The 112,532-nt window shown below is 40.4% G+C and overlaps 2 protein-coding genes and 3 pseudogenes across 2 annotated transcripts; 2 read left to right on the top strand and 3 right to left on the bottom strand.

The window, feature by feature from the left end:
* Positions 1-1,539: 1,539 nt before the first annotated feature.
* On the bottom strand, positions 1,540-18,484 carry LOC100661411 (zinc finger protein 234-like). The gene is made up of 4 exons (XM_023543132.2): positions 18,309-18,484; positions 12,198-12,275; positions 8,424-8,550; positions 1,540-3,635 (listed from the first exon to the last, which is right to left on the bottom strand). Exons 2-4 carry the CDS (start codon positions 12,210-12,212, stop codon positions 1,648-1,650), a joined length of 2,130 nt encoding a protein of 709 aa, XP_023398900.2. The 5' UTR covers positions 12,213-12,275; positions 18,309-18,484; the 3' UTR covers positions 1,540-1,647.
* Positions 12,394-15,652, top strand: LOC100661126 (large ribosomal subunit protein eL13-like; annotated as a pseudogene).
* Positions 18,485-25,323: 6,839 nt separating the features above from the next.
* On the bottom strand, positions 25,324-30,302 carry LOC111749603 (zinc finger protein 221-like; annotated as a pseudogene).
* Positions 30,303-43,172: 12,870 nt separating this feature from the next.
* Positions 43,173-87,335, bottom strand: LOC104845434 (zinc finger protein 234-like). Its single transcript, XM_010586436.3, has 6 exons — positions 87,117-87,335; positions 81,009-81,138; positions 79,629-79,702; positions 73,076-73,202; positions 66,265-68,307; positions 43,173-45,698 (listed from the first exon to the last, which is right to left on the bottom strand). The coding sequence occupies exons 3-6, from the start codon at positions 79,641-79,643 to the stop codon at positions 45,673-45,675; spliced, it is 2,211 nt and encodes a 736-aa protein (XP_010584738.1). The 5' UTR covers positions 79,644-79,702; positions 81,009-81,138; positions 87,117-87,335; the 3' UTR covers positions 43,173-45,672.
* Positions 83,605-84,681, top strand: LOC135232777 (large ribosomal subunit protein eL13-like; annotated as a pseudogene).
* Positions 87,336-112,532: the final 25,197 nt, after the last annotated feature.

Raw genomic sequence — 112,532 nt, 5'->3', positions numbered from 1 at the left:
TCCAGCAAAAAAATTTAATGTAGTTTTTTTTCTAAATGTTTTTATTAAAGTAACTCACGTATAAAATTAACCACTGTTAAGTCTACAATTCAGTGGCATTTAGTTCATTCACAATGTTGTGAAACCACCACCTCTTAAATTCCAAAACATCTTCATCCCCCAGAAGAAAACCCTGCGTCCATTAAGCAGTCACTTCCCGTTTTCCCTGGTAAACACCAAACTTCTCTTATGGATTTACAAATTACAGATAGTTCATACAAGTGGAATCATATACGACCATTTCTAGGTTTGGCTTAGCATAATGTTTTATCCACATTTTAGCATGTATTAGTATTTCATTTCTCTTTATGGCTACATATTACGTATACAACACATTTTGTTTATACATTGATCCACTGAAGGATATTGGGGTTGTTTCCACCTTTTACTTACTGTTAATTTTATGGCTATGAACATTTGTGTACAAGTATTTTTTTATGTTTTCAATTCTATGGGGTATACACCTAGGAGTTTAACGACTGGGTCATGTGGTAATTATGTTTAAGTTTTTGAGGAACAATCATGGATTGAGAAAACCCTGGTGGCGTAGTAGTTAAGGGCTACAGCTGCTAACCAAAAGGTCTGCAGTTTGAATCCATCACATGCTCCTTGGAAATCATATGGGACGATTCTACTCTGTCCTGTAGGGTCACTATGTATTGGAATTGACGCGAAGGCAACGTTTTTTTTTTCTTTTTTTAAATCATAGATTAAACAGTGTGCCCATAAAACGTGTTCCAATCTTAATCCCTGTTCCTGTGGATGTAACGTAATGGACTTCCAAAACACCATCTAATGTAGTAATGAAACTAATCAATCAGTTGAGGTCAACCCAGTGCAGGTAGACCCTAACCCTAACAGCTTCTAAGTTATATATATAAGGACCAGCAGAGACGCAGACATACCCAGACACCAGGGAAGACAGGCACTAGCCGACAAAGATGGAGGTAGATGAATTTACAAGCCCAGAAACTCCAAGGGTTGCCTCCTACTAGAAGCTGAAATAAAGATCTCCCTCTAGAAAACAAACTCTGAATTTGTACTTCTGGCTGCCTGAACTATGAAAAATACATTTTTGTTCTTGAAAGCCACCAATCTGTGGAATTTGTGTTACAACAATACTAAGAAATGAAGACAGGAATTGACTGTATTCCACGGCAGCTGCACCATTTTACACTCCCACCTACGGAGGACGAACGTTACAATTTCTCCACATCATCAACAATCCTTACTATTTTCCATTGTGATTTTTAATACCATCCTAGTGGGTGTAGTGATTTCGATTTTTAATGACCTGTAAGGATTAGCTTTTTTTCAATTGCTTCCTTGTCATCAACCTATCTTCTTAACAGAAATAGAGATCTAAGCATTACAAGAATTCAGGTTTCACATATATTTTTAAAAGCCTGTATTTTGTATAATTTTTTCCTGTGAGGGTTCTCAGATATCCTTACCACTATTACCATTTTCAGAATATTTATCACCAGCATGGATTTTGTGATTTATAAGATCTGAACTTCAAATGAAGCTGTTACCACAAGTTTCACACTACTAAGGTTTCTCCCCAGTGTGAACTCTCTGCTGAGATTGTAGCTGTGAAGATGAATTTTACCACACACGTTTGTACGGTTTCTCTTCAGTGTGTACAAGCTCATGATGTTGAAGACTTGAGGCATGACTGAAGTACTTACCACACTCCTCACACTTAAATGGTTTCTCTCCTGTGTGGACCCTCCGATGAGTGTTAAGATTCTCATTCCACTTAAAGCCCTTCCCACACTCTTCACATCTGTATGGCTTTTCTTCATTATGGACTCTTTGATGGGCTTGAAGGTGTGAATTCTGACAGAAACTCTTTCCACACTCTTCGCATTTGAAGGGTTTTTCTCCACTGTGGACTCTCTGATGAGTCAAAAGATGTGCAGCTTGCCTGAAGCCCTTCCCGCACTCCTCACAATTATAGGATTTCTCTCCTGTGTGGATTCTACCATGAGTTTGAAGATTTGTTCTACTACTGAAGTACTTCCCACACTCTTCACATTTGAATGGTTTTTCTCCACTGTGAACTCTCTGATGGGTCAAAAGATTCGCAGCATGCCTGAAGCCCTTCCCACACTCCTCACAATTATATGATTTTTCTCCTGTGTGGATTCTAAGATGAGTTTTCAGATTTGATCGACTACTGAAGTACTTAGCACACTCTTCACATTTGAATGGTTTTTCTCCACTGTGGACTCTCTGATGGGTCAACAGATGTGCAGCCTGCCTGAAGCCCTTCCCACACTCCACACAATTGTAGGATTTCTCTCCTTTATGGATTCTACAGTGAACGTGAAGATTTTGTCTAGTACTGAAGTATTTGCCACATTCTTCACATTTAAACGGTTTTTCTCCACTGTGGACTCTCTGATGGGTCAAAAGATGTGCAGCCTGCCTGAAGCCCTTCCCACACTCTTCACATTTGTATGGTTTAACACCAGTATGGATCAGCCGATGAACCTGAAGTCTTGAACTCCAATGGAAGCCTTGTCCACATTCCTCACACTTAAAAGGTTTCTCTACATTGTGGATCTTATGATGGACTTTAAGATATGAACTCTGACTGAAACCCTTCCCACACGTATCACATTTATATGGTTTTTCTCCAGTGTGGACTGCCTGATGGGAATGCAAATCTGAATTGTAAATGAAGCCTATTCCACATAGGTTGAACATATATGGATTTTCTGCAATGTGAACTCTTTGATGGTCCTGAAATTGCAAAGGATGAATGAAGCTCCTACCACATTCCTCACACTTACAAGGTTTTTCTCCTCTTCGAACACACTGATGGGTATAAAAATATGTGTTACAGGCGAAGCTTTTCCCACACTCTTCACATTTGCAAGACTTCTCTCCTGTATGGACCATGCAATGAGTATTAAATGCTGCTCTACAACGAAAGTTCTTACCACATGTATCACATGTGAATGTTTTCTCTCCAGTGTGGATTCTCTGATGTTCCTGAAAATGAAAAAGATAATTAAAAGCCCTCCCACATTCTTTACATTTATAAGGTTTTGCTCCTTTGTGGCCTTTGCAATGAACAGTGAGTGTTGCTCTATGACTGAAGCATTTCCCACATTCCTCACATTTGTGCAGTTTCTCTGTAGTGTGGACATTCAGATCACTTTGCAGATGTGAACTCTGACTAAATTCCTTACCACACTCATCAGGCTTATAGCGGTTCTTTCTCGTGTGAACTCTCTGATGATTACGAAGACCTGAGATATAACGGAAGCTTTTTCCACACTCACTACACGTGAGAGACTTTTTTTCTGAGTGTGAACGCTGATGATGATCAAAGCTGGAGACATCACTGAAGGTTTCTGTACACTTGTTACACTGGTGAGGTGTCTCTCCTGTGTGAATATTAACTAGTCCTCCTGCAACTGGAGAGGATGAATCACCTTGTTTGTAGAACTGAGACTTATTTATCTTGGAATTTTGACACCTGGTTAAGTCACCTGCAATTTGTTGCCAGATATGCAAGCTGGAAATGTCCTCCTGTGCTTCTGCTTGTGGAACAGTCTCCACCAGCCTTGAGTTCTTGCCTCCTGTAAGGACAGAGAATTCAGAGATATAGACAGGTGAAAGATTTGTTAAGAGTTTTCAGTATTTCATACTTAGTCAGGGAATGGGACATTATTGAACCCAGAGAAAGTTCAGTTCATCTTTTCCACTGCATATCATGTTCTCCTATTTACACACTATCAAAAACAAGAACAGATGCACTGGGCTCCAACCCACTAAGTATTAACAAGACCAAACACCAATTTCTAAAATGAATATATAAAACTTTAAGGAAAGCAATAACACAATCAAAAGTGTGCATACTTTCAGATTATTTTTTCAGTAAACACCTCAATTAATAGAGGAGCTCTGGTGCCACAGTGGTTAAGCACCCAGCAGCTAATCGAAAGGTACAAGGCTCGAATCCACCAGCTGCTCTGCGGGAGAAAGATGTGGCAGTCTGCTGCTTCTGTAAAGATCTACAGTTTTAGAAACCCTATAGAGCAGTTCTATTCTGTCACATTGAGTTGCTATGAGTCGCAATCGACTTGAGAGCAATGGGATTTTGAAGGAAATTTTTACAGAGTAGAACGTCTCTTTCCTTCCTGTAGGAATACTCAATTAAAAGCTGCCTCATTAGTTTCAGCAGGTGTTTAAACAGTTTGTGTAGAACTCTGTCTTGGTTTATTTTATTGGAAAATTACTTCTATCCCTAAAGAACTGAGAGGCCCTAGAATGGTTCTAATGACTTGGAGATTTCGGAGAAGATTACACTATCGCTTAATGAATAAAATAAGGCATATGTGCAGAGAGTGCTCCTTTAGGTCTGGCTGAGAAGATTCCTTCATAAGGACAAAGGGGAAAAAAAAGTTGAAGTGATGACATACACTATTCTGAAATCTGACAGTAATTCAGACCTTCACAATCTCCAGGGGAAAAAAACGAACCAATACAAGCTAACCTTTGACGACAGAGACGGGGAGGAGAGAAAAAAAATAAAAGGGCACAGTGCAATTTTCTGAAAAGCCAATCGTACAAAGCGACTTGCATTCTGCTTTGAACTTAACCCACATAAGCTACTTCCTTGGATGGTTCCTTACTTCTTTGAGGTCACTGCTCAACTGTCAGTCCATCAACGAGTCAACGTCAAATAATAAACTCTGTGCATGGCCGATTCTCCTCTGTGAACTTCCATCCCCCTTGACTCTATACTCCCCACCCCAGTGCTGTCGAGTCTATTCCGACTCATTGCGACCCTATAGGACTCTATACTACACAACACTTATTCCCCTGTGACACTCTAACTAGGTCATTTTTGTTAATTGTATGTCTTTCTGACTACAACGCAGTATCAATAAGCACAAGCATTTGCACTACTTCCTGCTTTATAACTGTGTCCAGAAGACTGCACGGCACATGGTGGGCAGTCAACAAGTGCACGCTAAATGGATAAATAAATCCCTGCTTGACGTTTCTGTGAACATTTAAGTCAAGTCACAGAAACAAAAAGGCATCCAAGTAAGTGCTGTAAAATAGGGAAGGAGAAGGAAGCTGCAGTTTTGTTGGGAAACCAAAAGGCTGTACTGGAGCCAAGGTCCACCAGGAATGATGGTGCCGAGGAGAAGATCCAAGGCAAAAAGTCACTTCAGTGGAAACCAAGCGCGAGGGCCTATCACAGGTTCCCTTAGAGCCTTCTGGGCTGTCTCTTTGAAAACAGCACTGAAAATCGGTGGATGTAGATGAACTGAATGCTCACAACAGTTTTTCAAATTGAAGACTACAGCCTATTAGTGAGCTGTAAAATAAATTTTAAAATTTGTAATGAACATTTAAAAAAAAAAAAAAACAGAAAATATCTACAGCCTAATCACAAGCCGTTAACAGTAAATGCTTTCTGAAGTCATACGTAAATCTACACAAACATGAAATACTTCCACTGGTTACAACAGAAGATGCTGTTATGACTACAGTTTATGCTTGAAAATGTTGGAACAGTTTGGATCAGGAAGTTATCAACCCCTTCGTTAAGTAAAATGTTCTAATGCAAAGTTGAAATGATCGGGAATATAGGCGACACTGAGCCGTCTGACTCATGTTCCTTCCATATTGAGTCTGCCCCCTCTAGCTCAGGGAAGGGGACACCTAGGAGTAGTGATGTGATGTGGACTTCGGAAGAGCAAATGGGCAGCAGCTGTCAAATTTTTCAAGGGAAATCAAGCTGTCCTGGTTAATTGTCTAAAATCTCAGGAAGGAGATTTTTTTTTTCTTGTAGGAGTGCCTGTCTCACAAGTAGACATCAGAATCCTCATATAAAGGTGTAGTATTTCGTTCGAGAAATGAATATGCCCCTGATGAAAGGTTCCAGGAAAGCCACATGGAAAGTATATCAGCACAGTCACAGCCACAATGCTTAAGTGTTTTCCTAGGATGTGGGTTAACTGTTACATGTGCACGCGTGCGTACACACACACTCACCACAAGGGCACCCAAGAGATTAGAACATGGAGAGACGTTCATCAGAAGACAAAATGTTCTGCGACATTCTTCATTCGCTCTGGTTTGTGCATCACCTATCAGCTATCTCTATGACTCAGGAGGACAGAGAGGTCCCTCTGTACATTAATTCAATCCATTAAGTCAACAAATAAGTAGACACCTGCCACATCCACAGACAATTCTAGGCTCTGAGGAGGGAAGGGTAAACAAAACAGCCAAAAATCTTTCACTCTTAGAGAAAACATACCAGTAGGAGTGACAGATGATAAGCAGATGAACAAAGAGTAGATATGACAAAATAAGAGAGGGCAAGGAGAATAAAGGAGGATGGTATTTTAACAGGGTGGAGAGACAAGGCTTCTCGCGTGACGTTAAAACAGAGAAGAGACCAGAGTGGCATACGGAAGGGGATCAGGAAAATTTTAGGTGGAGAAGTACCCCAGACAGACAAAGAGCGAGTAAAGAGATCTGAGGCAGAGGTGTCCAGTAGGCAGAATAACAGTCCCACAAAGATTTCCAAATCCTAATTCCCCAAACTGAGGATATGTCAGGTTACGTGGCAAATGGAAATTATGGTGACAGATGGAATTTAAGCTCCTAACCAGCTAACCTTAAAGTAGGAAGATTATCCTACAATATGTGGTGGGCTCAATATATTCAAACGGACCCTTACAAGTGGAAGAGCCAGGCAGTAGAGTCAGAGGAAAATGTGACCACAGAAAGATAGTTACAGTGATGCAATATCGCTGGCCTTGCAACTGGAGGGCTAGAGCCACAAGGCAAAGAACTTTGCAGCTTCTAGAAGCTTAAAAAGGCAATGAAATGGATGTTCCCTACATTCTCCAGAAAAGAAAGCAGCCCAGCTGACATCTTGATTTTAGCCCCGAGAGACCCACATTGGACTTCAGCCTACACTACTGAATGATAATTAATTTGTGTTGTTTTAGGCCACCAAGTTTCTACCAGTAAGAGATTAATACAATATTTGTGGTACATCTGAGAAATAAAGAAGATGATGTGCCAGATACACATTGAGGAAGGGGAAAAAAAGGTAAGATTGTGTATTCAGAGAGGAAGTAGGGCTGACGACCAGACTGTGTGGGGCTCTACGAACCACTCTAAGAAATATAATAAGCCACCAAGTGTTCTGAGTAGGTGAATGACTTCATTTGACTTACACTTCCCATGTATCACTTCGATGGCTATGGGGCAAACAGAATTCAGGAGGGAAAGGTTGCAAACGGGGCAATCGGTAGAAAGGCTGTTGCAATAATCCAGGAGAGACGTTTAGCAATTTGGATCAGGGTGACGGAAAAAGGGAAGGCAGAAAGTAAAAGAAATGGACAATAATCTACAAGGATTCCCAGTGGCTGCTTCTGATCTGAACTCTCTTCTTTTTGAGTTGCTGCCTTCATCAGCAAAAGCCTTTTTCCCCTTTCTAAGTGCAATATAGGAAACCCGATGGTCAGTTAAAGGCTTGGCTGCTAACCAAAAGTTTAGCAGTTTGAACCCACCAGCCACTCCAGGGGAGAAAGATGTGGCAGTCAACTTCTGTAAAGATTACAGTCTTGAAAACCCTATGGGACAGTTTTACTCTGTCCTAACAGGTTGCTGTGGAAACCCTGGTGGCATAGTGGTTAAGTGCTACAGCTGCTAAACAAAGGGTCGGCAGTTCGAATCCACCAGGCCCTCCTTGGAAACTCTATGGGGCAGTTGTACCCTGTCCTATAGGGTCGCTATGAGTCGGAATCAACTCGACAGCACTGGGTTTGGTTTGGGTTTTTAAAGGCTTGGTAAGAATCAAAATCAACTCCATGAGAATGGGTTTGATTTTGGTTGGAAGTGCAATTTAACATGTATAAAGGGTTGGAGGCCTGTGAAGAGTAAAAAATAACCTTTTTAAAATGAACACAGTGCTGGTATAATTTACTAGAAATTTGCGCTTCTACCGCACACTTATGAAGTAATCAGGAGCACTATTTTTCCAACATTTTTCTTAAAATGACACATTTGAAGAAATGCCATTTATTTCAAGACCCAGAGAGACATACGTAAATATGTATCACTAAAACAGAAGTGGACCAAATCCTAAACCAATGTCTGCTTTCATTACTTCTCCTCCTCCTGGTTCTCATACCACACATGCAATCAGCCAGGGTGTGTGCTGCAATGTGCTCCTTCCTTCCTAATGAACTCTGATATTTTCTACTTGGTTTTATTTCATAGAAAATTGTTGTGAGGAGAATCAGTTCTCAAAACTCAGGTCACTATTCCAAGACCATTCAAAACCTTGAAAATCTGAAGAGATAAAGATCCTTCAAAGAAGTTATTCTCACCCAGAGACATCAGGTTCCTGAAGTTCTCAACCATTACATCTTGGTACAGCTTCTTCTGGACAGGGTTCAGCAGCCCCAGCTCCTCCTCAGTGAAGACCACAGCCACGTCCTCGAATGTCACCGATTCCTACAACATCAAGCACGAGTATACCCCATCTTAGAACTACTGTCCTCTTAAAAAGTTTGGGAGAATGGGGGGAAGCTGTTCTAAATTTGGGGGAACATCAATCATCTGTACATTTCTCAGCCCTTCTTCTATCCTGCCAGTCCCATACATGGATTTTTCTTAGCTTCGCCCAGAGTGAGGTGATGAATGAGAGCCATTGTATTCCACTTGCTGTCAACAGACTAAACCCCTAGAACTCTAAATGTTGCATGCTGGGAAACACATGTTGCCAGCTGCCTCAAATGACATGGCCAATTTATTTTCAATAGAATTTGATAGCACCAACCATCCTCCTACCACAGACAGACTCTTTAACGTTTGCAAAACTAATAAAATTTTGGTATCCTCTCTTAGACAGGTATGTAGTACGTGCTCTCAACCCTCAAGGCACACACACACCACATCCCGGAATTCCAACATTTCATGCAATGAGTTGCAGCCACCATGCCTGCGTGCGTATTCTAATGCTCTGGCCCTTACTAGTCAGGGGTCCCTGGACAAGTTCCCCTACATATCTTAGTTTCCTCTTTGTTCAATGGTTTGTGCAACTCAAGTTTCTTTCAAGGATATACAAGGAAACACATCTACATATATATACATACACACACAGACACAAAAACATCACCTGCAACATTGTCTAAAACCGAGTAAGTGCTTAATAAAAATTATCTATTGCTATTATTGAATTATTACTGTAGTTGTTATGTATTTCAACCCAACTCAAGGCTTCGAGGTATTCCAAGTGTGAAAGAAAGAATTTGGTTGGCCTTTGTCCCTGGTTCCAGGCAGGTAGCCTCTAAACCCTTGGAATCTCCTCAGTTATTAGAGCCTTTTTGTTAGTCCTGATGGTCCCTGGTACCAAACCAGGGAGTTTATGCTAACAAGATGACACAGGATGGGGGCTGGCCACACCAGAATTACCATCATATGATTAGAGTTTGGGGCTTTGACTCACATGTCAGATGTCATCTGTACCACAGAAATGATGGTGTAGATTTATCAGTTCTAAAAATTGCAGAATACAATTTTATGTAGATCTTAGTCTCCTGTCTGAACATTTAAGATAAATTTCAAATGAAAATTAAAATGGTAAAAATTAAGCACGTTTACAATTGTAATCATATAAAGGCCGATTTCCTTCCTTTTTGACTCATCCTTCAAGACAGTATGTATTCCTGACTCTACATAGATGACAAAAGGGGTTAAAAATTTTTACATCCTTTTGGTAATCTGATAAGGAAAGAATTCATTTTATAGTTCTCATTTATTCAATTACAAATGAATACCATCATCTTTTCATATACTCAGTGGCATGTCTCTTTCTCCTTTTTAACTTGTCTATTCATGCTCTTCGCCTATATTCATATTGATATTTTCCTCTGTACTATGATCCTGTAATATTTCTACAATAAATTTTATGTCTATTTCTGGCATACACATTGTAAATATTTCTACCCTAAGTTGTTATTTTTCTTGTAACACCATGTAGGTTTTTTTTTTTCCCCATGGAGGAATTTTTAAAGATTTTATACCACAACCAGGCTAATCGTTGTGCTTGTCTGGATGGGGCTCTGAGTGCGTCAGTGCACTTGAGGAGGTGGACATCGGGAGAGGGGAGGCGCAGAGTGAAGGGCCAGGGGAGGAGCAGTGTCACTTGTGGAAATCATCACTCAGGATGCCACTCCAGGCACCCACACTACTAGATACAAGTCCCTATAAGGAGAGCTCTTTTTGCTGAATAGAATGCCTAACTCCTCTGATCCTTGGTTTCCTGTGGAAACTTAAGCAGCTTTCTCATATTTCACACATTTAAAATGATGAAGAAACCAAGCACACCCTCCCTGAGCTGCTCGCAGTAAATGTAGTGACAAAACTTCAAACATCTGACAAGTCTTCTAGTATTACCAAGGGATGTCCTAAACTACTTCTATGTACTACATCAGGAAAATAAAATAAAACATGAAGGACAAAAAAAAAAAAAATAGACCAGTAAATAAAACACACACAAGGAATGACTCCGGCATGAGAAAGAAGACTCCAGGTCTTCAATGTGATAAGATACAGTAATACTGATGTGTAGCGGAGACAGGCCCTATTACACATATTTGAATGTGCCATATTTGAATACTCCATCTACCAAGGAGCTGACGTACCACCTGAAAAAGTACTTTTGACAAATGGTACATTGGCTGAAGAAAAGTAGAATTTTTTCAGAATTCAGTTTTAGGGAAAAATATTTTATACAAGACCAATCTCATTGTACTTGTTTAAAACAATAACATTCCTGGCCAATTATGATACAACTACTAGCCTCTACTCGTCCGAAGTAAAAGAGAAAGAAGGAAACCAAAGACTCAAAGAGGAAACTAATTTACAGAACTAATAGTCTACAAAACCATGGCCTCCTTCTACCCAGAGACCAGAAGAACAAAATGGTGACTGGCTACCACTATTAACTCTTCTATTCAGGGTCATAACAGGGGGACCCTGATAGGGTTTGAGAAAAAATGTGGGATACTGCCTCAAATTTCTTTAAAAAAAAACAAACTAGAGTGACTGTACATGTTGAAGCGGGAGGACTCCCTGAGACTACTGCCATGAGATACTCTTTAAACCTTGAAATGAAACTAGCCCCTGATGTCATCTTTAGTTAAATACTAGGCTGGCTCATGAAATAAAGAATATTACCAATGAGTACTGTGTTCCTTAAAAAAAAAAAATCTATATGAGACCAAACTAGCAACAATTACTTTAAAACGAAGATGAGAATGTAAGGGAACAGGGAAACGATATTAATGGAGATGGAACAATTAGAACACAAATACTGAGAATGTTCACACATGGTGAATAATGAAACCAGTTTCATTGGTCAATTTGTGTAGCAACTGCTGAATAGGAACCTAAAGTGTTGTGTAAATCTTCACTGAAAACACAATAAAATATTACTTAAAAACAACGTAATTCTAAAGCCACTTAAACGTCTAAGAGTAGGAAGTAGTTAAAAATACAAAGGTGTAACAATTCAATTGGAAAATGATATAACCACAAAAAAATAACTGCTTCACAACATTGTCTGTTGTCGTTAAGTGCTGTCCTGACTCACAGTGACCCTAAAAGGACAGAGTAGAACTGCCCCATGGGGTTTCCAAGGAGCAGCTGGTGGATTTGAACTGCCAATATTTTGGTTAGTAACCAAGCTCTCAACCACTGTGCCATCAGGGCTTCTGCTTCGCAACGGTAAATGAAAAGTGAACAATTTAAAATTAAATGTATATAATGAATACTAATAATTTATAAAAGTACATGTGGAAAAGAATATGAAAAAACAAAAGGTGCTAATTAGTGAGTGACGGAATAGTGAAGTGTGAGGATTACTCATTCCTATTCCTTCTATTACTCTTATTTTTGAGAAAAAAAAAAAAAAAAAGATAAAATAATAGAAAAAAAAAATCCAAAGTCAGTGAAAAACATACAAAGCAAGTACCCGGCAAATAACACGTCAACAAGCGTCTGTTGTTCTCCTTGAGGCTTCATAAGAAAGAGATAACCAAGCGTTCAATCTGTGTAGTGAGGAGGTATTTCAAGAGCAAAAGGTAAGCTCCACTCACCATGAATGTGCTCATTTTTCTTCCTACTTCTGGTGATATTCAGAGTCCTGAGATACACAGAGTCCTAGGAACGCTGAACTAGGGAAGGAGAAGAAAGACATAAAAAGGTGGCAAGGGATGTTGCTCACATTCATGGATGCTTATTGTGAATCAGCCAAGAGTCTCCATCTGGGTGGCTGCAGTTGCACACGGATTGATGTACATGTGGACACCAGGTGCCCTTGACCGCTATCAGTCCGGGTCCAGTAAACGCTCCTTACAGCTCCACATAGTGGTCCCCTCACCAGTGCTGCCTTGTCGCCCCCAAGGTAGCAACTGTGATTCTAGTACAATAGCATTTCAGACAATATAACACACTGAATAAGAGTCAGCTCTGGGGTCAATATATATATGTGGGTTCAAATCCTGGTACAGCTTCTCACTAGCTATGTCATCTTGGTAAATTAACATCTCTTTGCCTCAATTCTGTCATTTGTAAAACAGGAAGTAAGAGAGTCCCTACCGATGGGATTGTAACAAGGTGGAAAACTCTTAGAAGTCTATCAGTGTTCTTATTTCTTGGCAGCTATGGAAGAGCACATGACATTCTGTAGTAGGTGATTATCCTTATAAATTTAATTTTTACCAAAAGAACATGGTCAGATATGTGGACTTCTGATGTGAATGCTGCCGAGTGAAGGTCCCATGTATTCTCTGAAAACTCTGTTAAATAGGTGCGTCTGTGTTCCCTAATATTGTTGCCTTAACAACAATATTTAATTTGGCATAGACAACTATTTTCTAAAAGGTGTGAAAATAAGCGAAACCTGTCGCTAAGCAGAAAGGTCCTAATAAGGCCTTTTCATCAACATAAAAAGGTACAATGCAAATGCTGGCAAATCTTACAGTATCCCTGAATGCTTTCAACTAAGGTTATGTATTTCTTTGATAAAACTAATTGAAACGCAGAGGAATAAAATAGATAAATATGCTTGGAGGAAAAAAAAAACTTTAGTTTTTATTAAAAATCACAATTCTGGAAAATAATAGCTTCCATTTTGGAAAACAGTTTGGCAGTTAAATATGAAACTACCACTCAACCTAGGAATTCCCTGCCTAGGTATTTACCCAGGAGACTGAAAACACATGTCCACTTAAAGACTTGTCGATAGAAAGACTTGCATGTGTAAGTTCACAGCAGCACTGATCACAAAGGAACAAAACTGAAAAGAAGAGGGGATTCTGAGCTCATATTTATATTTGAATGAATAAATAAATAGGGGAGAAGTTTGTCTTTACAGTAGAATGCCCAATAATAAAGGTATCTCCCCCAAATTTATTATCTACAAAAGGTAAAATACTAATGGTTCAGGAGAGGATTTTGGCAGATATCACCTAAGCCCTGTGAACAAAGCTGAGATCAGCAATACTGGGACAAGCCCACATCACTGGTCTCTTGGCATACTGCACTGAAAGGACACCTAAACGCTTCTGTAGTATCGCTGCCAATAGGGCGTCATCTGAACTGATGACATGAAAAATACTTGCCCATACTTTTCAAAAACAACAAGAACAAAAAAGACCAAAGAATCTTTCTAGATGAAAGGAGGGTACAGACATATGGGAACTAAAGGTAATGCATAAATTAGACCCTGAACTAAAAGGAAAACATTTATAGAAGGCTTATTTTGGGAGAAAAAAGAAATTTAAATATGAGTTGGGTATTAGGTAACAGTATGTTATCTAATATGTTTCCTACTGTTATCTAAGATATAATAATATTAACTACTTTCACCTAGTATAATGTTTAAAAGCATCTAGTGTATTAAAGCCCACCCAGTGCCATCGATTTAGCCATGACAAATCGGTGGTTTAAAGGCTGGACACTTGCCTTCCACGCAGGAGACATGGGTTGACTTCCAGGAAACGCACCTCATGCACGGCTACCACCCTACGATGCTGAACAGGCTTCAGGGGACCTTCCAGACTAAGGCTGACTGTATGGAAAGTCCTAGTGATCTACTTCTGAAAACCTGCCAGTGAAAACCCTGTGGATCACTACAGAACACCGCCGGACCCACAACAAATCAAGGGAATGGCCCAGGACCGGGCAGTGGGCGTTCCACATTCCTAGGTCACTACGGGCTGGGGTCAACTCTAAGGCAGCTAACAACATATTATGCTAAAACCCTATAAGCAGCCCCTTCTAACCAAAACCAAATCCACTGCTGGTCGAGTCGATTCCGACTCATAGCGACCCTACAGACCAGGGGAGAACTGTCCCACAGGGCTTCCAACTTTTCCCTGCTACCTGCAGGCTTCCTGTCTGAAGCAAGAGAAAATAGCCTGTCTTTGATTACTGGTATATTCCTGATGGTACTTGGCCGTGAGTCATCAACAAAGCAAGTAAGCAAAATGTAAACAACTGGTGAATCAGGGTATAAGATATATGAGAGTTCCTTATATTCTTTTTGCAACTTTCCCAAAGGTTTGAAATTATATAAAAATAAAACATTAAATAATCAGGAAGTAGTCTTGGTAATTACAATAGTAATGATAATAATAAGGATGATGATGACAATATACAGCAGTTCATTGTGTCTTCTTTCTTGGAGGTGTTTGGGAATTTCCACAGTTAGGAAAGACAAGGGGAAAAACATCAAGGAAAGTACGTTATCAATTCTGTTAAACGCTTGTATGTAAATGACTACACATACATCCACAAAGAGCCACTATACAGAAATGCCTCTCAAGCACTGCCGTTGCTATCTTTATATTCAGGAGTCACAGGTAATTCGAACAGTTTTTTTCTCTGCTTATTTCTGTATTTTCTGAATTCTCCAGTCTGCTAGGCTGTTCGGCTTTGAAGAGGGCCTTAGCCACAGCATACAGCCAGAATGGCGTGATCCTGAAGCACCACTTCCAGAAGGACAAGCAGCGGTGCACGGCCATACGGTTCAACCAGGAAGGGCAGGAGATCCGCAGACAAAAGGCCCTACAAGTAAAATCCCGCAGCATCGCGCCGCACCCTGCATCTGGACCTATGCACCCATAGTGCAGTGCACATAATGCGATATCACACCAAAGCCTAAGCTGACCAGGGGTTCAGTTTGGAACAGCTGAAGGTGGCCGGCATTCTAGACCATCGGGATCTCTGTGGATCCACGCAGGAGGATTAAGTCCACGGGGACCCTGCAGGCCAACGTGCAGCGGCTTATCCTCTTTCCCCAGAAGCCGTCTGTCCCCCCAAAAAGGGAGGCTGCTCTACTGAGGAACTCAAGTTGGCCACTCAGCTGACAGGGCCGGAGATGTCCACACCAAAAGCCTAAAAGAAATTCCCGGTCATGATGCAGGAAAATAAGGACTTCACGGCATGTGCCAGTCTCTGCATGGCCTACGCCAGTGCTCGGCAATTTGGGATCAACACAAAGAGAGCCAAGGAGACTGCAAAATAGGAACTGGAGAAGAACACGTAAAGCTCTGTCAGGGGCCTTTAATGAAAGAGCAGGGAAGCCTCTCCAAAACATTCTTTGGAATCAAATAAAATTAAATAGTTGAGAATTTTTAAAAGACCATAGAGGAGTTCAAGCCCATTAGCCTTGCTTGGAAGGTACAATCGATTTCATTCCAGCCAGTTCCCTGTGGCTCATAGAGAATATATCCCAGAGAAAATGAACTCAGACTCTGGTCTCAGGCTGCTGAGGTTCCAACCCCAGCTCCACCTATACTAGTTTGGTGAGTATAAGTAAATGACTCATCTTTAAAACAGGGAAAAAAGCCGTACCACTTCACAGACCCACGGTGTGGAATCATAGAGTATTACAAATAATCAACATTCAAAGAAACTGAAGCAGAAGGTTTACTCTGAACAGTTACTCTATACACATAGAGACCATTTTGATTTCAGAAAGAATGGCTCCAAGTCTGTCAGATACAATGAGGCTTATAAAGAGGAAGGAGAAGAATAAATCATAGACCACTGGGCAATCTCAATATAACTGACTGAACCCTGGCCTCCCCTTTTACTGAGATTAAATGATTTAAGGTTACAAGATGGTTTCAGACCTTCCACCCACCTTCAGCCATGCCTTTTGAAAGTCACACTTAGTAAGCCTGGCTTCTGAACAGGAAAGAAGAGATCAGCAACTCTGGGTAAAAGAAAAGCCAACGGGAGAATGAAATTTGGTCTGCAATATCTTTACAGGGAATATTGGGTTTGGTGCGAAAAAAAACTTAAAATCAAAGTGAGATGTCTGTTATATTTCTCTTTGAGAGTGCTAATTTACATAAAACTCAAAGAATGAAACTTATCAACTAAATCTTAACCCATGCCAGAATACATGTCACACAATCTACAATACACATGAAAATCTCCGGGGAAGAAAAGCCCCGAGTTCTCATCATGTGGGGCTCTCCTACCAGTAGCCAAGGCATCACTACCTCTACCTCCGTGCAGTCCTTCTGGAAAAGCAGGGGCTGGTCAAAGTAACCAAAATAAAACCAAACCCAGGGCCGTCGAGTCGATTACGACTCATAACGACCCTATAGGACAGAGTAGAACTGCCCAATATTTTCCAAGGAGCGCCTGGCAGATTCAAACTGCCGACCCTTTGGTTAGCAGCTGTAGCACTTAACCGCTACGCCATCAGGGTTTCCAGTCAAAGTAAGGAGTTTGTGAATTGCAATGATTGCTCACTGTCCCCTGTACATCACAGCTCATTCTCCTCGCTCTGACCAGCTGGAAACAGCCCCCTCCTTCCTAAGGAAAGAGGTCAGAGAGGATCCAGGAAGATCCATCTTCCAGCCCCACTCAGAAACAAGGGTCAAGACCACTGCAGCAGAAACTGACTACATCTCTGATTCAAAGTGTTAAAAAAAAAGAAAGAAAGTAAGAAATGGAAACATACAGGGTTCACTCCATCAGTTAGTCAGTATGCACACAGGAAGACCCCCCTGTTTAGGAAAAACAGGAGGGCCCAATGAGGGGCAGTTACAATCAGCCTCTTTTTTAAAACTGTGGTTAAAATATACACACAAAAACATTTGACAATACGCAGTCCTCCACATTTGCAATTCACCGTCATTGATTTGCAGTTTTTACAAAAGAGGTTTTTAAGGAGAGGAAGAAGAAGTGCAATAGAAAGTTATTTTTCGCTAATCTTAATTAACCCGATCCTTGGAAACATGCTCCCATTTCTGACAGCAGCTCGCATCAGAACACTAAGTGCTCTCTGTCCCGACCAAGCCCCCTTCATCTGAAAATTCCTCAAGCAGTCTGGAGGTTTTAAAATAATAAAGCACCTCAACTGCTCAGGATATTTCAAAGGCCTAGAACTGTCCTCTCAAGAAACAAGGGCAAAGGCTAACTTACTTTTTGGTTAACTTAAATTCCTTGCACAAGCTTTAACAGAGGTTTTGGTTAACCTATGTCTTATCGCAGAGAGGTTTGTGAAGGAAGACTTAATCACTGTGTCTATTAAAGCCTCAGTTTCCTATTTATTAACAGGGACCCTATCGGAGCGCTTCTCAGGAAATTAAATACTAGTACTAACAACCAGAAGGTCACCATGACTCGGAATCAACGAGATAGTACCACTCATGACGTATCAGGAATAATTTTAAGACGCTTATACTGCGTCTTTTAATTCTCAAGACAATTCTGTCATGAAAGTATTTGTTGTTGCTCGGCCTCGAGTCGATTCCGACTCATACCGACCCTACAGGAGAGAAGAGAGCTGCTCCATAGGGTCTTCTAGCCTGTAATCCTGACGAGAGCAGATAAATCACCAGGTCCAGTTTCCCTAGGAGCGGGCGGTGGGTTTGAACTGCCTACCGTTCGGTTAGCAGCCGAGCGTTTAACACTGAGCCACCAGGGCCCCTTCACTAAACTACTAGTATCGTCTTTTTACAGAGCACCGGAGAAAGTAACTCGCCCAATGCTGTAGCGAGTGGAACTGGCAGCAGCAGTGTGGGTGCAAAGCGGAGGAAAGTGGATTGGGAAGTTGAGAGCCCGGGAGACCCTCCAATAAGGCGACGCACGACCCGAGCCCTTCTCCAACCAAGGGACGCGCGAATCGCCCCAAATGGAAGTCTCCCGAGGGGAATGCAAACAGCCGCCCTCGCCTTTCAAACCTCCGTTTGCGCCGCGACCTCTTTACACTGAATCGATGTCCTGGTCCTTGCAGGTTCCAAACACAGGTCCACAGAGTCTGGAAGTGTCTCGAGACGCAGAAGAAACAAACACAAGCAGGAAAACCATAGCAGGAACCGCACGCTCTAAGAGCGGAAGTGATCGTAACTGCACACAGCTTCTGGACTACATTTCCCAGAATTCCGCACACCAGCCTGCCCGAGCGGAAGTGCCCGGGTATCAACGGGAATGCCAGTTTTAGGGGATCAGCCGCACTTCCACTCTGTAGGGTCTCTGTGAGTCGGAACGGACTGCACGGCACCGGGTTTGATTTAGTTTTGGCTTTAGATGACTGAAAGAAGGAGGGTAATGGTGAGTATAAGGAGCCCTGGTGTGCAGTGATACACCTGCTAACCAAAAGTTGGGCAGTTCGAATCCACCAGCTGTTCCTTGGAACCCTATGGGGCAGTCCTGCAAGGTCTCTATGAGTCGGAATCGACTCCATGGCAACGGGCTTCAACAGCGTAGGGAGTGCAGTGGTTAAGCATTCAGCTCGAATCCAGAGATCAGCGGTTCAAATCCACCCAGCCGTTCTGCTCCGCTGAGAAAGTCCTGCTATGTGCTGCCATAAAGGTGACAGGTTAGGAAACCCTATGGAGCAGTTCTACTCCGTCACGTGGGATCTCCAAGTGTAGAAAATCGACAGGACGGCACACAGCAACAACCAAAAAATAAATAAATAACCAAACCCAGCACTGTCGAGTCGATTCCGACTCATAGCGACTCTATAGGACAGAGTGGAACTGCCCCAGAGTTTCCAAGGAGCACCTGCCGGATTTGAACTGTCGACCCTTGGGTTAGCAGTGTAGCACTTAACCACTACACCACCAGGGGGTAGCATAATTTGACAGTATGAGGCTAGAGTTTTAAGAATGGGCGAGGAAGAATGTTTGGGAGGGGCGTTGAGGAGCAAGGAAGGTACGAACGCCCTTTGACATCACTAGTCTGGCAGGAAAACCAACCAGTATTTGAGACGGCCAAAGAGGAAGCAGTGGCCTCATAGAAAAGCCATCTTTCCCACTTTGGAGGAGAAAACACCAAATACATTATCCTACATCTCCAGAGAAGCTTAACTGCTAAAGACGTTGGCCTTAGGGTCATTCTTGAACCCAAAAGTCTATGATTTAATGCAAGAACACTCCAGAGAATTCTGCAGATGAGGGATGATGTTTGACTGCTAACATTTTTTTTTTACCTTTATATTTTTTGGCTAAAATATCTGCATTGTATTAAGTAATTATAACACTGATGTATAATTTGAAACGAGTTAAAAAGACTATAAAGCAAGAGAAAAAAATTCCACCCTCAATGACTTGAAGTTAACTAGATGTGTTTTCAAAATTACATACTCAATCTACAAATTTTTTTCAAAAATGAATTCATATAAAAATCTCATGTTGTGTCTCTCAGTATAAACTAGATATTTTCCAATGTCAATCACTAAAAATCTAATGTCTCCCAATCAGTGGCTGCAAGGTGCTTCATTGGACAGAATGAGAAAGTAAATAATAATTAAAGAGTAGCCTCTAATATCCAAACGCTGGCTTGGCACTCACAAGTTGGTCATATTATCTTATTGCAAATAAATAATCTCACAGAATACCAACTTCAGACAAGGTTTCTGTGAAACCATGCTAAAGTGCGACAAAAGAAGGCCACTTCGTAATGTCATTTAAACACAGACTAAAATACGGTCACTGTGCCTTCACAAAATACCAAACATTCCCTTCTCTTGGCTAATGAGTAACCTCTACTTCTTTATCAATTACAGCTTTAGTTTTGCTCTAGTATGTCCTCGTTATGGTAACATTTATTGAGATACTCAGAATTGCTCCAGCTTTCTGACAGCATCCAATCTAGACAGAAACCCAGCTTCCTTAGACCTTCCCCCAAATTACAGGAAAAAATTAAAGAGCCCAAATTCCGTAATAGTTCTACCAATGTCTTAACCTTGTAACACCTCATAGTTTCCCATGGTATGTGTACTCCCTTCCTGCAACATGTATTAAACACAAGCTTTTTCAAATATACGTGTTCCTGGGCGAACCAAAAAATACTTGGCATGCTACCTGATATGCAGTAGGTCTGTGATTCTAAATGAAGAGATAAAGAGCATAGATCTATGTTTGTCTGGGACAGACACTCTTGGCTCGTCGACCAACTGCCAGTCACAAAGTCTTTCCTTCTTACTTGCCTCCACTACATAGAAGAACTAAACTGCACTTTGCCACCTTGCTTGCAGCGAAGGGTGTTCATGGAGAGAACTGGCCAGTAAGATATAAAGGAACATCTACTGGGAGTTTTAAAGAAACTTTTATTTTCCTCACAAAAAAAGATATTTCCAATGTATGAAGCTGGATATTTTCTGTGGTATCCCTCAGTTTAATTTGTCAGATATTTCCTCATGATTAAATTTTATGTATTTTTGGCAGGAATTTAATGGGAATGACAATGTGCGTCTTAAGGTGTCGTTACCAGGATGTCCTAGATGTCACTGTTTTCCATTACTGGTGCTGTTTATTAAATGTGAACAGTTGATTAAGCCTCCAGGAATCTTAATATATGCTTCATCTAATTTTCACCTATTTACCTTAACATTTATGGATATTTCTAGCCTAATTATCACTATTGTGGATATAAAACTGGTGATTTTCCAACATATTCCAAGTATATTGGTTGACATTCAACTATAATAAATGGCTCTCTACATCTCTTATTTGTTTATACCAGCATGGATTTATGAATTCTTATTTAAGGGATTCACATGTACTATTGATATTATTTAGGTAACACTCAAATTGTTTCGGATCTGGCTAGTGAAATCCCGTTCAAGCAATCTTCTCTGTTCTTCTGACTTGTGTTCATCATGCTTTCAGCTCTTTAAATACTTACTCTTTAATATGATATGGTACAGGCTCATTGTGTACTTGCCCTGCCGCAGCCCTTAGATCAGCCATTCCCTCTAGAAGCCCTGATTCCAATGAATGGAGAATATTGTTAGTGCCAAGAACAGGGTGTTAGGTGTGATCACTGCTACTGGGCTGTCATGGACTTAGACCCTCTTAGCTAATATCAAGGCTACCAAATATACACACATATACACCCACACATATATCTGTAGTTCTATAGCTTTCATACTGATACACCCAAATTCAATCCAGCATACACCTTTCTAAATTTGTAAGTAATTCCATTATCCAAAATATTTGTTGATTTAAGCCATAAAATACACATAGAGCAGATTCAGAATTGCTAACCCATACCAGTATGACATCAGTCTTGGTAGAGGGTCAGCGAAAAAGAGGGAAGACCTTCAGTGAGATGGATTGTTGCAGTGGCTGCAAAAATGGCCTCAAGTATAGCAACTGTGAGGATGTCACAGGAGCTGGCAGTGTTCATTCTGTTGTACGTAGGGTCAATACGAGTCGGAACTGACCTGACGGCACCTAACAACAACAACCACTGTGAAAAATCCAACTACCTGGAATTCAATATTTTGTCTTTTTTTTTTTTTTTAGACTGAGGATGTAGTCAAAATACTGAGTTCAAAAGCCCTTAAATTTGTTCTTCTTGCTTCCCTCTTTAAAAAAACAAAAAACCCATTGCCCTCAAGTCAATTCCGACTCATGGAGACCCTATAGGACAGAGAACTGCCCCATAGGGTTTCCAAGGAGCACCTGGTGGATTTGAACTGCTGACCTTTTGGCTAGCAGCAAAGCTCTTAACCACTACGCCACCAGAGTTTTCCTTCCCTCTTTGGGATAGTTCTTTTATTCATTTGAAATACGTAATGGCTAATTTGCAAGTGGTGATTTTAACTTAATTTTTTATCCCCATTCTTAATTTTATATTATTGAGTATGTAAATTATTCATGTTTCCAGTATCAAAACTATACAAAAACTTACACTGAGACTTGCCACTGTCTCCATCCCTTCCACTCCTTTCTCACTCCTGAAACCCTTCCTTCCTGTTTAACCTAACCACTGCACACAAGTAATTTTCATTATCTTCTGGCTTATTATTCCCATAGTTCTTTCTACAGAAAATAATTAAATATAATGATTTTCTTTTTCCCCTTTTGTTATACAACAAATAGCATGCTTTTGATGGTGCTTTTTTCACTTTATATATCCTGAAAATCACTCCATATAAGTACATTCTCTCTACACCTGCATAAAACTCCATTTTGTGGTTTAGGTAACGATACAACTATCTGTGGGCATTGAACTTGTTTCGAATATTTTCCCATTACAAACGATGCTGCAATATATGACCTTGTGCACCTACATTTTCTGCCTTTTAAAGACATATCATAAAGATAAATTCATAAAATTAGGTGTGCAGAATCAAATGTTATGTATGTAAATACCTGCTGCATATTTTCAAATTTCCCTCCATATTGGTTGAATCAGTTTGGATTCCACTTGGCAATGTAGGAGAGTAACTTTTTCTCTAAATTTTCCAACATAATGTGATATTAAGCTTTTTAAGTTTCTCAGTCTCATGGTAAGATATGGTAAGTACCTCAAGGTATTTTTTTAATTTGCATTTCTTTTGAGTACCTGGGACATATATTCAAAGGTCATGATTATATTTTGTCTGAAATGTCTGTCCAAATTTTTTGGTCACTTTGATATTGGAGTTTGCTTTTCCCACTCAATTTCTGAGTTATCTTTTCAGCATATATATATATGTCAGTAACACAAGCCATTTATCTGTTATATGAAACAAGTTCACAGCAACTGCCTTGTTTTTTCATCTGTTAAATAGTTGCAAACAATACCCTCCAGTTTGTCTTTTATCATTTGACCGCATTTTCATTTTTTCTGTGGGAGGGGAGGTCTGACAAAAAAAATTTAATGTATTTTCTTCTAAATTTTTCTATTAAGGTAAAACATATAAAATTAACAACTGTATGTGTACAGTTCAGTGGCATGTAGTACATTCACAATGCTGTGAAACTACCACCTCTTAAATTCCAAAACACCTCATTCCCCCAAAAGAAAACCCTGCGTCCATTAAGCAGTCGCTTTCCATTTCCTCTTCCTGTTTTTCCTGGTTAACAACAAACTTGCCTTATAGTTGTACCGATTATGGACACTGAATATAAATGGAGTCATATATGACCTTGGTTTTAGGTTCTTTGACTTAGCATAATGTTTTCGACATTTATCCATATTGTAGCAAGTATCAGTATTTCATTTCCCTTTATGGATAAATACTAGATTATATGTAAATACCACATTTTGTTTATCCATTGAAGGATACTTGTGTTGTTTGCAGTTTTTACCTATTGCTAATCGTGCTGCTAAGAACATTCGTGTACAAGTGTTTGTTTATATGATTTCAGTTATATGGGGTATACACCTATGAGTTTAATGACCGGGTCATATGGAAATTCTGTTTAACTTCTGGAGGAAATGTCACGGATTGAATTGTGTCCCCATAATACGTGTTGAAATCCGCATCTCTATTCCTGTGGATATAATGTAGTGTCTTAGTTATCTAATGCTGCTATAACATAAATACCACAAGTGAATGGCTTTAACAAAGAGAAACTTATTCTCCCACAGTCTGGTAGGCTATAAGTCCAAATTCAGGGCATCAGCTCCAGGGGAAGGCTTTCTTTGTGGGCTGTGAAGGAAGGTCCTTGTCGTCAATCTTCCCCTGGACTAGGAGTTTCTCTGCGCAGAAACCTTGGAACCAAAGGACACAGGCTGTTTCCAGCACCACTTGGTGGTATGAGGTCCCCAACCTCTGCTTGGTTCTCTTTCATCTTTTGAAAGATAAAAGATGTAGCCTGCACACCTTTACATTGGATCAGGGATATGACCTTAGTAAGGGTGATACAATCGCACCCTAGTCCTGTTTAACATAATATAATCTTGCCTCATTAACCACAGGCAGAGATTAGGATTTACAACACATAGGAAAATTACAATCACAAAACAGAGGACAACCACACAATACTGGGAATCATGGCCTAACCAAGTTGACACGTTTTTGGAGGACATAATTCAGTCCCTGGCACCTTCCATAATGCCATCTAATGTAAATGTTAACTAACCAATCAGAAGAGATCAAACCTGTGTAGGGTAGATCCTAAACCTAACCACTTCTGAGGTGTAAGACGAGCAGCATAGACAGAGACATACCCAGACACAGAGAAAGATCGACACTGACGGAAATGGAGGTAGATGGATTTACAAGACCAGGAACTCTAAGAATGGCCTGCTACTAGAAGCTGAAATAAAGAACCTCTCTAGAGCCAATTCTGAATTCGAACTTCTAACCTCCCGAACTGTGAGAAAACACACTTCTGTTCTTTAAAGCCACCAACATATGGTATTTGTTATGCAGCACTAGGAAATTAACACAGGAACTGACAAACTATTTTCCGTGGCAGCTGCGCCATTTTAAATGTACCACCTACAATGGATGAAGGTTACAATTTCTCTACATCCTCACCAACCCTTATTATTTTCTGTCATGATTTTTAATAATACCATCCTAGTGGGTGTATTTTAATAATACCACCCTAGTGAGTCAGAATTGACTCGACGGCACTGGGTTTTTGTTAGTGGGTGTAAGGAAACCCTGGTGGCACAGTGGTTAAGTGCTATGGCTGCTAACCAAAAGCAGTTCAGATCCACCAGGCGCTCCTTGAAAACTCTACAGGGCAGTTCTACTCTGTCCTATAGTGCCGCTATGAGTAGGAATCGACTCGATGGCAGTGGGTTTGGTTTTTTGGGTTTAAACCAAACCAAACCCAACCCACTGCCGTCGAGTCGATTCTGACTAATAGCAACCCTATAGGACAGAGTAGAACTGCCCTGTAGAGTTTCCAAGGAGCGCCTGGCGGATTCGACCTGCCTACCTTTTGGTTAGCAGCCGTAGCACTGAACCACTACACCACCAGGGCTTCCTTTTTGGGTTTAGTGGGTGTAAATTGATTTCTAATTGTGGTTTTGATTTGCATTTCCTAATGACCTATTACACTGAGTTTCTTATCAACTGCTTGCCATTTGTATGTCTTCTTTACAGAAATATCTATTCTATTCCTTAGCTTATTTTTAACTGTCATGCTTTTTGTTGAGTTGTAAGAGCTCTTGACATATTCTGAATACTGGGAAGTTAACAGATACATGATTCACAAACATTTTCTCCCAATCTGGAGGTTGTCTTTATCATATTCTTTTCCCTTTCATACACAGATAATTTTAATTCTGATAAAGTTCAATTTACCTATTTTTTGGTTTTTGTACTCTTGGTGTCATATCTAAGAATTCAATCCCAAATCCAAAGTCATAAAGATTTACCTGTAAAATTTCTCCTAAGGATTCTATTGTTTTAGCTCTTACATTGGGGTTTTTGATCAATTTGGAGTTAATTTTTTTTTTAATATGGGTTGAGGTAAGGGCCCAAATTCATCCTTTTTCATGTTGATATCTAGTTGTCTTGCCACCATTTGGTGAAGAGGCTATCATGCCCCACTGAGTGATGTTACGATTTGATTGTGTCCTCCAAAGAAAAATGTTGAAGTCTTAATTCCCAGTACCTGTTAATGCAATTGGAAACCCTGGTGGCATAGTGGTTAAGTGTTATGGCTGCTAACCTAAAGGTTAGCAGTTCAAATCCACCAGGTGCTCCTTGGAAACTATGGGGCAGTTCTACTCTGTCCTATAGGGTCGCTATGAGTCAGAATCAACTTGACGGCAACGGGTTTTGGTTTGGTTAATGCAATCCCTGTCAAAATTCTAACAGGCTTTCTACAGAAATAGAAAAGTGAAATCTCAAATTTGTAAAGAACTGCAAGGGGCCCTGACAGCCAAAGCAATCTTTAAAAAGAACAACAAAGTAGGACACACACTGCCCAAGTTAAAAACATACCAGAAGCCTACAGTAATCAAAGCATTCTGGCACTGTAATAAATGATAGCTAAGTCCAGAATAAACTCATACATATATGGTCAACTGATTTCCAACAAGGATGGTAAGTTATTTAGTGGGGGAAAGAATAGTTTCTTTAATAAAAGATGCAGAGACCCCTAGATTTCCATAAGCAAAACAATGAAGCTGGATCGGTACCTCACAACACACATGAAAATTAACTCAAAATGCATCAACAAACTAAATGTAAAAATGTAAAACTAAATGTAAAAACTAAAACCACAAAATTCTTAGAACAAAACGTAGGTGTAAGGTTTTAACTTACTCAGTGTAAGGTTTTACAATCTGTTTTCTAGCAATGGATTCTTAGCTATAACACCAAAAACACAATCAGCGAAAGATAAAATAGATAAATTGCACTAGACTGTGGCCGGAACAATAACATTCCTTGAGAATAGAGCAGCCAATTACGTTAATATCAAAATAATATTGTGGATTGCATCACCAAATAGTTCTTTGCATTTCACCTAATCATCATTTAACAGCATTATTTTTTCCTATTGCATCTTCTGTTTCTTTAAAACATTGTCTTTTTCTACTTTTCATTAACAAACGAATACTGAGCACACCTAAGAACTGCTACATGTTAAGGTTGTATGCATTCATCAGAAAAGTCCCAGCCTTCATAGAGCTTACACTCTAGTGAATATTGGTTTTGATGTGTCCAACATTATACTTTTGTAAAGCCATGATCAAGCTCTTACTTCTAAGGCCTATCTCCTGAGTGATAATTTGGTACCTGCCAAAGTTCTGACTGAAGTCTGTACTGCACCACTTACAAGGGGGTTCTCTGTTATGTGATCCCTTCACCACTGGAATTTCTTGAGCTGTGACTGAAACAATGACTTCAATGACACAAATGTTTTCCCAGCTACGAAACCTGATGATTACAAAATTCGAGTTACAGATGAGTTTTTTAAAACATCAGCTTATAAAATTTCTTTACTCTGAGGATCCTCTATGTTCTTGATGCTCTCGTCACTTTTATAAAATCTATCACCACCATGGCGTCTTTGATGTTTTATATGACCTTAACTGGAAGTGTTTACAACATGTCTCACATTTGTAAGAATTTTTTCCTCTGTGAATTTTATGCCAATACTGAAGTTCTGTCATCCGATGGAAGACTTTATCACACATATCACATTTGTATGGCTTCTCTCCAATGTGGACACTTACAAAGACTTTACGTATGACTGTATTATCACATTACCCACACTTATTTGGTTTCTCTCCTGTGTGGATCCTCTGATGGGTATCTAGATGGTAGATCCACTTTAAGCGCCTCCCGTACTCCTCACATTTCTGTGGAGTTTATTTAGAGTGAATTCTCTGGTGACACTGAAGTTGTAATTTCTGACAAAATCTCTGCACACATTCTTCACATTTTGAATGGTTTTTGAACACTGTGGACTCACAGATGAATCAGAAGTTGTGAAGTGTCTCTGAAGCCCTTCCCATACTTCTCACAATTACAGGGTTTCTCTCCTGTGTGGATTCTTCAACGAATTTGAAGGTTTACTCTATGACTGAAGCCCTTCTCACACTATTCACATCTGTAGATTTATCACCAGTATGGATCAGCTGGTGAACTTGAAGTTTCGAACTGTTATTGAAGCCTTGCCCACACTCCATATGCTAATAAGGTTTCTCTACACTGTGGGCCTTTTGATGGATTTTAAGACATGAATTCTGATAGAAACTCTTCCCACGCAAATCACATTTTTAGGGTATTTCTCCTCTGTGGACTACCAGATGAATCTGACAATGAAGAGTTTCATCCTGAAACTCTTCCCACGCTCCTCACATTTGTATGGTTTCTCTCCAGGGTGGATTCTCTGATGGACCTGAAAATGGGAAGGATAATAAAAGCCCTGCCACATTCCGCACAGGTAAAGGCTTCTGTTCTGTGTGGCCTTTCCAATACACATGAAGTGAGGCTCTGTTACTGAAGCATTTCCCACATTCCTCACATTTGTGTGGGTTCTCTACAACGAGGACTTTTTGACGATTTTGCAGACGTGAGCTCTGACTAACTTCCTTACCACACTCGTCACACTTACAGCAGTTCTCATCCACTTGAACTCTTATGATAATTATGAGCAGCTGAGCTATAAATGAAGCTTTTTCCACACTCACTACATTTATCAGACTTATCTCGTGAGTGTGAATGCTGAGGAAGATCAAGCCTGGACACATCACTGAATGTTTTTGTACACATACTACACTGATAAGGCTTCTTTCCTGTGTGAACAGATAGTCCTGCCCCAACCTGACAGGGCTAATCACCTTGCTCATAGAACTGAGAACTGTTTATCATGGAGTCTTGATACCTTGTTAAGTCACTTGCAATTTGTTGCCATATTTGCAAGCAGGAAAGCTCCATGTGTGGTCCTGCTTGTGGAAAAGTCTCCATCACCCTTGAGAACTTGTCTCCTGTAAGAAAAGATACTTCAGAGATATAGGAAAGTGAAAGGTTTGTTGAGAGTTTTCAAGATTTCACACTTGGAACAGGTGACGAGATGTTAATGAATACAGAGAAGGTTCAGTTTATCTTTTACACTGCATATCATGACGTCTGCTTTACGTGCTATGAAAAACTAACAAGAGGTCCACCGGGCTCCGACCCATTAAGCATTAATGAGACTTATTAAACCACAGTAAATCAGCTATGGGAGGTACAATTTAGAAATCAAAGATTCACTATTAAAAATTGATAATATAATACAAACTGCTAATATGTTGCTATTTCTATTCAATTCAATTATTGTAGAATCTTGGATAATAAATTATGTAGTTACAAAAATCATGTTGAGAATAAAATGAATCAACAAAAACTTTAAGGAAAAGCAATAATACAATCAAACTGTTGCATATTTTATGATTTTTCTTTTTTTCAGTAACTGTCTTAGTTATCTAGTGTTACTGTAACAGAAGTACCAAACGTGGGTGACTTTAAAAAAGAGAAGTTTATGTTCCCACAGTTTAAGAGGCTAAAAGTCTGAATTCAGGGCACTGGCTCAAGGGGAAGGTGTTCTCTCTCTGTCAGCTCTGAAGGAAGGCCCTTGCCTCTTCTGAGTTTCAGCTACTGGGAAATCTTGATGGGGTGTGGCATCTCTCTTCCCCCATCTCTGCTTCTCTGGCTGGTTTAATCTCTTTTATATCTCAAAAGAGATTGACTCAAGACACACCCTATACTAATCCTTCCTCATTAACATTACAAAGACAACTCATTCCCAGATGGGATTATAACCAAATGCACAGAGATTAGGATTTACAACACACATTTTGGGCAGCCACAATTCAATCCACAGCAGTAACCTTGATTAAATGCAAAAAAGTACCTCCAAGGGAAATTTTACAGAGGAGAATGTAATTTTTCTCCCCTTAGGTAGAGTCAATTAAAAGCTGCCTCGTTTGTTTTAGCAGACATTTAATCAGTCTCTGTAAATTTTTTTTTTCTGTATAACTCTAACTTGTGTCATTGTACTGAAAAAGTATACCAATGCCTAAGGAACTGAGGGGCCCTTTAATGGTGCCAAAAACTTGCAGGTTTGAGAGAAATATACATTATCCCTTACCGAATAAATTGTAGCATCTAATCAGAGTTGTCCTTTAGATACAGTTAAGAAGATTCCTCCATATGGATGAAAAGGAAAGAAAGTTGAAGTGATGACATTTACTATTCTGAAACCTGACAGTAATGCAGACCTTGATAATCTTCAGTGAACCAGTGCAAGTTAATCTTTGACAACAGAGACAGAGACAGGAACAGAACAGGGCACAGTGCAATTTGAAGCCAACCCTTCAAAGGGTGTTACCTTCTGCCTGGTACTCTACCCAAATAAGATACTTCCATGGATAGCTCCTGGCTTCTTTGAGGTCTCTCTCAACTGTCAGTCCAACAACGAGATCAACATAAAATAATAAATCCTATCCACGGTCAATTCACGTCTGGCAATTTCTATCCCCCTTAACTCTGCGAATGTTCTAGAGAGCACTTATGACAACTTCACATGTTATCCAGGTCCTTTTGTTTATTGCATGTCTTTCTGACTACAAAGCAGTACCAATGAGGACAAGCACTCATGCTGTTGCTCGCTTTATAACCACTGTCCAGAATAGTACATGGCACAAGTGAATGTTTAATGAGTAAATAAATCCTTGTTTGACTCGTGAACATTTAACCCAAATCACAGAAACAAAAAAAAAATTCCAAGTAAACTATCTAAAATAGGAAAGGGGCAGGGAACCACTTTTGCCGGGAAACTGAAGTGAAACAGGGATACAGCAATGGTGGTGCCGCTGAGGAGAAATCCCAGGGGCCATGAATCACATCGGCAAAAAGGAGGCACGAAGGCCTATGCGCTGGTTCCTTCTGATGATTTCAGATTGTCTCTTTAAAAGTAGGGAAACTGACTGCTCACAACAATTTTTCAAATTGAAGCCTTCAGCCCATTAGGGTGCTGGAAAATAAATTTAAAGGTTTGTATTAAACATTTTAAAAGAAAAAAAAAAAAAAAAAAGACAGGAAATACCAGAGCATAATCACAAGCAAGAAATGTATCATTGTCATGGATTGAATTGTGTCCCCAGAAACTTGGTTAGGCCATGATTCCCAGGATTGTCTGGTTGTCCCCCATTTTGTGATTGTGATTTTATGTTAAAGAGGATGAGGGTGGGATGGTAACATCCTTACCCAGGTCACATTCCTGATTCAATGTAAAGGGAGTTTCCTTGGGGTGTGGCCTGTACCACCTTTTCTCTCTCAAGAGGTAAAAAGGAAAGGGAAGCAAGCAGAGAGGGGGGACCTCATACCACCAAGGAATCAGCACCGGGACCACAGCACATCCTTTGGACCAGGGTTCCTGCACAGAGAAGCTCCTAGTCCGGGGGAAGATGGATGAAGCCAACAGAGAGAGAAAGCCTTCTCCTGGAGCTGACAGCCGGAATTTGGACTTTCAGCCCACTTTAGTGTAAAGGAATAAATTTCTCTTGTTAAAACCATCCACTTGTGGTATTTCTGTTACGACAGCACTAGATAACTAAGACAGTCACTTAGTAAATGATTTCTAAACTCATATACAAATCTACACACACGAAATGTTTCCACTGCTTAAAATGAAAGCACGATTCTGACTATGGCTTATGCTAAAAAATACTTGAATAGTTTGGTTCAGGGACTTAGGAAGTCCTTTATAAAGCAAATAACTTAAATGGAAGGTTGAAATGATCAGAAGTATAGGCAACAATCAGCGGTGTGACTCACTTTACTCTCATCCTAAATCGGCCTTCTTCAGATCAAAAAACCTGTAAAAACAAACCCGCTGCCGTCAAGTCGATCCAACTCATAGCGACCACATAGGACAGAGCAGAACTGCCCCATAGAGTTTCCAGGGAGTGCCTGGTGTATTCAAACTGCCGACCTTTTGGTTAGCAGTCACTGCACTTCACCACTACGCCACCAGGGTTTCCTCTAGCAGCAAAACCAAAAACCAAACCCAGTGCCTTCGAGTCGATTCCAACTCATAGTGACCCTATAGGACAGAGTGGAACTGCCCCACAGAGTTTCCAAGGAGCGCCTGGTGGATTCGAACTACCGATCCTTTGATTAGCAACCATAGCACTTAACCACTACGCCACGAGGGTTTCCTCCTTTAGCACAGGTAATGGGAAATCAGGGGTGGAGATGTGGATGTGGACTTTGGAGGGGCCAATCAGCAGCAGCCCTCAAATCTTTCAAGGGAAATTAGCTTGCCTGGTTCTGGCCTGAGACCTTTTTCTCTCTCTGTAGGGCCTGACTCAGAAGTAGACATCAGGATCTTCATACAAAAAGTATTCCTTTCCAGAAATGTATATGCTCCCCTATGGAAGGCTCCAGAAAAGCCACATGGAATGTATATTGCTCAGCATGGTCACAACCACAATGTTTAAATGTTTCCCTAGGATGTGGGTCAAGCACACAGGCACAAACACGCACTCACCACAAGGGCACCTAAGAAAGTAGAACTTGGTTAGACACTCACCCCAAGACACAAATGTTCTGCAACCACCTCATTCACTCCAGTTTAAGAATTACCTGCTAGCTATCTCCATGGCTGAGGGAGATAGTGAGGTAGGTCTCCCTACACATTAACTCATTCCCTACTTAAATCAACAAATATGTCCAGATATCTGCCATGTACGAGGACAATTCTAGGCCCTGAGGAGACAGCAATAAACAAAGCAGGCAAAATTCTTTACTCCTGAAGATAGCATTCCAACGGGAGGAATAGATGATAAGCAAATAAAAAATTCATGTGACAAAATAAGATACAGTAAGGAGAATAAAGAGAGTATGGTATTTTAAATGGGGTAGATAGACAACATTTGTCTCGTGATGTCAAAACTGAGTAAAGGCACGAATGAAGTAATGAAGGGGACCAGGAGGATTTTAGGTGAAAGAGTACTCCAGGCAGAGAGAGAGGGGAAGTAAATGGGTGTGAGACAAACGCATCTAGTAGGCAAAATAATGGTCCCACAAACATTTCGAAATCCTAATTCCAAAAGCTGAAAATATATAAGGTTACATGACATAAAGTGGCCAAAGTAGTAATAACAAAATCAGAACCTGTCTAACTGCAGGGGGGATAATGACCAGGATCAGCACAAAGCTGATCCCTAGGAGGTGGTGGTCAGATGTGCCTTTCCACTCTCCAACCTTTTTACCAATTTTCACACCAGCCGTTCCTACCACAGCACTCACTACATCTCTTCCGGGTTCAATGATCCACTGCAATGGCCACACAGAACTCAATAGACCAGACTTAAAATTAAGCGGCTCATGAAGGAACAGGGTACAACTCAGGAATCAAGATCAGAAAGCATGTAGGCAAAGTCTTCCTTCTTCAGTGCACAGACAGCTCTCTCAGCTATTGAGGGTCATGCAGGCCTTCTCTTAGCCCCCTCAGTACAGGTCTCCTCTCAGCCCCATCAGGACAAGCTCCTCCTGGCCCTGCTGTCTGTCACTGCCAGCTATGCCACTGGGTACCACCCAAGCTTGTCCACAATGACCTTATCGCTGGTCCCCTTCTGGGCCTGTCGCTGATGGATCTAGCTCTGGGCCCCTTCCAGGTCTCTCCTTGTCTTCAGCATAAAACTACAATCACAAAATGGAGGATAACCACACAATACTGGGAATCATGGCCTAACCTAACCAAGCTGACACATATTTTTGGGGGGACACAATTCAATCCATGACTCTGGCCATTTCAGATCTTATGAGCGACCTCAATTTTTTTTTTTAATAATTTTTATTGAGCTTTAAGTGAACGTTTACAAATCAAGTCAGTCTGTCACATATAAGCTTATATACACCTTACTCCATACTCCCACTTAACTCTCCCCCTAATGAGTCAGCCCTTCTAGTCTATTCTTTCGTGACAATTTTGCCAGTTTCTAACCCTCTCTACCGTCCTATCTCCCCTCCAGACAGGAGATGCCGACACAGTCTCAAGTGTCCACCTGATACAAGTAGCTCACTCTTCATCAGCATCTCTCTCCAACCCATTGTCCAGTCCCTTCCGTGTCTGATGAGTTGTCTTGGGGAATGGATCCTGTCCTGGGCCAACAGAAGGTTTGGGGACCATGACCACCGGGATTCCTCTAGTCTCAGTCTTTTTATGAGAATTTGGTGTCTGCATCCCACTGATCTCCTGCTACCTCAGGGGTTCTCTGTTGTGCTCCCTGTCAGGGGAGTCATCGGTTGTGGCCGGGCACCATCTAGTTCTTCTGGTCTCAGGATGATGTAAGTATCTGGTTCATGTGGCCCTTTCTGTCTCTTGGGCTTATAGTTGTCATGTGACCTTGGTGTTCTTGTTCTTCATTCTCCTTTGATCCAGGTGGGTTGAGACCCATTGATGCATCTAGATGGCCGCTTGTTAGCCTTTAAGACCCCAGACGCCATATTGCAGAGTGGGATGCAGAAGGTTTTCATAATAGTATTATTTTGCCAATTGACTTAGAAGTTCCCTTAAGCCATAGTCCCCAGACCCCCGCCCTTGCTCCACTGACCTTTGAAGCATTCAGTTTATCCAGGAAACTTCTTTGCTTTTGGCGACCTCAATTTTTTATTTAATTCCCTTACACTCTGCCCGCTTCGGCAAACAACATACCACATTTCAAAACATCTAAGATTTTAATTTTTTCAAAGGATAGCATTGTACACTCCCTCTTAGCCTTTGAGGAATTGCTTTGACCGCTTAATTGCTTTTTAGGTGCCTTTTTTTTTTTTTCCACAGAAACTAAAGGTGAACACAACACAAGTAGCTAACAAACTAGACATGAAGTGAAGAATGCTCAAACAACCCGTGCTGGAGAGAAGTTGACGGTATGTGAAATGGTGAGAGGCTTCAGAAGGGTATGCCTACACATCATTCTGTTTGCAGAGATTCAGCGCGGTGCTTGGCAAACGAAAGAGAATTCAAGTTTTGCTTTTTGGCACTCTTTCTTCCCCTCCCCCCTGAATATTTTTGATCCATGGTTGGTTGAATCTGAGGATGCAAAACCGGTGGGCAGGGATGGCCGACTGTATTAATAAAACATAGGTTGACTTGCTTCTAAACAAGTGTCTACTTTCTCCCACTGGCTCTCACACCATTCATGCAATTGGCTGGAGTGTGTTCTTTCCTTCTACTTAAACAGTTGTTGGTAGGACGGTCAGTTCCTCAAACTCAGGTGATGATCCCATGCACATTCAAAACCTTCAAAATCTGAGCATTTAAAGACACTCCTGAGGGTTGCTGTTCTCGCCCACCAAGACCAGGTTCCTGAAGTTCTCAACCATCCCATCTTGGTACACCTTCCTTTGTGTGCAGCCCAGCAGCCCCAGCTCCTCTTCAGTGAAGACTACAGCCATGTCCTTGAAAGTCACTGATTCCTATAACATCAAACACGAGGATAACCCAGTCTTAGAACTATCACTCACTTAAAAAGGTTGGAAGGATGGATAGTCGTTGCAGATGTGGGGGAACATGAGGCAATGTGTAGACTTCCCAGCCCTTATTCCTTCTATCCTGCCAGTGCCATACATGGATTTTCCTTAGCTTCATGGACAGTGTGGCAATGAACTTGGACCTTTACTTGTTGTTCTCAGAGAGTAAATGCCTAGAACTCTAAATGCTGTATGTTGGGTCACACATAGTTTACTTTTTGATTCATATTACCAATTGACTCAGAAAAGTTTACCACTTTAACTTCAACAGAATTGGATAGCACCAACCACCCTATCACACACACTTCATACACACTTATTCTAGTAAAATTTTTCTTTAATGTCTGCCAAACTAATAAACTTTTGGTAACCTGTCTTGGACAGGTATGTACTGCCTCCCCTCAACTCTGAAGGCACACCCCAAGTCCATGAATTCCAACATTCAATGCACTGAGTTTAAGCTACCATACAAGTATGTAATCCAATGATCTGTCCCTTGCTTGTCAAGTAACCTTGGACTAGTTCTCCATATACCTTAGTTTTCAATTTGTGTACTGCTTTGTGCATTACAAGTTTCTTTCAAAGATAACCAAGGGAATACACACACACACACACACACACACATCACTTGTAACAATGTATGGCACAGAATAATTGCTTAATACATGATAATTATTACCATTAGAATTATTTACTTCAACCCATTTCATGGCTGCATAGTATTCCATGTATGAAATCTAGGTGTGAAACATAGAATTTAGTCAGCCCATGTCCCTGGTTCCCGGGAGGCAGTATCTAAACCCTTGGAATTTCCATTGTTATTTCTGATAGCCCTTTGGGGCCACACCAGGTAGTTTATGGCAACAAGAGGACTAGAATGGGGACTGACCATACCAGAAATCCCAACCATATGATCACAGGTTTGGAGCTTTGAGTCACAAGATACCAGCTCAACTTTCACAATAGGAAGGTGGTTTGATTTTGAGTTCAATCATGCGGCCTTGATTCAATTAATCATGCCTATGCAATGAAATACCAATAAACACTCTGGACGACAAACACAGGTGAGATTCCCTAGTTGACGATATTCTTCATACTGCTACATGTTGATCTTCCAGGAGAGTGAACTGTCCTTGAGGACAAGGGAAGTTTCCTGACTGGGACACTTCCAGACCTTGCCCTATGTCTCTTTGTCTGAGTTTGATTTAGAACTTTTTGCTATAATAGAACTGTTATTGTAAGTATAGTCTGTCTTGAGTTCTATGATATATTTTAATGAATTATCAAACCCAACGGTGTAATGAGAACCTCTGAGTTTGTAGTTAGCTGTTCAAAAGTGAGGTTGTTGCCAAGTTTCCATTAGTGTCTGAAGTAAGAGCACTTTTGTGGAAGAGAGTGGCCTGAACCTGTGAAGTTTGGCTTAATTCCAGGTAGCTGGCGTCAGATGTCATTTGCACCACAGAACTGATAAAAAAATTTACTAGTTTTAAAACGTGTGGAATATCCACTAGTCACAACCTAAGTAGCCCTCAACAGATGAATGGATAAGCAAAATGTGGTACATACATACAACAAAATACTAGCCAGCCATAAATAAAAATGGCTCCTGAAATATCCTGCTTGGAATGTGAATGCATCTGGAGGACATTGTTGAGCAAAAACACAAAAAGAGAAACATTGTATGTTCTCACTTTTATGTAATGACAGGAATAAATAAATATAGAGACCAATGTTCATTGGTGATTTCCGGAGGGGGGTTGGGGGAAACGGGAGCATGCACTAAGTAGTACTCCCATTTTGTTCATGGTGATGAGAAAGATGCACTGAATGTGGGTGAATTATGCATAACTTGCCTAATGTACTTGATGTCAACAAGCTGTATACAAGGAAAAAAAAAAAACATGAACTGGCAAATGCTATGTTATGCAGAATTTTGCAATAACAACCAAAGAAAGGAGGAGTGGCCACAGAGACTGACACTCATTAGATATAAGCAATCACCTCACAGGAGTAGTTCTCTTGGTTTGAGGGATTAGGGTCATGGTCTCCTAGGACAATAAATTGGCATAATATAGTTCTTAACATTTATGTTCTAAGTCCCAGTATGGTGGGTCCTGTCTAGGGTCTTAAAAGCTTATGAGTGGCCATCTAAGATACAACTATTGGTTTCCATTCGTCTGGAGGAAAAGAGAAAGAAGGAAACCCAAGAATCAGCGAAGGTACTAGATGGCAGGATCAACTGTCTCCATGTACCACTCCCTCCTCTTCATTGAGACCAGAAGAACTAAATGGTGCCTGGCTACCACTACTGAATGTTCTGATCAGGAACACAATAGACAGATCCTGACAAAAAGGGAGAAAATGTACAGTAACACTTCAAATTCTTAGCAAAACCACACTTACTGGACCTATTAAGGCCGGAGAAGTTCCCAAGACTATTGCCCTAAGTTACTTTTCAAACCTTGAAGTGACACCATGCCCGAAAGTCACAGTTTAGCTCAAAACGTAAAGATTGTCACCCTTGAATATTATGTTCTCTTAAAAAAATTATCTACATAAGACCAAATGGACAACGGCTATTATAAAGCATACAAGAGAAGGCTGGAGGGCAGGGAGCTTAAGGCCACGGGAGTGAAACAACTAGAACAGAAACAAGGAGAATGTTGACACAATTTGCAAAATGTAACCAATGTCAATGATCATTGTCTAGAAGCTGTTGAATGGGAGTGGTATTTGCTGTAATATATATTTTCACCAAAAATAAGGCAGGATATATTTAAAAACACAGACTATCATTTTCTGTAGATCTTACACTTCTCTTTAATATAAATTTCAAGAGAAAGTTAAAATGTCAGGAAATAAAAATATATTTGAAATTGTGATCATACAATGGCAGATTTTCTTTCTTTACTCATCTTTACGCGAGTGTAAGTATCACTGACTCTACATAAGATGGAAAAGCAGGTAGAAAATAGTTCTACTGTTAGGGTCATCTAATTAGGAAAAAACTTTATTTTCATAATTTTCATTTAATCAGTTATACATTCATCTTTTAATGTATTCATTGGCCATTTCTATTTCATCTTTTAAATTTGTCTGTTCATGTCTTTTGTCTATATTCTTATGATTTCCTTTAGCCTGGGATTCCAACAGTTCCACAATAAGCCTATCTCTTTTTCTATATACTGTAATTATTACCATACCAAGTTGTTACTTTTTCTTGTAACACTGTGTGATGTGCCTGTTGTCATACAACAACTGGGCTAATGAATGTACTTGTCTGGCTGGCAGGATTTGTGAGCATCTGTGCATTAGAGGATGTGGACATTGGGAAGAGAAAAGCAGCACAGTGAGGAGCCGCCTTGGGAGGAACAGTGGAACCTGTGGAAATCATCACTCAGGAGCCACCTCATGCACCCAACCTACTGGCTGTGGGTCTGCTGAAAGAGAATGCTTTCTTTCCTCTTGACTCCCTCTTTTATTTGAACAAAATGCCTGACCCTTCTGACCCTTGCTTTCCTTTGGGAACCTGAGCAGGATTTTCATATTTCATATGTTTAAAATGAAGATAAGACCCAGCACACACTAAGTTGCTCTGAGGAGTAAATGTAATGACAGAACACAAGTGCCTGGAAACCTAGTATCCTGGAATGTTTTAAACGAAGGTGTATTGCTTTGAGAAAATTAGTTAACACAGGAAGAAAAAATATAGATCAGCAAATAACACACACACTAGGAATGACTCTGGCGTGGGAAAGGAGAATAGAGGTCTTCCTATGTGTTAACATCCAGCAATACTGGTGTGAAGCAGCGGGTACGTTACGTTGTGCTATGCTACGCTTGATTATTCTATCTATCAAACAGTCATTGTACCACATGAAAAAGTACTTTGGACGTGTGGTACACTGGCTGAAGAGAAGAATTTTTTCAGAATTGCTTTTTAGGGGAAAATATTTTATACAATGATCTCACTGAAGTCTTATTTTAAACATCAAACTCCTAAGCCACTTAAGTTGCTATGAATAAGCAGCAGTTATAAATTTAAAAAAGTACATAAATTCCACTGGAAATTGATGAAGCCACCAAAATATGAATGTTTTACAAAATTAAATGAAAAAAAGATAATTTAAATATCATGAATAGAAATATATTTAAAAGGCACGTGAGGCAAAGATTATGAGAAAACACAGCTTATTAGTGAGAAATGACGTCTAATTCATTTTTTAACCCTGATTTTTGAGGCGAAAAAAGAATGATAAAACAAAAACTAAATACAAATCCAAAGTAACCCAAGAAACGTACAAAGCAAGTACCTGGCAAAGAACAGGTTCTCAAATGTTCTCCTGGAGGCTTTGCAAGAAAGAGGAAACCATGTGCAATCTGAGTAGTGAGAAGAAATTTTAAGAGCGAAAATGTAAGCCCCAGTCACCTTGAGAATGGTCATTTAACTCTCTACTTCTGATGATAAAAGGAATTGTGAGATACGCAGAGTCCTGGGAATGCCAACATAGGGAAGGAGAGGACAGTGATGTCACTCACCTTTGTGGACACTTATTGTGAAATTAGCCAAGGGGCACTGTGTTCTGCTGCAGCTGCACAGGGCTTGATAAACAGCGTTACATGGTCTCCAGATGTCCTTGACCCGTTTGAACTGTGGTTCAGTGAACACTCTGCATAGCTACACACAGGGGTCCCACTACCAGTGTTACTATTTGGCCCCAAGGCAGCAATTCTGATTCTGGTAAGATAGTTATTGAGATAATATATAGAATGAGAGTCAGTTCTGGGGCCAAAAAATATGTGGGTTCAAATCCTGGCAAAGCTACTCACTAGCTGTGTTCTGTTGGGCAAATTAATAACATCTCTTTGCCTCAATTCTGTCATCTGTGGAGCAGTAAGTAAAAGAGTACTCACTGACAGGATTGCTGCAAGTTGGCAAGCTCTTAGAACACGACCAGGGTTCTTAATCCTTTGCAGCTACAGAAAACATGATATTCTGGAATATGCAACTGTCCTATAAATGTGATTTCTACCATGGGAACACAGTAAGATAGATGGAGTTCGGATGTGATTTGTCTGTTCAGTGAAGGTCACATGTAAGCTATGATAAATCTGTTAAACGGGCTCGAATTTCTTCATTAATAAACTGGTGCCTTAACAATATTTAAATTGGCACTGGCAACTATTTTCTAAAAGGTGTTAAAACAAGTGAAATTTCTGTCATTAAGCAGAAAGGACCTAAAGAGTACTTTTATCAACATAAAAATAAAAAGGTGCATCACAAATGCCTGGGATGTCTTCTAGTATCCTTGAATATTTTAAACTAAAGTTGTGTATTACTTTGAAACAAATTAAAACATGGAGGAGAAAAATAGATCAACACACTGGGAGAAAAGAAAAACATTAGTTTTTAGTTTTGTATAAGAGTAAACACCTGTGCTCTGATTGCAGTAAAATTGAAAGATTTATTGTAAGTAAAGAGATGGCTCAAGTTGGGAAGAGACTGAGTTTCACGCGGTGAAATCTAACACTTTAAGATGACGATGTTTCAGTGATATTTTATCAGGGGCGAATGAGAAATATGAAGTACATTACTTGACTGGTATTTACACACCTAGATCATCGAAATATATTACTTGATTAGTAATTACAGGCTAAGGTCATCAAAAGACATTATTTGATGGGTAGTAGATCATTTTAAGGCAGGACTTCCTGTGGAGGGAACTCATGAGGCAGCACTTCCTGTGATGGAAGCTCTCAAGGAGATTGGCTTAAAAGGATATACATGTCTTTCTTAGACTGGTTACAGTGTGGTAATCATAAAGTGATGTGCCCAGGGAGGAGGGTTTGCAGGATAGTTACATCATTATTACTGGACATTCCACGCTTAGGCGAACTGCACTGTTGTTAAGTAATCATTACTGGACATTCATCCCTTAGAAACAGCCTGTCAGAACTGTTTTACATTATCACAGGGAGAGAACTTTTTCTCAGTATCATGATAAGGTATGCAAGGAGGATGGCTGTTCCTATGCTGAAAACAGAACGAGCAATAAAGGAGTTGTTCCCAACTCCTTTATTTTTTTACCCAAACCTCAAGTTGGCCCCTTCAGATTATAAAGGCACCTCAGTTTTAAAATTCCCTTGCACAGCTTTTATTTAAAAACACAAGAATGTGGAAAAAGTAGTTTGATGCAGCTACTTTAAAGAACAGTTTGGCAGTTTAGCAAAAAAATTAAACATGAAACTATCACTCAAACTAGCAATTCCAAGTCAGTGTCTCCCCAAGAGAAATGAAAACACATGTCCACATAAAGACTTGTCCATATAAAGACTTCTAAGAGTATGTTCCCAGCAGCATTAATCATAAAAGCCCAAAACAGAAAACCTATTCAGGCCACCTGACTGGACAATGTGGCCTATCCATACAATGGAATACTGTTCCGCAATACAAAGGAATGAAAGATATACACGCTACAAAATGGATCAACCCTGAACTCATGGTAAGTAAAAAAGCCACTCAGAAAACAGTATGTATTGTATGATCCCAGTTGTATGGCATTTCCAGCATAGGGAAATGTACAGAGACAGAAAATAGGTTAGTGGTTACCTGGGGCTTAGGGAGATGAAGGGATTTAACTGTAAATGGGCACAAGGGGTTTTCCTGGGGCAAAGTAATACCTTCTCCTACGGATTTTTGTGACTGGGGCACCACTCAGTAAAGTTACTACAAATCGTTGAACTGTACATCTGAAATGGCTGGATTCTATGATATGTAAAATATATGTAAACAAGGCTGGTAAAAAATAATTGTTTCACTTAAATTAACAAGATCGGATTATGAGTCCATATGGATATGAAATGTATAATCTCGATGAATACGGAGAAGAGGAAGCTGGTCTTTTATGCCCAGTAATAAATGTTCCTCCCTCATATTTATTAACTACAAAAGGTGAAATAGTAACTTTACAGTGGAAAAATCTGACAGACATCACCTTAGCCAAATGAAGAAAGTTGAGATCACCAATATTGGGACAAACTGACATCTTTGGCCTCCAGATATATTGTACTGAAAGGACATGTCATCACTTCTGTGATATCCCTGCCAATAAGCATAATTCGTATTGAAACATGAAAATTACCATATAAACACCAAATGAAGGCTTGTCTCTAAAACACCAGTCCATACTTCTCAAAAACAGAAGGAACAAAAAAGGCAAATATTGAAGCATCATTCTAGATGAATGGAGAATACAGAAACATGACAAATATAGGAAATACATAAATTAGACCCTGAACTGGGAGGAAGACCTTTATATATACAACTCTTACTCTGGGACAAGAAAAAAAATTAAATATGGACCGTGGATTAGGTAACAGTATGTTATCCAATGTGGTATCCACTATTTTCTAAAGGATAACAATATTAGTTACTTTTAATGTTTAATATTAAATTGACATTTAAAATCATCTAGTATAATGTTATGAGGAACTAGTGGTTTAACGGTAGAATTTTCGCCTACCATGCAGTAGACCTGGGTTTGATCTCCAGGTAATGCACCTCACGGACCACGGCTATCAGTGGTGGCCCATGTGTTGCTATGATGCTGAACCGGTTTCACAAGACTTTGTAGACTGTGACTGACTAAAAAGAAAGGTCTAATAATCTACTCCTGAAAATTAGCCAACGAAAGCCCTGGGGATCACACAGAACATTGTCAGATCCACAACAGATCAGGAATTGGCACAGGACCAGGTAGTGTTTCGTTCCATTGTGCATGGTAACATGATAAGTTTGGGCAAACTCTAAAGCAACTCGCAAGAATATATTATGCTAGAGCCCTATTAAAAAAAAAAAAAAAAAAACCCTCAGAACTACCTCTTATAAAGTCATTCCACGATTCCCCACTGTGTGATTCCCTTGCTGCAGCAAGCTAAAGTAATCTATCTTTGATTACGAGTCCATTCCTGATGGGACTTGGCTGATGGGCACAGACAAAAGAAATAACCAAAATGTAAACAGCTGGTTCATCAGGGTAATTAGTATACGAGAATTCCTTACACTTTTTGCAACTTTTCTGAAGGTCTGAAATTATACAAAATAAAACATTAAAGAAAAATCAGTGCTGGAGATTACCTGTTTTAGTTATCAAGTGCTGCTATAACAGAAATACCACAAGTGGTTGGGTTTAAAAAAGCGAACTTTATTATTTCACAGTCTAGGGGGCTAGAGTCCAAATTCAGGTTGCCACCTCCAGGGGAAGGCTTCTTCTGTTGGCTCTGGGGAACGGTTCTTGCCATCAGTATTCTCCTGGTCTAGGAGGTTCTCAACACACGGACCTCCGGTCCAAAGGACACACTGCTCCTGGCACTACTTTCTTGGTAGTATGAGGTCCCCGTCTCTCTGCTTGCTTCTCTCGCTTATATCCCAAAAGAGATGGACTGAAGACACAGCCTAATCTTGTAGATTAAGTCCTGCCTCACCGTGATGGTTAAGGTTGTGTGTCAACTTGCCTGGGCCATGGTTCTCAGTGTTTTGGTAGTTGTATAATGTTGTAATCACTTCCCTGTTGAAATCTGACACATGACCACTCCCATGATGAGATGTGCTGTGGTGCCAGCAGGGACAGGGCCTGTGGCTGCTCACCACCCGCCTCAGCCTTCATCTCTCCACCCTCTGCCACCTAGCTTTTTCCTGCTCAGCCTGCTGGGCCTATTGCTTCTTCTAGGTCCTGCAGCTGGCTCCTGTTAGTCTGACCTCTGGTTCTTGGGACTTGAGCTAGCGGCTTGCCTGCCAGTCTTGAGATTCATGAATCTTCACAGCCTGATACAGCCCTGCTCTTTGGCCTGCCGATCTGGGGATCGCCAGCCCCTGTGGCTACATGAATCAGGAGAATCCTCTTTCCTCATGGACTTGGGACATTACAGCCTCTAAAAACCACATGAGCCATTTCCTTGATATAAATTTCTCTCTCTCTGTCTGTATATATGCTTTACTGGTTATGCTTCTCTAGAGAACCCAGCCTAAGACACTCATTAACATAACTCCCCCTTAAAGATGGGGAGGTAATGAGGGGAAGAGAAACTAGAACAACGGAAACAGAACAAACAGAATGGATATAATGAAAATGCTTATACTGTGAAAACTGTAACCAATATCACCAAAAAATATGTATAAAAATTGTTAAATTGAAATCTAATTTGCTGTTGAAACTTTCACCTAAAAGACGTTACTATTGTTGTTAGGTGCTGTCAGGTTGGCTCCGACTCATAGTGAACCTATGTACAACAGAACAAAATCCTGCCCAGTCCTGTGCTATCCTCGCAATAATTGCTATGTTTGAGCCCATTCTTACAGCCACTGTGTCAATTCATTTTGTTTAGAGTCTTCCTCTTTTTTGCTTATCCTCTTCCCCATCAAAAATGACCAGAGACTGGTCCTCCTGATAACACTTATAGCGAGCACAGCTAGAACCTGCTCACCTACCATTAAGCAAGACCACAAGTGTCCTGCTTCTGCTGTCCATTGTCATCAAGACCCTAAGCACTGCCTGTAACTCAATTTCTGCCTTAACCCAGTCAAAACCAGTTTACTAGCTTCAAAAGTATCCTAAAGTAACCTAAGTCTCATTATAATAGTAAAATCTCCACCCACGGCCGGACTTATCCGTATTTTCTATACATACTAAAGAAAAAAATGCAATTTATCTTACTGTGCCTATGTGCCAAGATAGCATACGTAGTTCATGTTTGTATGTACTTCCTTGTGAGAGATGGTATAAAAGGCTTTGCTTCCCTTTGATCAGAGAGCAGAATCTGAGAAACGTTCTTTCTGGTCCTTGTTCATGTACAGGCAATGAACACTCTCCCTTTCTCCTCACTTCAATGTGCTTTAACAGATAGGAAGCCATACCAGGTGGGCCCTGCTTCGGGTAACAACATGTCAAATGTATGTGAGATGCAGTCATGCCATCCTCACTACCAAGGAGCACTCTGGCTGTACTTCTTCCAAGACACACTTGTTCATTCTTCTCGAAGTCCATGGTATATTCAATATTCTTTGCCAACAGCATAATTCCAGGACATCAATTCTCCTCCGGTCTTTCTTTTCCTTGTCTATCCTTCACATGCGTATGAGGCAAGTGAATATACCATAGCTTGGGTCAGGCGCACCTTAGTCCTCAAAGTGATATCTTTGCTTTTTAACACTTTAAAACGGTTTTTTTCAGCAGATTTGCCCAGTGAAATACATCATTTAACACAATATTTATTTCAGAAGTAAGAAAAATGCAAAAACTTAGAAAGTACTCGTAGAAATAACAACAGTGAGGAATATAATAATGACGAAGATGATAATATATAGCAGTTCCTTAGTCTATTCTTTCTTAGAGGTGTGTGGAAATTTCCATAGCTGAAAAAGATAAGAGAAGAGGATATCTAGGTCAATTGGTATAATAAAGTTTATTAAAAAAATGTTTTGCATCTCACTTTGGTGAGTGGTGTCTGTGGTCTTCAAAAGCTTTTGAGCAGCCATCTAGGATGCCGCAATTGGTCCCATCCCACCTGGAGCAAAGGAGAATGAAGGGCACCAAAGACACAAGGAAAATATCAGCCCGAGAGACTAAAGGACCACATGAATCAGAAACTCCACCAGCTTGAGACCAGAATAACTAGATGATGCCTGGCTACTACCAATGACTGCCATGACAGGGAACACAACAGAGTCCCGGACAGAGAGGGAGAAAAGCGTGAAGCAGAACTCAAATTCACATAAAAAGACCAGACTTAACGGTCTAAAAGAGACTGGAGGAATCCCCAAAACAATGGCCCCTACACCCACTGTTAACAGAGAACTGAAACCATTCCCGAAGCCTACTGCGCAGACAAACATTAGACTGGACTATAAAACAAACAAAAAAAATACACGTGAGGAGTGTGCTTCTTAGTTCAATCAGATACAACAGACCAAAAGGGTGGCTCATGTTGGGAGGCAGGGTGAGAGGGCAAGAAAAGACAGGAACTGGTCGAATAGACATAGGAAACCCGGGGTGGAAAGGAGGAGTGTGCTATCAGATTGTGGGGGCTATAACTAATGTCACAAAATGGTATGTACATGAATTTTTGTATCAGAAATAAAGTTCAGCTGTAAACTTTCACCTAAACCACAATAAAATAAATAAATAAATAAATAGGAAAAACATTATGGAAAACATGATTTCAATATTGGTAAATGTTTATATATTAGTGAAGTATATAAATACCCACAAAGAACCACTATACAGAAATATATTTCAAGCTTTACAGTTGCTATCTTTACACTTTGGAGTCAGAGGTAATTAAACTTTTTTTCTATGAATATTTTTGTATTTTCTGAATTCTCTACAATCATTTGGTTTTATAAGAATACCAAACATTATTAGGAATAAAATGAAATGAGGAAGTTGAGAATGTTTTATAAAAACTCATGGACAAGTTCAAGCCCATTAACCTTGCTTTTAAGGCTAAAACCAATCAATTCGATTCCAGCCAGCTCTCTGTGGCTCGTGGAGAATGTATCTCAGACATTATGAACTTGGGCTTTGGACTCAGACTGTCGAGGTTCCAACCTTAGCTCTACCTCCCACTAGTTGAGCGACTATGGGTAAATAACACCTCATCTTTAAAATAGGGGAAAATGCAGTAACACAAAACCATGGTGCGGCATAATGTATTAATTTGTATAAAACCTTTGGCAAGGAACTTAGCAATTAAATTTTACCTCATGCCACAGTACATGCCACACGTTCTACAATTTATGTGAAGAACGTGAAAAAATACAATAGAAAACAGTCCTTTGGCTAATCTTAACCTGATTGCTTAAACCATGCCCTCTTTCTAAGATCAGCTGGCATAGGACACTAAGTGGTCTCTGGACTGCACAATTTTTCAGGTATAGTTTGCAGGTTTTAAAACAACAAAGCACCTCAACTGCTGAGGAAATTTCAAAAGGCTAGAACTGTCCTCTAAGGACACAAGGGTAAAGACTAATTTACTTTTTGGTGGTGTTGTGAAAAATTTCAATGACGTTACGATTAACATCTATCTTATCACAGAGGGGTCTGCAAAGGAAGGCTTAAACACCATGTCCATCTAGGCCTCAGTTTCCTCATTATTATCAATAGCTATCCACCACATGTCTGTCAGTTTGTCCAACTTTGGGGGCTTACATGTTGTTATAATGCTGGAAGCTTGTCACTGGTGGAAACCCTGGTGGTATAGTGGTTAAGTGCTATGGCTGCTAACCAAGAGGCTGGTCGTACCAGCAGGGTCACCCATGATGGACAGGTTTCAGCTGAGCTTCCAGAGTAAGACTAGGAAGAAGAGTCTGGCAGTCTACTTCTGAAAAGAATTAGCTGGTGAAAACCTTATGGATAGCAGCAGAACACTGTCTGGTATAGTGCCGGAAGATGAGCCCCTAGGATGGAGGGCACTCAAAAGGTAACTGGGGGAAGAGCTGCCTCCTCAAAGTAGAGTCGACCTAAATAATGTGGATGAAATCAAGCTTTCCGGACCTTCATTTCCTGACGTGACATGACTCAAAATGAGAAGAAACTGCTGCAAACATCCACTAATAATCGGAATATGGAATGTAGGAAGTATGAATACAGGAAAACTGGAAATATTCAAATACGAAATGCAATGCATAAACATCGATATCCTAGACATTAGTGAGCTGAAGTGCACAAGTATTGGCCATTTTGAACTGGACAATCATAAGGAATGGCGTTGCATTTATCGTCAAAAAGAACATTTCAAGATCTATCCTGAAGTACGAGGTTGTTAGTGATAGGACAATATCCCTACACCTACAAGGAAGACCAGTTAATACGACTATTCAAATTTACGCACCAACCACTAAGGCCAAAAATGAAGAAACAAATTTTTCACCAAATTTTGCAGTCTGAAACTGATCGAAAATTCAACTGGGATGCACTGACAATTACTGGTGATTGAAATGTGAAAGCTGGAAACGAAGAAAGATCATTAGTTGGAAAATATGCCTTGGTGATAGGAACAATGCTGGAGATTACATGACAGAATTTTGCAAGACCAATGACTTCTTCATTGCAAATACCTTTTTTCACCAACATAAACGGCGGCTGTACACATGGACCTCACCAGATGGAATATACAGGAATCAAATCAACTACATCTGTGGAAAGAGACTACGGAAAAGCTCCATATCATCAGTCAGAACAAGGTCATGAGCTGACTACAGAACAGACCATCAGTTGCTCATATCCAAGTCAAATTTGAAGCTGAAAGAATATTAGAACAATTCCATGAGAGCCAAAGTACGACCATGAGTATATCCCACCTGAATTTAGAGACCATCCCACCTGAATTTAGAAACCATCTCACGAATAGACTTGATGCGTTGAACACTAATGACCAAAGATCAGATGAGTTGTGGAATGACATCAATGACATCTTCGTATACAAAGAAAGCTAGAGATCATTAAAAAGACAGGAAAGAAAAAGACCAAAATGAATGTCAGATGAGACTCTGAAACTTGCTCTTGATCATAAATTGGCTATAGCAAATGGAAGAAATGATGAAGTAAAAGAGTTGAACAGAAGATTTCAAAGGGTGGGTCAAGAAGACAAAGTATTATATGACACGCACAAAGACCTGGAGATAGAAAACTGAAACGGAAGAACACGTTCGACATTTCTCAAACTGAAGGAACTGAAGAAAAAATTGAAGCCTCGAGTTGCAATACTGAAGGATTCTATGGGGAAAATATTAAATGATGCAGGAAGATCCAAAAGAAGACAGAAGGAATACACACAGTCACTATACCAAAAAGCATTGGTTGATGTTCAACCATTTCAGGAGGTGGCATATGATCAGGAACCGAAGGTACTTAAGGAAGAATTCCGAGCTGTACCGAAGGCACTGGCGAAAAATAAGGCTCCAGGAATTTATGGAATACCAAATGAAATGTTTCAGCAAACAGATGCAGTGCTGGAAGTGCTCACTAGCCTGTAACAAGAAATGTGGAACTGATTGGAAGAGATCCTTATTTACGCCTGTTCCCAAGAAAGGTGATCAAAATGAATGTGGAAAATACTAAAAAATACTGTTAATATCACACACAAGTAAAATTTTGCTGAAGATCATTTAAAAGTGGCTGCAGCAGAACACTGACAAAAAATTCAAGCCAGATTCAGAAGAGGATGTGGAACCAGGGATATCATTGCTGATGTCAGATGGATCCTGGCTGAGAATACCAGAAAGACGTTTAACCTGTGTTTTATTGACTATGCAAAGGCATTTGACTGTGTGGGTCATAACAAATTATGGGTAACAGAAGAATGGGGAATCCAGAACATTTAACTGTGCTCATGAGGAACCTGTACATAGATCAAGAGGCAGTTGTTCGAACCGAACAAGAGGATACTGCACGGCTGAAAATCAAGAAAGGTGTGTGACAGGGCTGTATCCTTTCACCATACCTTCTCAATCTGTATGCTGAGCAAATAATCCGAGAAAGTGGATTGTATAAAGAACAGGGCATCAGGGTTGGAGGAAGATTCATTAACAACCTCCGTTATGCAGACGACACAATCTTGTTTGCTGAAAGTGAAGAGGACTTGAAGCACTTACTGATGAGGATCAAAGACCACAGCCTTCAGTATGGATTACACCTTAATATAAATTAAAAAAAAAAAACAAAACAATGGAACCAATAAGCAACATCATGATGAAGGGAAAAAAGATTGAAGTTGTCAAGAATTTCATTTTATTTGGGTCCACAATCAACACCCATGGAAGTAGCAGTCAAGAAATCAAATGATGCATTGCACTGGGGAAATCTGCTGCAAAAGACCTCTTTAAAGTGTTGAAAAGCAAAGATGTCACCTTGAAGACTAAGGTGCCCCCAACCCAAGCCATGGCACTTTACATTGCCTCATATTCAAGTGAAATCTGGACAATGCATAGGGAAGACTAAAGAAGAACTGACACCTTTTAATTGTGGTATTGGGGAAGAATATTGAATATACCACGTACTGCCAAAAGAATAAACAAATATGTCTTGGGAGAAATACAACCAGAATGTTCCTTAGAGGCAAGGATGCAGAGACTACATCTCAAATACTTTGGACATGTTATCAGAAGGGATCAGTCCCTGGAGAAGGACATCATGCTTGGTTAAGTGCAGGGTCAGTGAAAAAGATCCTCAATGAGATGGACTGACACAGTGGCTGCAACAACGGGCTCTTTGCTTTTTTAATATATGCATACTGTACTTAAGTCAAGAACAAAAAGGACAAATAAAGACCAAGGGATCACTCCAAATTAAAGGAGACTACAGAAACATGACAACTAACTTGTTGTCGCTGTATGCCATCAAGTCATTTCCGACCGATAGTGGCCGTATAGGACAGAGTAGATCTGCCCCACAGGGTTTCCAAAGATTGCCTGGTAGATGTGAACTGCTGACCTTTTGGTTAGCACCAGAATTTTTAACCACTTTGCCACCAGGGTAGGAAATATGTGAAGCTGAACCCTGGATCTGGAGGAAAACGGTTATAGTTTACTGAAATATCAGAATGAATTTTATTATGCAATGGGCATTATATAACAGTTTGTTTTGTAATATATTACCTAATAGGTAAAAGTATTAATTAATGTTATCTACAGTAATAGAAGTATTAACTAATGTTATCTAGAGTAACAACTAATAGTAACTAGTATGTTATGCTAAAAACTTATAACACGCCCCTCCTTACTACCTCATAGCAAGATACCTATGATTTTCTGGCATGTTGGGTTTCCTTGCTGCAGCATGCTAAGGTAATCTGTGATTACAGGTATCTTCCTAGTAGTACTTGGCTGGTAAGTAGCAACAAAGCCAAGAGGTAAAATGTAAACAACTGGTGATTCTGGGAAAAGAGTATTTGAGAATTCCTCAATACACTTATTGCAACTTTTCTAAAGATTTGAAACCATATTTAAAAAAATTAAGACTAAAAAACTCAGGATATAGTCATAGCAATCCAAATAGTAATATTATATGCCTATTCTTTTTTGACAAGTTTGGAAATTTCCATATTAAAAAAAATTTCAGGGGAAAACATTATAGAGGGTATGACACCAATTTTCTAAAACATGTACACATAAACATCCAAAATACACAAAGAACCACTAAAAAGAAACAAGTTAGAACCTTAACGGTGTCTGTCTTTACATTCTGGAGTTAAGGGTAATAAAATTTTTTCCATAGTATGTTCCTGCATTCTCAATTCTATAAGAATACAGAATATTATTTTGAATCAGTGACTTGATTACATTCAGTTCCCTATGGCTCAAGAATACACTGAAATTATGGACTCAATAAACTCGGACTGCTTAGGTTCGAAATGTAGCTTTATACCTCCTACCAAGCAGTGACAAGGGTTTATGCTTCCTGTGCCTCCTCCTCTTTATAACAGGAAAAGCAGCAGTACCACTTCACACAGCCACAGTATGGCTAAATGTATTAATTTGTATAAGGCCCTGTGTAAGAGCACTCTAAAACTGAGGAGCTTAACATAAAATGTCTGACACAGGTGTGAATGGGACTCCATTTTATCTTAGGCCTCTGCTTCTACCTTTTAGAGTACATGACCCATGAGGACACGCTTGACCAAAGTAACTTGTTCTGCAACATTCTGAGGTGGGTACCCAGCATGTTGTAGAAAACAGATGGAACCAGTGCCAGAAAGCAGGAAACTGTGCCTAAGTTAGTACCCCAGCCAACAGAAATTCTTGAAAAATGAGTCTTAGAAAACCAATCTGTACAAAGTATTGCAAAACTGTGTATCAAAGACCTACACTATGCTCCCTCTTTGAAATGCCATTTTGAGCTCTTCTTTTGTTGCTTCTTAATCTGCAAATCTTTGAATTTGAATTAAAAAACTTTTTTTAACAGAAAATCTATTTTGGTGTTTTTAACAATTACTTGGTGTCAGAAGAGGCCTGATGGTGCAATGGTTAAGCATTTGGCTGCTAACCAAAAGGTCAGCAGTTTGAATCCACCAGCTGCTCTCTGGAAACCCTATGGGGCAGGTCTACTCTGTCCTATAGGGTCGCAATTAACAGGAATTGACTGGACAGAAATGGGTTTTGGATTTTTGGTGTCAGAAGCAGGACAGGCGCAACCAACCTATGGTCTCAAAGCCCTTGTCCAACATAGGTGAAGGATCCCTCTGAGCCCACTAGGCTCCATCTCAACAAGGCACCTTAGCGGACATTTGGTGAGTCCCCTTGGATCTTGAGCTCCGTAACATTACAAGTCAGCTTGGTTTTATTCAGATTTTGGTTTGTGCCTGCAGATACTTGTCTCTGTCTTTTGTGTAGTCATGGGTTCTGCTGAGTGGTAGCATACTGACTTCCCTACCGGACTTCTCAGATGTTACATGTCCAAGACTTACGGGTCTCAGTCATGTTCATGGCATGACAAAAGACAGTTTGTCTAACCAGTGGCTACTTTTGGGTTCGACTGACAGTGGTAAAATTGGTATACCTGAGATCTAAATTAGAAAACTACAGAAGTAAACAAAAGATTTTTGGTGCGTATTTTGATTAGTATTTAGAAGCTCCTAAACTTGTAAATGTTTCAAAATTGGTTTCTATATAAGACACATTATCCAAATTAACCAAGATTAACAAGTCTCTTGAGGAAAAACATAAGACAGTGCGTGAGTCCACTCCTTCTGACTCCTCAGCTCCTCCTCTATCTTTGTAATTCCTGCATGGACAATCAATAAGGAATCCTGAATAATTCATGCCTTTGAATTATGGTGTTAACAACAAAGAGTACTGAGTGTACCACTGACTGCCAATAGAATGATCAAATCTGTCTTGGAAGAAGTATGGCCAGAATGCTCCTTAGAAGCAAGGATGGCAAGACTTAATCTTACACACTTTAAACATGTTATCAGAAGGGGCCAGTCCTTGGATAAGGACATCATGCTTGGTAAAACAGAAGCTCAGCAAAAAAGAGAAAGACCCTCAACAAGATGAACTGACATAGTGGCTGCAGCAATGAGCTGAATCGAACATAGCAAAGACTGTGAGGATAGTGCAGGACTGGGTAGTGTTTCATTCTGTTGTACACAAGGTTGTTATGAGTTGGAACTGACTCAACGGCACCTAATAACAACTCTGTATCCCAAAAAGGATCCTGGTCTATCTGAAATGCTGTTTGCAAATAATGATGTTCCTCTTGACCCTAAACCACCTCCAGTGTCTCAGATGCCCTTTAAGGTCAATCTAGTTGAAGGATGAGAGAACAAATCCCCTGTAATTACTTTCTCTCCCTGGTCTAAAGGTGAATTTAGAGAAATAGCTAAGGAGTTCCCAAAACCCACCCAGAATGCTCAATATTTAAAGAATTCCATATTTTAATTCAGGTTGAACCACCTGGTCTGTATCATCTGTATCAGTTAATCCATAAGCTAGCTGGATCAGGAGAGGCACAAAATTGACCTTTTATATCACTTAGTGCCTGTGGCAATGGATAAGGATACTTCTCCTTTAGAAAAAGAGCACCCATTGTTATCATCTGTTTTCTCAACCTTATGGGCTCCTTCCTCCACAGATGTGGGAAGAACCCACAGTGCACAACCAATTAGGGTTCAAATCGACCCAACAAAACCACTTCTCAGGATTTTTCAATACCCTCTAAGACAGGAGGCAATTCAAAGGTTAACAACTACAGTTAAGGAATTAATTAAGGGCTAATAAGACCTTGCATTAGCTGATGAAATATCCAAATATTCCAGTTAAGAAACTAATGGAAATAGTTGGAAAGTCCTTCAAGATCTTAGGGCCATCAATCATCTGGTGATTCCCAATTTCTGGTAGTTCCAAATCCTCATTTTTGTTGTCTTAAATACCTGCTGAGGCTCAGGTTTTTACCACAGTAGACGTACGTGGTGCTTTTTTTTTGGTATCCCAGTCCACTCTGACAGTCAATGTTGATTTTCCTTCACCAGGGACAGACACCAATATACCTGGCCCATCATGCCTCAGACCTTTACTGAATGTCTCAGATATTTCTCCCAAGTCTTAAAAGCTGATCTAGGGGATCTAATGTTTCCAAGTAAGTCTGTCCTCATTCAATATGTTGTTGATTTGCTACTTAGTTCCAGAAATCCCTCAGACTCTAAAGACATTCTATGTATTTTCTTAATGGTTTGGCTGCTAGAGACTACAAAGCGTCTGAGGATAAACTTCAATTTGTTAAAACTGAAGTTAAACATTTGGGCCATATTCTAACTTCACAGGGGATCCAACTAGATACACAAAGACTTCAAACTATGTATAGCCATCTCCTGCCAAAAAAAAAAAAAAAAAGCTCAGAGATATTGGGCCTATTTAGCTACTGCCACAACTGGATTTCAGACTTTTCCTTGCTCAACCACTCTCGATTTGTTCAAAACAGAGAGCTCAGAGCCTCTTCAATGGACTCATGAGCAAAAAGGTTTCCATGAACTTAAGAGGACGCTAAGCAATCCCTTGGGTTTAAGACTGCCTACCTGTGACAAACCTTTTTCATTATTTATTCATGAAAGAAACAGAAATGCCTTAGGAATCCTTACTCAGTCACATGGAAATCAGCATAAACCTACTGGATATTACAAGCTCCAATTAGATTCTGTAACTATAGGGTCTATTCACCTTGCTTGAAAGCAGTCGCGCCTATTGCCAGGTTGGATGAAGCCACTGTTGGCCTTGTTATGGGAAAATATCTAGATGTGCTTGTCCCACATTTAGTAGAATCTTTATTAATTCATGAACAGCAGCACATATATATGCACCACCGACATTTTTCTCATGTAGGGTTTAGTGGTAAGGTACTGTACCACTGAAAGTACATGCTGCTGTCACCTGGAGACCTGTATAACTGCTCAAACTGGAAGATGTTCATCGAACTCCATATAAAGTAGATGTTAAAAGGAAGTCACCAAGACATATTCTAATCAAACCTGCCAAAACCAAAGACAAAGAGAGAATTTTAAGAGGCGGTAAGGATAAATGAAAAGTCACCTACAAAGGAGAGTCAATAAGCTCGGACTACTTGGCAGAAACCATGCAGGCAAGAAGACAATGGGATGACTTATATAAAGCATTGAAGGAAAAAATTGCCAGCCAAGAATCATATACTCAGCAAAACTGTCTCTCAAATATGAAGGTGAAATTAAGACATTTCCAGATAAACAGATTAGAGAATTCATAAAAACCAAACCAAAACCACAAGAAATACTAAAGGGAGTTCTTTGGTTAGAAAATCAGTAACATCAGGAATCAACCCAAGACTAGAACACTGGACAGAGCAATCAGATGCCAACTCAGATAGGAAAATCACAAAAATAAATCAAGATACAAAAACGCTCAAAACAGGGAAAACAGCAATGTTATTATATAAAAGAAGACAACATCAAACCAATAAAGAGGGACTAAGAAATGCCATAGATCTTTCATACAGAGAAGAAGAAAAGGCGATATAAAGAAATAAAAGTCAGGTTCAAACTTAGAAAAATAGAGGTAAATATTAAAGTTACCACAAACTATCTTACACATCAAAATAAAACACAAGAAAAAAACAGAGACTCAGCAGCAACAAAATCAACAACAAATAAGAGGAAAAGACAATATATAAACTACTCAGCACGAAAAATTAAGGGGGTAAAAAGAAACTGTCAACACAAAAAAGGACCTCAAAATGACTGCACCAAACTCATACCTACCTATAAGTATGCTGAATGTAAATGGACAAAATGCACCAATAAAGGGACAGAGAGTGGTAGAATGGATAAAAAAAACACGATCCATCTAAATGCTGCCTACAACAGACACACCTTAGACTGAGAGACACAAACAAACTAAAACTCAAAGGATGGAAAAAAATGTATCAAGCAAACAACTATCAAAAAAGAGAGCTGGACAGCACAAGTGGACTAAGCCAAAAGCAAAGAAGTTTCCTTAATAAACCGAATGCTTTAAAGGCCAGCATAGCAGGGGAGGGTTTTGGGGACCATGGTTTCAGGGGACATCTAAGTCATTTGGCATAATAAAATCTATGAAGAAAACGTTTCTCATCCCACTTTGGAGAATGGTGTCTGGGGTCTTAAACACTAGCAAGCAGCCATCTAAGATGCATCAACTGATCTCAACCCACCTGGAGCAAAGGAGAATTAAGAACACCAAAGACACAAGAGACAGAAAGGGCCACAGAAACCAGAGACTACACCAGCCTGAGACCAGAAGAACTAGATGGTGCCCAGCCACAACTGATGACTGCCCTGACAGGGAACACAATAGAGAATCCCTGAGGGAGGAGAACAGCGGGAAGAAGACACCAAATTCTCGAAAAAAGACCAGACTTAATGGTCAGACTGTGGATAGAAGGATCTTGGAGGTCATGGTCTCCAGACCGTCTGATAGCCCAAGACAGGAACCATACCCAAAGACAACTCTTCAGACCAGGATTGGACCAGAATATGGCATGGGAAATGTTACTGGTGAAGAACCGGCTTCTTGGATCAAGTAGACACATGAGACTATGTCGGCATCTCCTGTGTGGAGATAGGAGGGTGGAGGAGATCAGGAGCTGGCCAAAGGACACAAGGCTAGAGAGTGGAGGGAAGGGGTGTGTTGTCTCATTGCGGGGAGAGCAATTAGGAGTTTATAGCAAGGTGTGTATAAATTTTTGTATGAGAGACAGACTTGATTTGTAAACTTTCACTTAGAGCACGACAAAAATTAAAAAAAAAAAAAAAAAAGAACAGTGATAAATCTGTGAAACATTCCATAACATGGAGGAATCTGGAAGGCATTATGATGACTGAAATTAGTTCCAAAACGACAAATATTGTATAATACCACTATCATAAGAACTACTGGAAACCCTGGTGGCATAGTGGTTAAGTGCTACAGCTGCGAACCAAGATGTTGGCAGTTCAAATCTGCCAGGTGCTCCTTGCAGACTCTGTGGGGGCAGTTCTACTCTGTCCTATAGGGTTGCTATGAGTCAGAATCAACTTGATGGCAGTGGGTTTTTATAAAAACTGGAGAAATAGTTTAAACAGAGAAGAAAATATTCTTTGATGGTTACGAGAGGAGGGAGGGAGGGAGAAAGGTTTTCGCTAATTAGATAGTAGTTAAGTTTTATTTTAGGTGAAGGGAAAGACAACACACAATACAAGAGAGGTCAACACAACTGGACTAAACGAAAAGCAAGTAAATTTCCTGAATAAACTGCTTCAAGGTCCAGCGTAGCAGGGGCAGGGGTTTGGGGACCATGGTTTTAGGGGACATCTAAGTCAATTGGCATCATAAGATCTATTAAGAAAACACACGGCATCCCGCTTTGGAGAGTGGGGTCTGGGGTCCTAAACATTATAAAGCAGCCATCTAAGATGCATCAATTGGTCTCAACACACCTGGATCAAAGGGAGAATGAAGAACACCGAAGACACAAGCTAAATGATGAGTCCAAGAGACCAAAAGGCCCACATAAACCAGAAACTACATCAGCCTGAGAACTAGATGGTGTTGGGCTACCACCAATGACTGCCCTAACAGGGAACACAATAGAGAATCCCTGAGGGAGTGCAGAGGAGTGGGAGGCAGACCCCAAATTCTCCTAAAAAGACCAGACTTAATGGTCTGAGAGTAGAGGGACTCCGGAGGTCATGGTCCCCAGACAGTCTGTTAGCCCAAGACAGTAACCACTCCCAAAGCCAACTGTTCAAACAGGAATTGGACTGGACTACGGGATAGAAAATGATACTGAAGAATCACCTTCTTCGATCAAGTAGACACATCAGACTATGTTGGTATCTCTTGTCTGAAGTGGAAATGAGAGGGCAGAGGGGAACAGAAGCTGGCCAAATGGACACAAAAAGAGTGGTAGGAAGGAGGGTGCTGTCTTATTAGGGAGAGAGCAATTAGGAGTGTACAGCAAGGGGCATATAAATTTTTGTATCAGAGACTGAGTTGATTTGTCATCTTTCACTTAAAGCACAATAAAAATTGAAAGAAAAAAAAAGAGCAATCCAATGAGAAGTCCACGCAGAACAAAACTCTATTACAATGGTGATTAAGAAGTATCCTCAAAATTCATGATCAAAATGGGAAGTGTTAAAGAGCACTCTGAAACTGAGGCACTTTACTCCAACTAAAATGGCTCCCATAGTTTTGAATTGGACTCCATCTAGTACTAGGCTCCAGCTTCTGCTTTTTAGAGTACATGACCTATGACCACACTCTTGAACAAGATAACTCATTTTAATATCTTCAGGATATTACAAAACTCAAATTCTGTAGATGAATATTTCCATTTGAAAATAACTCAGTGATATCATTAAAGCATTCATTTAATCATATGGTTTCCAGATCAAAGAGAAGCCTGTATCTCAATACATGCTCCTTTCCAAAAACTATCGATAGAAAAATGAATGTCAGTCCTGTCCCAATAATGAATAATTTTGTTATAATTATGAAAACTCACAAATTTGTTTGCTTTGGGTACTCTTCACAGTGTGTGGGAAGAACATGGAGGAGATTTCTCAGTGTTAATGTCCTTCAAATACAGTATAGCCCCTTAGAAATTTTGGTCACACACACACACAAAAAAACTCTACAGCAATTAGAAGACAATCATATCAAACGCGGATGAAAATGCAGAAACTCAGGTATCAATAACCAATTATATGTTGACAAAAAAAATGAAATTGGTAATGTAGTGTAATGAATTACTTTATATGGCCCTTTTAGGCATGGTCTTGTAACTCTCACAAAATGTCTATGTGGAACTGTGCAAATAAGGTGCCTGTGGTCCACCTCTGGGATTGGACAGTTTTGTTCATGGAAATAAGGTACATGAAATCATTGTGGGGGTTGGGACCATGCAAATAAGGTACATGGAACCCTTGCAAGGGATTGATCGGATTTATCATCCTGCTAGGCTTAAAAGAAACCAATCCCACAAGTTGGGGGGGGGGGTGGTTGAAACTTCACTACCATGAAGAGGAGGGGCCTGGAGCCAAGTGTGTATTTTGGACCCAAGATTACTGAACTGAGAACATTCTAGGCGTAGGATAGAGAGAGGCTGTAACACTAGAGACAGTATAAGATGGCAAGAAGCAGCAGTAAGTAAGATGGAGGCAGCAGAACCAGGACATGACAGCAAGATGTCCAGTGGGCTTCCTGGCCCCCAGAGTGAGGCCCCTAATGTGGGCAGGCTGGTCCATGAAGAGAGAGCTGAGCACCTTCAGACAGGTTTGTTGGCAGAGTGGGTACCTCTGGGTACATGTTGGCAGAAATGAAGAGCTTTGTAATACTCGCCAAGCAGGGCAGAGAATGGGGGCGCAGTGGCAATAGCCAAGATGCAGCTGACCTAATCGAAGAGCTGTATCCTGAGTTGTTCCTGTTACTTCCAAGTTTATCCTCATCATGAATTGTAAACAGTGTCCCAATAAACACCACAATCTTGAGTATGGTCTGTGAGTTCTGTGTGGTCCTTATAGTGAATTATCAACCCAGCAGAGAGCTAGAATGTGCCATGCAAGGGACAGCTGGTGTCAGAATTAGTAAAAAGGTTGGAGAGCGGGGGTGTGTCTGACTTCCACCTTGTATGAATCTGCCTTGGCCTGATGGTGATTATCTTTCCGCCTTTTGGAGTCAGAAGAGAAGCACTGATGCCACATCATCTTTACAAGTAACTACTTCTGATACTTCCAAAATACCACGGAAAAGCCCTGCTTTAACACCACTGAATACACATTCAATTGCTTGTTACTTGGTTAACAACTTTCCAGTCTGTACTGCCAGAAAAAAAAAATCACAAAAGAAAGTTCAATTTGTACTGTATACAACTGATTGAACAGTAGTACACAAAGCCCCAGATAGTAAGACTGAACTTGAAAAAAGAGGCTATGGAGAGGACAAGAGCTAACTGCAATAGGTCGTTGCTGTTGTATGCTGTTGAGTCGGTATCGACTCAGTGACCCTACAGAACACGGTAGAACCGCCCCACAGGAAATCTTAGGCTAAGATCTTTATGGGAGCAGCTCACCAGGGCTTTTTACCCGCAGAGCAACTGGTGGATGCAAACCACCAACCTTCTGTTTAGCAGCCTCTCTCTTAACCATTGCACAACCAGGCCTCCTTTGTGATCCATTAATAGCCTATTAATATTGCAGATTATAGACTGAGTGGTTTTCCACATTTAAACAAATGTTTCTTTCCTTAAATATTCATTTTTACTTATATCCTTTCTAGATAAAATTTTCAAATATTATACATTGTGTCTTTTTGATTTAACAAATAAACATTGAGCATACCTACAAAAACTCATCAGCAAACTTTCTGCACTCCTGGAGCTTACACTCTTGTGGATATCAATCTTGGCATGCCCATTTGTTAAAGATCAGAAAAAATCTCATCCTTCACAAGGCCTATGTCTTGAGTGATATGTCATAAATTCCAAATTTCTAACTGAAGCCCTTACTGCACCACTTACAAAGTTCTCCAATATGTACTTCACTGGTAATTAGGTTTTAATGTTTTCTCTTCTATGAGACCTGAGGATTACAAGAATTCAGGTTTCAAATAAGTTTTTAAAACCCTTCATTTTGTAGAATTTTTTCCTCTGAGGATTTTCTGATGTTCTTACCACTACTATAACTTTCAGAAAACTTATCACCAGCATATATGATTTTCAACATGGCACTACAGACAAAAGCATCATGCTGTTCCTCTGCAGCAAAGACCTGAAAAACTAAGTAAGACCCATACAGACCTCAGTCCTGGAACCCTAGGTGTCAAATGAAGGGATAAAGAACTGTCAACCACCAAACGGGACAATAAAGTAACAGAGAACAAGGAGAGCTACAGACTAGAGGTCCCCTACCAGCAAATACAGCACAGATTAGCCACCTTGGACTACAGACAACAAGGAACACACATGAAGTACCTCATGGGGCTCCCAAAAGTAAACAGAGCACCTGGTAACTAGGGATACACACTTTCCCAACACTTCCCTTCTTCCCTCTGTGTGGCTTCTGCAACTTTCTAATGGGCCATAGTCACTTGGCTGGACAGACACCAGCTCACTGCTGCCTGGGTCCACCCCACTCCCACCTGCTTGAGCACCATATGTATTTATTTTCTTGGTTTTGGTTTCTTCTCTCCACCTTCCTTCCTCTCCTTTCTCCTGTCTACATAACCCCGTGCACTGCCTCCCACCCCGCCTTCTTGATGGGCACCATTGCACCGCTCAACCAGAGATCCACTGGCACATGGACTCCCAGGGTCCCTGCCACCTCCGCTGGCCAGCTCTATCAGCACAATAGTTTTTGTTTTGTTTCTTCTCTCTCTATTCCTTCCTTCCTTCCTTTCTCCCGTCCACCTAGTCCCATGTGCAGATCGCACTCCTTACTGACCCCACCCATTCTTGAATGCCCATGCTGCACAGCTTGGCTAGAAAACCACTAGCACACAGTCTCCCTGGGTTCATACCACCCTCACCAGGCAGCTCCCTCAGCGACATATATTTTTGTTCTTTCTTTTTTTGTTTATTCTCTCTCCCCCACTTTCTTTCCTGTCTCCCACCCACCTAGCATAGTACCCACTCCTTCTCAAAGGACCTTACTGCACCACCCGGCTACAGAGCCACCGGCACAGGGCGTCTCTGGGTCTACATTACCACCACCACCCAGCTCCCTCAGTGCCACCATTTTTTAGTTTTTTTTCCCCTGGTTCTTCTCTCTCTCTCTCCCTTCCTTCATTTCTTCCACCCACCGAGCACTGTATGGCACCTCCACACCTTCTTAAAGGGTCACACTGCACCACTAGGCTTGAGAATCACTTGTACACAGCCTCCCCAAGTCCACACCAACATCACTGACTAGCTCCCACAGCATCATTTTATTTTTGTTTCTTTTTGTTACTGTTGTAGCTGTTTCTTCTCTGTCTTCCTTTCCTTTCTCCCACCCACCTAGCTCTGTGTGCCACTGCTCCTTCTCAACAGACTGTGTTGTACCACTCAGCTAGAGCCTCTGACACACAACCTCCCTGGGTCTACACCATCTCCACAAGCCAGCATGGTCAGCACCATGTTTTTTATTTTTCTTTATCTTTCCCGTTCTCCCTATTCCTTGTCCTTCCCACCTAGGCCATGCGCTGCCTCTGCCCCTTCCTGATGGGCTGTACCATGCTACCTGGCGAGACAGACATCAGCTCGCTGCCACCCCAAATCCACCCCAACCCCAACAGCTGGCTCACTCAGTACCATATTTTGTTTTTGTTGTTGATTTTTGTTTCTTCTCTCTTTCCCTTATTTCATTTCCTTTCTCTTGCCCACCTACTCCCATGTGCCACCCATGTCCCTTCTGGAAAGGCCAAACCACACCGCTCAGTTACAGAGCCAATGACACACGGCCTTCCTAGTTCTGCCCCTGGGTTTGCCCACCCACCAAATCCTACCTTGTCACAATTTTATTTACTTTTTTTCCTTTTGCTTTTTTCGGCTTGTTTCTCTCTCTTCTTTCTCTCACCAATTTCACTCCACACATCACATTGTCTCCTTTCCCTTCTGCCTATCTTCACTCTGACCTGAATGCTGTGCTCCTGAGTGGCACTGACAGGCCCCCGGTCTCCACCCCACACATCCTCCCACTCCCACCCCCGTCCCAGCTGGACCTGTGCTACTGCATCATAGCTGAGCGACCAGCCACTCCCACCTAGACATGGTAGTGGTAAGTATCGTGCCCACAGATGGGCAAGCAACAAAACACACTCAGCCTGCCCAGCAGATATAACTGAATAAAACAAAAAAGTAGGACAAAATAAATCTACAACCAAAAAATGAAGAAAATAACTCCTGAGTGTCCCTGAGACAGCAGACAATATCAAAACATATAAAGAACAGGACAGGATGGTTCCAGAAAGGGGCCAAAATAAAACAACAGACGACCTTCTGATTGAAAATCTGAACTGATCCATAACAAGGGAAGATTCAAAAGGTAATAAAAAAAAACTGTCAACAACAAAAAAAGCTGTGGCACAGATAACTTCACAGGAGAATTCTACCAAATATTCAGGGAAGAGCTCACACCAGTATTGCTCCAACTATTGCAGAACACAGAAAAGGAAGAGATACTTCCGAATCCATTCTATAGAGCCAGCATAACTGTCATACCAAAAGCAGTCAAAGACATCACTTAAAAAGAAAATTACAGATCAATACCTGTCATGAATATACATGTAAAAATTCTCAACAAAATTCTAGCCAACAGAATTTAGCACGATACCCAAAAAAATAATACACCCTAACCAAGTGGGATTCGTACCAGGTATGCAGGGATGGTTCAACACTAGAAAATCAATCAATGCAAATCAACCACACAAATAAAACAAAAGGAAGAATAACATGAGCATCTCAATTGGTGCAGAAAAAGCATTCGATAAAGTCTAACACCCATTCCTGATTAAAAAAAAAAAAACTGTCAATAAAATAGGTATGGAAGGGAAATTCCTCAACATAATAAAGGGTATCTTTTTATACAAAACCAACAGCAAACATCAGTCCCAAAGAGAGAGGCTCAAAACATTCCCCTGGAGAAAAGGTAAAAAACAAGGATGCCCTTTATTACCACTCCTATTTAACACTGTGCTGGAAGTCCTACCTAGAGCAATAAGGCAAGAAAAAGAAACAAAGAGCATCCAAATTGGTAAGGAAGAAGTAAATCCATCCCTATTTGCAGATGATATAATACTATCATAGAAAACCCAAAAGACTCCACAAGGCAACTACTGAAACTATTAGAAGATTCAGGAGAGTGGCAAGATACAAGATAAACATAAAAAATCGCTTGGATTCCTATACATGAATAAAGACTACAAAAAGGATATCAGGAAACCAATAGCATTTATAATAGCCCCTGGGGGAAAAAAAATACATAGGAATAAATCTAACAAGGGACATAAGAGACCTATACAAAGAAAACTACATTTCTGTGAGAAACCAAAAGAGACCTACATAAATGGAAAAACATACCGTGCTCATGGATAGGTATACTCAACCTTGTGAAAATGTCAATTTTACTCAAGGCAATCTACAAATACAATACCATGCTAATCTAAATACTAACAGCATTATTTAATGAGACAGAAAAACTAATTATTTATATGGAAAGGAAACAGGTCTCAGAAACTAAGGAGGCAGACTCACACTACCTGACCTCAGAACCTACTATACAGCTAAGGTAGTCAAAACAGCCTGGTACTGGCTAGCACAATGACACATACATTGACTGATGGGACAGAATTGAAAACTCAGATGTAAGCCCATCCACCTACAGTCACCTGATCTTTGAGAAAGGCTCAAAGTTCATTAAATGGGGAAAACATGGTCTTTTTAAAAAATGGTGCAGGCAAAACTGGATGTCTACCTGTCAAAAAATGAAACCCACACCTCACACCATATGCAAAACCTAATTCAAAATGAATCAAAAGCCTAAATATAAAACCTAAAACTATAAAGATCATAGATCAACACCAGAGGCCCTAATACACAGCATAAATAGGATACAAACCTTAACTAACAAAACACAAACACCAGAAGATAAGCTAGATTACTGTGATCTTCTAAAAAGTAAACACTCCTGCTCATCAAAACACTTCACCAAAAGAGTAAAAAGAGAGCCTACAGACAGGGAAAAAATTTTTGGCTATTACAAATTCAACAAAGGTCTAATCTCTAAAATCTACAGGAAAATCTAACACCTCTATAACAAAAAGACAAATAATCCAGTTAAAAAAATGGGTAAAGGATATGACAGACCCTTAACCAAAAGCGACATTCAGGCACTGACAGACACATGAGGAAATTCTTACAATCACGAGCCATTAGAAAAATGCAAATCAAAATACAATGTGATACCATCTCACCCTGACATTACTGGCATAAACAGAAAATTAGCAATGTTGGAGAGGCTGTGGGGAGATTGGAACTCTTATGCACTGCTGGTGGGAATGTAAGCTGGTACAACCATTTTGGAAAATGATACGGTGCTTCCTTAAAAAGCCAGAAATAGAAATACCACACAATCAAGCAATCATACTCCTAGGAATATGTCCTAGAGAAATAAGAGCCACCACACAGACAGACACATGCACAGCCATGTCCACTGCAGCATTATTCACAACAGCAAAAAAAATGGAAACAACCTAAGTGCCCATCAACAGATAAATGGACAAACAAGGGTACATACAGACAATGGAAATCTACCCAACAATAAAGAACATGGATTAAACTGTGCAACATCTCACAACATGGATGAATCTGGAGGGCACTACACTGAATGAAATAAGTTAATGACAAAAGGACAAATAATGCATGAGACCACTATTATAAAAACTCATGAAAAGGTTTACATGCAGAAAAAAACAATCTTTGATGGTTAAAAGGGAAGGGAGGCCAAAACACTAACTACACAAAAGATATGTGGTAACTTTGGTGAAGGGTAACAGAGTACATAATACTGGGGAAGTCAACATAACTTGACCAAGGGAAGGTCATGGAAGCTCCACAGACATATCCAAACTCCCTGAGGAACCAAGTTACTGGACATTGGGCTGGGGACCATAGTCTCAGGGGACATCTAGCACTGCTGGCACAACCTAGTTCATAAAGAAAATGTTCACAACTACCACAGCTTACATCAGACTGAGTTCCACACAACCAGATGGTGCCTAGCTACCATCACCAACTGCTCTGACAGGGATCACAAAATCACATTAGAGGGTACAGGACAGAGCTGAAGAAAAATATAGAACAAAATCCTAACTCACAAAAAAAAACAAGACTTACTGGTCTGACAAAGACTGGAGAAACCGCAAAAGTATGACCCCGAGACACAATTAAAGAATTCCTTGCCTGTGTGGATTCTACGATGGGTTTGAAGATTTGATCTATGTCTGAAGTACTTCCCACATTCTTCACATCTGTATGGGTGTTCTTTACTATGGACCCGTTGATGCACTTTAAGGTGTGCGTTCTGACGGAATCTCTTCCCACACTTTTCACATTTCAATGGTTTTTCTCCACTGTGGACTCTCTGATGGATCAAAAGCTGTCCAGCCTGCCTGAAGCACTTCCCACATTCCTCACAATTATAGGGTTTCTCTCCTGTGTGGAGTCTATAATGAATTTGAAGATCTGTTCTAGTAATGAAGCCCTTCCCACACTCTTGACATTCAAATGGCTTTTCTCCATTGTGGCCTCTCTGATGGATCATAAGATGTGCAGCCTGCCTGAAGCCCTTCCCACACTTCCCACAATTAAAGGATTTCTCTCCTGTGTGGATTCTACGATGAGCTCGGCGACCTGATGAACTTCTGAAGTACTTCCCACACTCTTCACACTTGAGTGGTTTTTCTCCACTATGGATTCTCCGATGGGTCGTAAGTTGTGCAGACTTCCTGAAGCACTTTCCACATTCCTCACAATTGTAGGGTTTTTCTCCTTTGTGTATTCTGTAATGAATGTGAAGCGTTTGTCTACTAGAGACGCCCTTCCCGCACTCTTCACATTTGTATGGCTTTTTTTCATTATGAACTCGTTGATGGCATTTAAGGTTTGAACTGCTACCAAAACTCTTTCCACACTCTTCACATTTGAAAGGTTTTTCTCCACGGTGGGCTCTCTGATGTCTCAAAAGATGCTGAGCCTGCCTAAAGACTTTCCCACATTCTTCACAATTATAGGATTTTTCTCCTGTGTGGATTCTACGATGAATTTGAAGACTTGATCTTAAACTGAAGTACTTCCCACACTCTTCACATCTGAATGGTTTTTTTCCAGTGTGGACTATCTGATGGACCTGAAGATGTGCAGACTGCCTGAAGCCCTTCCCACACTTCTCACAATTAAAGGATTTCTCTCCTGTGTGGATTTTATGATGAGTTCGGAGATTTGATGTACTTCTGAAGTACTTCCCACACTCTTCACATTTGAACGGTTTTTCTCCACTGTGGACTCGCTGATGGGTGAAAAGTTGTACAGCCTGCCTGAAGCACCTTCCACATTCCTCACAACTGTAGGATTTCTCTCCTTTGTGGATTCTGTAATGAACATCAAGATTTCGTTTAGAAGCGATGGCCTTCCCACACTCTTCACATTTGAATGGTTTTTCTCCACTGTGGACTCTCTGATGGATCAGAAGGTATGAAGCAGCCTTGAAGCCCTTTCCACACTCCTCACATTTGTAAGGTTTCTCTTCTGTATGTACTATGTAATGAACATTAAGTGCTGTTCTACGATGAAAGTTCTTACCACATATATCACATCTGAATGGTTTCTCTCCAGTGTGGATTCTCTGATGCACCTGTAAATGCGAGGGATACACAAAATCCCTCCCAAATTCCTCATAATTATAAGGTTTTGTTCCTGTGTGGCCTTTGTAATGAACATTAAGAGTTGCTCTATGCCTGAAGCATTTCCCACATTCCTCACATTTGTGTGGGTTCTGTACAGCATGCACATTCAGATGAGTTTGCAGATGTGAACTCTGACTAATTTCCTTACCACACTCATCAAGCATATAGTAGTTTTTTCCCATGTGAACTCTCTGATGATCATGAAGACCTGATATATAACGGAAGCTTCTTCCACACACACTACATGTGTAAAACTTCTCTTCTGAATATAATCGGTGATAAATACCAACGCTGGGGACTTCACTACAGGTTTCTGTACACTCGTTATACTGGTAAGTTTTCTCTCCTCTCTGAGTACCAGGCAGTCCTCCTGCAACCGGAAGAGGCGAATGACTTTGTATGTAGAACTGAGAACCATTTATCATAGAATATCCACGCCTGGTTAGGTAACTTGCAATTTGTTGCCAGATATGTGAGCTGGAAAGCTCCTCGTGTGCTCCTGCTTGTGGAATAGTCTCCACCTGCCTTGGGTTCTTGCCTCCTGTAAGGACAGAGAATTCAGACATAGACAGGTGAAAGATTTGTTGAGAATTTTTAAGATTTCACACTTAGGGGAATGAGATATTACTGAGCCCTGAGAAAGTTCAGTTGATCTTTTCCACTGCATATCATGTGTTCTGGTTTACATACCGTCAAAACCAAGACTAAGTTCACTGTTCTCCAATCCAGTAGGCATTAATAAGACCCAACACACCCAAATCCACTATGTGAGGTACAACGTAGAAATCAAAGCCTTAATTTAAAAAATAAAATTGATAGTAAGAAATTGTTAACCTCTTGCTATTTTTTATTCAATTTCAGGTAGTGTAGAATCTTGGATAGTAAATTATGTAGTTGGAAAAATCATGTTGAAAATAAAAATGAATCAACAACGTGTATGTTTTGTTGGGTATATTTTCACTACATTAAAATTTCCTTTTAATGTATATAAGCAGTTTAAGGAAAGCAATAACAATCAAAAGATTGCATACTTTCAGATTATGTTTTGTTAATTACTCAATTAAATGGCATAACAATACCCTCTAAGGAAATTTTTACAGAGGAGAATGTCACTTTTCTCCCTATAGGAACAGTCAATTAAAAGCTGCTTCATTTGTGCTGTAGAGTCGATTCCGACTCACAGCAGCCCCATAGGACAGAGTAGAACTGCCCTGTAGAGTTTCCAAGGAGCGCCTGGCAGATTCGAACTGACCTCTTGGTTAGCAGCGGTAGCACTTAACCACTACTCCACCAGGGCTTCGTCATTTGTGTCAGCAGACATTAGATCAGTTTTTGTAGAACCCCATCTTGGGTTATTTCATGGAAAATTGCCCCAATGTCTAAGGAACTGAGAGGCCTTGAAAATGGCTTCCAGATTTAGGAGAAAACTACATCATCTCTTAATGACTAAAACACATCATATAAGCACAGACTGCTCCTTTAGCTCCTGCTGAGTCCTCCATGAGGACAAAGGGGAAAAAAAACTGAAATGATAACATACCCTATTGTGCAACCTGATACAACTTCATAATCTCCAGGAAAAAAAGTGAACCAAGAGAAGCTAATGTTTGATGACAGACACAGAGCTGGGAAGAATGAAAAGAACAGGCACAGTGGAATTTTTTGAAAGCCAATCCTATAAAGGGAGTTACAAAACCAAAAAACCAAACCCGTTGCTGTCGAGTCGATGTCGACTCATAGCGACCCTATAGTTACAGTAGGCCTGAAACTCTACCCAGATGAAATACTTCCATGGATGGTTCCTTACTTATTTGAGGTCTCTGCTCAACTGTAAGTCTATCAATGCATTCACTGTAAAATAACAAACCCCGTTGATGGCCAATTCACCACTGGCAATTTCCTTCCACCTAGACAATAAAACTATAAAAAAAAAAAAAAAAAAAAAACTATACACAGTACTTATTACCATATGACATAATCTCTAGGTCATTTTCACTTCTTTTGTCTTTCTAACTACAATGCAGTATCAATAACAACAAGCATTTACACCATTTCCTGCTTTATAACCATGTCCAGAAGAGTGCATGGCACATGGTAGACAATCAACAAGTGAATGCTGAATGAATAAATAAATGTTTGACGTTTTGTTAACATTTAAGTCATAGAAATACAAAGGTGTTTCTGAATAAACTGTAAGATAGGAAAGGAGCAGGAAATTTTAGTTTTGCTGGGAAACTGAAAGGCTATACCAGAGACAGGGGTCCATCAAAGTGATGCTGCCAAGGACAAAATCCAAGGTAACAACAAATCACTTCAGTGAAAAACAAGTGTGAGGGCCTATGCACAGGTTCCTTTTGGGCTGTCTCTTAGAAAACAGAGTATCAAAAATCTGTGGATGTAGAGAAACTGACCACTCACAACAGTTTTTCAAACTGAACTCTGCAGTCCATTAAAAAAAAAAAAAAAAAATTAGTGTGCTATAAAATACATTAAAAAGTTGTAATAAACATTAAAAAAAAAAAATCAAGGCATAATCATAAGGCAAAAAAAATGTCATTATAGGAAATGCTTTCTTAAGTCATACGTAAATCTACACAAACAAGAAATGTTTGCACTGGTTGTAACAAATGAAACCTTTCTGATTATGGCTTATGCTCGAAATGTTGGAATAGTTTCGATTAGGAAGTCATTAAGTACTTAATTAGCAAAACATTCTAATGGAACACTGAAATGATCAGAAATATAAGCCACGCTGAGCTGTGTGACCCATGTTCCTCTCATCTTTAGTTGGCCCCCTCTAGCACAAAGAAGGGGAAACCCAGGGATAGTGATGTGGATGTGGACTTTGGAGGAGCAAAGGGGCCGCAGCTGTCAAATCTTTCAAGGGACATTAAGCCTGCCTGGTTGTTGTCTAAGACCTCAGGAAAGAGAGATTTGTTTTTCTTCTTGGAGGGCCTGTCTCAGTAGACATCAGAATCCTCATATAAAAACGTACTATTTCATCCCAGAAACGATTATGCCCCTCCCCATGGAAGGTTCCAGGAAAGCCACATGGAAAGCATATTACTCAGCACAGTCACAACCACAACGCTTAAGTGTTTTCCTGGGAGTCGGACAAGTGCGCACGCGTGTGCACACACACGCACTCACCACAAGGGCAGCCAAGAGAGTAGAACTTTGGGAGGCGTTCATCAGAAGACAAATTGTTCTGCGACAGCCTCATTCACTCTGGTTTGTGCATGACCTATTAGCTATCTCCATCAATCAGGAAGACAGAGAGGTCCCTCTGTACGTTAACTCAATTCCTAAAGTCAACAGCTACATACAGCTACCTGCCATGTACGAGGACAATTCGAAGCCTTGAGAAGTCAGCAATAAACAAAATGGACAAAAATTCTTCACTCTTGGAGATAACATTCCAATAAGAGTAACAGATGATAAACAAAAACAGATGGAACAAAATAAGACAGGAGAGTAAAGAAAGGGTGGCATTTTAAATACGGTAGACAGACAAGGCTTCTCTTCTGATATCAAGACACAGCAGAGATCTGAATGAATTAAGGAGAAGAGCCAAGAAGATGTTATTTGAAGAAGTATTCCAGGTAGAGAGAGAGCAAGTAAAGAGGTCTGGGGCAGAGGAGTCCAGTAGGCAGAATCATGGTCCCACAAAGATTTCCAAATCCCAATTCCCAAAACTGAGAATAAGTTAGGTTACCTGGCAAAGGGACATAATCTGACAGATGAAATTTAAGTTCCTTATCAGCTAACCTTCAATTAGGAAGATTATCATAAAATATTTGGTGGGCTCAATGCATTCAAACTGATCCTTAAAAGTGACAGAGGAGCAAGGCAGGAGATTAAGAGGAAAATGGGACCACGGAAGAATGGTCAAAATGATGCAATCTTGGTGTCTTTGCTAAGGGACTGGGCCCATGTGCCAAGAAATCTGGCAGCTTCTAGAAGTTGGAAAAGGCACGGAAATAGATTTTCACTACATTCTCCTTATTTCTCCAGAAAATAAGGTAGCCTGGCTGACATCTTGATTTTTAGCACAACGAGCCCCATGTGGGACTTCTGACCTACAGAAATGTGAGCTAATTGGTTTGTCTTGTTTTAAACTACTAAGTTTGTAGTTAATTATTTTTAGCATCAGTTAAGAGACTAATACAACATCTGTGACAGATCTGAGAAACAAGGAGGGCAATGTGGCAAGTAGACACCGAGCAAGAGGAGAAAGGTAAGACAGTGAGTTCATAGAGGGAGTAGGGCCTAAAGACCAGACCAAGTAAAACTCTAAGAAGCACTCTAAGAAACATAAAAAGCCACCAAGTGTTCTGAGTAGACGAATTACTTAATTTTACTTATATTTCCAATAGGTCACTTTGACGACTACATGGCAAAGAGAATTTAGGCGGAGAAGATTTCAAGTGGGGCAATCAGTACAAAGGTTGTTATAATAATCCAGGAGAGAGGTTTAACAGTTTGGATCAGGGTGACGGAAAAAGGGAAGGCAGAAAGTAAAATAAATGGACAATAATCTACAAGGATTCCCAGTGCCTGTTTCTGACAGAAACTCCCTTCTCTTTGGATTGCTGTCTTCATCACTGAAAGCGTTTCCCCACCCTTTCTAAGTGACATATAGGAGCCCTGGTGCTGCAGTGGTTAAGGTCACCAGTTCAAACCCACCAACTGCTCCACGGGAGAAAGATGTGGCAGTCTGCTTTCTCAAAGACTGAAGCCTTGGAAAGCCCACAGGGCAGTTCTACTGTCCTACAGGGTCGCCATGAGTCGAAATCAATTCAATGGGAATGGGTTTGGTTTTGGTTAGAAGCACCATAAACCATGTTTAAAGGGTTGGAGGGCTGTGAACAGTAAAGTTAACCTTTTTAAAATGAACACAGTACTGGGGAAACTGACTGGAAATCTGTGTTCCTACTGTATACTCATAATCAGAACCACTGTTTTGACGTTTCTTCTAAAATGACGTACTTCAAGAAATTCCATAGATTTCAAGACCCAGACACATATGCATTAATATGTATTACTCACACATAGGTTGACCTACTTCTAAACCAATTGTCTACTTTCATTAAATCTCCTCCTACTGGCGCTCACATCACACATGCAGTCAGGAAGAATTTGTGCTGCAGTGTGCTCCTTTCCTAAGGAAACTTGGTATTTTCTACTGTGTTTTATTTCTTAAAGTTGTTGGTACGAGTCAGTTCCTCAAGCACAGGTGGCTAACCCAAGACCATTCAAAACCTTGAAAATCTGAGGAGATAAAGACTCTCCAGAGAGGCTGTCCTCACCCACTGACACCAGGTTCCTGAAGTTCTCAACCATCACATCTTGGTACAGCTTCTTCTGGGCAGGGTCTAGCAGCCCCAGCTCCTCCTCAGTGAAGACCACAGCCACGTCCTTGAATGACAACGATTTCTGCAACATCAAGCACAAGGGTAGTCAGTCTTAGGACTATTGTCCACCTGAAAAAGTTGGAAGTATGGGGGGAAGCTGTTCCAGATTTTGGGGAACGCGAGTCATTGTGTAGATTTCACACTCCTTCCCCTTCTATCCTGCCACTACCATATACAGATTTTCCTTAGCTTCAACCAGACTACAGCAACGAATGAAAGCCCTGGTATTTTTACTTGGTGTCCTCAGAGTAAATGCTAGAACTCTAAATGCTGCATGTTGGGACACACATGGTTTACTTTTTGATTCGTATTACCAACTGCCTCAGAAAAGATGGTCCATCTATTTTCTATATAATTTGTTAGCACCCATCATTACCTAACCACATACACTGACTCTGGTAGAATTCTTTTTAACATTTACAAAACTAGTAAGGTTTTGGCATCCTGTTTTGAACAAGTAGGGAGTACATCCTTTCAACTCTCAAGGCACACAACTCATTCATGAATTCCAACACTCAGTGGACCGATCTGTAGCTACCATGCCTGAGTGCATACTCCAGTGATCTGTACATTACTAACCAGGTGACCATGAACTTCCCATATTTATCTTAGTTTCCTTGTTGTATAATGGTTCAATGGTTTGTTCAGCAAGTTTCTTTCCAAAATAAACAAGGAAACAAACATACATGTATGCATATACACAGACACACATGCCACACCACTTCTAAGTGCGTAAGACAGAATAACTGCTTAATCAACAATAGCTATTACTATTAGTCATATTAACGGATCTTCCTTATAGGCATATGGCTATTATCCTGTTGCTGACAGCACTGTACTTCAAGGTAGATCTTGAAATGTTCTATCAGATGATGAACGTGATGCCATTCCTCTTTGTCATTCCCGACACAGTAGACGACATGATTCTCCGATTCAAATATGGCTAATACCAGTCCATTTCAGCTCACTAATGCCTAGGATATCAATGTTTGAGTTCCATTTCATTTTTGATTACTTCCAATTTTCCCAGATTTGTAATTCATACGTTACACGTTCTGATTATTAATGGACGTTTGCAGCTGTTTCTTCTCATTTTCAGTCAAGCCACATCAGCAAACGAAGGTCCCGAAAGCTGACTCCATTCACGTCATTAAGGTCAACTGTACTTTGAGGAAACAGCTGTGCCCTGGTCGTCTTTTGAGTGCCTTCCAACCTGGGGGGCTCATCTTCTGGCATTATATCATACAATGTTCCGCTGCTACTCATGAGGTTTTCGCCGGCCAGTTTTTTTTGAAAGTAGACCGCTGGGGCCTTCTTCCTAGTCTGTCTTATTCTGGAAGCTCCACCGAAACCTGTACACCAAAGGTGACCCTGATGCTTTTGAAATATCAGCAGCAAAGCTTCCAGCAGTATCACAGCAACACAGAAGCCACCACAGTACAATAAACAGACACTATTCAAATTTACACACCAACCAGTAAAGCCAAAGATGAAGAAACTGAAGATTTTTTACCAACTTCTACAGTCTGAAATTGATCAAACATACAAATAAGACACATTGATAATTACTGGCGATTGGTATACAAAAGTTGGAAACAAAAAGGATTGGTAGTTGGAAAAAATGGCCTTCGTGATAGAAAAAATAGTGGAGTACAAATCATAAAATTTCACAAGACCAACGTCTTCTTCATTGCAAATATCTTTTCTCAACAACAAAAATGACAACTATACATGTGGACCTCACTAAATGGAACATACAGGAATCAAATGGACTACATTTATGCAAGGAGACAATGGAAAAGCTCAATACAGCCAATACCATCAGTCACAACAAGGTCAGAGAAGGACTGTGAAACAGATTATCAGTTGCTCATATGCAAGTTCCAGCTGAAGCTAAAGAAAATTAAAACAAGCCCATGAGAGCCAAAGTATGCTTTGAGCATATCCCACCTGAATGTAGAGACCATTTCAAAAATAGATTTGATGCACTGAACACTAATGATGGAAGACGAGATGAGTTGTGGAACAAAATCAAGGACATCATACTTGAAGAAAGCAACAGGTCATTAAAAAGACAGAAAAAAAAAAAAAATGGATGTCAGAAGAGACTCTGAAATGATGAAGTAAGAGCTGAAGATTTCAAAGGGCGGCTCAAGAAGCAAAGTATTATAATGAAATATACAAAAACCTGGAGTTAGAAAACCATACGGGAAGAACACTCTTGGCATTTCTAAAGCTGAAAGAACTGAAGAAAAAACTCAAGCCCCGGGTTGCAACACTGCAGGATTCTACAGGGAAAAAAATGAAGTGGGAAGCATCAAAAGAAGATGGAAGGAATACACAGTCACTGTGGCAAAAAGAATTGGTTGATGTTCAATCATTTCAGGAGACAGTATACGATCAAGAACCGATGGTACTAAAGGAAGAACTCCAAGCTGCACTGAAGGCACTGGCGAAAAACAAGGTTCCATGCATCGATGGAACAGCAATTAAGATGTTTCACCAAACAGATGTAGCACTGGAGGTGTTCACTCGTCTATGTGAAGAAATTTGCAAGAGTTACTTGGCCAGCTGACTGGAAAAGATCCATGTGTGTGTCTACTCCTAAGAAAGGTGATCCAGCAAAATGAGGAAATTATCAAACAGTATCATTAACTACTGCATACAAGTAAAATTTTGCTGAAGAGGATTCAAAAGCGGTCGCAGCAGTACATCAACAGGGAACTGTCAGAAATTCAAGCCAGATTCAGAACAGGATGTGGAAAGAGGGATATCACTGCCGATGTCAGATGGATCATGGCTGAAAGCAGAGAATACCAGAAAGATGTTTACCCGTGTTTCGACTGTGTGAATTGTAACAAAAATGGATAACGCTGCGAAGAATGAGAATCCCAGAACACTTAATTGTGCTGATGAGGAACCTGTACATAGACAAGTGGCAGTCATTCGAACAGAACAAGAGGACACTGCGTGGTTTAAAGTCAGGAAAGGCGTGGATCAGGGATGTATCCTTTCAACGTACTTATTCATCTGTATGCTGAGGAAATAATCCCAGAAGTTAAACTACATGAAGAGCAGGGCATCAAGATGGGAGGAAGACTCATTAACAACCTGCAATATGCAGCTGATACAATCTTGCTTTCTGAAAGTGAGGGGCACTGGAAGCACTTAACGATGAAGATCAAAGATCACAGCCTTCAGTGTGGATTAAACCTCAACATAAGGAAAATAAAAATTGCAACCATACCGATAAGCAACATGATGATAAACAGAGAAAGCAGTGAAGTTGTCCAGGATTTCATTTTACTTGGGTCCACAGTCAACGTCCATGGAAGCAGCTGTCAAGAAATCAAATGATGCACTGCATTGGGCAAATCTGCTGTGAAAGATCTCTTTAAATTGTTAAAAGGCAAAGATGTCACTCTAAAGACAAAGGTGCCCCTCATCAAGCCATGGTGTTTTCAGTGGCTTCACATGCATGTGAAAACTGGACAATGAATAAGGAAGACTGAAGAGGAATTGAGGCCTTTGAATTGTAGTGCTGGCAAAGAATGTTGACTACATCACGGATGGCCAGAAGAATGAACAAATAAATTTGTCTTGGAAGAAGTACTGCCGGAATGCTTCTCAGAAGCAAGGATGGGAGTAGTTCGTCCCACGCACTTTGGACATGTTGTCAGGAGGGATCAGACCCTGGAGAAGGATATCATGCTTGGTATTAGTCGAGGGTCTGTGAAAAAAAGGAAGATTCTCAACAAGATGGACTGACACAGCGGCTGCAACAGTGAACTCAAGCGTAACAATTCTGAGGATGGTGCGTGACCAGGCAGTGTTTCCTTCAGTTGGACACAGGCTAACTATGAGTTGGAATCGACCTGATGGCACCTAATAACAACAATACTATTAGAATTAGTATAGTAATTGTCATCTATTTCAACCCATTTCATGGCTGCACAGTATCCCAGGCTTGAAATCCAGATGTTACCCATAGAATTTGGTTGGCCTTTGCTTCTGGTTCCTGGGAGGAAGCCTTTAAGCCCTTGGAATTTCTTCAGTTATTAGAGCATCTTTGTTATTCGTGATGATTCCATTGGTAGCACATTGGTAGTTTATAAGATGACTCAGGATGGGGGCTGGCCACATCAGAGAGACCACCATGTGATCAGATGTTTGGAGCTTTGACTCACATGATACCAGCCCAACTTCCAGGATGGGGGTGTGGCTTGCTTTTGAGTTCCATCATGTGGCCTTGATTCACGCGTATGTAATAAAATCTCAACAACACTACATACACCAAACACAGGTGATTTTTTCTGGTGGACAAAATTCTTTGTATTGTTACACACTGATGTGTCAGGGCTGTGAACTGTCCTTGTGGAGAAGGGAAACTTCCTGAAGCGGACAATTCCTGACCTCGCCCTACGCCTCTCCACCTTTGACTGGATTTGGAACTTTTTTCCTATAGTAGAACCATTATTGTAAGTAAAATATTTCTTGAGTTCTGTGAGGTATTTTAACAAATTATCAAACCTGACGGAGTAGTGAAAATCCCCGTATTTAGAGTTACTTGGTCTGAAGTGAGGGTGTTGCAGAGTTTGTAGTGGGTGTCTGAAATCACAGCAGTCTTGGGGAGGACTGCTGTAGTAACCTTTGAAGTTTGGGTTAACTCCAGGTACATGTCATTTGCACCATGGAATTGATGGTGTATATTTATCAGTTCTAAAAAACACAGAATATCATTTTATATAAGTCTTAATCCCCTGTAAATGCAGTGACAGAATGCAAGTGCCTGGTAAATCCTACACTGGGAAATTGTAAACTAAGGTAATATGTTGAGGAAACAAAATAAAGTATGAAGAAAAAATAAAACACAGAGAATGACTCTGGCATGGGAAAGCACAACCTAGGTCCCCCTTTGTGATAACAACCAACAATATTGGTGTGAAAGAGCAAGTAGGCCTTGTTGCATTGTACCATATTTATATAGTCTATCTACCAAATACCCAGCGTAACACAGGAAAAAGTACTTTTGACATGTGGTACATTGGCTGAAGAGAAGAATTTTTTCAGAATTGAGCTTAAGGGAAAAATATTTTATACAAGAACAATCTCATTATAGTCTTATTTAAAACAGTACGATTCCTGGACATCTAAGATACAACTGTTGGTCTCTATTTGTCTGAAGCAAAAGAGAAAGAAGCAAACCAAAGACTCAAAGAGGAAACTAATGTACAGAACTGACAGTATTCAAGAGTCACAGCCTCATCCACTCCAAGACCAGAAAAACTAGACAGTGCCCTGATTCTTCTATTCAGGGCCACAGTAGAGGGGCCCTGATAGAATAGGAGAAAAATGGGGAACACAATCTCAAATTCAAAAAAAAAAAAAAAGACTTACTGGACAGGTTGAGACTTGAAGACTTCCTGAGATATTCTTTAAACCTTGAACTGGAAATTAGCCCCAAAGATCACCTTTTAGCTGAATAAAAGAATGACTCACAAAATATAGAATATTATCCATGAGTACTATGTTCCTTAAAAAAAAATTGTCCATATGAGGCCAAATGATCAACGATTACTTTAAAACAAAGATGAGAATGTAACTGGGCAGGGAAAGTGATTTATGGAAAGGGAACAACCAAAACACAAATACTGAGAATATGCTCACATGGTGAAGAATGTAACCAATTTTACAGGTCAATTTGTGTAGAAATTATTGAATAGAAACATAAATTACTGTGTAAACCTTCACCAAAAATACAATAAAATATCATTATAAAACAACAAAATTACTAGGCCACTTAAATGTCTAATAGTAGGAAGCAGTTAAAAATATAAAAGTAACAATTCAGTTGGAAAATGATGTAACAACAAAAAACTGTTTCACAATAGTAAATGAAAAATGGACAATTTAAAATTAGATGCATATTATGAATATAATTTATAAAATCGAAAGTGGAAAAGGATATGAGGAAATAAAAACAGCTGATCAGTGAATAAAGGATTAGTAAAGTGTGAGAATTACTCATTCAGAAACCTGGTGGGGTAGTGGTTAAGTGCTACGGCTGCTAACCAAGAGGTCGGCAGTTCAAATCCGCCAGGCACTCCTTGGAAACCCTATGAGGCCGTTCTACTTTGTCCTATAGGGCTGCTATGAGTCAGAATCAACTCAACGGCAGTGGGTTTGGTTTTTTAATTCCTTCTTTTGTCCTACAGGGTGGCTATGATTTGGAATCGACTTGATAGCAATGGGTTTGGGTTTTTTTTTCCCCTATTCTATTACTGTTATATTTTCAAAAAATAAACAAATAATAAGACTAAAAACAAATCCAAAGTCAGCCAAAAAGATACAACGCAAGTACCCAGCAAGCAACAGGTTCGCAAATGGCTGTGGTTCTCCTTCAGTACTGAGAAGGAATTTTAAGAGCAAAAAGGTAAGCCCCACTCACCACGAATGTGCTCATTTTTCTTCCTATTTCTGGTGATGTAGAGTCCTGAGATACGCAGTCCTGGGAATGCCGAACTACGGAAGCAGAAAGAAGACATAAAAAGGTGGCCAGGGATGTCACTCATCTTCATAGAGGCTTAATGTGAATTAGCCAAGAGGCCCTTTGGGTGGCTGCAGCTTCACACAGCTTGATGTACAGAGCACGATGTGGTCTCCAGATGACCTTAGCCTCTTTCAGTCCGGGTTCAGTGAACACTCTGCACAGCTACACAGAGTGGCCCCATCACCAGTGTTGCCCTGCAGTACTCAAGGTAGCCACTACAATTCTGGTACAACAGCATTTCAGACAGTTAAATACACTGAATAAGAATCAGCTCTGGGGTCAATATACACACATGTGCATTGATATCCTGGTCTGACTTCTCAGTGTCACCTTGGACAAATTAGTAACAACTCATTGCTTCATATCTGTCATCTGTAAAACTGGAAGGAACAGAGTCACTACAGACAGGACTGTTGCAAGGTGGAACGCTATTAGAACTCTAGCAAGGTTCTTATCTCTTTGCAGCTATAGGAAATCACATGATATTCTGTAGAAGGCAATTACCCTTACAGATTTAATTTCTACCAAAGTAACATGGTCAGATATGTGGACTTCTGATGTGACTGCTGTCAAGTGAAGGTCCCATGTGAAAGTATGTTAAATGGGCTTTACTGTGTGCCCTAATATCGTTGCCTTAATCTTTAAATTGGCGTAGACAAATTATTTTCTAAAAGGTAAGAAAACAAGTGAATTTTTGTCTTTAAACAAAAAAGTCCTAAAAAGGACTTTTTATGGACATAAAAAAGTGCAACACAAATGATGGCAAATCTTTTAGTATCCCTGAATGTTTTCAATTAAGCTTCACTTCCTTGATAAAAATAATTGAAACATATAGGAACAAAATAAATCAACATAATAGGAATAAAATAATTCATTTGTAATTTTAATTAAAAAAATATAGTATTCTGGAAACAACAGTTTAATGAAGTCCCTCTGGAAACCAGTTTGGCGATTTCACAAATAGTTAAACACGAAAACACCACTCAACCTAGCAATTCCCTGCCTAGGTATCTACCCAGGAGAATGAAAGCACATTTCCTCTTAAAGACTTGTCCATATTAAGACTTGCATACGTATGCTCATAGAAGCATTAATCATAAAAGACTAAAACTGAAAAGTGGGTTCTGAGTCCAAAATGATATAAAGTTTATATCTGAATGAATAAACAAACACAGGAGAAGTTGATCGTAACAACAGAATGCCAATAATAAATGTACCTCCCCAAAATTTATTATCTACAAAAGATAAAATAGTAACTTTTCAAAAGAGAATTCTCACCTAAGCCATGTGAACAGAGATGAGATCACCAATACCGGGACAAACTCACATCGCTGGCCTCTTGACGTGCTGCGCTGGAAGGACACCTTGCCGCTTCTGTGGTATCACTGCCAATAATATGTCATCTGAACTGAGACATGAAAAAGAGCAGATAACCGCCAAATTAAGGCCTTTCCCAAAATCAACTGCCAACACTTTTCAAAAAAAAAACAAAAACCTATTGAGGAATCATTCTAGATGATTCGAGTGTACAGAAACATGAGGAATAAAGATAATGTGTAAATTCAACCTTGAACTGAGAGGAAAACCTTAACAGAAAACTTATTTTGGGACAAGACAACACATTTAAATATGGATTGTGGATTACATAACAGTACTTTATTCAGTGTTACCTACTATTATCTAACAGATAACAGTATTAACTATGATTATCTAGTGTAACATTTAAAAGAATCTAGTATGTTGTTCTTGTTATTAGGTGCCATCTAGTCAGTCTGGACTCACGGTGACCCTGTGTACAACAGAATGAAACACAGCCTGGTCCTGCATCATCCTCACAATAGTTATGCTTCAGCCCATTGTTGCAGCCACTGTGTCAATCCATCTTGTTGAGGATCTTGCTCTTTTTCGCTGACCCTCTACTTTACCAAGCTTCATGTCCTTCTCCAGGCACTGATCTCTCCTGATAACAGGACCAAAGTATGTGAGACATAGTTTCGCCATTCTTGCTTCTAAGGAGCATTCTGCTTGTACCTCTTCCAAGACAGATTTGTTCGTTCTTTTGGAAGTCCATGGTATAGTCAATATTATTCACCAAGACCACAATTCAAAGGCATCAATTCTTCTTCGGTCTTCCATATTCACTGTCCAGTTTTCGCATGCATATGAAGTAACTGAAAACACCAGGGATTGGGCCAGGTGCACTATAGTCTTCAGGTGACATCTTTACTTTTCAACACTTTAAAGAGATCTTTTTGCAGTGGATTTGCCCAATGCAATGTGTCTTTTGATTTCTTGATTGCTGCTTCCATGGGTGTTGATTGTGGGTCCGAGTGGAATGAAATCCTTGACAACCTCAATCTTTTCTCCAGTTATCAAGATGTTGCTTATTGGTCCAGTTGTTAGGATTTTTTTTTATGTTGAGGTATAATCTGTAATGAAGGCTGTGGCCTTAGATCTTCATCAGTAAGTGCTTCAAGACCTCTTCACTTGCAGCAAGCAAGGTTGTGCCATCTGCATAATGTAGGTTGTTAATCAGTCTTCCACCAATCCTGATGCTCCATTCTTCTTCATACAGTCCAGCTTCTTGGACTGTTTGCTCAGCATACAGATTGAATGGGTATGGTGAAAGGATACAACCGTGACGCACACCTTTCCTGACTTTAAAAACCATGTGGTATCCCCTTGTTCTGTTCGAACGACCACCTCTTGATCCATGTACATTCCTCATGAGCACAATTAAGTGTTCCGAAATTCCCATTCTTTGCAGTGTTATTCATAATTTGTTATGATCCACATAGTGGAATACTTTAGCATAGTCAATAAACCAGGTAAACATCTTCCTGGTATTTTCTGCTTTTAGCCAGGATCCATCTGACATCAGCAATGATACCTCTGGTTCCAGGTCCTCTTCTAAATTCAGCTCGAATTACTGGCAGTTCCTTGTCGGTATACTGCTGCAGGCGCTTTTGAATGATCTTCAGCAAAATTCTATTGGCATGTGATATTAATGATATCGTTCGATAATTTCCACATTTGGTTGGATCACCTTTCTTAGGAATAGGCATAAATATGGATCTCTTCCAGTCAGTTGGCCAAGTTGCTGTCTTCCAAGTTTTTTGGCATAGGGGAGTGAGCACTTCCAGCACTGCATATGTTTGTTGAAAGATCTCAATTGATATTCAGTCAATTCCAGGAGCCTTGTTTTTCACCAATGTCTTAAGTGCAGCTTGGACTCCTTCCTTCAATACCACTGGTTCCTAATCATATGCTACCTTTTGAAATGGCTGATCATAGACCAGTTCTTTTTGGTGTAATGACTCTGTATATTCCTTTCATCTTCTTTTGATGTTTCCTGCATCATTTAATAGTCTCCCCATAAAATCCTTCAGTATTACAACTTGAGGATTGAACTGCTTCCTCAGTTCTTTTAGCTTGAGAGATGCCGAGAGCGTTCTTCCCTTTTGGTTGTCTATCTCCAGCTCTTTGCACATGTCATTATAATACCTTACTTTGTCATCTCGAGCTGCCCTTAGAAATCTTCTGTTCAGCTCTTTTACTTCATCATCATTTTTTCGTTTGGCTTTAGCTACTAGATATTCAACGGCAAGTTTCAGAGTCTCTTACGACAACCATTTTGGTCTTTTCTTTCTTCCCTGTCTTTTTAATGATCTCCTGCTTTCTTCATGTATGATCTCCTTGATGTCATTCTACAACTCATCTGGTCTTTGGTCATTCTAGAGTAATAGGTATTTAAAAATATTTCTTTCTATGCTTATTTATTTTTTGAAGTCTCCACAAAACAGTATGGTTTTATAGGAATATGAAACAGTTCTTCCACTAGGCCATTTCACTTGGAGGAGGGCCTTAGACGGCCATGGCACCCAGCCAGAATGGCATGGTTCTGACTCACCGCTTCCAGAAGGATGGGCAGCGGTGCATGGCCACAGGTTCAACCAGCCAGTGCAGAAGATCCACAGACAGAAGGCCCAACAAGGAAAAGCCCACAGCACCCTGCATCCTGATGTATCCACCCATAGTGCAGTACCACATGGTGAAGTATTAAACCAAAGTCTGAGCTGCCAGGAGGTTCAGCTTGAACGAGCTGAGGGTGGCTGGCACCCACAAGCAGGTGGTCCAGACCATGAGTATCTCTATGGATCCACATAAGCGGAACAAGTCCACAGATTCCCTATGGTCCAACGTGCAGCAGAGGAAGGAGTATCACTCCTAGCTCATTCTCTTCCCCCAGAAGCCATCAATCACGACAAGGGAGACAGCTCTACTCCGGAACTCAAACTGGCCACTCAGCTGACGGGACCAGAGATGTCCATACAGAACATCCGCTAGGAGGAGAAATTCCGGGTCATCACCAGGAAGATAAGGACTTAATGGCCTTTGCCAGTCTTTTCTCGGCCCATGCCAGTGCTCAGCTCTCAGCATCCACGGAAAGAGGGGCAAGGAATCCGCAGAGTAGAAAAAGTAAACCTCTGCTAATGACCTTTAATAAAATAGTAATGAAGTCTCTCGAGAGAAAAAAAAAAAAGTATATAAACACACACACACACACAAAACATTCTTTGGAATCAAATGAAATAGTTGAGAATGGTTTTTAAAAGCTCAGGGACGTCATCAAGGCCATTAGCTGTGCTTTGAAGGTACAATCAATTTGATTCCAGCAAGTTCTCTGTGGCTCATGGAAAATATATTGAGGGGATGATGACCTTGTGCTCAGGTCTCATACTGTTGAGTTTCCAGCTCCTTCTCCACCTCCTACTAGTTGGGTGACTATGGGCAAATAAACCAAAAACCTGTTGTCATCCAGTTGACTCCAACTCATAGCGAACCTGTAGGACAGAAAAGAACTGTCCTATATGGTTTCGAAGGAGTGACTGGTGGATTTGAACTATGAACTTTTGGTTAGCAGCCTAGCTCTTAATCACTGCACCACCAGTGCTCGAAGGGTAAATAAATCATCTTTAAAATAGAGAAAAAACAGTACCACACCACAGAGCCCTGGCAGGGAATCATGCAGTGCTAAAAATAATCAAAATCCAAGGAAATTGAAACATAAGGTTCACCCTGAGCAGTTATTATATATGCATATAGAGACATCATTTTGATTCCACCAAGAGTAAATGGCTCGAAAAGTCAGTTACAATGAGGCTTATTAAGAGAAAAGAAGAGAGAGGAACAGAACATCAACTATTGGTCAATCTCAACTGATTGAACCCTGGCCTTTCCTTTCACTGAGATCAAATGATATCAGGGCAGGAGGTGGTCTCAGGCCTCCCACCCAGCTTCAGCTATGCCCTTTGAAATTCAAACTTAGTAAGCTTGGTTTGGGAACTGAAAAGAAAAGATCAGCAACTCTGGATAAAAGGCACTGGCAGAATGAAATTTGGTTGGGGATTTCTTTACAGTGAGTACTTGATTTCATGGCTAAGAAAACCTTAAAATGAAAGCAAGGTGGCTGTTAATAATTTTTCTCTTTGACAGTACTAATTTCTACAAAACCCTTAGCATAGAACTTAGCAATAAATCAAAATCCATGCCAGAATACATGTTATACACTCTACAACACACATGAATATTTTTGTGGAAGAAGAACGCCAAGACCTCCTCACAGGGGCTCTCCTACCAGTAGCCAAGGAGTCATTGCCTCCACCTCCATGCAGTCCTTTTGGAGAGGTAGGGGCTGGTGAAAGAAAGGAGACTGTGAAGTACAATGATTGCACCACTGTCCTCTATACATCACAGTTCATTCTCCTCACTCTGACAAGCTGGAGCCCTGGTGGCACAGTGGTTAAGAGCTCAGCTGATAACCAAAAGGTGAGCAGCAGTTCAAGTCTACCAGTTGCTCCTTGAAAACCCTACAGGGCTGTTGTATTCTGTCCTATAGAGTGGCTATGAGTTGGAATCGACTTATTGGCAATGGGTTTCATTTCCTGACCAGCTGGAAGCAATCTCTTCCTTCCCAAGAAAAGCGGTCATAATGGATCCATGAAGATCCATCTTCCTGTCCTACTCAGAAGAAAGGAAGGACAGAGTCACTGCAGTAGGTGCTCTGACTGTATCTCTGATTCAAAGAGTTAAAAAAAATAAAGAACAAAGAAATGAAAACATACAGAGTTCATTCCAGCAGTTAGTCTCTATGCACAGAGGAAGGCCCCTCTATTGAGGAAAAACAGGAGTGCTCAACGAGGTTTCTTTTTTTCTAATTGTGGTTAAAATACACACATAAACACATTCCACAATACATCAACCTCCACATTTACAATTCATTGTCACTGATTACAGGTTTTACAATGAGGTTCTCTGGCTAATCTTAATCCCTTTGTTTGAACAATGCCTCCTTTCTGAGAACAGCTGCCAGCAGGATACTAAGTGGCCATTCATTTGCACAATTCCTCAGGTATAGTCTAGACCTTTTAAAATAATAAAACCCCTCAACTGCTCATGAAATTCCAAAGGCTTAGAACTGGCCGCTCAGGAAACAAGAGCAATGGCTAATTTACTTTTCGGTTAACTTAAATTCTTTGCACAAACATTAAGCAAGGGTTTGGTTAACCTATGTTTTATCACAGAGGCGTTTGTGAAGAAGACTTTAAGTACTGTGCCCATCTGGGCTTCAATTTCCTATTTATTAAAAAGGACCCTATAGGAGTGCTTCTCAGAAAATTAAATACTAGTACTAACAAAGAGAAGGACGCCATGCGTGGAAATCAACAAGTCCTCGCAACGGGATTTTTATGGGTAACAAAGAGATAACCACCATTCGTCACGTGTCTTAAGACTTATTTTACTACCTCTTTTAATCTTCAAAACAATTCTATTATGAGAGCAGACAGATCACCAAGTCTTTTCTCCCAAGGAGTGGCCGGTGGATTTGAACTGCCTACCTTTCGGTTAGCAGCCGAGCATTTAACACGGCGCCACCAGGGCCCCTTCACAAACCAAACACTTTGCCCTCCACTGGATTCTGACTCATAGCGACCCTACACGACAGAGTAGAACTGCCCCACAGTTTCCAAGAAGCGCCTGGTGGATTCCAACTGCCGACCTTTCGGTTAGCAGCCACAGCACTTCACCACCCCGCCACCAGTGCTTCTGGGCCCCTTCCCGAAACTACTAATATTCCCTTTTTACAGAAGCGCACCAGAGACATAAAGGCGAAGTAACTCGCCAGTGCTGCACCCAGAGGAATTGGCAGCGTATGTGCAAGGTGGAGTAAAGCGAATTGGGAGGATGAGAGCCCCAGGGACCCTCAAATAAAACGAGGCACGACCCGAGTCCGTCCCCAGCACAGGGACGCGTGAATCGCCCCAAAAGGAAAAGTCTCCAGGAGGGGAAATCACCGCTGCCCTGGACTTGCAAACCTCAACTTACGCCTCAACTTCTTTCCACCAAATCAACGTCCTGGTTGTTGCAGGTGACAAACGCAAGGCCAGGAAGCTTGGAACTGTCTCCAGACGAAGGGCGGAATACCCACCACGAGGAAAAAGATGGCAGAAATCTCCCGTACCTGGAGCGGAAGTGCCCGTAAATGCTCACAGATTCTGGACTACATTTCCCAGAATTCCACACACCCGCCTGCCTGGGCTGAAGTGCCGGGACTCAATGGGAATGTCCGTTTCCGGGGATTCGTAAATGTTCGAAAAGAGGAGGGTAACGCCCAATATAAGGAGCCCTGGGTGTGCAGTGCTTAAGCTCTGATCTGCTTCTCCAAAGATTAGCGGTTCAAACCCACGCAGCCGTTTTGCTATGCGGAGAAAGACCTGCGATCCGCTCCCATAAAAGTCACAGCCTAGGAAACCCTATGGAGCAGTTCTGCTTTATCACATGGGGTCGCTCAAACCCTATGCCATCGAGGCGATATCGACTCGTAGTGACCCTATAGAACAGAGTAGAACTGCCCCATAAGATTTCCGAGGAGCTGCTGGTGGGTCGAACTGCTGATCTTTTGGTTAGCAGCCGAACTCTTAACCACTTCGCCACCAGGGCTTCCAACTGGGCATAACCTCACAAAAAACCAACTTCAGACGAGATTTCTGACTCCTTGGTGTCGCTAACCCGGTGAACCCAGTGCCGTCGAGTCAATTCCGACTCATAGCGACCCTACAGACAGAGTAGAACTGCTAGGAGTGGAAAATTGGACGGCACACAACAACAATACTTGATTAGTATTGGTATAATCTGACAGTATGAGGCTACAGTTTAAAGAATGGAAGAGTTAGAATGGTTTGCAGGAGCATTGAGGAGCAACAAAGGTATCAACTCCCTTTGGTACCACCAGTTTGGCAGGGAAAACAACCACTATTTGTTATCACCAAAGGGGAAACACTGACCTCATAGAAAAGCCATCTTCCCCACTTTGCAGGAGGAAACACCAAATTTCAGAGAAATTAATATATTATCCAACATCTCCAAGCAAGTGTAAATGCTGAATAGGTTGGCATTACGGTCATTCTTGAACCCCAAAGCCTATGATTTGATGCGAGAATGATGAGTATAATTCTGCAAGTGAGAGAAGATGACTTAGTGCTAACATATTTTTACCTTCATAAATTTTGACTAAAATATCTGCAGTGTATTTAGTAATTATAATAGATGTATTTACATATAAGTTGAAATGAATTAAAAATACTATAAAGCAGGATAAAAAAATTCACTTTAAATACTATTTGAAGTTAATCAGATGCTTTTTTCTTCAAAAATACACATTTCCCTATCTAATATTTCTTTCTTAAAAAGGAAATCATATAAAGATCTCATGTTGTGTTCTATCCTCCTAAGCTCAATACAATCTAGAAAATTTCCAATGTCAATCACTAAAAAATCTAATTTCTCCCAATCAGTGGCTGCACAACGCTGTGTTGAACAGATTGAAAAAGAAAAAAAAGAGTAGCCTCTGACATTCAAAAGCTGGCTTGGAGGTCACATGTAGGTCATATTATTATCTAATTGCACATGAACAACCTCACAGAAAACCAACTTCAGACAAGGATTCTATAAGACCATGCTAAAGTGAGACAAAAGAAGGCCACTTCATAATATTTAAGCACAGACTAAAATAAGGTCACTGCACCTTCACAAGAGAGCCCTGGTGGCACAGTGGTTAAAGAGCTAGGTCATCATTTCCAACCCACCAGCTTTTGCATGGAAATCCTGGTGGTTTAGTGGTTAAGAGTTCCACTGCTAATCAAAAGGTCAGCAGTTCAAACCCATCAGGTGCTCCTTGGAAACCCTATGGGGCAGTTTTACTCTGTTCTATAGGGTCACTATGAGTCGGAATCAACACAGTTGCAATGTGTTTGGTTTTGGGTTTAGCCCTTGCACAGTGAAAAATGTGGCAATAGGCTCCAGTGAAGATTTACAGCTTTGAAAATCCTCAGGAGAGCTCTACTCTGTCCTATAGCGTTGCTCAAAATAGGAATCGACTCAATGGCAATGGGATTTTGGTTTTTAGATGCCTTCGCAAAATACCAAATATCCTCTTCTCTTGGCTAAATGAATGACTGCTTGTGTACAATTACAGCTTTATCTTTGCTCTAGTCTGTCCTCACTATAGATAACATTTAGAGAGGTACACTATCTTAGAATTGCTCCCACTTTTTGACAACATCCGGTGGAGACAGAAACCCAGCTTCCTTAGCCCGGCTCCCAAATCACTGGAAAAAAATCACAAAAGCTCAATTTCTGTAATAGCTCTAGCAGTGCTGTAATGTGTAATGAGCCCAACTTTTTCGAATACTCTTATTCTTGGGTGAATGAAAAAATACTTGGCATGTGTGATGGATAAGATCCTGTGTTAGCTTGGCTCGGCCATGATTCTCAGTGTTTAAATGTGATCATTCTCATGATGGAAACTACTATGAACAGCCAATCAGTTTAAAGGGAGTTTCCTTAGAGGTGTGGCCTGCATCCGAATATAAGCAGCCATTGGGGCTTTTTGCTCTCTTTGGATCCTGCCGGCTGCCTCTTGTTTGTCTGATCTCTGGTTCTTAGGATTTGAGCCATCAGTTTACCTGCCGATCTTGGGATCATCAGCCCCTGCAGCTACCTGAATCAGGAGAAGCCTTTCAGTCTTGGCTGCCAATCATGGAATTCATTGACATTCACTGTCTGTGAGTAAGAGCCCTGCTTTCCGACCTGCCGATTTGGGGTTTGCCAGCCCCTGCGGCTATATGAATTGAGAGAAGCCTCTATCCAATCCACGGACTTGGGATGTTCCAGCCTCTACAATCACGTGAGCTGTTTCTTTGACATAAATCTCTCTATATATTTGTACGCTTTACTGGCTTTGCATCTCTAGGGAACCCAGCCTAAGACAGCATGCTACCTGATGAGTAGTAGGTTTACTATTCTCAGTGAAACTGTAACCAGCATCGATCTATGTTTATCTGGGACAGACACTGTAGGCTGGTCAACCAACTGCTTATCACAAAGCCCTTCTTTCTTACTTGCCTCCACTACACAGAAGAGCTAAATTGCACCTTCCCACCTTCTTTGCACCCAGGGACATCTATGAATAGAACTAGCCACTGAGATAACAGAACATCTACTGGGAGATTTAAAGAAACTTTTATTTTCCTCATTAAAAAAAGATATTCCTAAAGAGTAAAGCTGAATATTTTGTGTGATATCCCTCAGTTTAACTTGTCCGATACTTCCTCATGATTAGATTTTACATTATGTATTTTTGGCAGGAATTTAATGGGAATGATATTGTCTTTCTTAAGACATCATTATCAGAATGTATTAGCTGTCAGTGTTTACAATTACTGGTGCTGCTGTTACATTTGAACAGTTGATTAAGCCTCCAGGATTCTCAACTGTAAAGTCCCTTTCAATGAATTCTGTGGGGAGATACTTTCAGGGTATATTTATATTACATTCTTCATCAAATTTTCATCTATGTGCCTTAACATTTATTGATTTTTCTGGCCTAAATTATTACTATTATGGATGTAAAACTGGTGATTTTCCAACTTATTCTATGTGTATTAGGTGGCATTCTATTATAACCGAGGGCTTTCCACATCTCTTGTTTGTTTATGCCACTATGAATTTATGACTCTTATTTAAAGGATTCACATTTACTACCAATATTATTCATATAACACTCAAATTGTTTCAGATGTGATTAGGCAAATCCTGTTCAAGCAACTTCCTCTGTCATTTTGCCTTGCGTTCATCATGCTTTGAGCTCTTTGAATACTTACACTCTAATACTATATGGCCCAGGCTCATCGTGTCTTGCCCTACCTCAGCCTGAGATCAGCCAATCCTTCTAAGAGCCTTGGTTTCAATGAAGGAAAATGTAGTTAGCACCAAAAACAGTGTGCTAGCTGTGATCGTGGCTACTGGGTTGTCATTGGTTTAGACCCTTTTAGCTGTCAAAGCTACCAAATACATGTAGCTCTGATGTATACATATACACACACAACAACATGGACACATATCTGAATTTCTATAGCTTTCATTCTGATTTACCCAAATTCAATCCAGCATACTCCTTTCTGTATTTGTAACTCCATTACCCAATATATATATATTCATTTGTTAAATCATAAAATACAAACCAGTTTCAGAATTACTAACTCATTCCATTCTGAAATACCACCCAACTAGAGTTCAGTATGTGCCTTTTTGTTTTTACAATGAGGACGTATAGTCTAAATACTGAGTTAAAAGGACCTTAAATTTGTTCCGCTTCCCCCTTTGTTGTTGTTGTTAGGTGCCATTGAGTCGATCCCAGCTCACAGCGACCCTGTGTACAACAGAACGAAACGCTGCCCAGTCCTGCACCATCCTCACAATCATTGCTATGTTTGAGCCCATCACTGCAGCCACCATGTCATTCCATCTCATTGAGGGTCTTCCTCTCTTTCGCTGACCCTCTACTTTACCAAACATGTTGTCCTTCTCCAGAGACTGGTCCCTACTGATAATATCTCCGAAGTATGTGAGACCAAGTCTCGTCATCCTTGCTTCTAAGGAGCATTCTGGCTGTACCTCTTGCAAGACAGATTTGTTCATTCTTTTGGCAGTCCATGGTGTATTCGATATTCTTCAGCAATGCCAAATTCCCCCTTTAGGATGGTTATTTTATTCATTTGAAATACGTATGTGTTAATTTGCTACTGTGACTTTAGTTTTACTGCTTTATCCTCATTCTTGATTTTAGAGAAGTGCCCCACTCTGTCCATCCCCTACACTCCTTTCTCAGTCCTGCTGCGCCTCTTCCCTGCTTAGCCAAACCGCTGTATACAACCAATTTCATTATCTTCTGCTTTATTAGGAAACCCCGGTGGCGTAGTGGTTAAGTGCTACAGCTGCTAAGCAAAAGGTCAGCAGTTCGAATCCGCCAGGCGCTCCTCGGAAACTCCATGGGGCAGTTCTACTCTGTCCTACAGGGTCACTATGAGTCGGAATCGACTCGACGGCAGTGGGTTTGGTGGACTTGGTCTGATTTATTATCCCCATAGCTCTTTCTTCAGAAAATAATCTGGTATATGTGCATTTTCTTTTTTTTTTGTTCTTATACAACAGGTAGGTAGCATGCTTTTGACAGTGATTATTTTCACTTAATATAGCCTGAAAAATCACTCCATATAAGTACATTCTCTCTATAACTGCATAAAACTCCATTGTATGGTTTATGTAACAATGCAACTATCTATGGGTGTCTTAGTCATCTAGTGCCGCCATAACAGAACTACCACAAGTGGATGGCTTTAAAAAAGAGAAATTTATTTCTTCACAGTAAAGTAGGCTGAAAGTCCAAATTCAAGGTGTCACTTCCAGGGAAAGGCTTTCTCTGTCTGTCAGCTCTGGAAGAAGGTCCTTGTCCTCAGTCTTCTCAGGCGCAGGGACCCCGGGTCCAAAGAACAGGCTGTGATTCTGGTGCTGCTTTCTTGGTGGTATGAGGTCTCCAACTCTCTGCATCTTCCCTTTCTTTTTATCTCTTGAGAGATAAAAGTGGTGCAGACCACACCCCAGGGAAACTCCCTTTATACTGGATCAGGAAGGTGACCTGAGTAAGGGTGGTGTTACAATCCCACCCTAACCCTCTTAACATAAAATTACAATCACAAAATGGAGGACAGCCACACAATACTGGAAATCATGGCCTAATCAATTTGACACATATTTTTGGGGGGACAGAGTTCAATCTATGACAATGGGCTTGAAGTTGCTTCCAAGATTTTCCCATTACAAATGATGCTGCAATAAATAAGTTGTGTGCTTACATTTTCTCCCTGTTGAAGATACATCTTAAAAGTAAATTCATAAAACTAGGTTTGCAGAGTTAAATGTTATAAATGTAAGTACTTTCATTACACATTTTCAAATTCCTCTCTGTATTGGTTGTATCAATCAATTTGCATTCCACTTGGCAATGTATGAGAGTAATTTTTTGCTCACATTTTCCAACCACAATGTGATATTAAGCTTTTTAAGTGTTCTTAATCCAATGGTAAGAAATGATACCTCATTGTATTTTTAATTTGTATTTTCGAGTGACTTGGAACCTATTTTCAAGGGTCATGATTATATTTTGTGTTTCTGCATATTTGTTGCTCACTTTTCTATTGGTGTTTGTTGTCCCCCCTTCAATATCTAAGTTTTTACTTTAATATATATTAGTAATATTAGCCTGTCTTAGGCTGGGTTCCCTAGAGAAACAAAACCAGTGACATGTAGAGAGAGAGAGATTTTTCTCACAAAAATGGCTCACGCATTTACGGAGGCTGGCAAGTCCCAAAGTATGTAGGTTAGGCATTGAATGGAAGTTTCTCTGGAATCCAGTAGTTGTAGGGGCTGACAAACCCAGAATCAGCAGGTCACACAGCAGGCTGCTGGCTCCCAGGGCTGCAGAAGCCAATGAATCTCAAAGTCAGGAGAGCAGACAACAGGCTGCTGCCTCACAGAGCCACAGAGCTGGCAAATCCCAACATCAGCAGGCCAGACAAAAAGGCTGCTGGTTCACAGGATTGCAGAGCTGGCAAATCCCAAAGTGGCCGGGTCAGACGACAAGCTGCTGGCGCAAGTTCCAAACACCAGAGGTCAGATGATGACAAGGTCCAGAGCAAGAAAACAAGCTTTTCCAGAATGTCCATATATATATTGGGTGCAGGCCACACTCCCAATGAAACTTCCCTTACAACTGATTGGCTGATCACGTCAGATCATATCATAGAGGTCATTACATTATATCACAAAATGGAGGATAATTATATCCAGTCACAAAATGGGAGATAATTACATAATACTGAGAATTACGGCCTAGCTAAGTTGACACATAACAGTAACTATCACATAGCCCTTTATCTGTTATGTGAATCTACTCCATGGCAACTGTTTTAGTTTTTTATCTTTTAAGTAAATTACAAATTTCTTCCAGTTTGTCTTTTATCATTTGATTTTGTTTTTTTCTGGGAGAGGGTTGATCTGGCGAAAAAATTTAATGCAGTCTTTTTCTTCTATTTTTTTTTTTTTTATTAGGGTGAAACTCACATATAAAATTAACCACAATTCAGTGGCATTTAGTACATTCACAATGTTGTGAAAAACCACCTCTTAAATTCCAAAATATCCCCCCCAAAAGAAAACCCTGCATCCATTAAGCAGTCACTTCCCATTTCCCTCTTCCTGTTTCCCATGGTAGCTACCACACTTATGGATTTACCGATTATGGATAGTGCATATAAATGGAATCATATATGACCTTGTTTCTAGAATCTTTAACTTAGCATAATGTTTTTAATGTTTATCCACATTTTAGCATGTATTAGTATTTCATTTCTCTTCATGGTTAAATATTGAATTGTATGTATATACTGTATTTTGTTTAAACATTGACCCAGTGAAGGATATTTGTGTTGTTTCCACATTTACCTATTGTTAATAGTGCTGCTATCAACATTCGTGTACAAGTATTTATCTGTTTTCAGATCAATTTTGTGGGGTTTAACTTTTGGAGGAACTGTCATGGTTTGAATTGTGTCCCCCAAATACTTGTTGAAATCCTAACCGCTATTCCTGTGGATGTAATGTCAAGGCCTTTCATGATGCCATCTAATGTAATGTAACTCGTCAATCAGTTGAGGTCAAACCAGTGCAGGGTAGATCCTAAACCCAACGACTTATCAGTTATATAAATAGCAGCACAGACACAGGCATACCCAGACACAGGGGAAGATAGGCACTAGCTGATGAAGATGGAGGTAGATGGATTTACGAGCGCAGGAACTCTAAGGATTGCCTGCTACTAGAAGGTTAATAGACAAAGAAGGATCAAGCTCCTAGATCCACACACTGAATTCAAAATTCTAGCCTCCTAAACGGTGAGAAAATACATTTCTGTTCTTCAAAGCCACCAACCAGGAAATTAAGACAGGAACTGACAAACTATCTTCCAAGGCAGCTACACCATTTTACATTCCTATCTACAATGGATGAAGGCTCCAATTTCTCCACATCCTCGCCAATCCTTATTATTATCCCTTAAGATTTTTTCCTAAGTTTTATCTATTTTGTTGTTGTTGAGAACACACACAGGAAAAGATACACCAGTTCAACGGTTTCTACATGTACAATTTAGTGACATTGATTAATTCTTCGAGTTGTGCAACCATTCACAACCTCCTTTTCTGAGTTGCTCCTCCCACATTAACATACACTGCCCTCTAAGATTCCTATCTGATCTTTTGAGTTGCTGTTGTCAATTTGATTCAGTATTGATAGTTCTTAAAAGAGCATAATGCTCAACGCAGACATTTTTTACTAGTTAAGCTAAACTATTGTTCAGTTCTAAGATGACTTTAGGGTATCTTTTTGGTTCACAGTTTAAAGATTATCTCAGGGCAATAGTTTAGGAGTTCATCCACCCTCCGTGGTTCCAGGAAGTCTAAAGTTCATGAGGATTTGAAATTCTGTCCTTTTGATCAGGATTCTTCTATGGAATCTTTGATCAAAATGTTCAGTAATGGTAGCCAGCACCTTCCAATTCTTCTGGTCTTGTGGCAAAGAAGGCAGTTGTTCCTGGAGGCAATTAGACACACATTCCATATCCTTGTCCTATTTCTGACTCTCCTTCCTCTGTTGATCCAAGTAAATACAGGCCAATTGTTCTGCCTTGGATGGCTGCTTGCAAGCTTTTAAGAACTCAGGTGCAACACAATGAATTAGAAGGTAGAATAGAAGCACTAAACCCTGGTGGTGTAGTAGTTAAGAGCTACAGCTGCTAACCAAAAGGTCAGCACTTCAAATCCACCAGGCACTCCTTGGAAACTCTGTGGGACAGTTCTGTTCTATCCTATAGGGTCACTATGAGTCCAAATCGATTCAACGACAACAGATTTTTAAAATACATTATTAGATCAATTAAATGGGATGCTCCATGAAACCACGACCCTAAACCTCCAAACCAAGGAACCAAATCCCCTGAGGTGTTTGATTGTAAATAAGCAGTTTTAACAGTCATTCTTTTTTTAAAATTGTTTTTGTAAATATATTTATCATGCTTCTGTCAATTCAAGTTTTTACAGATGTACAACTTATTGACAACTACTATAATTGGCTGTGCAACTCTACCTAATCATTGCAATTTTCCATCACTGTAAACCCCCTTTGTCCTCCTCCCTCCCATCCCTGGTAATCACTAATAAACTTTGGTCTCTATACATTGTCCTTTTCTTGTCGTTTTATGTAAGTGAGGTCATACAATATTTGTCCTTTTAGGATTGGCTTAATTCACTCAGCATAATGTCTTCCAGCTCCATCCATATTGGAGGACGTATCAAGACTTCATTTCTCCTGTGGACTAAGTGGTATTCTATTGTATTTGTGTATCACATTTTATCTATTCATCTGTTGACAAACATTTAGGTTTTTTCCACATTTAGGCTATTATGAATGGTACTGCAATGAACATTGGTGTACAAGTCTCTTTCCAAGTCTTTGCTTTCGAGTCCTTGGGGTATATATCTAGGACCAGAATTAATGGACCATATTTTTGGTTTTATATATGGTAGTTCTATTTTTAGTTTTTTAAGGAACCACCACACTGTTTTCCACAATGGCTGTACCATTTTACACAAAGTTTCCAATTTCTGCACATCCTCTTAAACCCTTGTTATTTTCCATTATGAAATTTAATAATACCAGCCTAGTGGATATAAAGTGATTTCTCATTTGCATTTCCCTAGTGCTCCTTGGAAACTCTATGGGGCGGTTCTACTCTGTCCTATAGGGTTACTATGAGTAGGAATCGACTCAACGGCAACAAGTTTGGTTTTAATGACGACGTATAACATTGAGCTTCTTTTCAATTGCTTGTCATTTCAATTACTTATCTTCTTCACGGAAATATGTATTTTAGTCCTTAGCCCATTTTTAATTACCATTTTTGCTGTTGAGTTGCAAGAATTTTTTTATATATTCTGAATACTAGGAAATTAACAGGTAAATGATTCACAAACATTTCCTTCCAATCTGTGGGTTGTCTTTATCATACTCTTTTCATTTTCATGCACAGAGAAGTTTAATTTTGATAAAGTTCCGTGTATCTATTTTTTCTTTTACTTTTGCTGTCATATGTAAGAAGCCATTGCTAAATCCAAACTCATGAAGATTTACCTGTATAATTTCTTCTAAGGGTTCTATTATTTTAGCTCTTACAATGATGTTTTTCATCTATTCGGAGTTAATTTTTTTTTTTTATACGGTGTGGTGTAAGAGCCCAAATTCATTCTTTTTCATGTTGATATCTAGTTGTCCTGCCAACATTTGTTGAAAAGACAATTATTTACCCCACTGAGTGATGTGATGATTTGATTGTGTCCTCCGAGGAGAATTGTTGAAGTTCTAACTCCCAGTATCTGTAAACGCAATCCCCATCAAAATTCTAACAGGCTGTCTACAGAAATGGGAAAGTCAATCCTCAAATTTGCATAGCCTGCAAGGGGCCCTGATAGCAAAGCAATCTTTCAAAAGAACCAGAAAGTAGGACTCACATTTCCCAATTTCAAAACATACTGTAAGCCTACAGTAATCAAAACAGTCTGACACTGGAAAAATGATAGCCTTGCATGTCAATGGGATAGAATTCATAGTCCAGAAATAAACTCATACATCTGTGGTTAACTGATTTTCAGCAACAGTGCTAAGACATATAGTGGGGGACAGAATGTTGTGTTGTTGTTGTTAGGTGCCGTTGAGTCGGTTCCGACTCACAGCGACCCTATGCACAACAGAACGAAACACTGCCCAGTCCTGTGCCATCGTTACAATCATTGTTATGCTTGAGCCCATTATTGCAGCCACTGTGTCAATCCACCACATTGAGGGTCTTCCTCTTTTCTGCTGACCCTGTACTTTGCCAAGCATGATATCCTCTGCAGGGACTGATCCCTCCTGGCAACATGTCCAAAGTATGTAAGACGCAGTCTCGCCATCCTTGCTCCTAAGGAGCATTCTGGTTGTACTTCTTCCAAGACAGATTTATTCGTTCTTCTGGCGGTCCATGGTATATTCAATATTCTTCGCCAACGTCGCAATTCAGAGGGATCAATTCTTTGGTCTTCCTTATTCATTGTCCAGCTTTCACATGCCTATGATGTGATTGAAAATACCATGACTTCGGTCAGTCGCATCTTAGTCTTCAGGGTGACATCTTTGCTCCTCAACACTTTAAAGAGGTCCTTTGCAGCAGATTTACCCAATGCAATGTGTCTTTTGATTTCTTGACTGCTGCTTCCATGGCTGTTGATAGTGGATCCAAGTCAAACAAAATCCTTGACAACTTCAGTCTTTTCTCCATTTACCATGATATTGCTCATTGGTCCAGTTGTGAGGATTTTTGTTTTCTTTATGTTGAGGTATAATCCGTACTGAAGGCTGTGGTCTTTGATCTTCATTAGTAAGTGCTTCAAGTCCTTTCCACTTTCAGCAAGCAAGGTTGTGTCATCTGCATGACGCAGGTTGTTAATGAGCCTTCCTCCAATCCTGATGCCCCGTTCTTCTTCATATAGTCCAGCTTCTCGTATTATTTGTTAAGCATACAGATTGAATAGGTATGGTGAAAGAATACAACCCTGGCACACACCTTTCTAGACTTTAAACCAATCAGTATCCCCTTGTTTTGTCTGAACAACTGCCTTTTGATCTATGTAAAGGTTCCTCATGAGCACAATTAAGTGTTCTGGAATTCCCATTCTTTGCAACTTTATCCATAATTTGTTGTGATCCACACAGTTGAATGCCTTTGCATAGTCAATAAAACACAGGTAAACATCCTCTGGTATTCTCTGCTTTCAGCCAGGATCCATCTGACATCAGCAATGATATCCCTGGTCCCACATCCTCTTCTGAAATCAGCCTGAATTTCTGGCAGTTCCCTGCCGATGTATTGCTGCAGCCATTTTTGAATGATCTTCAGCAAAATTTTGCTTGCGTGTGATATTAATGATATTGTTCTATAATTTCCACATTCGGCTGGATCACCTTTCTTGGGGATAGGCATAAATATGGACCTCTTCCACTCAGTTGGCCAGGAAGCTGTCTTCCATATTTCTTGTCATAGATGAGTGAGCACCTCCAGCGCTGCATCTGTTTGTTGAAACATCTCAATTGATATTCCATCAATCCCTGGAGCCTTGTTTTTTGCCAATGCCTTCAGAGCAGCTTGGACTTCTTCCTTCAGTACCATCGGTTCTTGATCATATCCCACCTCTTGAAATGGTTGAACATCGACTAATTCTTTTTGGTATAATGACTCTGTGTATTCCTTCCATCTTCTTTTGATGCTTCCTGCGTCATTTAATATTTTCCCCATAGAATCCTTCACTATTGCAACTTGGGGCTTGAATTTTTTCTTCAGTTCTTTCAGCTTGAGAAACACCGAGCGTGTTCTTCCCTTTTGGTTTTCCATTTCCAGCTCTTTGCACATGTCATTATAATACATTACCTTGTCTTCTTGAGCTGCCCTTTGAAATCTTCTGTTCAGTTCTTTTACTTCATCAATACTTCCTTTTGCTTTAGCTGCTCGACATTCAAGAGCAAGTTTCAGAGTCTCCTCCAACATCCATCTTGGCCTTTTCTTTCTTTTCAATGACCTCTTGCTTTCTTCATGTATGATGTCCTTGATGTCATTCCACAACTCCTCCCTTCGGTCACCAGTGTTCAATGTGTCAAATCTGTTCTTCAGATGGTCTCTAAATTCAGGTGGGATATACTCAAGGTCATATTTTGGCTCTCATGGACTTGCTCTGATTTTCTTCAGTTTCAGCTTGAACTTGTATATGAGCAATTGATGGTCTGTTCCACAGTCGGCCCCTGGCCTTGTTCTGACTGATGATATTGAGCTTTTCCATCGTCTCTTTCCACAGAGGGGGGAAAGAATATTTTCTTTAAATAAAAGGTGCAGAGATACCTGGATTTCCACAAGGAAAGCAATAAAGCTGAATCTGTATCTCACAACGCACGTGAAAATTAACTGAAAATGCATCAACAAATTAAATGTAAAAAATAAATCCACAAAATTCTCAAAATAAAACATAGGGATAATACTTTGTGTTCTAGTTTCTAGCGATAGATTCTTAGCTATGACACCAAAAACATGAGAGAATAGACAAATTGCACTAGATGGTGGCACAAATAATAACATGCCTTGAGAACATAGGCTGGGAGGAGGACCGCAGCCAATTAGGTTAACATCAATATAATATTGAGGATCATTGTACCAAATAATAGTTTTCTACATAGCACCTAATGATCATTTCACAGGATTTTTTTTTTCCTCTTTCTCCTTCTGGATAAAATTTTCAAACGTTTTACATTTCTTCCTTTTCATTCTTTAACAAACAAGTACTGAGCACACCTCAGAGCTGCTACTCATTTTATGGCTGTGTAGATTCATCAAGAAAGTCCCAGCCTTCTCCTGAGTGATATTTGGTAACTCTTAAGGTTCTGGCTGAAGCCTTACTGCATCACTTACAATGGGTTTTCTGTTGTGCGATCTCTTGACTACAGGGATTTCGTAAGCTATGGCTAAAACACTTACTTTAATGACACAAATATTGTCTCTCATATGAAGACTGATGATTACAAAATTCAGGTTACAAATGAATTTTTATAAAACATCATCTTATAAAATTTCTTTATTCTGCAGATTCTTTATGTTCTTTCTACTCTCATCACTTCCATAAAATACATCATCATCATGGATTCTTTGATGTCTTATCAGATATGAACTTAACTGGAAGTGTTTACAATGTGTCTCACATTTGTAAGATTTTACTTCTCTGTGAATGTTATACCAATACTGATGTTTTGACGTCCAGTGGAAGACTTTATCACACGTGTCACATTTGCATGGCTTCTCTCCAGCGTGGACACTGATGAAGACTTCAGGTATGACTGTATTCACACAGTACCCACGCTTATTTTGTTTCTCCCCTGAGTGGACTCTCTGATGATTATCTAGACTGTCTCTCCACCTGAACCCCCTCCCACACTCTTCACATCAGTATGGCTTTTCTCTAGAGCGAACTCTCTAGTGACATTAAATTTGTGATTTCTGAGAAAATCTCTTCCCACACTCTTCAGATTTGAAGTATATTATTCAGCATGATCACAACCACGATGCTTAAATGTTTCCCTAGGATGTGAGTCAAGTGCACATGCACAATCATGCACTCACCGCAAGGGCACCTAAGAAAGTAGAACTTGGTTAGGTGTTCACCTGAAGACACAAATGTTCTGCAACACCTTGTTCACTCTGGTTTATGAATCACCTACTAGCTAACATAAGAAGCCATCAAGGATTTGAATATGGAAGTGGCTTAATTGGACTTATATTTCTCACAGATCTCATTGACCTCTAAACGGCAAACAGGAATAAGGAGAGGAAGGGTGCAAGTAGGCAATCAGTACATAGGAATTGCAATAATCCAGAAAAGAGGTTTAGCAATTTGGGTCAGGGTGATGGCAATAGAGGAGGTAGAAAGCAAAACAGATGGACAATAATCTGCAAGGATTCTCAGTGGCTGATTCTGAATTGAATCCCTTTCTTTTTGGGTTGGTGTCTTCATCATCAAAAGCCTTTTTGCCCTTTCTAAGTGGCATATATGATGTTTAAAGGGTTGAAGGCCTGTGAACACTCAAAGTCACCTATGTAAAATGAACACACCATATGTACAATTTACTGGAAATCTGGGTTCCTACTGCATACTCATCAAGTAATAAGAAGCAGTGTTTCTCAAACACTTCTCTAAGATGACAGTATTTAAGTAATACCATTTATTTCAAGACCCAGACACGTATGCATAAATATGTATTACTAAAGCATAGGTCGATCTGCCTCTAAACCAATGACCCCTTTCTCTCACTGGCTCTCACACCACTCATGCAATTGGCCAGAGTTTGGGCTGCAATGTGCTCCTTCCTTCTACTCTATTTTACTTCTTAAATGTTTGGTAGGACAGCCAGTCCTCCAAACTGAGGTGACCACTCCATGACCATTCGAAACCTTGAAAATCTGAGCATTTTAGGGACACTCCTGAGGGTTGTTATTCTCACCCACAGAGACCAGGTTCCTGAAGTTCTCGACCATCACATCTTATACAACTTTCTCTGGGCAAAGTCCAGCAGCCTCAGCTCCTCCTCAGTGAAGACCACAACCATGTCCTTGAATGTCACTGCTTCCTACAACATCAAGCGCAAGAATGCCCAGTCTTAGAACTATCACCCACTTGAAAAGGTTGGGAGGATGGGGGGAAGTTGTTCCAGATTTGGCGGAACATGAGTCAATGTGTAGATTTCCCAGCCTTTCCCCTTCTATCCTGCCAGTGTCATATACGGACATAGCTTCATGGACAGTGCAGCAATGAATTAAAGCCCTTGTTAGTATCGTTATGAGTCAGAATCGACTCGGCGACGCTGGGGTTGGGTTTGGGTGTTTTACTTGGTGTTCTCAGAGAGTGATCTACTAGAACTCAAAGTGTTGCATGTTGGGACACACATGGTTTACTTTTTGATTCACATTGCCAATCATCTAAGAAAAGTTTACCAATTTAATTTCAACAGTATTTGATACCACCCACCTTCCTCCTATCAAACACTCTTACTCTGGTAAAAATTTTTCTTTAATGTCTGCCAAACTAATAAGCTTTTGTTTATCTATCTTGGACAGGTATGTACTACCTCCCCTGAACTCTCAAGGCACACCTCACATCCGTGAATTCCAACATTAAATGAAATGAGATGTAGCTACCATGTGTGAGTGCATATTCCAGTGATCTGTCCCTTGCTAGTCAGAAGACCATGGACTAATTCTCCATATACCTTAGTTTCCAGTCTGTATATTGAAACATGCATTACAAATTTCTTCCAAGGAAAAGAAAGGAAATACATACATATATACATACACACATAAAAATATATCTCACTTGTAAAAGTGTGTGGCACAGAATAAGTGCTTAATAAATGATACTTATTATTATAATTATCATAATTATTATCTATTTCAACAAATTTCATGGCTGCATAGTATTCCACATGTGAAAATCAGGTGTGAAACAAAGAATTTGATCAGTATATGTCTCCGGTTACTGGGAAAAAAAAAAAATTTTTTTTTTTTTGGAAGCAGCTTCTAAACCCTTGGAATGTCCATTATTATTCCTTATGGCCCCCTGGAACCACACCTGGTAGTTTAGACTAATATGATGACTCAGAATGGGGGCTGACCACACCAGTAAGACCAACCATTCATGCCTATGTAACAAAATTCCAATAAATATTCTGGACACCAAATACAGGTGATCTTGCCTGGTTGACAATATTCTTTATATTGTTACACATTGATGTGCCAGGAGTGTGAACCATCCTTGAAGACAAGGGAAGCTTCCTGATGGGGACACTTCCTGACCTCATCTATTCCTTTCTCCCTTTGGATGGATTTGATTTAGAACTTTTTGCTATAATAGAACTATTATTGTAAGTACAGAAGCTCTTGAGTTCTAAGAGACATTTAATGAATTATTGAACTGATTGAATAGTGAGAACTTCTAATTAGGTGGTCAAAAGTGAGGGTGGTACGAAGTTTGCAGCAGGTGTCTGAAGTGAGAGTAGTCTTGTGGAGAACTGCGGTGTGAACCTGTGAGGTATGGTTTTATTCCAGGTAGTTGGTGTCAGACACCATTTGCACTACAGAACTGACAGACTATATTTATCATTTCTAAAAAATGCAGAATATCCACTATTCACAACAGCATAAAGGTGGAAACAACCTAAGTTCCCCTCTACGAATGAATGGATAAGCGAAACATGGTTTGTTATTGTTAGGCGCTATCTGGTCGGTTGCAACTCATAGCGACCCTATGTACATCAGAGTGAAACAGAGTCATGTCCTCTCCTCACAATCATTGTTATGCATGAGCTCATTGTTATAGCCACTGTGACAATACATCTTATTGAGGGTCTTCCTCTTTTTCACTGACCTTCTACTTTACCAAGCATGATGTCCTTCTCCAGGGACTGGTCCCTCCTGATAACATGTCTAAAGTATGTGAGACAAAGTCTCACCATCCTTTTTTCTAAGGCACTTGCTGGCTGTACTTCTTCTAAGACAGATTTGTTCATTCTTCTGGCAGTCCATGGTATATTCAATATTCTTCACAAACACCATAATTCAAAGGCATCAATTCTTCTTCAGTCTTCCTTATTCATTGTCCAGATTTCACACGCATATGAGGTGATTGAAAATTCCATGGCTTGGGCCAGGCATACCTTAGTCCCCAAAGTGACGTCTTTGCTTTTTAACACCTTAAAAATATTTTGTGCAGCAGATTTGCCAAATGCAATATGTCATTTGATTTCTGACTGCTGCTTCTATGGGTGTTGATTGTGGATCCAAGTAAAATGAAATCCTTGACAACTTCAATCTTTCATCTGTTTATCATGATGCTGCTTATTGGTCCAGTTGTGAGGATTTTTGTTTTCTTTGTGTTGAGGTGCAATCCACACTGAAGATGGTAGTCTTTGATCTTCATCAGTAAATGCTTCAGTCTTCCTTACTTTCAGCAAGCAAGGTGATGTCATCTCCATATTGTATGTTGTCTTCCTCCAATCTTGATGGCGCATTCTTCTTCATATAGTCTAGCTTCTCAGATTGTTTGCTCAGCATATAGATTGAATAAGTATGGTGGAAAGATACAACCCTGACCCACACCTTTCCTGACTTCAAACTACACAGTATCCCCTTGTTCTGATTGAATAACTATCTGTGACTCTATGTACACATTCCTCAAGAGCACAATTAAGTGTTCTAGAATTCCCACTCTTTGCAATGTTATCTGTCATGGTTTGAATTGTATCCCTCAAAAATATGTGTCAAATTGATTAGGCCAAGATTTCCAGTATTGCGTGGTTGTTCTCCATTTTGTGCTTTTCTTATGTGTTATAAATCATATTCTCTGCCTTTGGTAAAGAGGATTAGGGTAGGATGTAACACCCTTGCTCAGGTGACATCCCTGATTCAATGTAAAGGGAATTTCCCTGGTGTGTGGCCTGCACCACCTTTTGTCTTACAAGAGATAAAAAAAAAAAAAAAAGGAATCAAGCATAGAGTTGGGGACTTCATACCACCAAGAAATCAGCACTGGGAGCAGAGCTCGTCCTTTGGAACCTGAGTTCTTGTGCAGAGAAGCTCCTAGTCCAGGGAAAGATTGACAAAAAGGATGTTCCTCCAGAGCCAACAGAGACAGAAAGACTTCCTCTGGAGCTGATGCCCTGAATTTGAACTTGTAGCCTACTAGACTGAAAAAATAAATATGTCTTTGTTAAAGCCATCCACTTGTGTTATTTCTATTATTGCAGCACTAGATGACTAAGACATTATCCATAATTTGTTAAGATCTACACAGTCGAATGCCTTTGTATAATAATCGTTAAAACACAGGTAAACATCTTTCTGGGATTCGCTGCCTTCAGCCAAGATTCATCTGACATCAGCAATGATATCCCTCATTCCACATCTTCTCCTGAATACTGCTTGAATTTCTGGCAGTTTCCTTTCAATGTACTGCTGCAACTGCTTTTGAAGGATCTTCAGCAAAATTTTACTTGTGCTTGATATTAACGATATTGTTCGATAGTTTCCCCCATTCTGTTGGATCAACTTTCTTTGGAATGGGCATAAATATGGATCTCTTCCAATCAGTTGTCCAGGTAGTCGTCTTCCAAATTTCTTGGCATAGATGATTGAGCACCTCTACCTTTGCATCCATTTGTTGAAACATATCAATTGGTAATCTATCAATTCCTGAAGCTTTTTGCCATTCCCTTCAGTGCAGCTTGGACTTTTTCCTTCAGTACCATCAGTTCTTGATCGTATGTTACCACCTGAAATGGTTGAATGTCGACCAGTTCTTCTGGGTATAGTGACTCTTTATATTCCTGTCATCTTCTTTGATGCTTCCTGTATTTTTCAATATTTTCTCCATAGAATCTTTCAGTATTGCCACTTGAGGCTTGACTTTTTTCTTCAGTTCTTTCAGCTTGAGAAATGCAAGTGTATTCTTTCCTTTGGTTTTCTATCTCCAGGTCTTTGCACATGTCATTATAATACTTTGTCTTCTCAAACTGCCCTTTGAAACCTTCTGTTCAGCTCTTTTACTTCATCATTCTTTCCATTTGCTTTAGCCATTCTGTGTTCAAGAGCAAGTTCCAGAGTCTCTCCCGAGATCTATTTTGGTCTTTTCTTTCCTTCCTGTCTTTTTAATTATCTTTTCCTTTCTTCATGGATGATGTCCTTGATGTCGGTCCACAACTTGTCTGGTCTTTTATCATTAGTGCTCAATGTGTCAAATCTGTTCTTGAAATGGTCTCTAAATTCAGGTGGGTTATACTGAGTCATATTTTGGCTTTCAGGGACTGGCTCTAATTTTCTTCTGCTTCAACTTGAACTTACATATGAGCAATGGACCACAATCATCTCCTGGTCTTGTTCTGACTGATGATAATGAGCTTCTCATTGACTGTTTCCATAGATGTAGTTGATTTGATTCCTGTGTATTCCTATCTGATAAGGTCCATGTGTATAGTCAGTGTTTATGTTGTTGAAAAAATACATTTGCAATGAGTAAGTCGTTGGTCTTGCATAATTATGTCATGTAATCTCTGACGTCATTTCTATCACCAAGGCTATATTTTCCAACTACTGATCCTTCTTGTTTCCAACTTTCGTATTCCAATTACCAATATTTATCAATGCATCTGGATTGTGTGTTTGATCAATTTCAGACTGCAGAAGTCGGTGAAAATCTTCAATTTCCTCATCTTTGGCATTAGTGTTTGGTGTGGAAATTTGAATAATAGTCATATTAACTGCTATTCCTTGTAGGTGTATGGGTATTATCCTATCACTGACAGCATTGTACTTCAGGATAGATCTTAAAATGTTCTTTTTGATGAAGAATGCAACACCGTTCCTCTTCAATTTGTCATTCCTGGCACAGTAGACCATATGATTGTCTGATTCAAAACGGGCAATACCAGTCCATTTCAGCTCACTAATGCCTAGGATGTCAATCTTTATGCAGTCCATTTCATTTTTGACTACGTCTAATTTTCCTAAATTTGTACTTCGTACATTCTATGTTCTTATGATTAATGGATGTTTGCAGCTCTTTCTTCTCCTTTTCAGCCATGCCACCTCAGCAAATGAAGGTTCCTAAAGCTTGAATCCATTTACATCATTAAGGCTGACTCTACTTTGAGGAGATCACTCTTCCCAAATCGTATTTTCAGTGCCTTCCGACCTGAGGGGCTCATCTTCTGGCACTATACCAGACAATGTTATGTTGCTCTCATAAAGTCTTCAATGTCCAGCTTTTTCAGAATTAGGCCACCAGGTCCTTCTTAGGTCTGTCTTAATCTGGAAGCTCCGCTGAAATCTGCCACCATGAAAGACCCTGCTGGTATTTGAAATACTGGTGGCATAGCTTCCAGGATCACAGCAACATGCAAGCCACCACATTACAACATACTGACAGATGCATGGTACACACATACAGGAATGGTACTCAGCCATAAAGAAGAATGAGTCCCCGGAACCTCTTTAAAGGATAAATAGGCTTTGCAAGGGCAAACACAAACACCCTTATGTGATCCACAAGTTCAGTACCATTTCCTGAGTTATTCTTATGTAAGCTCCTGGCTTGTAGCCACTAATGTCCACTGCCATTATAAAACATCTACCCTCCCACAGTGCAGTGCAGAGATCTGCTTTTTTCCTGTAGCTGCCCAGGACTCGCCTCATTTGTAAGTCTCCCTAATAAACTCCTTTTCTGACACCATGAGTTGCCCGCCTCTTCCTTTGGTCTCTCAGTGCCCTCCACTTTTGGAGGCAAGTTTCACATTCCTGGTCCACACCTGAACAACCGGCAAGCCAGCCAGGACACGAAGGAAATGGCAAGTAGGAATAAGCGCTCTACAGAGAAAATACTGGGTTGGCCAGCGACCTCCATGTTGGGAGGTCTGGCCCATATGCTTGATGCATGTGGACCACCGTGTGAGTACAGGGATGCCCTGAAAATGCCAAGTGGAGAGCCCAGTTGTGGGCAGACATGCACCTTTGTAAGTGTGGAAAAGAAGCTAGAAGTAGTGACCGTCGGGTGGTTGCTGCTCTGGGCTGTTTGGCTGGCCCCTGAAGTCCAGCTAATAAGAATTTTGCAAAAATAGTTACATTTGGAAAGAGATGTACGAAAGTCACTTGTGGCTATGACTGACGTATTGAGTAGCTGCATTTGGGAACAGGATGAGCAACTAGAGATACTTGCCAGCAGGTTTTTAAAGATGGGGGTATTCAAGTGCTAGGGGAACAATCTCCTAGCCATTTCTCAAACCCCTCCAACAATGAGACCAGAGATAATTGGAGGGGCTAAGCAAGTCTCAGCACTGAGAACACCCTGTAACACCCAGCTCAAAGCAAGAGTTAAAACAGCAGAATAAAAAGAAGTAGAAAGCCCTTCAAGATGGCTTGTTTTGAGCAGCCTTTGACGCCCTCTCTGGAATTCTCTGATAACCGCCCCACCAACGTAATCAAGCAGCAGCATAGTTACAGCTGTAGTAATAAGGAGAAAACTAAAATAGGATGGACTGCCTCCATGTTACCAGGCAACTGGGCTGAACCACTCTGTTACTTGGTATGGTGGAGGCATGGCTCCACATATGACTGAGGGCCCTGCCAACTTTGCCCAGACCTTCTGACTTTCAGAAATACTTAACACTGAGGATTAAGCCTAGGTCTTCTGTCACCAGGGGAGACCAAAGGCCTTATGTTGCAATTAAGGTTCAATGAGAAAATGAAAAGAATTGTAGGTCTTGGGTTTTTAGATACCAATGCACAGGAGACTGTAATCTCTGTAACACCTGGCTTCGAGATAAGGACAACTTTTGGGTCTGAGGTCACCATTATTAAGACCCTTGACCAAGTCTGACTAATGGATAAATCCCTTTGAGGACCCTACAAACTCCTGTTATAAGTATTGATGGTGTTGATGTATTAATGTATACATTTATACCTTTAGCCTCCAAGAACTGTCTGGAATTGCTGCCATTTGGGCCATTTTTAGTGGGGCACAGGGAAACTGTGATGTGGGCTATAAGTAATAGCCTGGGCATTCAATCTGGCCACTGACAACCCTCAGATTGACATACAAAGCAAGCCCCTATATGGATGAGACATCTGGACCAAAAAAAAAAAAAAAACAGCTCTGCTCCTGATAAGCCTTTGTTACTTGTATAGATGATCACCAGAAAGGCCCCTGTGCTGAGATGGAAAAACAACCAATAAACAGACCATTCTTAACAGCTGACTGCAGAGGCTGAAGCATCCTCTTCTCCAGAACAAAGAGATGTGCAACCAACTAGCTCCTGGATTTAAGAGAGGATGGCGCATGGAGACTTACACACCATCCTAGACTAGGCCTACACACATGGACTGCTGCCGTCATCAGAAAACATCAAACACTCTTGAAAAGCTTACCTGCCTACGAGACCCTGATCCAAGGCTAAAACCTGCCCAGGGACAGATTCCCAAACCAACAGGCCAGGGTGTTCTCAGTAGGTGAGTTATATCCGGGCCTCTTATCCTAACCAGAGGCCTCCACTTGATCTTGAATGAATGCTTTACACCCTATATCACCCCCAAGCCATAGGTGCAATTGAGCATTTCAATGGACAGGCTTAAACAGTTGATGTGAGGGGACAATACAACCCCAGCCTGAACTATACATCTCAGGCAAGCAGTCTGGGTCTCAATGCAGCAGTTCTCCACAAGGGCATGTCTAATCTAAGCTGTATGTTTGATCAAACTCTCTATTCTATAAACTGTGTTTCTTTTGTATACAACTGTTCCTGACAAAAGATCTACATTTGCACAGAGGTCACTGCCTGAAGACAAGGACAGACCGCATGGGTGGCTATACAGGGGAAACCCTCAACTCAAGTCCCACGGCAGAGAGAGAGAAGGGAAATTGTTAATGTTGTCTCTTTTTCTTCCCAGGTTATCTCACAAAGATGGACAGATCTCTCACCCATGAGCCCCAATGATATGGGCTTTTGCTAGAGCTACCAATCAGATCAGCATTTGAACTGTGATGATGTCATCTCCCCACATTGTTCCGGCTGATTTGTCAGCAAGGTCACCTCATGGATCAACTGAACGTATAACCTGGTGTACTGAGGAGGTCGTGTGGTAAATGAACGTGGTCGACTCCACTACTCATAAAAAACATCTTTTAAAATAGAAAAACTGCCTGTGGTGAGTGCTCCAACTTGAAAAGGAAAATTCTCTGTGTGTTAAAAATGTAAATGGCACGTTACTGGATGGTAATACCTCGTTCAATTGTGCTGAAAAAGAACGTTTTTGTATTACCTGTACTGAAATGTGCATTGTTCATATAATGTTCCGTGATGGGAGAAGTATGCTGTTTTTACATAAATGAATCAGGACATGTTGCACATAAGATTGGACAAATACACCCCCTTTGATTGGTTCACTTGGCTTGGATTATGGCACATCTGGGGTGGCTGGTTAGAATGTGTCCTCCAACCAGGCTTCATCAATCTGCTGGTGACAGTCCCACTAGTAACCCCCATTAAATGCTTCCTCAAATTATGCACAGATATAACATCCACCAGAGTTATGCACTAAACCACGGACAATCAGCTCCAAGTCCAAAGTGGGTGATGGTTTGGTGGACTTGGTATAGCTTGGTATAGCTTTGCTTCTTTTTCTGGCACCCTGATGGAGGTTGGAGGGTGGTCTGTTGGGGAATTGGTCTGCCGCTACGCCTCTCATCCAGGCTGCCCAAGTAAAGGCCTTGGGCCCAGAGCATTCTCTGATAAGGAGGTTGGGAATTGGGTTGCCTTCTCACTTCCAGTTCCTTCTCCTTATCAAAGAAGACTTCCCCCTGTTCTGGGCACACAGTAGCTTTCTCTGTCTCTTGCACATGCACAGGTAACCATATAGTACCTGGCCAACCCCACTTCTACATCTGTTCCTGGCGGGGAGGGATGGGGTCTCTTGTGCTATGGCACAAGATGGGGAGCATGCCAGATGGTAAGAGCAGGCCTCAAGGGGTAGGCTGAAGGGAAACAGACTTTGTGAGGTCAAACATGAGGACCCTCATGTAGTCCATTAGTTCCCTACCATTTGCTAAGTCATTCTTACTATAATCCTCTGGCTTGTAGCCACTATTATCCACCACCACTATAAAACTTCTGCCCTCCCACTGTGCAGCATGGAGATCTGCTTTGGTTCTGCAGCCACCCAGAACTTGCCTCATCTGTAAGTCTCCCTAATAAACTCCTTTGCTGCCACCCTGGACTTGCCCATCTTTTTCTTTGGTCTCTCAACATCTTCCATTTGTAGAGGCAAGTTTCACATTACAGTTCCATGCCTGTACAATCTTGCAATATGGGTGAATCCTGAGGACATTAGGTTGAGTAATACATAAAAAAGAGACAAATTATAATTTCTGACTTTTATGAAATCACAAGAATAGGTAAATATACAGAGACTAATATACATTGGTGGTTTCAGGGGGAGTGGGGGGTAGAGGGAGATGCATACCCTAAGTAGTAGTCTTGTTTTGTTTATAGTGATGGAAAAGGTGGCATCAAATGTGGGTGAACTATGCATGGCTTGACTAATGTAATTGATGTCAATAAGCTGTACACACCCACACAAAAACATGAATTGGCAAGTGCTATGTCCTGGTGGCATAGTGGTTAAGAGCTTGGCTGCTAACCAAGAAGTCGGTAGTTTGACTCCAACAGCTGCTCCTTGGAAACTTCAGGGGACAGTTCTACTCTGTCCTATAGGGTCACTCTGAGTTGAAATCAGCTCAGTGGCGATGGGTTTTCTTTTGTTTTTGTTTGTGTTATATATAATTTTGCAAAAATGCAACAACCAAAAAGAGAGAGAGAGAGAGAGGATAGGGGTGGCTACAGATGCTAATACTGATTGATATAACCAATCGCCTCACAGGAGTAGCTCTCTTGGTTTGTGGGATTAGTGTCATGGTCTCCTGGAACAATAAATTGGTAGAATATAGTTCTTAAAGTTTATGATCTACCTTCCAGTATGGTGAGTAGTGTCTAGGATCTTAAAAGCTTAGGAGCAACAATCTAAGACATAAATATTAGTCTTCATTTATCTGGAGCAAAAAAGAAAGAAGAAAACCCCAAAATCAGTGAAAAAACTGGATGACAGGACTAATTGTCTCCATG

This window comes from Loxodonta africana, chromosome 11 (assembly GCF_030014295.1).
Source record: "Loxodonta africana isolate mLoxAfr1 chromosome 11, mLoxAfr1.hap2, whole genome shotgun sequence".
Lineage (NCBI taxonomy): Eukaryota > Metazoa > Chordata > Mammalia > Proboscidea > Elephantidae > Loxodonta > Loxodonta africana.
This window is presented reverse-complemented; position numbering and strand designations above follow the sequence as displayed.

What these genes read in the sequence shown, in the direction of transcription:
- LOC100661411 (XM_023543132.2), bottom strand. An exon ending in CAGGAACCTGATGTCTCTGG is followed by an intron (nt 3,636 to 8,423) that starts GTGAGAATAACT and finishes CTGTCCTTACAG; the next exon opens with GAGGCAAGAACTCAAGGCTG.
- LOC104845434 (XM_010586436.3), bottom strand. An exon ending in CAGGAACCTGGTGTCAGTGG is followed by an intron (nt 68,308 to 73,075) that starts GTGAGGACAGCC and finishes CTGTCCTTACAG; the next exon opens with GAGGCAAGAACCCAAGGCAG. An exon ending in CCATCGTAGAATCCACACAG is followed by an intron (nt 45,699 to 66,264) that starts GCAAGGAATTCT and finishes TATCTTTTTCAG; the next exon opens with CTATGGAAATTTCCACACAC.